This window comes from Eutrema salsugineum, unplaced genomic scaffold, assembly GCF_000478725.1.
Source record: "Eutrema salsugineum unplaced genomic scaffold, Eutsalg1_0 scaffold_9, whole genome shotgun sequence".
Taxonomy (NCBI): domain Eukaryota; kingdom Viridiplantae; phylum Streptophyta; class Magnoliopsida; order Brassicales; family Brassicaceae; genus Eutrema; species Eutrema salsugineum.
In genome coordinates this window covers 4,616,703-4,752,567 of record NW_006256342.1, presented here as the reverse complement: position 1 = coordinate 4,752,567, position 135,865 = coordinate 4,616,703, and the positions used below count along the sequence as shown (strand labels likewise).

Below are 135,865 nucleotides of genomic sequence, written 5' to 3'. Positions count from 1 at the left end.
AGCTTATTAGTACTGGCCGTTAGCCAGTCCTGAGGCAACCGATCGGGCAAATCACCTTTGAAGGAATCATCCATATCACCTTTCAAGGAATCATCCACATCACCTTCTTCCTCTGAGTTATACCCACAAGTAGACATGACCAATAAAGATTTGACACATTTTAAACAACGGTTTTAAGAAACAAGAAAAAAATTGTCAGTCAAATGGATAACAAAAGGTGCATTATTCATTTACATATACCTGGAGCTGGGGGAACCATTGAGCAGCTTGTACCTAAAGTGAAGGTATCTTCATACTTACCCGCATAATAACCATGCATATCAAACCTGTGGGTGCAACTCCGTATTGGATCCTCTGCCTCAAATTCTACCTGGCGCAAAAACAATGTTTGGATATATCTGTGCCGATGTACACCCAAAAATAGAAAGTTTGTCCCCTACAAAAGAATCAACAAGGCAAAGAATTAAACAAGGCTGACTTTAAAAATCACGGAAATATACAAATCCAAAATACTATAATAGACGAGGCAAAACATATAATAAAAGTAAAAAAGAAAAGAAACTAAACTTTTTAAAGACCTTTTTCAGATTGTAGCAATGAAGTCCAATTCTACCAAAGAGCTGTTCCACATTCATCCAAGGATTCTGATTACGAGAGAGTGAGTCAAAACCCTTTAAACAAATAAATAAAATAAAATGGAATGCACAAAATTTTACCCGAGCTTGTTGCTCCCAGTCTTCACCAGGAAAAAGTCAGCCACCACCGGAGATTCCGCCTGTCATAGTGGGACTAAATAGAGGTTTGCATGGATCGTATAGAGGTGGAACATACTTATCCCCTGGAACATTCTTATCGTAATCGCTAAAAGACAAGGCCATTTCACCGAACCTTAAAAAATCAATTCTAAAGGGTTAGATTCAATTCAATTCTAGAGGACTAAATAGAGGTGGAACATACTTATACTCAATAGGTACATCAGGCTTAGGGTAACCGACGTCGTAACCGCTAAAAGACATGGGCAGAGGTAGATCAACATCGAGTCCCTTTAAAAAGAAAAATACGATTTAATATGTAGAAATCGAATGAGACAAACTACAATATACAAAAACAAATCTAAAGATTACCGTAACACTTAAGCTGTTACTGGCTTCTTCCATGGCTATTTTCACGGAACCCTAAAAAATCAATTCTAGAGGAATAGATTCAGTTCCATCAAAAAAAAAGCGAACCCTAATTTCGAACACGGGAAACACATTAGTTTTATGCCTAATTTATGAAGCGAAAAAAAACCAATTCTGCAGAAAATATTGGGTTCGATCGATGAAACAATATTGGATACAATACGAACGTAACTTTCTTTCTCTCCATCCCAGAAGTAAAATTAAGTGTCCCCAACACATAATTTCCTTTATTTTTATATCCCATAAAAACCGCCAAATTTATTGGGCTTTTCTCAACTGACAAAGTTATTGGGCTTTGTCTAAACTCAAAAACCCCAATTAATCAGTTTTTATTTTATTTTAACATCTATTTTCATTTATATATAAAATTCCAGATTACACAGAAAGTACAAAAATAAAAAATACATATGTTTACAAAACAATAAAATAAACGAAATAACAATGACGATGCCTGTCGAATTTGTTCTCGTTCTTGCAGTCGAACTGATGCGAACTTCATTTTTGGTTGTCAACATAACCAATTTAAACACAATCTCCTCATGTTGTATTACATTGACCAACTCCCAAATTAGATCTAAAGATATTCTTTTATTCAGAATCCAATGTACTGATTCTTTCAAAAGAAATAGAATTTGAGATTGCCAATTTTCAACGATTGTACGAATATCGCCATACAACAAAGATGTTACATCTTCAACTCCTACATGTTGTTCCTTCCTTGGTAGTTTCCATTTTCCCGGATCCCATATCCTCCGACCAATGCACCAACACGTTCTTCGAAGAAAATTGAAGAAGCAGTAGTAAAATTGAAGAAGATATTGGATTTTTAAATTAGAGTGTAGATCACAAATCGATCCCATGATTCCAATATATAGGACATAACTGAAACTGTTATATCCGATGGTTTCATCGCAGCGTGATGAAAGTCCGGCTACGGAGATGAAGAACGCAGGGATGGAATCACTACACTCCAGACCAGTGTCAGATTTGGGAAAAACCGCTCCCTGGAAAAGAAACGGTTGAGATTGGAAGAGCAATTGGATAATCGCTCTAAAAATTGCGCAGATCACCATCAGATAGAAACTGTAATGAAGAAGAATAAAGCATATCCAGTAATAATCATTTTGGAAAAGAAGAATAAGAAGTTAAAGATGAGAAATCAGAATCACCATTCTCATCGCCAGAGAGAGACGGTTAATTCGTCCATACACAAAAGAATAACCTTATTCCTATTTTTCATTCCCCAATTAATCAGTTATTATTATTTATTTATTTATTTATTTATTTTTGAATTCAAAAGAATAAGTTTCTTTTTTACAAAATAAGAAACAACTAAAATTGAAAAAAAAAACAAGTAAAGCAAAAAACTATGTTATATACTACATGGCAGATCCTAGTCGTCTCTTTCAGATTGATTGTCCAGTCAACCAATGTAATTTCAGAGGTCCCATATTTAACTTCAAAGCTAACAGCATGTTTAATAGAGAGATTCTCATGGATCTCTTATTCTTATTTTTATTATTAAAATAGATTATTTTATTAGTAGAGACCTAATTTGAAAATCTGAAATTTTTAGAGGTGCAATGGAAAGACCTTTTGGTCGAAGAAGCAGGAGAAAGGAGAAGAAGAAGAAGAAGAAAGGAGAGAGAAATAAAATAAAAATTCTTTTCAATTAATCTCTTCAATCAAATACTGACACCTGGCCCATAAAAAACATAAAAACGTATCTTACGTTTTCTATTTAAGAAATGTCTTTAGCATTTAATAATTTTTTTAATTTATTTGTTTTACAAAAGTACCTAAGAGGCCTGCTTAAAGACGCTGTTGAACATGCTCTAAACTAGTTGAAGTTTTAACTTGATGATACAGTAGAACATCTCACAGTTGTGTAGTTATTTCAGTTGAACTAGTTAGAGTCTTAATTTCATCATACAGTGGAACATCTCACAGTGGTGTAGTTATCTCAGCTGTTTCACTTGTAATCCCAATTATGAAGGTTTTGAGATTGATTAGAGAGTAAAATTTGAAAGGAATTTTTGATAAGGTTTTAGAATAAAAAAAACTGCAAGTGGTTTTTAACATACATATCGATCATAATGCAAGCATTCAATGATTGATATGTCAGATGTTGGTTGTGTGGCTAATGGAAACTCTTCAACTGGTAGATTAGGATAACCTTTAAGACTTCATAAAACCAAATCAATGATTCTTTATGTTGGTTGTGTGGCTCATAATTAGTTGTCATATGATCATAGAGATACATCATGCATCATGACATCATGAGAAGAGGAAATTATTCTCTCTTGATGGTAAAGATCTGTACAAATGTCAATAGCTTAATTAGCTATCCCAATCACCAAACAATGATGAAAACAAGTTAAAATTTGGAATGATAGGTATTTGAAAACTCACGGTGAAAACTTTCTCGATGTGTAGTGTCATCTCTTACTTTTTTGCACAATCTTTGCATTAGAAGAAAAAGAAGTAAGTCTAATAATGTGGAAAATATGATTTACAAAAAAGAATAATTGCTTTGTGCCTTGCATACCTCTTCTAATGAATGAAAAGATGTTACGAACTCTTGCAAACTATCTGGTCCAAGTCCTCAGCATAGCTTTCAACTTTTTCTATTAAGTCTGGCTTTTAAACCACCATACTCAAGTACTCTGGTATGACTTTTCATGAATCCTTGCTAGGATTACAAAAAAAATGGCACTTTCACAACACAACATTCAACTTTTCTATTAAGCCCGTTATTGTGGCTTTTAAACCACCATCCTCAAGTCATCTAGTATGCTTTTCATGAATCTTTACTAAGGTTACAAAAAATGACACTTAGATATTCACATATATATATAATATATTATCACATACCAATATACCATATAGTAAACGCAATTTCTACACTTAATATGTAATGTAGTGACCGGTTCTGTCAATAGGATTCCAACATTGTTTTTTTATTCAAATTATCCATGAAATGAAATCAAAATTTCAGCGAGGCAGAGAAAGAATTGAGTTCCTGCATTTGAAATGAGGTTGAACTGAAGTCGATCACTATTCTGAATTTGTTTACATATACTTTCACTCAGATCGATCCTGATCCTTGACGGTAAAAACTTACTATTTCACCTCTGATTATAAGCATATTAAACTTCTTTTTGTTTTTCGCAAATTTGTGAGAAAAAAAAAAGAGTTTTTAACATTAGTTCGACATAAACAAACATTATTAATTTGGGGTTTCGAATTTTTCGTAGATAGATAGATTATTAGTGTTTGAACGAATACGGCGTCGACAAAGCAAATGTTATTATTGAACATGTCCTCAACTTCACAAACCGTAGTTTACGTCATAGTGCTAATAGTTTATGCCAATCCTGTTTGACTCGAGCTTGTTTGTTCGACTCCACTTACTCTCCAATTCTAAATGATGATATAAAATTATAAGCTCATATATTATTAGTTACTTTAACTGATCTCTTCACTAACGTCTTCCTAGCAAATAGGAAAACAAAATGCTCATCACCGAGGTTAAGACAAAGCAATCATAACTAATCGTAGACTTCTAACGGTAAGGGAAGACATATTTTCAATGGAGTTCTATATATATAGAGCAATGGATCATAAACAGTTTGTCATATATGAAACAAAGTAGTCCCAATTATATCAAGTCCCGAAGTGTTGTTCTCTACTTTCAAGCATGTCTCTGTCTGTTTCAATAGACAATGACAAATGTTGGATCTGTTTTCTTGGGTGAGCAGATGTAAGCTTTACATACCGAAAACGGTGTTTTCTTAAAACCGCGAATTGCTTTGTGATCTTCCATTGGATACTCCAACCATCGGTATTGTCTGTTTCTTTCTCAAGTATATGGCGGATCCGCTAATGAGTAACATTCCTAGCATAAACGCCTGTCAAATTTTTGTTCAAATGATATTATGTTAGCCCCATATTCAACAATGTCTTTTGTTTTCAATCAAGAAACAGCTTGTTTAGAGAAGCAAAACCAGGTGAGGAAATGACATGTTTTTTTTCTTCTGTACCTCGAAACCAAGGACTGATACTTTCTCCTCATCTGCAGATGGGACACAGATTCTGTAAGTCTTGTACGACTGAGACTTTACTTTCGATGCTGGTGAATCATCCAGCAGATTCCTGGGTTTCGTTGATGCAACGACTTCTTCTTCTTCGTCATCGACATTAGATTGACCATTTTGTGTTTCTTCTCCATTTTTCTTGAGTGAAGCTTTTCCCTTCACCTCTTTACATTTGAAAGGAATGCGATAACCTGTTTCACTGCAACGATACTTCTCTTTTCTCTAAAATGGAAAACACAAGAATCCTACGTCAAGACCAGAAAAACTGAAACAACGAGGCTTCACTATATGTTCTTCAGATTCTTCTAAAAATATCGTTTTTAAAAAAAAAGATAAAACGAGATTCCTACTCCAAATCCAGAGAGCCTTTCCAAATAATCCATTCTACAGCTTCTTACTCAATGTAACTAGATACTCAGCATCGAATTCATTTCTTTCTTGACCAAAAATTTTCATTTCTTCAAGTTAAGCAAGAACCCCAGGAAATACAGTGGTAGAGAATATCGATCATTGATACAGCTAGTTCTGAAACTCTAGATCACGAAAAATTTCCTAATTGCGTAATGACGATATAAGCATATAGACCGAATCATACAGATCCAAACAACAACAACAAAGAGCAGATTTATGCGAATTCGATTGAATTTTAGAGAGAAAATTTGGGGGAAAAAAAAAGTAGAGAACCTTCTCGGAAGAATTGCAGGAAACGCAAGGACCTGAAGGAGAGCACTCGAAGGTAATGTTACTTCCTTTTGGAGTTTCTTTGAAACCTAGAAGGAATCTACGCCCAACGCTTCTCGTCTCTTCATCTCCGTTGACTCTGTAGAGATTCATAAACGCAGTTTTATAAAAAAATTCTGGATCGCAGAATCAAAATGAGTCGGATCAATAAGCGAGAATCCAATAAGAGACTTGAAAGAACGAACTGTTCATGTGCTCTGGCGAGAGAAGAAGATGAAATTGAAGCAGCGTAGATGATGAGGATGACCAGAAAAAGTAAAGAACTATGAGAAGTCATCTTCGCTGTTTCTTTCTTCGTTCGTCGCCGTCTTGCGCACCAAAAACTCTCGCAGGAGAAGAGGAAAGTAAGAGAATATGAATATTTTCAGAAATGGTCCGATATTACCTACTATATAGTTAAGTTACCTTACACTTAGAAAATAACAAATTTGACCCCGATAGTTTTAGTTTATGCTAGCGAGGCCCAGTCCCACAGTGGGCATTTCGGTTTAATTTTGGGTTTCGGTTTGGGTTTGGTTCGGTTAATTTGAATTTAATAAAACTCTAGCTAAACTCAATCAAAAATAAGTTTGATTTGGATTGTGTTCAGTTTCGATTTAGTTTGGTTCGATTTAGTTGTAAATTAGTTTGGTTCTACTTCGGGTGAAAAAAAATAGAACTTATAAAAATAAGAAATATGAAATGAAAGTTGTCCCATTCTAGCTAAGAAATCCATTCAGTAAAACCAAACTACACAACTTAATTAAAATAAGTAGTTGGAAAAAATCCATAATGATGGCTATATAATTGAATTAGTTAATTAATGTCACTAATTAATTAATAAAATAGCACATTGGTTCATCGAATAAATTCAAACCGAATTGAACCGTTTGGGTTGAGAAAATTCAACCAAAATTGATTTGGGTCGGTTTAAATTTAGTTGGTTTAGTTTGGTTCGATTTGATATTTTTCCCACCCTCCCACGTAAGAAGTGGTTTACTGCACTTCAATTCTAACTTTCTTTTTCCTAAGAAGATTCCTAATCCTTTATTTGCGCAAACAAACTTATATTTGAATCCGATTACATTTTTCATCTTCAATTTTAGAAAATAATCTCACCTCAACTTTTAATATGACTAACGGATTAAACGAACACTTTTAGGAAATTCAACATAATTGTCATTTAGTTATTCGAATGCTTCTTTTTGTTTTGTTTTCTAAAATCCAGTTTAGTTACTTCACTGTCATTCCTTCCTCTATCAGATTGAGAAAATTTATATTGAGTGCTCTGACTTGGTAAATTCGCATCAGGAAAGATTGAGATAGTTTGAAATAAAAACGAATTCATAGCAAGAGGTATGTATGGCACAAAACAATTATCCTAATTGTTTCTTATCATTTTGTGCACTTGACATATGAATATTTACTTCTTTTTTTGTATTAGAAATGTAAAGTCAACACAGAGATGCAAAATGAATCATATGAGATTTGTTTTTTTGAAAACCCAATCTCTGAGATACTGGTGATGGACGAGACCTTTAAGCAACATTGAGATGTTGGTGCAGGTATATTTGTCAATAGTGATTGAAAAAAGTGACACTTATCATCCATAGAATGCTTGGTTTGATCAATATTTTCAATTGTTTGAATATAGTGTGAAAAAATAATGTTGGTTATACGTTGAAAAAATTAGGGTATTGTAGCTTAATACTATCCTACTCGATGGTTTTATTGAATCGTTCGACTATAAATACATTTTTTTCTTGCTTAGGAATTGTGAGAAACGCCTTCTTCAAAGTCGGAATTGTCTCAAACGCAAGAAACTACACAATAAGAGAAGAGAAAGACATGAACAATTTGAATATATATTAAAACTAAAATTTAGTAAAGTAATAATGAAAGTTTGATTTAAAATATGAATCAATTACCTCTAGAGGAATAAGGAAAGAGGGAAAGCACCACTGTTGTTTGTCGACGACGCCATTGAATTTCGGTCCTATCTCATTGATGTGGCATAAATCGTCATAAAAAGATAATATTCTCCAGGGAAATGTCTTGCACAACTCCAAATCGTTAACAGCTCTCAAAAAGAAACTCTCCACGGACGGTGTTTCTGCTCCGGTCTTCTCCTTTCCAACTATAACACTCGATAAGAAGTAGAGGACTGCCATATTCAACCTATCTTTGAAAAAATTAGGGTTTTGTATCTTTGTTAAGCTTAATACTATCCTACTCGATGGTTGTGCATAATTTGTTCAATATTTATTTTTATATTCACCAATTCTTTATCTAATTTTAAGGTTAATGGATTTTGAAGAGAGACTGGCTCTTTCAAGTCGTATGATAAACATGGCTTTTACCAGTTTTTAATTTTTGTTTATGAGTCTTTTATTGAATCAAAATGTTTTCAGATTTTTACAATCCATCTATCAAATAATTTCAAGTTTTAGATCGCTTTGGAAAAAAATGAGCCTTAACATGTTAAAATTATAATGGCAATAGTTTGTTTGTGATTTAAACACATAGCATGTTATTTTATCCAAAAATGAGTTTTGTCTGTTTATAACGTTTATAATTTAACGTGAGATCGTTGGAGGCATTATGCTAACACTTACGGAAACCGGTGTGAGATTTCAGATCGAATCAAAACACCAAACTGAAGATACGTCTGAATACAGTTTAAATCTTTCTCGACCCTTTTTATTTTTACCGTTAAATGTGTGAAGTGGCGAGTGAGAGAATTACAAGAACTCAAATCCAAATCTCCCACAAACTCTCCAATTAATATTTATTTTTAAGAAAAACATCAGATATATTCAAAAGAAAACGTAGGAATAGGATAGTTCGATCTACAGATACACTTCTTCTCATTTCATTAGATGTTACGACACCACTTTAGTACATTGATGCATCACAGGATGCAAAAAATTATACAACACACCAAAAAAACAAAACAAAAGAAATACAGCCAAGTTAAAAGTGAGAACAATAGTGAAGTAAGTGGTAAAGAATTGAGTAAAGAAAGTAAGAAAACCTTTTCGATCACCCTTTTACTTACAAAGCAGCAATCATAATAAGAGTTAACTCAGTGTTCTTGTTTGTTAAATATCAGCGGAAACTCATCACTAATATGCTCAGAGAACAAACCATGTTGATCTCCCAAATTCTTCAAAGACTCATAAACTTGGATCATTAATGGTCTTTCTTTAGGCCTCGACACAACACAGCTACACGCAATTCTCAAAAACTGCATTATCTCCTCATCATATCCTTTACCAATTATGCTTCGATCAATCGCATCTTTGCTTCTACCATTACTCAAATGCTTACTTACCCAATCCACTAAACTCCCGTCTTCACCATTGTTAATCAAAATCGGCTTTTGTCCCGTAACAATCTCAAGAAGCACAATCCCAAACCCATATACATCTCCACTCAAAGACGCAACCATGGTGCTTGAACACTCAGGCGCAACGTAACCCAACTCCCCGTTACTAAACGAGCTCTCGTTCGAACTCACCAGCTTCTCCAAACCGTAATCTACAACACGAGCATCGAAATCATCGTCTAAAAGAATCACATTTGAGCTAATGTACTGATGCATATAGCTTCCAAGGTGCAACCAAGCTAGCCCTCTAGCCGCTCCAACACCAATCCTAACCCGAGCAGGCCAATCCAAACCAACATGACACTGTTGCAACTTAGAATACAATGTCCCATTAGCCATATGTTTATACACCAACAATCTCTCATCTTCCACAACGCAATAACCAAGAAGCGGAACCAAATTCGGATGCCTGATCTGACCTAGCCTGTTCATCTCAGACCTAAACTGTTTCTCACCAAGCTCATAACCATAGCTTAGCCTCTTAACCTCAAGTGCAGACCCATCAGCTAAAACAGCCTTGTACGAAACTCCAGTCCTCGACGAAACAAGTACATTCTCAGAATCAAAACCATTCGTAGCTGAAATTAAATCAGCCAATTTGATCTTCACGATTGGTTTCTGAAACAAAGTTACAAGAACAAGCTTGTGTGATCTCAACAAACCAACCCAATCACTATCGTCCTTAGATTTTCCGGCGCCGTAACCATTCTTTTTCCTACCACTAAAGAACCACCAGAACATGGCGAATCCAACGCACAATGACCCAAAAGCCCCAATTACGCCGGCGATTATTATGATCGTTAGGTTTTTACCGTCGAACTCACCGCAATTCGATAACGGCTTCCCGCAGAGTCCGCCATTGCCGGTAAACCCGTCTTCCCCGAAACGGGATAGACCGGAAGGGATCGAACCGGAGAGATCGTTGTTAGAGAGAGAAAGCCGCCTGAGACGGTCCAACCGGGTTAATTGAGAAGGAATCGGACCGGTTAGTTTGTTATCGCTAAGAGCTACGCTGTTTAAGAATTTACAGTCCACGATCTGGGACGGTATCGAGCCGGCGAGTTTGTTCCCGGAGAGATCTAAAGCGACGAGATAAGGAAGCCACGAACAGATTTCGGAAGGAATCGAGCCGGAGAAATCGTTATCGGAGAGATCTAGCGATTGTAAACTGCGACATAGCTTGAGAGATTCGGGAATCTGACCAGAGAGTTGCATCGATTGAAGCTGAAGGGAGATAATGCGACTCTCCTTAGCGTTCCAGCAAGAAACTCCGATGAGGTTGCAAATCGAAGACGATGAAGAGTTTGGGAAAGACCAGCTTCTGAGTCTACCTGAAGAGTCGGTGAGTGAGTTCTTCAAGCCTTTGAGACAGAGCACGTCGTCTTCACCATAAGAAGAAGAGGAAATTAGGAAGATAAACAAGGTAATCGAGATCGTCTTCTTCATGATGGGTTTCGATCTGTTTCGTCAAAAGTGCAGTGCTTTCTTCCTTCGAAGGACGGCCATTGACTGTGTTTAGCTTTGTGGAAGGCAACCATTGAAAGGGGAAAAGAAACAATTTTTTTTAAAAAAAATTCAAAACTTTGCTGCTTTGCTTTTTATTTGATACGCTACTATGACTAAACGACGCCGTTGAAAGAAGTTTAATCATAGTTTCATTTTTTGAGCTCATGTCTCGATCAAAAAGGAAAGGTAGCGAAAGTCTGTAGGTACCAAAGCACTTACTGAGCGAGAATCAAATTTTTATTTCTTATTTTGTAAAATGATGAATTTTTATAGAAAGTTTTGTATGGTGTAGTGTCATCATTTATAATTTGTACCAACATTCTCCTTGAGCAAGCAAGATATTATAAAACGTGTTTATGAATTGTTGGTGTGGGACAGTCATCACTGTTGACTGTTGAAGATGTTTCCAACCTTTTTGATAGCTTTTTTATAGAATGTATGATATGAAGTCAAAAATATATTTAGTCTAGCAAGTGCATAGATTGAAATGTTTGGGGTATTGCCGTATTGGGCGATCCGATCATCTGAGTGTAGTTGAATTTTGTTGTGTGTTCTTGAATGAAAAAGAAAAACATAATCAAACAACTAACAATGGAGAAGAAGGAATATCTTGAATTTGCCGTCAGCTCACGGCCCATACCTTGTGCCTTAGCTAGGCCCAGTTATGCTTTATTGAGAATTTGAGAGATGTCTGAGACGGGAATTGCGTATTTTTTTGATATTTTCTTTTCCATCGACACAATTGTTAACGCTTTGGGCTCTACAACTTCATACAAATTTTGGGACGACCCACAGAAAATGAAAAAAAGAAAAGAAAAGAAAAAACTTACATAAATATCTGAATTTTGTGTAAGAAAAGTTATAGTTCAATGATTTGAACGGTCTAGAGTCGACCAAAGAAAAAAGAACGGTCAAGAAAAATAGGATTCTCATCTCTAAGAAAAATCATGCAATAGAATAGACGCTTGAAAAAAAAAAAAAGAATAGACGCTTGCTTTAATTTTGTAACGTAAATTATGTTGGTTCACTCTGCTTAAGAAAATTATTATTTCAACATTTCAATATCAACTCAATAAAACAAAATGACGTCGGACAACAATATAATAAGATAGGTACTGTACACTAATAGTAAAATTACTGTGTTCGGTTCATGAATGCGACGTTAAATCACCACACACATCCCGAAAAAGACGGCAAAAAACTGGAAAAGTCTTAACATAAAAAGAAAGATAGAAAATCGCATATCAGATGCACTTACTTAACCTTATTACTAAATTAGCCAATAACCAGAATATATAAACTTTTCAAGGAACAATAATTAAAATTCCATATAATTTTAAGCATCCAAAACCAACAGGCAAGTTTCTTTGAAGTAGTCTAACACAAACTACACTTTGATGAAAAGACAAAAGTCTTTTGACCAAAACAACACACAGACACTCACACTACCTGTTGTTTTACCGCATCATTTGATATCATCGTACAACAACAAAAACGACAAGTCGTTTCCTTCTCCCTTCCCCAAAAAAAAAAAAAAACTGTACACACTAATTAAAACTTACCCGAGTCTAATCAAAGTATCTAATTAGCCTAATGTTTAATTTTCTCCAATCTCACATTAAATCAGCAGATCTTATGTCTTATAATAATCAAACGATTTGTTTTTAAATTAAAGGCGTTTTCATCTTCATCAAGCCATTCCCATTATACTATCCCCGTTATTCGACATCGTATCGAAGGCCGAGCCACGTGTCTTCTGTTCATTGGAAGATGAAGAAGAGGACGTAGTCTTCACTTGTAAATTCAGCGACAACGGGAACATCTCCGCCGCCGCCGGCGCCGATGTTTTCTGATTGAGATTCAGATCAGCCATTTTCCGCGATGGAGGAATCGGAATCGGAATAGGAACCGGACGGATATGTTTCATCCTCTCCAATGGCGTCTGCGATTGGTTCTTCTCTTCTGTTGAAGTTCCTATGAACTGAAATTTGAACGGTGTTGATTAATTAACTTCACAGATTTCCGATTTTAACAGAAGATTTATGAGTAGTAATTACCGAATCGGGAGTGATGTCAAAGAGGCTGGATCTACGACGGCGGCGATTCTGGTTTGTACGGCGGAGGAAATACTTCTGAGCATGACTCGCGACCTGAGTCGGTGTACGAGTTTTGACGAAGTTTCTAGAGATTCCTCTCCAATCTCCTTTTCCGACTTTATGCAGCCCCGTGAGGAACAATCTATGCTCATCCTCCGTCCATGGAGTCCCTAAAAATCAAATCCAAAAAAAAAATTCAAAACTTCAAGAAACAAAGATGAGATTTTTGGAAAGAGACAGAGACAGAGAAACAGAGAGACATTTTATAATACCTCGCTTGCGTTCGCGGTTTCTGACGGAGGAGGCGTGAACGACGTCGTCTGAGGCGTAGCCACCGTCATCGACGGGGTTTGAGTCGTGAGCGGCGTGATCGAATTGAGATAGATTGTTCATGCTTACGCTTTTCCTGAAGGAAGACGATGAAGCCTCCGTTACGCGGACGCCGAAAAGCATGATGCCTTTATTCTCTCCTCCTCCTCCTCCGCCGTCTTCGCCGGCGGCGGCGGATATCTCCGTCGGGCAGGTGCGAGAGTTGTGGCCGTTGTTTCCACACTGCGAGCAGCTGCGCGACATCTTTCCACGAGCCAGAAGATGCTCGTTAAAGAGCGCGAGAACAGATCAGAACTAAGGAGAGAGAGTAAGAGAGAGAGAAGAGAGGAATAAAAAAGGTGAAGAAAAGAAAATTTGGAGGGTTTAGGTTTGTTTATAAACTGCGTTATAACTTGTGAATGATTCTACTTTTATGTATGTATGTTTTAACCTCACAAAGACTGTTCTATGTTGTTTGTTAACCTCAAAATGACTCTGTCTGTCCAAATCCAAAATAATCATCTCTCTCAAATAAATATATGTTACGATTTTTATTTGCTTTTATACTTAAATAATAAAATATTTATTTTGTCCTCCTTAACCTATATTTTCACCAAAGAGAAAAGATTAAAAAAATATCCCTTTTCATTGATTTAATATGTTTGTGCTGACATAAATATATTCATCCAACAACTTTTATTGGGTTTGATTAGTAAATGTCGTTTTAAATTTTATTTTTTTGTTTCTAAAAGAGTGTTATTCTGCATTTTCAATATAATTTTTTTACTTTTATTTTCTGTTTTATCCCTCATTTAAAGATAATAGTATTTGTAATTACATGTTATAAAAGTATATTAATTAAAGATATATTTGTATATTTTATTAATTTATTAATCTGTGTGAAATGTGTTAGAATAACACTTATTATGAAACGGAAGAGTAGCTTTCAACGCCGTTAAGTACTAATCAAGCAAATGGTTGGATGGGACAATTGAACAAAGCGATTAGAAGAGGTGTTTGGAGAAAACAATTAAAAGAAGGAAAAAATTGGATAGTCATCGACCACTTAATAAACTAAGACGGTTTGATTGGTCTTTTAAGTCAGAACAAAGCTTATCATTTATCTCTAGTTAGACTCGATTGATAACTTAGTTGTCAACTTGACCAAAACGCACTGATTTGTGCTAATATCATCTGTCACCAGTCACCACCCGGATGCAAACATGTATTATTCATGTTGTTGACAAAAATACGAAACAACTTGTTGTCAAACCAAATTTAATCGAGCTCAATCTAAACCCAAACCATACCGGTATATTCGGATTTGAACATTCTTTCTAAGACATTAGTATAGCTTTTCATAAATAAATGATCGAATTGGTAGGTGATTCTATTGGCAATATATTAAAAGTTTCCAAAATCTCACATTCATCGAATAAATTTCTCTAACCGAAAATTTCAACACTACCCTAATGTATAACTTTTTTGATAAAGAACCTAATGTATAACTTCTTACTAGTATCTTTCCCAATCGACACTTCCAAGCTCTTACAGTACTTAATATCATCTTTGAGTCGAAGCGTGGCCAGTTTTAGACCGTTTGAAGAAAAAAGAGTTGTTCATATCATCGCATATCCATATGGATTCCTTGTCGTTACGCATATAATTACATGTACATAAGTATTTTAATTTCTGTGGCCAATGGTAAGGTTCGTGGACTTTTGTGGATATTTAATGAAAATGTTAGTGCAAGTTACAAGAAACCCGAATGGATTCAGTTTTTTTTTTCTTTGTCGGCGAGTGCATGAAGTTTCGGAGAAGATTACTGTAACTTTCTCGATAAACCAACAACATTGCATCGAAACAATAAGCAAGAAAATAAAAGAAAAGAAGAGAAAAGCTGGACCATTCGATGTATGATGCATCTGTCTTTTGCTGTTTGCGAAGTATCATTTTCGTTTTTAATCCAATATATCGACCGTCCACGCTAGCCCTGAGTAGATGATAGATTGAAGAATCTTCGGTTCCAAATAATAATATAAAGCCACGATCATTCAATTTTCATTCGATGTTTCTTATTTACTACTTTTTCTTCTGTTCCAAAATAGATGATGTTTTAGAATATATTTTTTTTCCAAAATAGATGATATTTTGGAAGTATTTAATGCTAATACACTTTACAAAAATAATTTAATAACATATTTTATTAAATTATTTTGAAGTAATAAATTTTTATTTATAAACAAACCAATAGTATCAAATGATGGAGGTAAAGTTCATTCATTCATAATGATTATAGAGCATTTAATAAGTGTGTGAAAAACAAATTTTAGAAAATGAAAAAACAAAAAAATGACTAAAAACAACACATATTTATTGTTTCTTAATAAGAGTAAAATTTCTAAAACATCATCTATCCTGAAACAGAGGGAATACTATTTTCTCTGTGACAATTATCGATAGAGACGAGTTTAGTTAAATATTCAAATGCAATTAACATGCTTTCTTGGAATTACTGATCGTATAAGCAACTGCGTGTCAAATTTCAATGTTAGTTTTACCAAGAAGAGACAGACACGTTTTCCTCACTTGAATTGAACTAGTCCAAAAATTATCATTATCAATCGAATGATGAAAAAGATTTGATGCGTTTACTTTTCGGGTTAAAAGCAAACACCCAATATTTACAATGGAACAACACATATTAGACAAAATAAATAGTCGTGTTCTTTAGATACATATTACATTAAATCTCAAGTAAAAAAAAGAAAATTACATCAAATATATTTGCATTTGATAATAGTAAGTCGTAAATCATTTTAAAAAGAAACTAAATCATCGATTACATTATAACGCGAGGCCAACTATAATTGCCAATAGTTACAAGGCTCTATGATTAGAATTAAAATACAAATTGTTTCAAAGACTTATATATGTGCGACAAAGACATAAAATTTTATGATTTGTGTTAATGTTCTTACATTACCATTCATTCAAAATTCGTATAATGCATGTTAGGTCTGGGCACATTATCCGAACCCGAATAATTTATTCGAACCCGACCCAAAAAAAAAAAACCGAACCCGAATCGAAACTGATAAAATATTCGAACGGTTTTTAAATTTCTAAATCCGAAAAACTGAAACCGAACCAAACCGAACCGAAAATCCGAATGGATATCCGAAATATCCGAAATACAATTATATACCCAAAATACTAACTACAATTAGAGTTAATAACCTAAAATTACAATTATAAATCCAAAATATGAATTATTTTTATTCTAAAAATGATGAAAAATCCAAAATAATTTAAACATACTAAGTTTTTAGTTATATTTTTAAAATTTTGCCAAATTTTATTTGAATTTAACTAATTTTATTTAAATTTAATTATTTTTATTTAATTTTATTATTTTTTGGATATCCGAACCCGAACCGAACCCGACTGAATATAACCGAACTCGAACCGAAATTCCAAAAATATCCGAATGGGTTTTCAATCTAAAACCGAAAATCTGAAAAACCGAATTATCCGAACCGAACCCGAATGGATATCCGAACACCCAGATCTAATGCATGTTATCAAAAAGTTATACAGTATATGTATTTCTAGAGACACCTCCTAGTCTCCTAGTGCTAATGAAATGTCATAAATAAATGATAAATACATAAATAAATATAAGGAAAATGAGCGTCGGATGTGTACTGTACGTGCATAAGATGATATTTGTTCTGTGATTGGCTGATGGTGATGTATCATGTGAAAGCCTCCAATCAAATTTAGATATGTTATTTTTATAAAAAAGGAGAATCTTATTTTATCATATCAAAAAACGGAACAGGATGAGAAGTTTTGGTCCCTTGGCTATTTCGAGGATGCATCACAAATTCACAATTCACACATAACTAGTGGAAGATGTCTCTCTTTTAGTTTATTAACAGCGGAAAATGCCTTTACTTCTTTGGAAATCCATCAATAGTCACCATACACAACAGAAATGAAAATCTTCTTTTCCAAACTAACAAAAAGTTTTTTAGAGTAACTATCTTCTGTCGGGCTAAAGCTAGTTTCTTTGGTAAAGGGTTGTGTACCATTTTTTGTTAAAAAATAAAAAAATAAAAAAATAAGATGGTAACACAAATTTTTACCATTTTTCTAGTGTTATACTATGAAGTATCTTAGTTTTTTATCACGTACATAATTCAAAATTTGAGTGTTTTGTTACAGTTAAAAAAACTCAAATTTTTAACCTGTAAATCAATCTTAAAATTTTGATACATGAAACCATAGCTTTCTTTGTTTTTTGATCGTATATGATCAAGTGACATCGTTTCTAGATCTTTAACAATTTTGGCATGATGGCAAAATTATGCAGCATAGAGAATTTAGATTTTATAGATTCCTTTACTATTAATATCAAATTTTGGGATTTCCCCGCACCAAGATAATCATTGAATGTGCAGCAATCAAAAAAAAAAAATTACGCAAATCTATTCACTAGTAAACTATCAGACCGAAATTTTGATTACAAAATATCTATGAATTTTGAATTTATGGCCATGCCCAAAATTGTAAGGGTGAATTCCAAAATTCTATTATTTTTATGATACCATTTTTAAAAAATATAACAGTTTTTTTGTTTTTCTTCAAAAATATCTTATTATGTTCATTGATATGGCCATTTATAAATGTTCATAAACTAGCTTTATATGTTGTTTATTAAGGTTTATAAGATAGTTATGAAAATGAAGAAATTTACCAACGTTCATAAGTTAGTAGTATATAAAATGGATTAAAAAAATTAAATAAAATTTTACTGATATTTTTAACTATTATTGTAAAAGTGGTATTTCTCAAAATTACCCAAAATATATACATTGGTAGTTATATAAATACAAAAAAAAAATAGTTTGAGCAAATAGAAAAGAAAAAAAAAAAAGTGGCGGAGGGAACAAAGAGTGAATGGACGGTGAAGGAAGCATATTCGATTGCTATTTTCCTTTGCTGAAAAAGATTTTGTTGTCACTTACTTCCTTCATTCATTCTTGTCATGGCTCCCACCCTCACCAAAATCCTTTGTTCCCAACTATAATATTTAATCCCGAAATCAACATTTCTCAATTATTGTTTATATATTTTTTGTATGGTTTCAAATTAAAAATGTCCATTGAGAGATATAGTAACTTTATATATGTCTATTAATTTTTCCCAAAGTTATTGGGACACAACTTTTCTACTTTGTAGAACATGCATATGTATAAAGTGCTTGTCCGAAAGATATTCAACAAAAAAAAATATGATACTTTATGATTTACAAATCATTGTATATGCCAAGAAACCTTAAATATAAATTGTGAATCTATATAATAGGCATATATAGTTACTTCCGTCAGCTATTTAAAAATACAATAAATTTAAAATCTGAAAATTTATATAATCGTATTTTCTATATTTTATATAATAAAAAAAAACTACATGTAATCTATGTTATATTGTACTTTATTTCAAACGATATTTTTATTATTGTATAAAAACATACACGCAATACAGATATTATCTTGTCAGCAATAAACAGGTACACTTTTAAAAATTTTGGTGGTAACTAAGAAAATAAAGATTCGAAAACATCATGCTACCAAATTGGATGGCAAAAGATATTTATAGTTTACCAGTTATATTCACAGTTTACCAGTCTACATTGGGAGTTAAATAAAATATATAATTAATGAGTTAATTTGTGGTGTGAGGACAAGCGATGTTCGGCGAAGATAACGCAACATATGGCCCTGCGTGCTGTGTGAGCTTATATCGCTCCACATTCGTTTAGTTTCAGCTCGTCACTTGTAAAGCTCAGATCATCATTGTCCATGGATCCCACATATGTGTTTAGGCCTATGATTCCATTTTCGTTCGATATTTGGTTCGCTACTCCGGAAAAATCCAACTTGTAGAGTGGTCTAACAAATCACCATAAATTTGCCGTATTTTGTCTTTCACTCAAACACGATATTAAAAGTCACTTCGATCATATATATTTAAAAGTTGTTTTAACTCAATCACACCTCAATGTAGAGTTCTTTTACACTGAGTTAAAACGGAATTTGTACATTAACACCATAAAAACTGATCAAATGTTTTTTAAACTGATTAACAATAACATTAAAGAAATATTTTCTAAGCTGAGATCATTTTTAAAATTAGTCAAATGTTTTCTAAATTGAGTTCATTAACACTTAAATGTCTTCTAAATTAGAGCAAAGGCGTCCCAAAACCTGAATCGGACCAGATTTGTAAAATATCATACCGTAAAGCACGCGAATATCTTTCCCTTGGACTTTAAATTCGACATAAATTATGATTAATAGATGATCGGTACCATTACTATAATGTATAGTTGTACACATACACATGTACGCGTGGTGTGTGACAGTGTGAGGGAAAAATATCACTAAACAATGTTGGGATACGAGATTGAGTACGAGAAAAGATTAAGGTGTTGATTAGTTGCTTCTAATTGTCATCTTCGAGACATAAACATACTACACAACTGGTTAGTTTTAATTTGAGATGCGGCGATAAGTACAAATCTATTAAACAAACTAATATATATACTTATTTGTGTAGTGATTTGCTGATGTGTCGTATTCACAGTGAATTTTACAATATTTCGCTTACATGTCATCGCTATAATGAGTTTCGGCTGCAAAAAGACATTTTCATCCCATTTAATTATTACAGTACATCTCATTTTTTATTGGTTCTTATGTGATGATGTGTTAAAAATAAGTTAAAACAAACCGCTTTAAATTATTATGGTTTAATGTTTTATTTCGCTGTCAAATCAAACCGTTTCTAAACTTGATAAGCTCTTTTAGTTTGTACTGTAACTTCGTGTTTGCAGAAAATGGTAATTTTTACACTGAATATATTTAAGGGTTGACAAAACAAATTTTTGTTTTTTTGCATATTTTAACAAAATCTACTTATTAAAATCTTGTTTTTTTGGGTACAAATCAAAACCTTGTTAAAGAAAGGATTATGCATATTAACCGTATCAAAGAAGTTATTTACATCTTTATACACACACGGCTCTCTCTATCTCTATATCTCTCAGTGTCTCTCTCTCCGCGTTACAACATGGAATCCAACGCCACCTCTCTATGGGGTAACCTCAAACGAAATTCCCAAGCGATGCTAGTCATAGTCATCATCGCCGTTGTCTTCATTACTTTGTTTTACATTTTAGCACATTTACAAGAAATAGAAGAAAAAAGAAGAAATCATGTCCCGGATATTACAATACCTTCTATGGACTTCACGGTACTTAATATAACCAAGACTCGTCTTAGTGTAAAATGGGATTTATTGATAAGGATTCCCGGAGATCTTCCTGGTTACTATATGTGTCTCGAAGGAGATTTTAAGGTTTTCATAGTTTACGAAGGTGTAACCATCGCTGATTCATCAATACAGAGGTTACAATTCTATACTCGTCTTTCTTTCTTTGTTTAATCGTTTTCATTTTGTAAATAGATTTAACTTCTTCGTTAACACTTCTTTTGGGACTATGAAGAAACACATAATTTTGTTTCGAAAAGTTAATTAATATTTAACTCTTTTTGTGAGGTGATCAGTTAATTACACTCTTAGACCGTGGTGGTCTAAGCTGCTTAGAGTTTCCTTGGTTGCTTCCGAGAGAGATATGGACGGTGCGATTGTGGAAAATATTATGGAGGATATTAAGGAAAGAGGTGAAACGCGGTTCGGATCGCGATTGCTTCTTCCGGATTGCAAGTATGGGACGAGCGGGAAGATGAACTATGCGTGCGATGAAGCCATGTTACGGTTCGAGTCTGGCTCTAAGAGCAATGCAACTTTGTTTGGAAACCATCCTAATTGTCTCTATCTTCCCTAAGCAGTTTTTCATCATCATTAGTTTCTTGTTTAGTTTGCCTACGTACGTTGGTGACCTTCTTTTGCGTTTTAATATTTGACTCTTCTGATAATTTTGGGTTGTTCTATTTATGCCTATGTTTGAGTGGTTTTCGGAATTAAGAGGGAGTTATTCGTTTTGTTTGAGATTTGAATCTTTATATTTTTAACAAGAAAATCCATCCAAATCCAATAAAATCTTTTCTAAAAAATTAAATCCATAAATAAATCCGTATGATTGAATAACACGTGATTTAAAACTGAATTTAAAATCACAGAACCCATAACACTAGATTTAAAAATGAATTTTAGAATTATATAACCAATAACACAAGATTTGGGTTTAGATGTCCAAATCCATTGAAATACATAAACCAAACCCTTACTTTTGGTTTTTGGTTTTTGGTTTTTAATTTTTCTGTAGATATTTTCTATGTTCCTTTTTAACGTAAACAAATAAACAAAACTAAAACGGATGTCTCATACAGTGGTTGACTAAGCTGCTTAACGTTTCATTGATTGCTTCCAAAGGATATATGGACGATGTGATTGTGAAAAATATTGTGGAGGATATTAAGGAAAGAGGTGAAATACGGTTCGGATCACGATTGATTTCTTACGGATTGCAGATATGAGAAGAGGAGAAAAAAGCTGAACTATGCGTGTGATGAAGCCACGTTACGGTTCGAGCCTGGCTCTCAGAGGAATGCAACTTTGTTTGGTAACCTTTATCTTCACTAAGTAATGAGGCCTGAATTTTTCGGGAAGGGTAACCCGTCCCGTCCCGTACCCGTCCCGAAATTCCCGAATTTTTCGTGAAAGAGAAATTATAATTTCCCATTCGGGATTGAAAATAATATTTGAATGGGTAAAGGAAAGGGTAGGGACGGGAATGAGATTACCCAAACTTCCCGTTAGTAATTATATAAAGTAAAATTTTAGAGTTTTCGGTTATTTGAAATTTTTTTTTTATAATAAATAATGATTTTTCCAATTTATTAACAAATAATAAATTTTTTTAAAAACAAAAATTGATTTTAATCTAATTATCTGAATTATCCGAAATTTTTCCCGTTTATTTCCCGTTCTTTTCCCGAATATATTTTATTTTGGGATTGTATGGAAAGTATATTTTGATTCTCGAATTTTCCGTTCCCGTCCCATATCTGTAAATTTTCCTTCCTGTGGGAATACTTTGGGTAATATATTCAGATTCCTGAAATTCCCATTCCCATACCCTACCCGTTAATTCCCGTCCCAATTCCCGAAAAATTCAGACCTGTTTTCATCATAAATAGTTTCTTGGGTAACTTCTTCTTTTGCGTTTTGGTAGAATGTTCCGATAACCTTTTATAGTTTGTTCTATTTTAAATGAAAAAACCAAAGAAGACAGACATAATATTACTTTTAGTCAACTCTGTTTGCCTTCTATCAGAATAATACATTGCAATATGAAAGCAACTTAAAGTCACTTTTGTCAACTCTGTTTTTCAAAGAACTCCAAAAAAAAAAATACAAATGGGTAGAGAACATAAAGAAGACCTTTTTAAGATGACACAAGCTCCAGCGAGCAAGTGAGTAGCTTTTCAAATGATCATAATGTTTTTACAGAATCACTCTTCCATGGCTTCGTTTTGAACAGACTTCTTTTTGGAAACATCAACTTTGATCTTCTCTGATACCTGTTGGGGAGCCTTGATCATTACTATGTCATTATCTAGCACCTTGATATCCTCCTTGTATATCTTCTGTTTGTTTGGCTTCAACCTAAGTCCCACATAAACAAGAACATACATAATCAAAAACACAAGTCTAATTTCTAATTCATAAAGTAGTGTTTTCAAGGAATAGACAAAAAAGAACATACATAATCAAAAACACAAGTCTAATTTACAAGTTGTGTTTTCAAGGAATAGTATGAGATTAGAAGAAAGAGGGAAGAGATATATTAAACATACCTCTTTTCGATATATTTGGATGCTCTTGCGCTTCTTATCTTATCAATCTTCTTAATGGCCGTCAGTGTATTCTCTGTTACGTTCCTGTCATATCTCTCAGGTCTGTTTCTCTTCTTCTCAAACTCAAATGTTTTATCCTTTTGAGGGAAAGGAGACAGAGAAAGACAAACGGGAGATGGTGAGAAATTATCTAGATAAACAAAAACAAGAACTACTTATGTGCAAATCAACATGTACCTGAGTCATGTCCTTCCCGTGTGCCGCTCTGTATGCTTTAGTCCATTTCACTTTCCGTGGGTTTCTCTTCATCTTGAAGTTCTTGTGGCATTTCGACCTACAGAACCGGAAAATCTGCAAAAGTGAAGATAGCTTGCTTGTTGTAACTAAATCACAATAAGAAACAAAGCTAAAAAGGTAAGTGAGTGCCAGTTGAGTAACCGATAACATGGAAAAACATTGAGATGCTTGATTAACATTTATGCAAATACAGAACATTTGTAGACGACCTTAAATACTAAACTCCTAGCCAAAGATGCCAATAGTTTCGAAACACTCAATAGACAGATATCAAAAGTTGGTCATTTAAGCTAGATAACCCCATACAAGATACGAGCAAAGAGACATTCACATATACAGAATCCAAAACTGATGAACACAACGTATTTGAATCCAGAGGAAGATTTGAAAAGGTCGAAAAAAGCTTAAACCACAAGAGCTTATCAAGACCTATAAAACATACTAACTAATGTGTCTCTCAAAGCAACCTATATCTCTCGTGAATTCAAGTAGATTAATTACCTTTGCATCGTTGCGGACAAACTGAATACCATGTCCAGGATATACTGTAGAAGAGCAAAACCAACACTTGACCAATCTCATTTTGCCTCGTTCTGCAAATCACCTACAAGACACACGAAGAGACTGTCTCCAACTTCAAGACATGTAAAAATGAAACTAAAAACACACGAAAAACTGACAACAAAACCACAAAAAGGAAGATATTTTCCCAGGAATAAGTGTTTACATTACGAAGCAGATAGATAAAGTTCCAATCTTTTATCTAATTTTATGATTTCGCTGAAGAGAGTCCGCAGATGTAAGCAGAAGAAGTTCTAATCATTTTCAATTCAAAACTTGAACAGCAAACACAAAAAACCCAGAATTAAGGAGATCGATTTTAGGAGAATGTAATGAAAAAAAAAATTGAGTTTTGCGGACAAACCTGCAGGTGATTCTCCGGAAAAAAATTCTAAGAGAAGAAGAAGATGAAGAAGAGGAGGAAACTGAGGAAACAATCTCTTAGGGCTTAAGGGAAACGTGAAACGCCGTCGTTTGGTACGATTACATATCATTTAACATTAAAATTAAATACGTCCTTATTAAATTACGATTACATATCATTTAACATATCACGGCCGTCAATAATTAAATTACGATTGAATGTATGATTTACATTAATAATATATATATATGGGAATATGAATCGAAAATATGTCAAAACGCGTAACGCAAATATTTTCACCTCGTTATCGACTTTTCGAGGCGACTTTTCGAATATTTTGTAAAATTTGTGAAGAAAATATATGCGTTACGTGTTTTGAAATATTTTAACGAATAGTATAGTGACAAATCATACAAAAGATGGAAAAAAACCCAGAAAAGGAGAGAAAATCGTATAAAAATGCTAACAAAAAGATTTTATTTAACCAAAAAAAAATAGAAACAAAAAGAAAAAGATTGTGTTTTTAATGCAAGAAGATTATGTACGTCTCTTTATATATAAGCGTTACGTAATCTTGTAAAAACCAAAAATCCTTCTTGTACTTTCGTTGTACCCCAGAGTGTTTTACTCTTGTATCTGCGTGTTTAGTGTCTGAGGTAAGGAGCCAATTTTGATCGATGTTCCTCTTTCACTTTTAGCCTGAATAGAGTTTTTTTGTTTTTGGGGGTAAAATAGCCTGAATAGAGTTAGATTCAAATTTTCAAATTTTCTGTTTGATGGTTGCGAGATCCATGCATTATTCTCCAGCTGCTAGATCGGTTGTTTGTTTGAGTTTGTATGTGCTTGGAACGGTGGTTTTGGGCATCAATGGCTAGATCATAGATTGCTGGCTTAGAGGGTTGCATGACGGTTGTACAATGAGTTAAAGGGGTCGTACGTGGCGGTTGGTGGTGCTACTGTACCGGCTCACGGTGGTTATGTCGTTTCCTCCTTGACCGGATCGAAGTTTAGAGTCGAGCTAGCAGAAGTGCGGCGATGGTTCGCGATAAGGAGCTCTTTCCCGGTTCAACCGTTTTTTTGGTTGGAATAGGAAACATATATATATATATATATATATATATGTATATTTTAAGTTTAAAAAGAATAAGAATGTGTTTGTTCGCATTCATAGGATGATTTTCCAGCTAGTTTGGTTATTTGATTATATAGATGTTAAAATCCGTTTACTGAGACTTGCGATATTGATATTCTTCAACGTCAATAATGTTGTGAGTCGTCCTACATTCTGATATATTTTTCTCGTTCTCTGGATAATGAAGTTCCAAACCATGGCTGAAACGAAGCTAACTACAGATGATGCACTTAACTATCTCAAAACTGTGAAGGAGAAATTCCAAGATAATCGTGAAGTATATGATTCCTTTCTTAACGTCATGAGGGACTTCAAATCTCAAAGGTCATTTTTGTTTTTCTCTGTTAATTAAACAATGATATTTCTATGGAAGTGATTAAAGAATGTGATGGTGTGTTTTCATGGTAGACTTGATACTCTTGGTGTCATATCAAAAGTGAAGGAACTCTTCAAGGGGCAACCAGAGCTGCTTTTGGGTTTCAATACATTTTTGCCAAAGGGTTTCGATATAACCTTGGAGGATGACCAAGTGGTCCAAGCTAATGGTTTTGACAAGGCAGTTAGTTTTATCAATAAAGTCAAGGTAGTGTGATTTTCATTTTGAAATTTGTAATTTTTGATCCCTCACTTTGGTCAAAATTAATATATATATATATATATATTTTTTTTTTTTTGATATATCAGTGTTGTGAAAACTCAACCAAATATAACCATTTCTTAATCGGATTTGTTTGATGTAAAAGCAGTTTGGTTTTAAAAAATAAAATATTTCTATAATAATTGATATTGTATATTTCTGTAATATGATTTCGTCATTTAGTAGGGTGATATAAAAAATCTAGACTAATTATATGTTGAATCTTTTATAATTAGAAAAAATCTTTTTGTTTGGATTTCAAGCAATGTTTCTAAATCCGAATTGGACTGGTGAAACATTTGGATATAGTTATTTTTATTAATAATTAATATTATATATTTCTGTAATATAACTTTTTGAAGAAAAAAAGATAAGATCTAAAAAATCTAGACTAAAACCAAGTTGAGTCTTTTTAAATTAGAGAAAAATCGTTTTGTTTCTATTTCAAGCAATGTTTTTAAACCACATTTCGATATAGTCCAGTTAGATTTCGCTTACGATATTTTTCCTATTATATTCTTTTTTATTTTGGGTTTTGCTACTTTTCTCATATTTTTCATTTATATGTAGGCAAGGTTTGAAGGCAATAGAGATACATACACCTCATTTTTAGATGTTTTGAACATGTATAAAACGCAAAACAAGCCCATTGCCCAGGTCCACCATGAGGTATATACATGTGCATTGGCACTTTCTGTATAGTGTTTTTTTTTTTTTTTTTTTTCATTTTTCTTGTGTTAGATTTGATGATATGCTTATTTTGCAGGTGGCTATCCTCTTCCGAGACCATCACGATTTGCTTGTGGATTTCGCTAACTTTCTCCCTCATTATAGATGAAGATGATATTCTAGACAAGGATACGTTATGTATGCGATGAAACCATGTTGTACTACCGTATCTGCTTTCCATCTGGTTCACTCATTACGCATTATTATTGGGGAATTACTATAAGAAAACTTTTTCGCAAAAAAAAATTACAATAATAAAACTTTGAAACATTTCTCATGCCATTGTGTCTTTTTTTTTCATGCTATTGTGTCTTAATTAGTTCAATCCTATCTACACAATAACTCTTTATGGTCAATGTGGAATTGAAGAATCTGATGGTATTTTCATGGTAGATTTGATATTAACGGTCTCATATTAAGAGTGAAATTAATAACTCTTGAAGGGGCAACAAGAGCTGCTTTTGGGTTTTAAATCATTTTTGCCAAATGGTTACGAGATAACCCTCAAGGGTGACCAAACTCCACCAAATAAGCTTGTTGAGTTGGAGGAAGCTATTTGTTTTATCAACAAGGCCAAGGTAGAGATTTTGATGTCGATGCGGTTCAATATATACTCCATAAGAAAAATGGCCTCAAGGATTTCTTTATGCAAACAAAGTTCTTGCCTTTTCTATGTTTTCTTTTCATTTTATAATGGTCCTTTCACTCCCACGTACAACTTTGGAAGCAAAGTACAAACTGAAAATGAAACGGGAGTTATTGTTCCTATATAACAAGGCTGTCAAGGCAACAAGTCACCACTACATTATTTATTTGCAACATGCGAAATTAAAATAAGAAATGGAAGATCAAGGCATGAGGCATCAAGGGCGCCTTAGTCTTGATAATAGGTTAGAGCTTACAAATGTGTTTCGTACGTAATACCTTAAGTAATTATCTTCAAGCGTTCACAGTCGCTTTCTCAAATTCAGATGATTTACGTAATTTAGAGCACCTTTATTAGAAGTATCTCACTTGTATATTTAGAATAATAATAAAAATTTAGGTGGATCTTTCAAATAGTTGAAAAACTCACCTACAAATATAATCATTTAAGAAAATCTGGAGTGGATCTCTCAATTACACATTTTTATTTATTATCAAAGCCGGTTCTTGACTAAAACTGGTAAAATTAGGCCTTAGGCGCCAAAACTTTAATAAAATTTTAAGGATAGCAAATTCTAAAAATGTAGTTGTAGTATAGTTGTTGTTTAGATTTTTCAGAATTAAAGGATAATGGTCCCAGTCATTTTCTTGATTAGGCTTAATTTTTTTTGTTTTGTTTTAGGCTTAATAATGGTATGGGCCGGCCCATATCAGCGATATACTAAATCCTAAAAATCTAAAACTTTCAAATCTCTCAATTTCTATAAATTAATGAATGCAAACTTAATAAGAAATCTTTAACTTGATGCCAATGGAGCTGTTCATCATGATCATGGATGTTGTGGAGTGGATAGCATTGTTCATTGTCCATTGTAGAATCTATTCTATTAAAACAAAAGCACTTTTAGTGCTTGTTTTCAAACAATCCTAACTATTTTTTTTTGTTTAGATACTGTTTAATATTATACCAGTTTGTTACAATTTTTTTCTAATATAAATTTTTAATATTTAAAATTAATTTCAATAATTATATATTAATTTAGATAGCTAAAAATTTCTTTAGATATAAGTTATATTTAATTTGAAATTCAAACTTCTCCAAAAATTATAATTATATTTAATTTCGAAAAGTTAAATATTAATTTAAATTACTTTAGATTTTTTTTTTAAATATATGTTAAACTTAATTTAAATAATCTGTTATTTTCTTTTTTTCATAATTAGTCAGTTTAAAATTTCACATACTCAAAATTGATAAATATTTGTATTATACAGTAATTTTATAAGGACAACTTACTGTTATGTTTTTGTAACTGTGATCTTATGCAGAGTAGTTTGTCAAAACATGCTAAGTAGATTTGAGGCCATTAAAAGTACATGTTAACTCATTTTAACACTCATAGATATGTAGATATGAACGGACATGTTAGAATTATATTTTTATAGCCACAATTTTTTTTTTGGATTATTAGAACAAGCTGCATGTTAGAATTATATTTTTATAAACACTGTTCTTTTTTGATTAATAGAATAGGCGGGTTAGAAATATGTTTTTATCTATGTTGATTTATTTTGTCTAAATTCAATATGTGGACTATTTTGTCTACGTTAACTTATTTTGTCTTCATTGACTTATTTTGTCTTCGTTAATTTATTTTGTCTATGTTGACTTATTTTTTCTTCGTTGATTTATTTTATCTTTGTTGACTTATTTTGTCTCCGTTGACTTTTTTGTCTTCGTTGAGTTATTTTTTGTTTTCGTTAATTTTTTTTGTCTTTGTTGATTTATTTTTTCTACATTGACTTATTTTGTTTTTGTTGAGTAATTTTTGGTCTTCGTTGGTTTATTTGTTTTCGTTGACTTATTTTGTCTTCGTTGACTTATTTTGTCTTCGTTGACTTATTTTGTCTTTGTTGATTTATTTTGTCTTCGTTGACTTATTTTGTCTTCGTTGAATTATTTTTGGTCTTCGTAGATTTATTTTGTTTCCATTAATTTATTTTGTTTTGTTGACGTATTTTATCTTCGTTGATTTATTTTGTCTTCGTTGATTTATTTTGTCTTTGTTGACTTATTTTGTTTTTGTTGACTTATTTTATCTTTGTTGAGTTATTTTTGGTCTTCGTTGATTTATTTTGTCTTTGTTAACCTATTATATTTGTTGAGTTATTTTTGATCTTTATTAATTATTTTGTCTTCGTTCATTTATTTTATCTTCGTTGACTTATTTTATCTTTGTTGAGTTATTTTTGGTATTCGTTGATTTATTTTGTCTTCATTAACTTATTATTTTTGTTGAGTTATTTTTGGTCTTCGTTAATTTATTTGTCTTGGTTGATTTATTTTGATTGACTTATTTTTGGTATTTGTTAATTTATTTTGTTTTCGTTAATTTATTTTGTCTTCATTGATTTATTTTGTTTTTTTTATAGAAATAATGTTTTTATAATTGTGATCATATTAGTACTAGAAATTTTTTTTTTAAAATAATATATATATATATATAAATAAAATTAAATAATTTTTATAACTTATTATTATTTCCATAAAAAATAAAAACTATATTACAAAATATGATTAGTAAAAAGACAAAATTCATGTGCCTATGCACATGGTAAAAATTTAGTTAATTGTCTTTATAATAGTTTTCATAATAATAATTTATTTAGAGTTAAGAAAAACAAAAAAAAATTGTAAATCCTTAACCTTATATAGTTTTTTTTTGTCAAAAAACCTTTATTTTCTTAATTATTAAAATTTAAAATATGTGGCCTATTTTTAAATTACTTTTTCTTTTTAGATATTATTTTTTTCCAAATCTATATCCCTTACACCTATGCAACAACTGTACGATGATCTTCTCTCCTTCTATCTTGTTTCTTTTGAAATTTCGTTCGAGTGTTTGTTCTTATATCGAAGTATATGTGACTTAAATCAGAGGATTAAGTAAAGGTTGGATTTTCTGTTTGATTCTTCAGATTCCTTCTTCGATTATCCAACGTATGATTGTTCTTTAGGTGCTAGATCTGTTTTATTTTTCCTCTAGTTGGGATGATTTCCAGTTTGATTCCTTAAATATATATATTTAGATTGTCTACTATGACTTGTGCGATTGATCTATTGTTGCACGCACCTAAAACTGTTTTACCTTTTTGTTTCTCTTTCTCTGGGTAATAATGAAGGCTCAGGGCAATTTCAGAACATGGCTACACGAAATCTAGCCGAAAGTGATGCAGTTAAATCGGTGGAGACTGTGAAGGATAAATTCCAAGATGAATGTAAAATATTTCATGAGTTTCTTCAAATCCTTAAGGACTTCAAAGCTGAGAGGTATAGCTTTTTGCTCTTTGTTAATGCTTGATTTTTCACCTAAAATAATTAAATTTCCGTCTACATAATTACTCTTTATGATATCTGTGGAATCTGATGGTATATATTTTATAGAATTGATACTTACAATGCCATATTAAGATTGAAAGAACTCTTTAAAGGGGAACAAGAGATGCATGGTTTTACGTTTCAATACATTCTCGCCAATTCTTGGTTACCAAATAACCCTACCAAAGAAGCCTGTTGAGTTGAAGGAAGCTCTTAATTTTCTCAGGAAGGTCAAGGTAGAGATTTTGATCTGGTGTAAATAATCCAAGCTATGATAATTAATGTTGTCCGTTTTCTCTTGGCTATACTTGCCTATAAAGTATCATTTTTTTGTCTCTTGCAGACTAGGTTTCTGGACGATGATCGACCATACAAATCATTTTTAAACATTGTGAACATGTATAAAGAAGGTTAAAGGAGCATTACTGAGGTCTAACAGGAGGTAACGTTCGTAACCATTTGAACTATAATGTATTTCACTGTCTTTGTTGCCCTTCTTGTCTTAGTTTGATATGTATATTTTGTAAGTGCATATCCTTTTCCGGGACCATCAGGATTTGCTCGTTGAGTTCACTCGCTTCCTCCCTTAAAGTGTTTCATTGAAGAGATTGGTCCCTAAACATAAGGGATACCATTCTTTTCATTACTGATCATAAATGTAAACTTTGAAGCCTATAAAACCTTAAAATAGTTAACTTTCTTAATTATAATATTTTAAAAAGATATAGCCTATTGTTTAAAAATTGAAGTTTCCCTTTTAGTTTTTTTTCTTCCAAATCTTTATCACATAAGTCCTTTATGTATTGTCTAGCTTTGTGGAAATTATTGTATGTTTAGGGAATTTCGTGTTCACTGTTCAGCAAGGACGAAACTTGTCCCATACACTTCTGCGACAACTGTACGATATTCTCTCCTTGTGTATTTTCTTGTAATATTTCGTTTTCAGTGTTTGTATGACGAGTTACGGTCAAATTTTCTTGTTGATTCTTCTTCTTTAGTTGATACTTGATAGATCTGCTTTGTTTTTGCTTTACTTGGGATGCTTTCGAGTTTCATTCTTGAAATATCTAGTTTTTTAGGTTGTCTATTACGACTTGCGCAGTTGATATATATAGATATATATTCCACTTTTCTACTGTTGTAAGAATTGTGATTTCTCAAGACGTACAACACACAGTGATCTACACATGCAGCTTTCCCTTTTTGATTACTCTTTCTTTGGGTAATAATGAAGGCGCTGGGAAACTTTCAAAAACATGGTTGAACGAGCTCCAGAATTAAGTGATGCAATTGAATACGTCATGACTGTGAAAGATAAATTCAAAGATGATAGTGAAATATATGATGAGTTTCTTCAAAGTTTAGCGGACTTCAGAGCTAAGAGGTATATATAGCTTTTTGCTCCTTGTTAATGCTTGATTTAGCACCTTGGTTAGTTTAAATTACCGTCTACACACTAATTAACTCTTTATGATTTCTTTGGACCTGAAGTATCTGATAGTACATATTTCTATGTTAGAATTGATCTTTACAGTGTCACATCAAGAATGAAAGAACTCTTTAAAGGGCAACAAGAGCTGCTTTTGGGTTTCAATAGATTCTTGCCAACTGGTTTCCAAATAACCCTACCAAAGAAGCATCCTGGGTTTAAGGAAGCTATTAGCTTTATAAACAAGGTCAAGGTAGAGAGATTGTAATTAACCAAGCTATGATTAATAATATTCTCCTTTTTCTCTTTGCTACTTGCATATATATATAAAGTATCATTTTATGTCTCCTCCAGACTAGGTTTCTGGACGATGATCGACCATACAGATCATTTTTGGACATTCTGAAAATGTATAGAAAAGAAAAAAAGAGCATTTGTGAGGTCTACCAGGAGGTAACGTTCCTAAATACTTGCGGTATAATGTTTTTCATTGTTTTTTGTTGCCCTTTTTGTCTTAGTTTGATACACATGTCTATATTGTAGGTGGTTATCCTTTTCCGGGAACATGACGATTTGTTTGTTGAGTTCATTCCCTACCTCCTTAAGTAGTTTGGACTAGCTTTCTTTTTGGTTTTTGTTATTCTTACAAGTAAGGAAAAGTGGGAAGTTGAAGAGAATGGTCCCTAAACAAAAGGGAGACCTCTTTGTTTTCATTATTGAACAACAATAGAATGATTAAAAGGAAATAGAAAAAAGACTTACATACGTTTTGGTTTGGTGAGTCGGTCTGATGATTTCTAACTTTTTATATGTTTATAAATACTCCACCACTGGATTGAACCTTGCCCTCAAGGTTCATTTTTTCATCTGCCGAGACCTTAGGGCTGGTTCCAATCCCAATGACCCCAACTCAACGAGAAGAATGTGAATGTTAATATCACGATTGTGGTCTAGATCAACAAACCGAAAAAAGAAGGTTGTTGGTCTATATATATCAGCACACTCAAAGTGAATGAAATTATATAAATATTATATGTTTTGTAGAGATTTTTGATACCAAGAATCGTAGTCCGAATGGTCCGAATGAAAAATTGTGAAAATTGTGATAGCTGGTTTTGGCACTACAAAGTGGTACTGATCCAAAACAGAAAATGTAAAAATGATGCTTTTTGATATCAAAAAGTGGTCAGGATCAATAGATACTTCTTGATACTACTGAATACTGATAGAGGTCCCAAAACAATAAGAACATAAGAACGTGTTTCAGTAGATAGCATATATATAGGGTTTCCGAGATGAAAGCGATGTTTGGGAGCTTTCCAAGCTAGCATAGATTTTGACTAATTATAGTCTACGGCATCACCAATTCATTGTTTTTTTTTTCTTCATCATTCTTGAAAGTTTGAAAATACTTATTGTTGGTTAGATTTTCCTCAAGTGTCAGATCAATTTTAGGATCCCATAAGTAATTTTATCTCTAATTGTAATTTCCATTTTTTTAAACCTTTCCAGTTATAAAAACAAAATTTGGAAGAATTTCTCTATACTTGATTTTTTCTTTTTTATGTTAAAAAAAGTTCATTTTGGTAAACTTGGAAGCAGTAAAATATGCCAGTAATATTATGCTGTTTAGAATAAGGTGTTGAATATCCGTATCATGAAAACCAGGTAGGGAATAAGAATATCATAATTTTCCTTAGTTTTCTTATTCAAAAACAATTTTCCAATTTTATTTAGTTTTCCTTTTTTTCTTTTTCCTTTTAAGTTTTTTTCCATAAGTTTTTATTCTATTTCTATGTAGTGTTTTTATTAAATATTTCTTCTAAAAAAATTTCTCACTTTGTATTATAGAGGGATATTAGAAAGCATGAAGACAGTCCCCATGAAAATTGACCAATTGGTCATGATTTTTGTGCGCGATAAATTCAAACTATAATCATAGAGTTGAGTGTTTATATATCAGGGTACTTTTTTTAATAGAGAAAAATACGGTTTAGAACGATGAACTAAGGATGGAATTCTGATATCCACCTAAATATCGAAATATATATAAAAAATTGAATCAATTTTAAAGTTATTTTACTAGATTACATATATATATATATATATATATTATATTAAATATTTTTTATTTTATCACGTACTTTAGAAATGAAACAGATCGATATAAAAGCTGATATTTTGACATTATTAGATAAAATTTAAATATTTTTTTAAATACAAAAGTTCATTACAAATTCTGATATAGGTAACTTTTTTTTCTAAATAAGATAATAAAATAAAATATTGCTGGTGAAGTATGAGTTGTACACTCGTCAATAAAAAATAATTACCTTAAAATACTACGCTAACAAATTTGAAAATGTTACCTTTTGATGAAGATTTTATTTTATTTTATGTGGGTGCATGTATCTTACATTCGTTTGATAATCTCTTTATAAGTGTTACATCTCTTTATAATCTTCTCTCGTGTGTCTTTGGGAATTGTTCAAGTGTAGGAATTGCTCAAGTCTTAATCTACCTGTTTCGTGTGAGGTAAGGAGAATTTTTTCCCTCTAATTGACTTAGGTGTCGGCAAGATTCGATGAATTAACTTCTCTAGTTTTGATTTTATGGCTCTTCTTTAAACTTTGTTTCTAGCATTTTTATGTTTCTATGGTTCGAATTTTCTAGTTGGTAGCCGCAAATTTCATTGCAATATTTCATATAATTGTTTTATGATTACTAGATATGTTATTTGTTTGTTCTTGCTCGTATTTTTGGATTATTTCGAGTTGGACAATTTGAATATATGGATTTTGTTTTTCTTTTGTTCATTGTGGCTTGCAATTACTTTAAATTGATATACTTTCTCTCTTTTTTTTTGCTGAATAATTAATAAAATTGAAAGCCATTTCAAACCATGGTGGCAAAGACGAGGGTATCTATAAGGGATGCACGTAAATTCGTCTCAACTGTAAGAGACAAATTTCAGGATAACCGTGAAACATATGAGACATTTCTTAACATCATGAAGGACTTCAAACTTAAGAGGTATGTATTATCTCCTTGTTAATGATTGAATTTTATTTGATATCTGTCCACATAATAAGTACTTTTACGATCTATGGGGAGCTGGTGAATTTGATTGTATCTTCATTTCAGAATTGGTCGTAAAGATGTCAAATCAAAAGTCATTGAACTATTCGAAGGCCAACAAGAACTGCTTGTTGGTTTCAACAAATTCTTGCCAGAGAGTTATAAGATAACATTCGAGGATGGCCAACCTTCACAACGGATGCCTAAGTATCGGGATGCAATGAATTTCGTCCAGAAGGTCAAGGTAAATCACATTCACCAATGGTAGAAAATATAGGGGTGGACAATTTGATTATCGACTTGATTTTGATTTTTTTTTTTAGTCTATCAATTTATTGACCTAATACAAATTACACCATTTTGTATTTTAGCCCTAATATAAAGTATCTGCTCTTTTTCTTTTTTTTTGACGTTTTTCTCTTAAATACGTTTATCTGTAGGAGAGGTTACATGACGAGCGTGCATACAACTCATTTCTGGAGATACTGCATAAGCATATGACGGGCGAGAAGGGCGTAACTGAGGTCTATCATGAGGTATGTGTATGTAACTATATCGAATCTGATTTATTTTGTTCTTCAGTGTTCTCATATTGGGTTTGATGATTACCTACTGTGCAGATCTTTAATGTCATCTTGCGAGACCACCATGACTTGCGTGTGGAATTTGCTCAGTTTCTCCCTCGTCGTTGAGACTGGTGAAAGTGCGTTTGAATAAGCTGAGATGCTGAGTTATGTATGCAATAAAGCCATGTTGTGCTCACTAGTTTGTTTGTTGTTGAATTTCGTAAAACTGGTAACTCATTTCTGTTATTTTCTTCATCGTTTGAACCGCATATTATGAATAAAATAAGACCTTATGGACAACATAAAGGGTAAAACTTATTTCTCAAAATTTCTTCTTATACAATTGTGCGAAAGACGCAAGCTCCATTACGTAGATATGGATTCTTCTACAACCTTGTTAAATAATAACTTTATTATGTATATAAGGTAAAATATCGTAAAGATAGTTTATACATCTTAACATAGCTGGTATTTTTTTTCTTTATCTGGAAAATTATTTTCAAATTCTGTAGGCATTAGCACCGGTGTAAAACTCTTTTGATAAATATTGCCCTTAGAATCATTTGTTTTTTTTTTTTGGAACTATTTGAATCATTTTTGTCTACACAGCTACACCACTATAATCTATTCTCGACAACAAGTACAATTCTTAAATTGTGGTCAATAGATTTTGATTAAATTAATGATGAACATATACTATAGAGAAACAAGATAAGGGTTAAAAAACTCATTAGATTTTGAACTTCTTACAAAATGCATTTTTTCAAACCAAAATACACGACATTCCATTCATTAGGTCTGGAACGGAGCCAAATATCCGGACTTTTCAAAGTATCCGGATACGCCGGATAATCAATTTTACTATCCGGATCCGGATATCCGGAATATCTGGTTTGAACTGAATATTTACGGATATCTGACTAGATATCCGGTATCGTTGGTTTAAAAAAAAATCTTTAACTTTTTAAAATTATAATGAGATAACATAGATAATTAAATATATTATCATAACAAAATTTACAAATAGCAAAAATTTAAAAACATTCAAGTAACATTCAAATAGCACAAAGTTTAAAAGTTTACATAGCAAAAAAAAATAGTAATAGAAAATTTAATATATTTTCATGTCCATGTGCTATCTATTTTCATGTTCTTCTCTCACAATCTAAAATAGAAAATTATCATACAATATGAATTTTAATTATATGTAAAGGAGTTAAACCAAAAAAAAATTCAAACATAACTAAAAAAAATGAATGGATATTAAAAATAAATAAATAAATAACAAATGGATAATGGATCAAAATTTTCTATTATCCGGATCCGTATCCAAAATAACCGCATACTTAATTTTACTATTCGGATCCGGATTCATACTACACAAATATTCAATTTTTACAAATCAAATAGGATCGGATACCGGATCGAAGACCGAATGCCAGATAATAATTCCAGGCTACCTCTCACAATGTCCAAAAGTATTGTCAATTTCGAGAAATCGATGGACAATTTGTTTAATTCACTATCTTGGTTTTAACTTTTGAGTCTATCAGTCAAATGACTATAGATGGAAAAAGAACTAACAAAATAAACATCAAATTCAAGTTATTGATTAGATAGCCGTCATTACTTTGACTTCCAAATACCTATTTCCTTTGGGTTACCTAAACCCTAATTAACTGTGACATTTAGCATAAAATGTTGTATATAACATGCATTTAGCATTATTGTCACTTACCCAAACACAAACTCATGCATGTAAACTTAGCCGTAACAAACTTTATACTTCTTTTTTTTTTATGAAAGAAGGAGAAAGATCTTCCCATCTCTCTTGAAGAATCTCTCCAATCAATTGCACAAAATGGAACAAAAGAACCGCACCTGTTTTTTTGCTATTATTTTTTGTCGGGGCCTTTCTTCTTGTTAGTTTCCTAATTTATTCAATCAACTATAGAATTAGCTTTAACTGATTTCACGGTACTCAAGATTACATAGACTCGTCAGTGGGATTTATGGATAAATGATTCTAAGGTATGTGTGTGTAACTATATCGAACCTGTTTTATTTTGTGTATTCAATATTTTAATCAGCCCTCAAGGAGACTGTCAAGCTTCTTTTCTTTATAAGGATGTATAATATAAATCAGATACTAAAATCTCAAATACAACAATCCTCAAGCTTCTTATGGTTTCAGCAGTTGTCTCGGGAGAAGATTTGGCGGTTTGATTCGAGAAAACGTTATGGAAGATATTAAAGAGAATAAGAGATTTCAGTTAGGTTTTTTCGCTATGGAGTAACAATTCCACCTTTTTTTTTCGTTTGAATAGAATTGAATTATGAAAAAGAAAGCAACGTTGGAAGTCTTCCAAACAGAGAAAACACAAAACAGAGGTAAAGAGGAAAAGACTATAATGTTTTTCAGCTCTAATAATTTTTTTTTATGGAATACATATTCGGAGAAAGGGTTTCAGGCCAGTGAACCTGCTTCGATCAAAGCACAAATAGTTTTAAGAGTTGGTTGCGGAGTGATATGTGAGTTAATTATGCTCTTTATAAATCACTGATATGATGAATCTGCCAAGCTAGTGTAGTGGTAACAACTTCTATAGTTCGGTCTTAGTTTCTTTAGCGGGAGAGAAGCATAGAGGAAGACGAGTAGATAACAAATCTTCGAATTCATTAATCTTTAATCTATTTAAAAACATATTTCTATCTGAATTTTCCACTTATCTCAAAAATATAAAAAAATTATAATATTATGTTTTCTTTTAATTATTTAACCGGGTTAGAGTCAGACCTAGTTGGATTTTAATACGGGAGTTTGTATATATCTTTTTCTTGGTTTAAGTTTGTAATTCCAACTCCCTTATGTATTGGACTCTATCCATTATAAAAATATATACAAAAAATCTTTGTGTATATCTTTATAGTGGATAGAGTCCAAAGCATAAGAGGAATTGGAAATACACACCTCTCTTCTTCTTCTTTTTTTTTCACAATCATACTAGGAGTTGTATTAAACCTTGTGGGTGTATATATACATATGTTTCAACAAGGCATTATTTACCATCTATAGCTAAGCATTATCAAAGCGAAATCGAAAAGGAGTTGGAATGTTACTCTTGCTACCTCATCCCCACAAGAGTAAGCACGTTTGTTTTTTAATTCATAATTTCGTTAGAAAAGAAATACTAATTGAATTTTCTACTGTATCTTTACTCTCAGATACAACAATCTCAAAAGAGATTATCCGCAGCTACTTAGGGTTTCAGCGGCTGTCTCTGAAGAAGATATTGGCGGATTGTTTGGTAAAGAGATTAACAAAGATATGAAAGAGAAGAGGGAAGTGCATTTTGGATCTCGGTTTTCTCTTACCGATTGTAGGGAAGATACGACAGGAGTTTTGAGCTACGCGTGCGATGATATCACCTTGCGGTTCGAACCAGGTTCCGAGATGAAGGCGACTTTGTTTGTTGAGAACAAACGCCACCCACGCTGCATCCATTTTGTTGACTAACCTTCACGTCCTCACCAATCCTTCTTTGGTTTTTTTCTTTTTGTTTGGTTTGTTTTCACCAAAACGTTCATTGTTAAGTTTACAAACATTTGAGTTTTACTTATTAGGTTTTCTCTACAGAATAACAATTCTGCGATTATATTTTTGGTTATTTGCCTTTCTTGAATAATAATAATCGACTTAAAACATTTTAGCTCCAATGATAGGTCTTTGGACTACATATCCTATTTTTTACTATTAAACTGCAATGATTTAAAATCATCGATTTTGTTGTTAAAAGTAATTTCGAAATTTCAAAACAACGATACTCATTAAGACAGGTTTATTAAAAAGCGAATATATTTCTTGGTTTCATTCTTAAAGACCATCATCAACGAGAAGATATTATGGAAGATATCAATTCTAAAGTTATGCTTTTTTTTCTAATTTAGAATTAGACCTAATTGGATTTGGATATATCTTTACAATGTATCCAGTCCGAAACATAGGAGGACTTGGAAACACACACCCTCTCTTTTTTTTGTTTTTTCTTTATAATTTCCCAATCATACTTGGAGTTGTATTAAATCTTGTGGGTGTATATATATACGTGTTTCTACAAAGCATTATTCACGATCTCTAGCATTATCAAACTCTAAAATCTTCTTCGTGCACTCCAAAAAAAGAAAGACTTCTCTTCTCTTGTCAATCAATCGCAAAGAATGGCTAAGGAAAAAGAGCCGAGTACAACACAGAATGTGTGTTCTGTGGTTTGTTGTGCTGCCATTGTAAGTGGTGTTATAGCTGCGATCATAATTGTTGCTCGTTATAAATATCCGTGCCGGATATAGAACTAGCTTCTATGTGTTTCACGGTGAATAACATCACAGAAACTCGTCTTAGTGCAAAGTTGGATTTGTCGATAAGGATCCCCGACGATCTTCCTGGTTCATATATCTGTCTTCAAGGAGATCTTCCTGGTTCAATTCTCGGAGTAAAAGATTATTGACGAAAAACGCGGGGCATTCCGAGAATTGAACTCGGGACCTCTCGCACCCTAAGCGAGAATCATACCACTAGACCAAATGCCCAATTTTGCAAAAATTCTCACTGTATCTAATCAGATTTCATATCACCAGGTTATCCACATCTACTGTTTCTTCTACAGTTCTACCCCATATGGCTTCTACCTAATTATCCAGAGTATTATTAATTAACAATGTCCGATCATCACATATCTTAAACCGACATAACAATAATTTTTTAATAAAAATTATATACTTACATAATGTTAATCCTTACATTGGACTTCTCTGAAATTGATTATCGTTTTCAGACACCAAGAGAATATTCTAATGTTTTTGTAAATCCCATATTGATGGAATTTACATAAATCAATTTTAGGATAATTAACAAAACGCAAAGCCACCTTAAATCCCATACATATTTGTAAACGATTCCCTCTAATCTAGTCGAAAAAAATCGAATAAGCAAATTCTTTTCTAGATCATTAAAAAAAAAAAAAAGAAGCCTCGAATTTACTAATTGTAGCACATGACATTGATAGTTTGATTTATATTTTTTTACCGGACCTTCCTAGTTTATCCTCAAAATCTCCCAAAAATCACAAAATTGCCACTAAAATTACATAATCCCAAATTGCGAGGTCCCAATCCAATCCCTAGCTCTGCGCCCTAATCCGCAGTTTTAATCTCACCGGCTATAACCGGTAACCCAACCTATTAGCAACCTAGCAACGGCTGTCTATAAGTTGTTTTTTCATATTTTTTATTCAATTTTTTCCATTCATCGATACAAAATATGTTTCTACTTTCTACCGTATTTACTGATACTTTTGGTATTTTTATTTCATCTAAACAAAATAAAAGATGATGAAGGAAAAGGAAGCAATAAAAGAAAATGTTTTTAAAAAAAGAGGAAATGTTTTTTTAAAAGGAGGAAATGTTTTCATTTAGTCTTTATTTAAAAATTAAAATCAAAATAATGAAACAGTAAGAGGAATAATGTTTTTTCTTCTAATTAATTAAAAAACGGTCTTAATTAACTAAAAACTACACCATATAAAAGAAAATTACATTTACGTAAAAAAAACCTTAGAGAAGTCTCTCATCTTCATCATAAATTTTTGTTAGTTTCTTTCTTGCTTGCTGCAAATTTTTTTGTTTAAAGTCTTGTTGTCTCTCTGGTGTGTTTCCGTGTGCGGTAAGGAGGAAGCTTGTGCTTGTAGACTTGTGTCTCTACGCAATTCGGTAACTCTACCATGATCTTTCTCTTCTTTCCTTTTTCTTAATCCTGTTTCTTTTTTCTCTTTTGTGTTTCGTTTTCGAAGCGTTTTATTTTAATTTCTTATCTCGAAGCGCCGTAATGTGAAAAATAATCCAAAGATTAAGTTAAGATCGAATTTTCAGCTTCATTGTTTCCAACTCCTTTTCGATTTCGCTTTGATTGTTCTCTACTTGCTAGATCTACTGCTTGTTTTGTTTTTTGTTCTATTTGGATTGCCTTCAAGTTCGATTTCTTCGGATGTGATTTTGTTTATGTTGATTGATTTTTTCCCAGTGTTCTAAAGATTTGATATCTAGTCAAAGATCAAAGGGGTTTTAGTCGAGAGATTGAATTTGCTCAAATCAGAAGACTTGTTGTTTCCTCGAGCTGCTTCAAGGCAAGCTTTGAATTGGTGAATTGAGTTTTTCCTTGTCGTTGTTCTGTAATCTTGCGCTGATCTATTGACGAAGTTTCTCCTAAGTGTGGTTTAATGTCATTGAGGAACAGTGATCTGTTTTTGCTGCTGAAAGTCTTTTGCTTTCTCTTTGTTTCTTTGGTTAATGAAGCTCTGGCCAATTAGAAACCATGGTTGGAGGAGGGAGTGCACAGAAGCTAACAACAAATGATGCGCTTGCATACCTCAAGGCTGTCAAGGATAAATTTCAAGATAAACGCGAAAAGTACGATGAGTTTCTTGAGGTCATGAAAGATTTCAAAGCTCAAAGGTATATTTTTTTGCCTCATTTTTTAGTTCAATCTCTCTGTCCAGATAATACTCTTGTGGTTTCTTGGGAGCTAAATCTGATGTTACTTTTTGAACTGTAGAGTTGATACTAGTGGTGTCATCTTGAGGGTGAAAGAACTCTTCAAGGGTAACCGAGAACTGATTTTGGGATTCAATACTTTCTTGCCAAAGGGATTCGAGATAACCCTCTTACCCGAGGATGACCAACCTCTACCAAAGAAGCCTGTTGAGTTTGAGGAAGCTATTAGTTTTGTCAACAAGATTAAGGTTGATAATTTGTTTCATGTGGTGCACTTCCTCTTTTTCCTCTCTTTGCGACTTGCCTCTTAACGATCATTTAATCTGCAGACAAGGTTCCAAGGCGATGACCGTGTATACAAATCGTTTTTAGACATTTTGAATATGTATAGAAAGGAAAACAAGTCCATTACTGATGTCTACCAGGAGGTATGTTCCTGTAGCTTTTTTACGGTTTTCATTGTTTTGGTTTGCTCTTCTTGTCGTGGGTTGATATGCCTATCTTGCAGGTGGCTATCCTTTTCCGGGACCATGAAGATTTGCTTGTGGAGTTCACTCACTTTCTCCCTGATACTTCAGGAACTGCCTCTACTAATGATACTGTAAAAATGTCAATACGTGATAGAGGCATTAAATCTCTTCCCACCATGCGGGACTCTGACAAGGTTCCTCTCTCTGTTTTTTTTCCTTCTTGAAATAATTGTGATATACTATTGGATAATCGATACTCAAAGCCATCACTTGTATGCGGTTTTGTTGCAGAAGGAACGGATTATTACTCCACATCCTGACCGCGACCTCAAAGCTGAACATATGGACATAGACCATGAAAGATCTTTGATGAAAGAAAGTAAAGAAGAAATTAGACGCATTGACAAAATGACTGATTACATGGATGACAGAGACAGGAGAGGTTATGGAATAGATAACAGAGGTCTTGAACACGATAGCCAGAAAGAGCAGTTCCTCCACAGTAAAAAGAAGCTGACACTTAAGGATGATGATTCTCCTGAGATTTCAAATCAGGCTAGAGAAGGAGACAAGTTTTGTGGAGCCATTGCCACTTCATCTACTTATGATGATAAAGGTGCTAGGAAAAGCATATCCCTCCATTTTCTTATTTTGTACCTTCAGAACAACTCAGTGTGACTATTGATTTCTGAGATAGTTAGGAGTTGCTTGATTTCTTGCAGCCTTGTCTGCTATTCGTTGTGTTCTGACATAGACTTTGTGATGACAGGTCATATCCATGAACTTGCTTTTGTTGATAGAGTGAAGGCAAAGCTTAATACCTCTGACTACCAAGAGTTCTTACGATGTCTTAATCTCTTTTCAAAGGAGATAATCAGCCAACCAGAGTTGCAGTCTTTGGTATGTTTTCTTGCCTGACTCAAATTTGCTCTCTGCTTGCTGAATCTGAACAAGATTTTGAGAAATCTTATGGAATTTTCCGGACATATATTCTTGTATCAGGTGGGCGATTTAATTGGAGGATATCCAGACCTTATGGATGCCTTCAGAGTCTTTTTGGTTCAGTGTGAAAAGAACGGTAATCAGGCAAACTTGTGCTTCTCTTATTTCAATTCGCACGTTAAAAGGTTATGATTTGAACCTTTTTTGGTTTTTCTTTCTGTAGAAGGATTACTCTCTGGTATCGTAACTAAGAGTAAGTCTAGCAATTTTTGTAACATACGTCTGATGTTTCTCTTTATGATCAAGCAAGTTGAAGAGAAATCATCTTAGCTCTAACCATTGGATTGCTGTGACGACAGAGTCCTTGTGGAGTGATGGCAAATGTCCTCAACCTACGAAGTCACAGGACAAAGATACTGACCGAGAACGTGAGAAGCTTGAAAGGTTTAGAGAAAGAGACCGTGAGAAGGAGAGGCTTGAAAAGGCGGCAGCGAGCCAGAAATGGGCTAAACCTATCAGTGAACTGGATCTTTCAAACTGTGAACAATGCACTCCTAGTTATCGGTTACTTCCAAAGAATGTATGCGGCTACAGACCTACAGTTCATCATGAACGAATCTTCTCCTCTTGGTTTAGTTTATTTTTTTTGGCTTTATTAGTTAATGTTCATATTTTGTTTTCTTGTAGTACCCAATTCCTATTGCAAGCCAAAAAATGGAGATTGGTAGCCAGGTGCTTAATGACCATTGGGTCTCCGTCACTTCAGGAAGTGAAGACTATTCATTTAAACACATGCGCAAGAACCAGTACGAAGAGAGCCTCTTCCGATGTGAAGATGACAGGTTCGTGATTAATTTATACTAATGGACCACTTCTTTGTTCTCTCGATCAAAGTCTTGACTGTTATTTGTTGAGCGTGTTCTTGGAGTAGCTTGGATTTGGTGAATATTTATTTGTTCCTGTGCTTTAGGTTCGAGCTAGACATGCTATTAGAGTCTGTGAACTCGGCTACGAATCGAGTGGAAGAGTTATTGGCAAAGATTAACAGTAATGAACTGAAAACAGATACTCCCATATGTATCGAGGATCACCTCACAGGTATACATATAAGTTGGAGTGAACAACAGCATCATAAAGTTTGAACTCTTCGCTTTGTGGCTGCTGAAATTTGTATGTTATTGTCTTGTAGCTCTAAACCTAAGATGCATAGAACGGTTATATGGAGACCACGGGCTCGATGTGATGGATTTGTTAAAGAAGAATGCCTATCTTGCTTTACCTGTAATACTGACCCGTTTGAAACAGAAGCAAGAGGAGTGGGCAAGGTGTCGCTCTGATTTTAACAAAGTCTGGGCTGACATATATACCAAGAACTACCACAGATCACTTGACCATCGCAGTTTTTATTTCAAACAGCAGGACTCAAAGAATCTGAGCACGAAAGGTTTTTCTTTTCTCATTACCCATTACTCAAATGAGTTACATCTGCCTGCAAAGTGTTTACGGATTTCTTACGTACTACTATCTTTCAATGCAGCGTTGCTTGCAGAGATAAAAGAGATTGCTGAGAAGAAGCGTGCAGAAGATGATGCACTTCTTGCTCTTGCGGCTGGAAATAGACGTACTATTTGCTCCAACATGAGTTTTGATTATCCAGATCCTGATCTTCACGAAGATCTGTATCAGCTGATCAAGTATTCATGTGGAGAAATGTGTTCAACCGAGCAGTTAGATAAGGTAATGAAGGTATGGACAGAATTTCTGGAACCAATGTTTGGTGTTCCTTGTCGCCCTCAAGGTGCTGAAGACCGAGAAGATGCTGTCAAGTCTACGAATCAGAATCTAAAAAGTGGTAGCCCAAGCGAGGGCAGTCCTCAAAATGGAGCTAGTGTTGCCAACTCAGTCCGGTCAAATGGCCCTCGAAAAGCCAGTGAAAGTAATCAATTGCGGCAAGCTAGTGATTTGGATAGAGATGTCACTGCGAGTAAGACCTCAGATGCCTTATTATCATGTGACAACACTCAGAATGATAAAATGCCGAAGAATCTAACCACACATGACGAAAAGCTCGAAACCAAACAAGCTGTTTCTTCTATTGAACGTATGCATAGCTCAAATGCACCGCCTGTGGATGGATTGCTACCTCAAAGGAATGGAAAAACCAGCATTTTATCCATTGCCGGTAAACACTTCAGACTCTTCTTGTTAATAGTACTCTTAAAATTTTTCTTGTTTTCAGATGATGAATGGTATCGTTGTTCCCTTTTTTACTCAACCAGGGCTTAGCAATAGTAATCCAAAACCTAGTGCTGTAACCAATGGAACAGAGATGGAGTTGAAGCCAAACCACGTAAACGGGCCACGCTTAGAGGTATTTTCAAATGGGACATTGGCCGAGATATCAAGTACTCAGACCAAAGTCGAAAGAGAGGAGGGTGAGCTTTCTCCAACAGGGGATTTTGGGGAAGATAATTTTGCAGTTCATGCAGAGAATGACGTGGAGGCTCTCAGCAAAGGTAAAGAGATTGCTGGAAACAACTTAAACCAGAGGAGTAGTGGAGAGAATGATGCTAATGGCAATGAAGAAGAAGGGGATGAAAGTGCCCCAAGATCATCAGATGGAAGCGGAAACACATCCCAGAATGGTGATGTTTCTGGAACTGAGTCTGGTGATGGTGAAGATTGTTACCCTGAAGATGATATGGAACATAATAACAAGGCAGAAAGCGAAGGTGAGGCAGAAGAAGGCATGTCTGATGCTCATGATGATGCTGCAGGAGATAAGGCTGTGTTGCCCATTTCAGTGAGAAACATGCTACATGTGAAGCCTCTGGCAAAGTATGTCCCTCCAGCTTTGCGCGATAAGGACAAAGATGAATCTCAGAAGAGCTCTCGAGTGTTTTATGGGAATGATTCGTTTTACGTTCTTTTCAGGCTTCATCAGGTAAAATGATCAGTATATTCAAATCTGCTACTCAATGAGGCTGAAGTTATCTGTTACACTAACATTTCGCTGTTACTTGTTAACAGATTCTGTATGACAGAATATTATCAGCAAAAATCAATTCATCGTCTCCAGAGAGAAAGTGGAAGACCTCAAATTCAACAAACCCTGCGGATTCATACGCCAGGTGACTTTCCCTTGCAATTTTTTATTATGCAATCACCACAGGATGCATCTTTGTTGCTGCTTATACATCTAGTTTTGGTGTTGGAACAGATTCATGAATGCTCTCTACAACTTGCTTGATGGCACATCTGATAATTCAAAATTTGAAGATGATTGCCGAGCAATTATTGGAACGCAGTCATATGTTCTCTTTACATTGGACAAACTGATCTATAAGCTCATCAAGCATGTAGGTTTTTTTACCCTCTTTTGTTACATTCTTGATATCTTTATTTATCCTTCACTTGTGATTCAACTGACCAATGTGATCGTTCAGCTCCAAGGAGTAGCAGCTGATGAGATGGACAACAAACTACAACAGCTATATTCATATGAGAAAACCCGGAAGCCTGAAAAGTTTCTCGATGCTGTTTATTATGAAAATGCTCGTGTTCTTCTTCCTGATGAAGATATATACCGCATCGAATGTGTAAGAATTATTTCCACAGTTTTGAACCAAGCTAGCTTATGATCCATGAACTTCATAGGATGTGTATCTTTGTGCTTTTATTTCTGCAGAAACTATCTACACCAACCAAACTCTCTATTCAGCTTCTGGACTACGGATATGATAAGCCTGATGTGACCTCCATATCCATGGACCCAGCTTTTGCTGCTTACCTTCACAATAACTTCCTTTCCTATCAATCCAATGTGAAAGAAAATCCTCGAATCTATTTAAAACGGTAAGAAGACAGAGGACTATCCCATCTTTCTAAAAGATAATGAGTAAACTAATCAGAAGATCACACTCTTTTTTCCGCAGGAATAAGCGTAAAAATGGTGGTGACGATGAACTGTGCATCACGGATCGAGTTAAGATTATTAACGGTTTGGAATGCAAGATCACATGCAGTTCTTCAAAGGTACAGTGCCTTTATTTTCTGCTTACATCTGTGAGTTGCCACAATAGCAACTTTAAGCACATCTCTATAAAAAGATTTTACGATTGTTTGGTATATCCTGCAGGTCTCGTATGTGTTAGACACAGAGGATGTTTTGCATCGTGCTAAGAGGAGGAAAGTTTTGAACCAAAGCGGCTCAGCTCTCAGACAGGACCCTGTTTCCAGTGGTTCTTTAATTAACCAAAGGAGGATACAAAGATACCAAAAACTTCTCACCGGCCAATGACATTTCGCAGTTACCACCATCAGAATTCAGAAGCTCGGGAATAGAGCAACTTCACATTCTTTTAGAGACACAAGGTTGCCATTCTCTGGTTGTTTCGGCATTGAGCTTTGTCAGGAGAGAAGAAATTTAAGATTGCTCTCACTTCTGTTGCTGGCTCTGGTCCCTGTTGAAATATCACAGAAAATAAAGAGGGAAAGAGGGGAGATTCGAAGGAATATACTGAAAGGACTAGCTGCCCAGGACTTCAAGTCTTTTTTCCAGAATTGTGTATATATGCTTTTGTATGTTGTTGTAACATTAACTCAAAATTCCTCTTTTGTTTACTCCTATTCTTTCCCAACAATTAATCACCTGAATGGAAATTTGTTCTGTATCCCCAATTCTTACATATGCACTTCTTGCACACCCAAGGCTCTAATGTTTTTTTTTTGCCAAAGGGTCATTAAAGACATAGCGAACGTGTGGAGACTCCTTAACCGGCAAGCTCACTGATTGGTGGGCGGTCCATGATGTCTGCTGCAGCTGCTGCACTACGTTGCAGGGTCGGGTCAATATCAGGCAACTTAGGAATCTGAGCCAAGAGATCAATGGTGCGTCGTAACAGACGAGCAAGATCACCTTCGTCCATTGCACATTCCATCATCATTTCTTTCCAACTTAATCCAGAAGCCCAAGCTTCAACCATACCAGAGAACTGAATGTCCAAACAACAAGAAATCTCAACCTCGTGCTTCTCTTGAAGCTTTATAAGAGAGCTTCTTTGTTCTTCTAAGAAATTTACCACATCTACTACTGTATCAGATGGCTCGTATATATAGTTGTTGTCTCTCCACGGTCGAACTTTTATGCCTTCACAAACTAAACTTGCACATACACCAGCTAGTTGAGGAGGCTTGAGATCCACCAAGACTTTATTCCGGAGCACCATTGCAAGCCAGAGCTCGTTTTCTCCTCGGATTGCAGCAGCTGTTTCACCCAGAGGAAATATCAAGTGTGTGTTAATGTCTAATGCTCTGCTTTCGTGAATCACATTGCTTATGCGCATGAAATCTTTCCAACCAGACGGTTCGATCTGCTCTAAACGGTTTATGAGGCGTCTCGATCTCGCCTTGAGCCGTTTCATCTTCTCAACCGTCAGCTTAGCGTTCTCTAGAATTTTCTTATATTCTCTGAACCCTGCCGACCGAGATATCCTCTTCTTCAAACGCGACACTTTGCTCCTTTGTTCCTTGTATTGTTCTGCGGCGTTATCATACTCTTGGGACATATGTAATACCTCGTCTTCTTCGGAAAGGCTGCTTAGGACAGGTACGTTTAAACTCCATGACCATGTCTCTAGAGATCCTTCCATTCTCCACAAACTTCCAAGTTCAGATTCAGCTAGTTTATCCCACTGCATATCTGCCTTATCCAAGAGAGTCTTCATGATTTCTCGAGGCAAAGAATCTCCCAGCGCTAGAGCAATGTTAGGGAAACCAGTTCTGTAGACAGTTCTTATCCACTTCTCAGTAAAGAGATACCATGAGTTATCAGAGCCAAGAGCCACGTAGTAAGATGGTTGAACAATAGGCTTTTCAGGTTCATCAGACGCCAACTCATCCTTGATTACGTTCAAGCCAAAAGACTCATCCAAAGACATCATCTTCTGAAGTTTGGAACCAGTAAATGAATCAATATGTCCTAAATAAACAGCGGGGACTGACTGCTGCATCCCTTCAGAATCCTTGAACTCCAAACAAATAAATGGTAAGTTTCCCTCTTCCATCCCTTTTAAAAGCGGTTTTAGAGCTGAGAACCTTTCGAGTTCCATCTTTCTTCGTAGTTCAGTACGCTTGCGTTTCTCTTCCCGCAGCTCTGCCTGAAGAACAGTAATCTCCTTGTATTCCTTCGCTGAGAGAAGTTTCCTACTCTTCTTATCTATTGCTTCATCGCTTATTTCTGATGTCAGAATCTCGATCTTCTTGTCGATTTCTGCAAGTTCCTCCTTAGCAGCAACCATCACATTGCTGCTCACATAGTTTCCAAAACTCTTCTCAACTAATTTCTTGGCTTCTTCCAGACTTCTCCCGGCTTGTAAGACTTTCCCGTCCTCAGTTCCATTTGATTTACGAGTAACTTTTGAACCAGCTACAAGATTTAGCACCATTCCATATGAAGCAGTAAACTGTGACACGAGAGGTTTTACTCCAGCAAAGACAAGTTTACAGCATTCTTCAGCGCCTTCAAAAGCAGTCTGAACCAGCACAGTGTAACCCTTTTCATCAATGCCTCTGCGTCCAGCACGCCCCGCCATCTGGAACAATTCGTTAGGACCCAACTGTACTCTTTCATTACCAGCCTTTTTTGTCAGAGACGAAATAACTGCAGTTCTAGCCGGCATGTTTATTCCAGCAGCAAGTGTCTCAGTAGCAAAGACAACCTTAACAAGCCCGCGCTGAAACAATTCCTCGATGAAAGATTTCCAAAGAGGTAGACATCCTGCATGATGAGCAGCAATTCCCCTTAGCAGTCCTTTCTCTGCACTCTCTCTCACTGCATCTGGATAAAGAATGCGAAACTTCCTCAGTGCCAGCTCAACCTCACCCTTCTCGCAATCATCTAAAAGCTGAAAATTTTCAACATACTGCACAGCTGCATCACATCCTCTACGGTTAAAAATGAACCATATCGCTGGTAACATATTTTTTCCCTGGAGATGCCATAATGTGTCGCTAATTTGAGGTACCTAGAAATTTCAAGACTCAGCTCAGTCATTAACTTGTCATGAGAAGTTAAAAAGTCATATTCAAATATATAAGGAAGTATAATGTAAGACCTGTGAACGGCGAATCTTGTTTATCTCATTCTTTGAAAGAGGATAATCAGAAATGTTCATGAGGCTGTTGTAGCTCGTATCACCTCCTCGTTTTCTTGACCTCCTTCCCCTACGCCCCTCGTCATCATCACGATATCTAGCTTCTGAGGCAGACAGTTGCAAATAATTGAGAGACAGCTTCCTGCTCCAATTAATAAAGCATCTTCCAATTATTATCAGAGAGAAATATTCTACACTACATGTTGACGATAAAAGCAGTGTTGAACATGTTACCTATTTACATGTGTCCCTTTCTCATCAAGCAGAGGTACTAAAGAATGTTTTGTTGAGAAGTACCAGGTTAATGGAACTGGACGTCTTGTCGATGTTACCAACTCAGTCTTACCATGTATCTAAGGAAAAAAACACAACGGCCAGCTAACACATCTTAGATAACCAGTGGCTAATGAATCTAAGGATAACTGCAGTTGCAATAGTTGTAGTTTACGGCTTGAGTACTTGATCAGCAAAAAAAGTAATTACGTTGCTTAACAATAGAAGGTAAATGAGATAATGAACATGGCATTAGGTACACTGTTATATCTCCTTACGATAAGGACATGATAATAGAAAGCTGCAATGCATTCCCATAGGGAAAATGTCTAAAAACACACCTCACCAATCCAACCAGCTAATTCGTCTGGGTTTGCAACAGTGGCTGATAGGCATATAAGTTGAACCTCCTTTGGGCAATAAATGACCTGAACATATTAATGAAACCAGAATTCAAATGAGACACTCCGCGGATAGTCTTTTGGAGGAAAGAAGAGAAACGGTGGAAGAAGAACTCACTATCTCTTCCCACACAGTTCCCCTAGATATATCGCTTAAATAATGAACCTCGTCCAAAACAATTGCATCAACATGAAACAGTCCAGTTCCTGAAGAAGCCATTCCAACACTAAAAAATTCCGAGCACAAAAAATTGGTGTTAAAGAAGCTCCTAACAAGTCCAGGTACACAGAGAGATGCAGTTTGATATAACTCCAAATGAGAAACACCTTTGATACAACATGTTGCGGAGAATCTCTGTAGTCATGATCACAATCTGAGCCTCTTTGTTGATGGCAGAGTCACCTGTGAGTAGACCAACGTTATCGTCGCCAAATGTCTCCCTAAAAATCAACAGCAAAACCACATTTCAGCGACTAAAGTTGCTTCCCAAAACTTACTAAAATAAATGTAACGAGAGTTACAAACGACCTAAACTCGCGAAACTTTTGATTAGAGAGTGCTTTAAGCGGTGTGGTATAGAACAACCGGCGACCTCGAGCCACCGTGGCAACAGCCGCTGCTTCAGCTATCAAAGTCTTCCCACTGCTCGTGGGAGCAGAAACCACCACAGAAGAACCTCTCAGAAAAGCCTCAATAGCCAATCTCTGGCCAAAACGATGCAATTTTAGATTTCAAAACCTCCAATTCCAAAAAAAAAAAAAAGACTTGAAAGCATAAGCAAACCTGAAACTTGTCGATACGAAAATCGTAGATGGAAACGAGTTCATCGATATCAATCATCTCAACTCCAAAATCTCGTACAAGACTACGAAGCTTCTCCACTCTCTGCCACCTAAACTCCACGCGTTGCCGAGCCGATTCCGCAGGCAAATCCACCGAGAATTCGGCTTCGTCGTCGCTGTTTCGAGTTTCATCAGTAATATCGTCATACTCGTCCGCGGCTTCATCATCGCCGTCGTCGTCATCCTCCTCATCTTCTTCTTCCTCCTCCTCTTCCTCCTCGTACTCCTCGGAGAGCTGAGACTGCGACGGTGACAGAGAATTCAAGGATTTGAAGGAAAGATGTCCCAAACGTGTTGGACTGAGGACTAAGGATTTGGTGAAGCAAAACCTTGGGGAATGAGAGAGAGGAGAAGGATGGAGAGAAGGAAATTGGAAGAATTTGAAGGAAGAAGCTGTGAGGGAGACGACGGGAAGAGTGTTCATGTTGAGCGCATTTGCGATTTGATATTTTTTTTGCCTTTTGGATATTACACACCCAATAATTAATTCATTTTTCCCGGTTTTGATTTTTCCATAATATTACACGTACAAAAAAAAAACTATCTAGTTGGATGAGTTTTGTGACTCCTTTTTTTTTGAGTTTAGTGAATTTGTCAAATCGGTAAATAGACTAGTCAATGAAAAATCAACACATTACATATTTGAGAAGGAAAAAAAAAAAGAAGAAGTCAACATATTCTTTTAGGTTTTAATTTTAAACATCTGATTAATCGGTCTACATCGCATAAATTTATAAATTTACAATCATTGCTTTGATGAAGATTTGTATAAGTAAAAATATTCTCTTCATTTTTTCTTCAAAAGTCAAGTCACTAACTGAAGCTTATATATTTGAATTTATAAAAAATATTAGGTTTATTTAAAAATCCTCTCCAACCAAAGAGTAATGTCTAACAAAAAGTTTAAATATTGGTTAATACAGTAATAAACAGCAGAATTTTTTTTTGAAAAGGTCCTTACAATAAAAATATATATCAACTATACATACTTTAAGCTATTAAATTCTTACAAATAAGAGCTGAAAGAGGTTAAAAAAACTTACAACTTAAAAGTCTAAACAACATGAATAATCTATATATTTAAGAAATAAATAAATAAATAAGTTGACAAAAAAAAAAAAAAAAAATTAGGTAGATTCTTGCATTTGGGCATTTGAAGAGAAAGAGGCGTTAGAATTTGGAAAAACGCCCTTTTGCGATACGAAAAAGCGTTGACATCTCTTTCTTTTTATATCTTCTTCTTCACTTGCCTTAGCTTTTATTCAAATCACTCAAAATCAGAAACATTCGTCTTTTTTTTCTCCTTCTGTGCTCCACAAAGCAAGCTCTCAACGGCGGAGATGGCACTATCACGGTTCTCTTCTCGATCCAACACTCTCCTCCAGCCGTTCGCCACCGCATTCCCCGTCGCTCTTCGCCGCCAGATTTCCACAGACACCTCACCATTAACAGTCGAAACCTCAGTCCCATTCACATCTCATCTCTGCGAAGCTCCCTCACGCGCCGTCGAGACCTCATCCAAAGAGCTTCTCTCCTTCTTCCACGACATGGCTTTGATGCGGCGGATGGAAATCGCCGCCGATTCGCTCTACAAAGCCAAACTCATCCGTGGATTTTGCCATCTCTACGACGGTCAAGAGGCCGTCGCGATCGGTATGGAGGCAGCGATTACCAAAAAAGACGCCATTATTACTTCGTATCGAGATCACTGTACGTTTCTAGGTCGTGGTGGAGGGCTTTTCGAGGCGTTCTCTGAGCTTATGGGAAGAAAGACGGGTTGTTCTAAAGGCAAAGGAGGATCTATGCATTTTTACAAGAAGGACGCTTCGTTTTACGGTGGTCATGGGATTGTTGGTGCTCAGGCTCCATTGGGATGTGGTTTGGCTTTTGCTCAGAAGTATTCAAAGGATGAAGCTGTGACGTTTACTTTGTACGGTGATGGTGCAGCGAACCAGGGACAATTGTTTGAGGCTTTGAATATTGCAGCGCTTTGGGACTTGCCTGCGATTCTGGTTTGTGAGAACAACCATTGTGAGTTGATTTTTTGACTTTTGTGTTTTTGTGATGGATGTGGTGTAGTGAGTACTGTGTTGATTGGAATGTTTCTTATGCAGATGGGATGGGAACGGCTGAGTGGAGGTCAGCTAAGTCTCCAGCTTATTTCAAGCGTGGAGACTATGTTCCTGGCTTGAAGGTGAGATTGAATTTGTGTATATAATCTTCATCTTTGAATGGTGCAGTGTAGTTATCCTTCGTTTGGTTGTTGTACAGTAGACTTGTGCAAATTAGATTTCTAGATATAGGGTAGGAAATGGAGTTTAGGATCAGGATTTTTTACACAAACTGAAAGAGGAAAGACAAAACCTTTTTATCAGAACTTTTTCAGGAGGAATTGACAGAATTTTTTTTGTTCAAAGTCTCTATCTTTTTGGTTGACCTAAAGAATCAAAGTCTTTGTTTTTTTTTGGTTTGAGGGAGTGCGACCTTGAGGTAAGTTAGCTTATTTGTGACAATAATCTGTTTTGTGTTCTAGGTGGATGGTATGGATGCACTGGCTGTAAAGCAAGCATGCAAGTTCGCCAAAGAACACGCACTCAAGAATGGACCTATTGTAAGTCTTTGCACTATGAATTCCCGTCTCTTTTCTTTCGTGTCCCCTCTTGTTGTTTCTTTGAATGAAATCGGGAGAATTCTCCAATAATTTTACGAAACAAATCTTAATCAGGCAATCAGTTCGTGCTTGCATGTATCCTTTGCGAGCAACATTGATTGCTTTTACAGTTGTACTTGGCCGGGATTCTGGATTGAATAAGGTTGTGTTTGAATGAATAGAAAGGAGAAACTTGTCTCTGTAGTATCTTTGTTTATCCCACAAAGTTACAGCATATGGCCGTCTGTTATTTTCCTTTTCGATGGGAGTGAGCTTTTGATTAGGATACATGCATTTTTGGTCTTGCAAGTCTGGACATTTCTTTCTAGTTACAGTAATGTTATTGATTTTATTAAAATTTCTGAAACTAAGGGCAGTGACCATCATAGCTTTGCCTTTCTTTGAGCAGATCCTTGAGATGGACACTTACAGGTACCACGGTCACTCTATGTCTGACCCAGGAAGCACTTACCGTACACGTGATGAGATCTCAGGCGTGAGGCAGGTTAGTTAATCTCTTATCTTATAGGAATAGTGCTCAATCATTTAAATTTCAACTTTTTAAATCTGTATACGTGTTTCTTGTGGCCTCCAGGTGCGAGATCCAATTGATAGAGTGAGAAAGTTGATCGTATCTCATGACATAGCTACGGAGAAAGAGCTTAAGGTACTCACTCAGACATAATAAATCCTCTCATCTTCTGTCAGAAAACAATGGATTATTAGTTTATTACTCCTCAGTCCTCATGGGGGAATATGTAAAAGAATGATGCGCTCTTTATTTCTTACTTTAGGATATGGAGAAAGAAGTGAGGAAAGAGGTAGATGCAGCGGTAGCTCAGGCCAAGGTACGAACCTAGCTTTTACTTCAACTACTTGTACATCAGTTACCACCATTTGTTGAAAACATATTCTCTTATTATATGTGTGTGTTCAGGAGAGCCCGATACCGGAATCATCAGAGCTTTTCACAAATATATACGTAAAAGGTTTCGGATCTGAGGTAACTTTCCATTCCTTCATATCCATCCTTTGAAGACAAACCTTGGCATTAATAAAACCTTTGTTTGATATTTATTGAGTTTGAGTTGTGTTAATATGCATTTCCTCTTTGCAATTTGCAGTCTTTTGGAGCAGACAGAAAGGAACTGAGAGCAACACTTCCATAAATTATGGTCCCGGTTATGCCCATCACAGATCCGTCTCTTAGATTCATCCTAACCGCAACTCCTCCATGAGATCCCGGTTCAATGAATCCCAAGACCAACTTAAAAATTGCTCCAAACATTTTTGGTTTTCAACTCAATTCAAGTGTAGATCCTGTTGTTTCAGTTTCTCAACTTCTTTTTAATTAACTCTACTTGATTGATTTCAACACACATTTAAGTGCAAACTGGGTCTAAACTCAAAAGCATTGATTCTTTTAATGAAAGGAACGATTATTACCTCCTAATGTTGTTTCCTAGTGATACTAACTCCCACAGACGAATAAACGGATAAATGTGGACGTTTTTGTTCCTCTAAAATTGAGGATCTTGTATATCTATCTTAGAACAAGAATCAAGCATGAATTGTTTTGCCTCGGAGTTGGGATAATAAGCAGAGATGAGAAGAGAAGGCAAAGAGCTGGTTATTGCTGGCTTTGTTTGTCTTGTTCTAGGTGTCGCATGTAGTTAATATAAAAGCAAGTGGAGAGGTGAAGACAAAGTCTCAATGAACCCGTGTTGTACTCGCTAAGCAAAGCATCATTCGTATTTCGCAGTAATTCGTTAAATCATAAATTGTCACATACCAAACAGCACATTTATTATTTCCAAAATTCAAGAAAAAAAAGGGAAAGCATCTACCTTCTCCGTCCGTATCCAAGACGACATCATTGTTACACCACCTAACTTTGCTTTATATTACTATCCCAACATGAGCTAATTCAAAAAAAAAAAAACATCAGCTAATTCTTACGTCTCTACCAAATTCCAAACTTGATTTCTTCTCTCTCTTTTTTTTTATCCTTTTTTTTGCTTACTACTTCTTATCATGACATCTATGGGGCAAGAAAAAAATAAAACATATTTTTTCCTAATTTCCCGCAGTGGAAATGTTTACGTGTGCTTGATTGAGCTTCTTGTCAAGAAGTTTTCGTCATTAGTTTGGTTGGGTGTTTCTATTTTTATTTTTTTTGGTTTGGTTAGGTTTTTCATGAGTACATGGCAGACAATTATAGTGCTTATAGTCAAAATACATGAAAAAAATGAATGCAAAGAACTCAAGTAATCATAAAAGAAGGTTGGTTCTTTACTAGCTTGTTGAAACCATAGCATTAGCTAATTCACACTAACAAATATTTAGTTTATTAAAAGGAAAAGGGGGTATTATAATCAGATTTTTTTTTCTAATATATAACCAGATTTTCGCTCGACGGTATCTTAAAACTCCAAATGTTAAAGAATTTTCTCCTTCACACAAAAAAGGGAGTATTTTCGAAATGTTGTTCGCAACAAAAAGTACGCAGCAGGACAAACGAAATGGAATTTTTTCTTTAATTTTGGGTAATGAAATTCCTCTTTATATTATAATTAGTTACGATAATTTTATTTATTCAGTGGCACTAGTCACACAATAAGTTGACAAAAAATAACACATTTATTAAGTGGCACCACGCAACGAGAATATTCGTAGTGTGAGACACGCTCGCTACTCAGTATTCCAAAAACAACAAATGCAACAAAGGAGCATTAAAACATTTTAAAGATAAATCATTACTTTTTCCAATATTTAGATAACTCATAAACTTAGTCTGTTAAAATCTAGAAATCCAAAAATTACCTTGTTTGCGTAAACAAAATAAAATATTTTTAGACATCAAATTTCCTTTTCTTGTCCAAAAAAATTCTTTAGAAAAAATTTTGTCGTAATCAATCCATTTACCGTAAGAAATTACTACTACTGGTCAGAAAAATGAGCGTGCGTGGCACGTGAGAAAATTGGGGGTTGGAGAAACGAGTGATCAGCCAATGAAAAGCCTCCTCATCGTTCAATCTCAGCCGTCCACTTTGGTATCGAGCCCATACAACTTTAAGAGAATCCAGCTGGCTCCATCGTGTTCACAGCTGGCACAAACCGATCACAAGTTTCCAAAAGCCACCATTCAATTTTCATCTTACGGTACACCAAACCATAGACAATCAAAAAAATGCTCTGCTTCTCATTTTAATTACCGAGATCTTGGATTATTAATTGTTAATCCCATCAGTTGAATCGGTAATTACGTTGGGATTGATCATAAAACACTTTCTCTTTAACGACGAAGCCCAAAAAAAAAAATTAATATATAACGACTAAGCCACATCACTCTCTTGCTTTCAAAGCGCTTGGAAGAAACTTCTCTCTAAAAAGCCAAATAAAAATCCAATAATCTTCTTCTTGTTCATCTTCTTGCTCTTTTATACATTCTTGAACTATTTTCAGTAATTATTTACAGAAGCTTCACAGTTCTTGAAAATGCTAAATCAGTAGAGCAAGAAAGCACAGATCTTTACTCTACTCTCTCTCTCTCTCTTTCAACTCGAAAGATTAAACGATGAGAGAGGAGGAGAAAACGCGTTTTCTGAAAATGCGGGTGCGTTTTCCGATGAAATCAGCGGTTTTAGCTTTCGTCGTCTTTTTGGTGTTTATTTCGCAGTTCGCCGTCGGAATACGGTTGGTTCCGGGGAGGATCGCCGCCGTCTCCGCCACCGTCGGCAACGGGTTCGACCTCGGACCATTCGTGGAAGCTCCGGAGTACCGAAACGGCAAGGAGTGCGCGTCGCAATCGTTAAATAGAGAGAACTTCGTGTCGTCTTGCGACCCTTCGCTCGTTCACATCGCTATGACGCTCGACTCAGAGTACCTCCGTGGCTCAATCGCGGCCGTCCATTCAGTGCTCCGCCACGCGTCGTGTCCAGAGAACGTTTTCTTCCACTTCATCGCTGCCGAGTTTGACCCGGCGAGTCCACGCGTTCTGAGTCAACTCGTCCGATCGACTTTCCCGTCGCTGAACTTCAAAGTCTACATTTTCCGGGAAGACACCGTCATCAACCTCATATCCTCATCGATCAGACAAGCCCTCGAGAACCCATTGAACTACGCTCGAAACTACCTCGGAGACATTCTTGATCGCTGCGTCGACCGAGTCATTTATCTCGACTCGGACATCATCGTCGTCGACGATATCACCAAGCTGTGGAACACGACGTTAACCGGGTCAAGAATTATCGGAGCTCCGGAATATTGCCACGCAAACTTCACCAAATACTTCACCTCAGGTTTCTGGTCCGACCCGGATTTATCCGGATTCTTCTCGGGTCGAAAGCCTTGCTATTTCAACACGGGAGTGATGGTGATGGATCTTGTTAGGTGGAGAGAAGGGAATTACAGAGAAAAGATCGAGACTTGGATGCAGTTACAGAAGAAACGAAGAATCTACGATCTTGGTTCGTTGCCACCGTTTCTTCTCGTCTTCGCAGGGAACGTTGAAGCAATTGATCATAGGTGGAACCAGCACGGTTTAGGAGGAGACAATGTACGAGGAAGCTGTAGGTCTCTGCATAAAGGACCAGTGAGTTTGTTGCATTGGAGTGGGAAAGGGAAGCCATGGGTTAGGCTTGATGAGAAGAGACCATGTCCTTTGGATCATTCATGGGAGCCGTATGATTTGTATGAGCATAAGATTGAGAGAGCTAAAGATCAGTCTTTGCTTGGCTTCTCTTCTTTGTCTGAGTTAACAGAAGATTCAAGCTTTTTGTGAGAGAGTATGTGCAAGTCAAACATTCTTTTTTTACGTTATGTTGTAGTTTCAATACATTTTTTTGGTTGTGTGCACAAATTTGATTAGCGAGAGAGAGGAAGAGAGAGTTTGTAAAACTAGTTAGGAGAATTCCTTTTGGATACAATTGTTTTTTTTTCATATGTTCTGCTGATTTCAAATCTGTCTTGTAAGCATTTGCATAAGAAATCTCAATTTTCACCGTTGAGATACATTTTTTTCAGACATATAGCAAGAGTTGTCTGCGTGAATGAATTACTTTGTCAATACTTTTTTTTCAGACATATAGCAAGAATTGTCTGCGTGAATGAATTACTTTGTCAATGTAGATTTCATATTTGACTAATATGTATCTCGAAGTGGTTACTTGAAATTGTTAAAGAAAGATGTCCGTGAGGATGAAACAAAGTGAAATAAATGAAGGAGAATGGAGAAGAAGCGTTACGTTATTTGAATCTGGTCTTTTTAGACATTAAAGGCTTGGCTCCTCGGAAATATAAGTTTTCAAACTGGAAAATGGACACACAATTTATAACTCTTCTTCATATCTTTAAGTCTCTCCACCATTTGTCAAACTTACATCACTATTAAACTTTTTTTCTGAAGACTCACCTTATACTGCATGATTTGGGTTATTTTGGTTTCTGGACTGAGCTGATCTGGGCTGGGCTGAGGTAGTCTTTGCTGGGCTTTGTTGGTCAGTTGGCTTTTGAAAAGAATTTCTACTACTCCAAGTATAATATTTTTTGTGTAGTCTTCACACAGTGAAAGATTGTGAAAGCTACGTGAACAAAAAAAAAAGAAAATTATAAAAACTTGATGTACAATATAGTACCTTTGACTTTGATGATTACCACCAACTAGTACTTAGCTATCAACATTAGTCAGTTAAAATAGTTAATAATCATTTGTCCCCACTCCACATAATCGCATAACTAGGTGAAAGTACTGTAGTATCTTCCCTTAACTTCTCACTTTCTAACACTTGTTACTTTACTATTTTCCGACAAAGGTCCCACCATCTCTTGTCTTCACTGCTCATCCTTGTGTCTGATCTCATATCTTCTTCTTCTTCTTTTTCTTCGTCTCTCATTTATCTTTTCTCTCTCAAAATCTGCATTTGGAATTTTCGTCTTAAGATCAATACTTCGTTATAATCTTCCTCTTATGTTTTTTCCCCCACAAAGACTCCAGCTTTGAAAAGGCATTGGTGAATCTTTACTTTGACAAGTGTTTCAACTTTTTGTTTCCATCGTCATTTTAGAAACTATACAAAGTTTTGTGGGTTATCTTCACTTTTCAGGTGAGCTTATAAGATTGCCTCTAGATTCTTTCTCTCTCCTGCTCTCTTTTTGGATTTGGAATGATATTTTCTTAGCTCCAATCACTGATTAGGGGTTGGGCTCTTTCTTTGGTTCTTCAATTATTGAAGCTTAACTTTGGCTCTTTCTTCAGTTAATTTCAGAAGAATTTAACTTTGCTCACCATGAGGGGTTTCCAATTCTGTGAAATAGTTAAAAAAAAATAATAATAAAGTAGCAACCAATTTACTAAACTGAGATTATATGCTTTTCCTCTTTCTTTACCTTTCTTTTTATAAAATTTTCTGCAATGTGCATATATAAGAACCTTCACTTATTGGCTGTAAAAAATTGGTATTATTTTAGCCAAGTCCAAGCTGATATTCGTTTATTCTTAGCTTGTTCAAGTTTGGAAGTGATAAGAGTTTCTTTAGTTTTGTGGGGATTAGGAATCTTTCTGGTGAGCATTAATGGGGGATATGGAAGTTACTATTGCCAATGGTGAAGATAAGGTAATGCCCATTTGTAGACATCAACGGACATCAACATAACTTGCTATAGACTGTTTTAGTTTATACTTAATCTGTGACTAAAAAGGTTAATTGACGTTATCATCAATGTCCTATGATCTGTTACGTATATGTGTGGTTAATTAGTTAGGTGTTTAAATGAACTTGTTTGTGGATAAACAGATAATGACTGCTACTTCATCAAATCCGGATATGCAAGTGTCTGTTTCGTTTGGTAAATTCGAGAATGATTCACTTTCATGGGAGAAGTTTTCGTCTTTCTCTCCCAACAAGTACTTGGAAGAAGTGGAGAAGTGTGCAACTCCAGGATCAGTAGCACAGAAGAAGGCTTATTTCGAATCACATTACAAGAAGATCGCTGAGAGAAAAGCCGAGATCATCTTGGAACAGGAGAAAAGATTAGAGAGGAATGCATCTTTCAGGCCAACTCTTCAAAACCGTGGAAATACAGACAATGAAAATGACTTTTCGGTTATGATAGAGTCTAATGCCTATTATGGATCTAATGGCGTGATTACTTCTGAAGAAGATAAGTTTGAGACCGGCATTGCTACTGAAATGAATGAGACATGTAACCATGAGCCTCCTGAAGAAACTATGAATTGCAAGGAACGTCAAAACTCGGTTGATGCTAGGGAGAAACTTGAAGAGGTTGTTTGCATTGAGGAAAAACAAGAATTGATTGTCCAAGTGGAGAACAAAGAGAAACCAGAAGAGGTTGTTTGTATGAAGGAAGAAGTAAAGGAAGAAATGAAACAAGATATTTCATCAAAGGATACTGGCGACATGATTGAAACAACGATGAAGGAGACAAAGAAAGAGAAAGATCATTATCTAGTTAAGAAGACAGATAAAAATGTGCGAACAAACCATAGAAGAAGCTCTCCCAAGGTAATACCATAAGCTTCCTTATATTTGTTATATTTCATACTTTCTTCAAATGACTGTATCTCGGTCTTGCAGCCTAATCAGGTGAACAAGAAACCGGTAGTGAACGAGGTTGTAACGAGTAGAAAAAGTCAACCAAGCAAGGAGAAAAACATGATAAAGGCAACAAATAAAGCAGCATCAGCTGTCTCAAAATCCCCAGGGTTTTCAACTCCAAGAATGTCCAAGCCAGCTTCAACAATCAGTTCCATATCTACTTTCCGCTCTTCAGGAAAGAAGGAAAATGGCTCGACTTTACCGAGAAAGAAACAAACCGCTCAAAAGACATTACACACTTTTCTCAACCTTGGTCAACCGGGCTCTGAACCTACGGCTCTTGCTACCAACAGAAAATCCTTGTTCATGGAACAAATGGGAGATAAAGACATTGTTAGACGTGTTTTTAAAACTTTCCAGCAGAGTTTTGACCAAATGAAACCTTCTGATAATGGGCAAGATACAGCTCCAAAGCAGGTATAGTATTTTGCTATTTCAAATGTGTTAGAGATTCTGCTGGTTATTAACTAAACAGCAGCAGAATCTGCTCCAAAGCAGTCAATGATTGCTGCCTATGTTTTATACCAGGTTCATGCAAAGGCAACTAGTGTCTCGAAGTAAGCTACTTCTGGTCTGAAAGAAAATGGCAGGTACAACTGGGATTTATGATATCTTTCTTAGTTATAAATCATATTTATCTTCTTTTTGCTCATGCATCAACATCTAGTGTTTGCTAAAAACTCATCATGTCTTGTTTGAGTCCTAAAGTTGTGTTCTTTTTCTGAAACAGGCTTGCGAAATCTGATGGCACGGAGAAAAAAGGTTCTAACTCTCACCGTTCTTCATCGTTTATAACAAAAAGCAATGGGACACCGACAGTCAAGAAACAGGAGGTAACATATCTGATGAGCAAACCAAACTGTATCCACCATTTTACCTCTGAGATAGCAACGTGATGGTTGAAGAATGCGCAGTTTTTCTAATCACTGTGTCCTCACACTGATATTTCTTCTCCAAATTCAGCTCTCCAGGCCTGAAGAAAGAGCTGTAGAGAGGATACGCTTTCAGGCGAAACAAAAGGCATTACTCATAAGGGCTTCTTCATTTATGAGCCTCACAAGAGAACCTTGTGCACTGCTTTTCATTAACACTGATCATTCCTGTCTAATCAGGCAAAAGCAACCAATGCCACAACTCGGACGCGCAATCTTGATCCAAAAGCAAAATCCATGCAAGGACCTCTCCCAAAAGGCTCTTCAGACCAAGTACGATGATGTGGCATTCCTCGTTTTGTGACCGATGAGCATTGTTTTTTCCGATCTCCTGGAGGGTTCCATGGTATGTGACTAAACCACAAGGCAAAGATCTTCACCAACGGTCATCAGAATAAAAAATCAAGTATCTCCAAGCTTTCAGGCGATTCTTAAGAGGTAAAAAGTCAATGATGTTTGTTATATAGAAAAGTTACCAAGTAACAAAAAGATTAAATGTCTTCTGTGAATGCATGTGTACAGAGTCTATAGACTATAAAAGTGAGAATGCTGTTATTTTCTCAATAAGGAGAACATAACTGAAAACCAATCCTATTATTTCCACTGTAAATGTTTTTATTGTCACCAGGACTATAGACTTGTTACAGAGACTTACATTTTCAAAAGAAATCAAGAACCTGCAAGACTATATGGTTAATAATCTTTTTAGCGTCCATGAGAGACAAAGGATTCAGTAAAGGTCAAGGGAGCGATGGAACTGGACTCAGGAGAATCAGCTGCTTCACCTGAGGCATCAGTGCTTCCACTAATTTCTCGAGCCTTCATAATTTCAAGTAAGTTATGAGGAAGCTGAGAAACATTGTCCATGAACTGAATGACGCTGGACATGCTTGGCCTCATGGCTGCTACCGGATGCGAACAGAGTAACCCGAGTTTCAGAACAAGTTCCACTTGCTCCTCAATATACTCATGCCTTATCTTATTATCAAGAACCTGCATTAAATTTCCATTCTCCCAGCACTCTAGTACCCAATCAGTCAGTACCATCTCACTTTGCGATGCTCGTGACAATATGGGTTTGCGACCGCAAGTAATCTCTAGCATAACCACTCCAAGTGCGAATACATCTGATCTTGTACTTGCCTTTCCTGTTCTTGAAAGCTCAGGTGAGATATATCCAAGAGTACCTTTGAAGTAGAACATTGTGAGTGAAAATATATTTTTTGGAGTTAAGTCTTTTAATACATATAAGCATGAGAGGTACCTGACACATGAGAGGTCTGAGGATCAATCCCATGATCACAGAGCTTCGCGAGGCCAAAGTCACCAAGTTTTGCGTTCATAGTTTCGTCAAGCAGGATGTTGGCTGGTTTAATGTCCCTGTGGATAATCACCTGCACCCATTGTTGGTGCAGATAGCAGAGTCCAGAAGCTACATCTTTGATGATCTTGAATCTTTGTGACCAATCAAGATTTTCATTTTTCTGGTGGTAGAGGAACTTATCAAGGCTTCCTTTCGGCATACAATCATACACCAAGTAGAGTTCACCTTTGTGTCTGCAGTAGCCTTGGAGCCGAACTAAGTTAAGGTGTCTGAGACGCCCAATGGTAGCGATCTCAGCAATAAACTCTCTCATGCCCTGTCTTGAATCATGAGAAACCCTCTTCACCGCGATCTCTATGTTGGACACTGGTAATGTACCCTTGTAGACTTTCCCAAACCCTCCTCTACCGAGAAGCTCGGTATTACTGAAACCCTTTGTGGTAATGTGTAGATCTTTGTAAGCAAACCTATGAGGGACCAAACTGCACCTCCCAGTCCTCGAGAACTTCCAGTAGCTTCTTCCTATTCAGGAAAAGCTATAATCCAAGACTCAAGAAGATGAGTATGGTGACGCCTGATATAGTCAAAATGATGGTCAAAACCCCGTTCAGACTCTGGCTCCATGGCTTACTGTCATCTTTAAAGTAACCTGCTGAAGCAGCCATTTCTGACTGTAAGTTGTTTATGTCTACACCAACATGGATATCAATGTCATCGAACTGAGAGCTTTGGAAGGTAGCAAGGTCAACAGCTACTATATGATTATTGGGATCTCTCATGGAATAAACGTTGGACAAACCTTTCGTAGGAGAAAGGGCAAAGGAAAGTCCATCGCCGTAGCTAGTTCCATAGACTATAGCGAAAATGAAGGTGGTGGAGAAGGAGTAGACGTTACCGTTTACAGAGTCCTTGAATCGCAGTTGGAAATTGTAGAAAACTTGACCAAGTGTTAGAAACATGGTAGAATTCGTAAGACTTATCAGGCCCATTACTGTCTAGATTTGCTGATCCACATGTATATAGGTATCTGTTGAAGTATCCATTGAAATTGAACTCTCCACCAATTGGCTCTGAACCTTGACATACTACGTTCTTGGGGAAGAACAGCATCAACAAAAACAACAACAACATCATTATTGACTTGTTTTGGAAACAGAGCCAGATGTTCTTGCAAAGATGGCAAGAAAGAAGAGATTCTAGGAGGAGAGAATAGACCAATGAGAAGAGTTTAAGAGTCAGAGTCATACTTCTTGAATTTATCATTCAATTCAATTCTTAGTTAATTATTTTTTCTACTCCACAAGATTCAAAGTCATACTTCCTGAATTTATCAATCCAATTTTCTGTTGACTCGTTCTTTCAAGTTTCAATATATATGAATTATCCAGTTACGCAAGATGTGGACAGTCTGGGAATTTTCAGGTTTGTTTGTTCTTCCTTTCTTGGTTACTTAATTGATTCTTGTCCATTATACTGTAATTTTGCAAGAGACGAAACAATTTAATACGTTTGCAATATGGACAAAGACTTACTAATGCTCTGTTTCGAGGCTAGACTTACTAATGCTCTGTTTCTAGGCAAGATTATGTTGACTAATAAGGTTACTAATAATGGAAAGAAAGAAACTACCTTATTTTATTCATTCTACAATCTCAACTTTTCAGCATAATAAGATCATTAGTTAGCGTCCACGAGAGACAAAAGATTCTGTCATGATCGAAGAAGAAACATTACTACTAGCCCCCGGAGACTCGGTTGCTTCACCCAAAGCACCGAATCCTCCATCGATTTTTCGAACATTCACAAGATCTAGCAAGTTATGAGGAAGACTTGCTACACTGTCTAAGAAATTGGATTACCCACGACATGCTTGATCTCTGCACTCTCTGCTACTGGATGCGAACAAAACAATCCCAGTATCAAAACCATAGTTACTTGTTCCGCAAGATGCTTGTGCCCTATCCTCTCATCAACCACCTGCAGTAGATCTCTACTTTCCCAACATTATAGTACCCAATCAGCCAAAACCATCTCGCTGGCTTGTCCTCGCGGCTCGATGGGTCTTCTTCCACAAGTTATCTTCAACATGAACACTCCGAATGCAAAAATATCAGAGCTTGTGCTTGATTTCCCTGTTCTTGAGAGCTCTGGTGATATATACCGAATGCAGTAACAATACCATACCTTCAATAAGTCCAATGATCTTTGATTGATTGATTATAATTAATGAACAGAAAAACGCAAACTTACCTGCGACATTGGAGGTTTGCGAATACATTTCGTGGCCACACAGCTTTGCAAGTCCAAAATCACCGAGCTTCGCATTCATAATTTCATCAAGAAGAATGTTTGCTGGCTCAATTTTGTGGGAATTGGTTAAAAACTTGACCAGCTCCTCCTTGTGTCTTTGAAGTTATGAGTTTAAGCAAACCGTCCGGTTTAGATCTGCAACTCCATCAGTGTATAAGTAGCCGTTGAAGCTAAACTGTCCACCGGTTAAGTCTGAGCCTTGAGAGACTGCGTCCATGGGGAAGAAGAACAAGAACAAGACCAACATCACCAGTAGCAGAGACATGATTGTGTATAATTGTGTTGGAAATTTGTGGAATGGTTGGTTCCTTTTAACGGGTTATTTATAAGCATTCAAGCAAACATTTGATGATGAAAAAATTATGTTAACCAAGACTTTTCCATGTTAAACTCATTTTTTTCTTGGCTAACACGTTACTAGACTTGCTATTGAGAAAAAAGGCAAAGAAAGTGCTGCGATAATTCGTAAAGTTGAAATTTTGCTTTAAAACTCTGCTTAGTGCTTTCTATTAAAAGCCATGAAAGATATTCACACTTAGGTTTTGTTCATATCCAAAATCAACTCCTACTTCCCTTAAAGCTCTGCCTTTTGTTACCCACTTAACTAATACCAAAAAAAGATATTCACACACACTATTATTATGCATTTGTTCATATCCAAAATCAACTCCTACTTCCTCTAAGGATCTGCTTCTTTTTTTAATCCAAAAAGAGAAAATTCAGAAATAAAGATGGACAAAGGATAAGTTCACAAAGAGCAACAAAGAAAAAAAAAATAGATAAGCTTACTAGTTACTAGATAAGCAACAAAGAGCTATGTTTAGTGAAATGTATATATACTCTAGTGACTCAGTGTGGTTAAAGAAGACGTGTTCATAAACATGGAAACGTCATAAACCAAAATTCTTTATCATACTATCAACATTTCAACAAAAAATCAATACGCAATGATTCTACTATCTACAAATAACAAAATCTTGACTATCTCACATATCAGAAATCAGAATCCGATCCACCTGAATCACTCCTAGTTCTGTCCGACATGAAATTAGGAGGCAAAACCGGGAATTTCACAGTAGTTCTCTGCGAAGAAGGCGACCCCGAACTCACTATCTTCCTCCTCTGCAGGTTCCTCATAATATCTAAGCATACTTTATCAACCATGGCGAGAAAATCTCTCACAATAACAAAAAGATGAAGAGGATTCTTTCCCTTCACAATACCTCCTGCTTGATAATACTCTGTTGTCCGCTTCACAAGCTCCATTACTTTCCTCTCTTCTTCTCTCGCCATTTTCACTTCTTCTTCTACTGAATCAAGAAACGCCATCATCTTCTTCACAAACCTCCCTCCTTCTTCTCCTCCTCCTACTTCACACTCTGCGATCACAACTCTCGCGTCTTTTGCTCTAGCAGCAAGAGCCGAGCAAGTTGCAACAACCGTGTCGTAGTCTACACAAGCAGCTTTCTTCACATTTGAAAACTCAGAGCTTAATCCTCCAACAACTGGTAAACCAAGCTTCAAGAACTCTTTCTCTTGCTCTTCTGTAGACATGGCTTGAGGAGTGTTGTTACTACCTCCATTGTTGTTACTGCTGCTTCGTGTTAAGCTATTGCTTCTTCTGTTCAAAACGCAGCGTTTTCCTTCCGACCTAACCACTTCCTCCACCACAAAGTTAAGCAGAGTCGTCTTCCCATCAACGCTTTTAACGTCCGAGAGTTTCAAAAGCGCGGTTAGATTAAACGCCTGTGCGTTTCCTCTCGCGGTTCCTGCGTTCATTCTATTACCAGCTTTGAGAATCGCCTCCAGAAGCTTCACGAACAAACCGCGAGATCTAAGCTCTTTGCACGCTGAATCCAGCGTTTGGAGAGATTTGCTGTGGTGAGCGATCTCAGGATAGTAATTTGCCCTGAAGAGAAACGCGTTTAGCCGTGTGAACGCGGTTGGCACTGCTTTGAGGAGGTGAAATAGAAACGATTCGGCGTCGGCGAGTTTTGCGGTGTCACCGTCGAATTCGAGAATCGCTAATTGTTCTTCTTTCGTCGGAGCTATTCTCGCTAGCCTCTCGAGTGTGTCAGGCACGAAATCGTGTCCTTCAATGAGTGCTTCCACAAGCTCTTCGCGTGTCATGCCTAGGGATTTGATCACGATCGCTGTGTTCTGTGATTTTCTCGGATCGAGGATAAAGATTTGCGTCGGCGAGGTTGATTTAGGGTTTTTATCGTCGCCGTGGTCTGGAGATTTCTTCCCGACAGCGACGTATCCGAAGAGAGCTTCCATAAGTTCGCCGTCAAAGCTGAGAAGAAACGAGTTTGAATAAATTAGAGATTTTGATTTTGAATTGGACTTAAAAATCGTAACTTTGACATCGATTTAGAGTTTATATACCTGAATGAGCCACGATCGATTTTGTCCCAAACCATGGAATGATCAGAATCTGGGTTTACTTTATCCCAATGTAGAGGCTTTAGCTTCACCTGACCGTTTCCACTTGATCCTCTCGGCGCAGGCGGTGGTCTCGACGTCGATGATGATAAAGCCGCCGCCTTTTTCAACGGTGGAGGCGGTGGTGAAGGACCCTTCTTAGGCGGCGGAGGAGGAGGAGCTGCTGCACTCAATTTCACCGGAACTGGCGGAGGTGGTGGTGGCGGTGGCGGTGGCGGTGGTGGTGGAGGCGGCTGAGATTTAGTATCGGATTCAAAGGAATCGTTGTGGATTACACTGTGAGAGGTCGATGATCTTCCTCGTAGAAGAGGAATCTCTGTTATGGGCTCCGATTTCTTCTTGTTTTTGTAATAAATCACTTCTTTCTCTTGACTACCACCGTCTTCTCCGACGATGATCTCCTTTCGGAAACTTCCACTTTTTCTCTGCCTCTGGCTCTGCAGATTTCTCCAATACAGCACATCGAGGCCGTTCTCGTCAAGGATCAGACCTTTCACGTTACCTCCAAACCGCGTGAAACCTTCTCGAGCCAAAATAGCCGTCTCCGTCGTCGCCGGAGGAGGAGGAGGAATCCGATATAAAGTGTTCTCGACGCCGACTCTGTTTTCTCTCCGTCGCCGCCTCGCGATGACGCATTTCTGGAGGAAGAAGAAGAACACTGCTGCGACAACTATTGTACTTGCTGCCGTTATAAGCACAGCTTTCGTGACCCTTCTTCTCTCCGAGGAAGATGAATCATTCGACGGCGGAGATGGGTTTGTCACCGGCGGGACACGCGGTGGAGGAACAGGGGAGAGCTCGTTGATTGGGAAGAAAGTTTCGATGTTTTGAGGAGAATCGGATTGTGAAAAGGAACGAAAAGGTAAAAAGACGACGCAGAAGAAGAAGAAAATGAGGGTGAGTTGTGGAGAAAACGGCCATGGCTGCTGAAACATGTCAGCCATGAACGATTAGTTCATTTACAGAGAAGATCAAATAAAGAAAAAGGAAAAAAACTTATAGAACGAAAAAGCTTACGTCTTTGTTTAATTTCCCTCAAATTCCAATTCCAGAGAATCTCAGGAACTTTAATGTAAATATTCGATTTTGGTAAGGTTTTTAAAATTTAATTGGGAATTTTTGGGGTTTTGAGGAGTTAGAAGCAGAGAGCAGTTGATCTGTTCTTCAAACCTCATCTTCTCGGGTCTGCTCGTACTTTGTCGATATGACGAGAATACCCTTTCTAGTGGAATCAACGGTAGAGAAAACATGAGGGTGTTATAGTATTTACAGTCCTTTTCGTGTGATGGAGTTTATGGAGCTGGTGCGGTTTGATGTTATTGTTGACTATGTCCAAAAGGAGTGCTTTATGTGTTGAATTGTTTGTTGTCTATTTTTCTGTTTCTAGATTTATTTCGATGTCTCGGAAGTCTACACATCAATGCCAAAACATCTCATTTAGGATACGATTTTCAATGATTAACAAACAGAAAATGAAAAAAAAAAGTAGTGGAAATTTATGTTTTCTATGGCAATTAAATGGATTCACATTTGATTCCTAAAAACAAGGGTTGCAAGTTTTTGGAACTTTGAGAATGACCCTTTTTATTGGTGGAACTCTTTCCCTAGATCAATTCCTTGAGGGAACTAACATTAATGAAAAAAAAACAGAGATTACCGAGTAAAATATTAGTGTTACCTATATTATAAACACTCTATCTTTAACTGAATATTTAATTTCCAATGCAATCTCAATCAGTCAAACAAATAAGGAATGAAATCATCAATGATAGTGGATCACCATTATTAGACAAAAATACAAAAACATTGAAATCAGAAAAAAAAATACAAATACAATTAGATCGCGTATCAAACGAACGTGTAAACAAAATGTATGGTTCCAAAAATAAGACATTCGTTTTAAAAGTAAAAATATCTTGAAATTGTGGCCGGTCACCGGACCTTTAATGTCGAACGCGGTAACACACTCGTCGAAGGAAAGTAGGAAGGCTATCGAAAAGACTGAAGTAACCCTGTTTTCCTAGTCAATTCTACCGGTATAATTTCTCAACTAAACCGTTTACTTCGTTAATGGCTTAATGCTTGCGTGCCTGCTTTAAAGAGAGTCTTCTTTAAAGTCAATCGTCAGAGTCTTGTTTTGTCCCATCTACTCTCCAATTTCGGATGAAGATAATAAACTACTACTATACTTTAAAAAGTTTGGTAACTACTACCTTTTGATCCTCTGTAATTGTTTTGAATAATGTTATGAAAATGTTGTGGTTATATTACTATGAGAGGTTGGCTTTTGTAATTGTTTTTTTTTCCTCAATTGTTTTGAATCGTTTGTTTGGGGAAGAACATGAAGATTTTTTTTCTTTCTCCATAATGTTTTCCTAGTTTTCCTTACATCTTACATAAGACATGAATTTTTGCTTGTATGTTATGAAAAATGGAATGGTAAGTATTTATCATTTCTGTTTTTTTTTTAGTTTCCTTGAATTTCTAGCTTGCAAAATCATATCAGCTTCTCTATATACCATTTTTCGTTGAACAATTTTTCTACCGTGTTATTTTTGCTCTACAAAATTTAAAATTTGTATTATACCAAGTAGTTGAGAAAATCTGAAAAAATCTAAGATATAGATTAACCACTAAAACTTAAAAATATATGAAAATCTTTGTTTTGTATTTTTCGTTCACAATTCTCTTCTTGTCCTTTCCTCTTATATTACATTTTCTCTTTTTATTTTTGTTTTCTTCTTTGTTAACATAATGCATATCTATGTAATGTATAATGTATATTGGACCTCAACAATCAATGGTTTGACTATCAACGAAAAAACGATGTAGATTATAACTTAAGATCACATACTACTCTTTGACAAGTTGATACTACTGTTAAATTTTGAAGTTGGAATTGGATGTATGAGTTATTATCTGTTTTAGGCAAAAAAATCTTCCTTCATTTTATTTCATTAGAACTCCATTGCAAAAATCCCAACATTTTTCATATTCCTGATATTTAGCTAAAAACATATCTGATGTAAGTCAATCATCATCACTACAACTAATATCATAGATTGTCTACGAAAACGGTGAAAACAACAAAACATTTTGGCTTGCACCAATTTTGAACACTTCACTAGATTACAATATAGTCATCAAATGTAGTTCAAGAGGCAATTATATGTGCAATACTAAACAACATAACAATGTGGCCGATTCATTAACTTAGTTTACTTCACACAAAAAAGTGAAAATCCAAAAATGATTACTGTTTGAAATCCAGGCTGACGAAAAATCTGAAAGGTAAATTACAGAAATCTGCAAAAGTCCATGAAGGTGTATTGCTAATCTTATTAACTTAGGGTTATATTCCTGGCCTAAAAATAAGTTTTGGCAACTCCAAATCATACATACAAAGAAAATAACACAGAAGAGAAGTAAAATCAATTTATTCCAAACTCATTTTCAATCACCATTTGTGACCTAAGTTAAGCTGTTGTTAGTAATAAAAGATATGAGTTACAAAGAACTTTCTATGATATTATTATTCCAATATTATGCCAATCTAGAACGAACTATGCTTGAGTAAAATCATTAATCGATATTTTTTTTAAAGCTATGGCTGCACAAGCCAAAAATGGCTTATTGTCGGAAAAATCAAATGACATGTTTTTTCTTGGTCTTCTATTTCTCTGCTTCATGTGTTTATGACAGTACGTTGCTGCTTTCTCATGGAATACGTAGCCATTTCTCTTGATGAATGATCGTAGTATATTTGGTTTCTTTTTTTTCCTTGGTTCACAAGACACTATAAATTACCAAACCATTAGTAAGCCAAACCAATCTAACCATCTACAATCATCGGATATGTCATTATATTTTCTAACAACTCAACAAATGGCAAATACATAAATAATATAAGGAATCTATACTATACAACAAAGTCAGTGTTTATCATAATATTTCATTCACAGTTTTTTGTTGGCTAAACTTTAGATGAATTAACTAAGGCCCAAGTAATCAACGAGAAATGGGCCATAGGAGTGGAAGAAAATGGGCCTTTTAAGTTAGTGTTCACAAGTTTCTTTGATACTTGTCGTCCCGGGAAGGAACGGCGGTTTTCATTGGTCGCCGACGGCCGATGGAGTGTGCTGCACGGGGATTCGGGACGCGTTGTGTTGGCCCACCGGCGCGAAGGTGTGGCCAGTGTGGCGCTGTGGCGTATTGCTCCGTCTCTCATCAGGTTTCTTTATCTGACCCTTCTTCCTCGACCTAATCGGTTTATTCGCTCGCTTATGTATCTAACCGCTCCTCGAGCATTTTAGATTCTGGAATTTGGTGATTTGATCACTTTGTAGCTTGGTAGATAAATTTACTAGTATAACCATGGAATTCATGAAAGTTTCCTCTAAAAACCTTTCCTGTTGCTATTGTGATTGTGTTGAGGAAGTGTTATGGCACAGCTAAATTGGACTCCTTGTTTGGAATTTTGGTTGCAGACTTCTCATTGGAGATATCACAAAGAAGAATGTGAGAGACTAGAAGAGCAAATGCGTCGTGTTGATCTGTTAAACGATTTTCCATTTACATTTACAGAAGAAGCTACAGTCCAGGTTTATTTGATAACTTTGCATGATAGGGGAGGACTATAATGCCTTTAGTTCATGCAAACTCAGCTCAATTTTTATTTTTTGGGGTTTATTCGTTCTCAGGTTAGTCAAAAGCAGCAGAGCAGGTGCTCGTTTCTCAGCAGAAGGGACTTACATCATGTTGGAATGTGGATGTATGAGTGCAACTGTGGAGCCTCTGCTCAAAATTCGGCTTATGATAGGTTTTAGCGCCTCTCCTTTTCTTTTTATATAAACGTTTTGGTTTGAAGCCATTGTCAATGAGCTAATTGCTATCCTTTTCCTTCAGTTTTAAAAATGAAGGTTGGAATCTGCCAAGCTCTTCTTGTCCATGTCGTGGTACGGTTCACTTACTTCTGTGTTTGTGATTTACTGAACGAGTGGTTCCTATAGAATTCTGATTTGGGATCACACAGGCCCTATATCTCCAGTCTTAAGCCAGCTATGTAGTTGGACGGATTATTACGAGTGGAGAAAGATACCTCTAGATTCTCCTGTAGCTCTACTTCTCCACTGGGTAACATTTCTTGTGATGATCAATGTGATTGCTACTATAACTAGAATGCTTAAGGTTTTCTATATATTGACTCGTAGAGCTTTTGATGTTATTTCAGACACTTACGATATATCATGCAATTCAAGCCGTTGGGATGGAAAATTTGACTCCCCAAATAAGTAATGAACTTCGTATACATTATCTTGGTATGTATCATTCTGCAACTCTTCTTCTTTTTAAAAAACTGTATTCTCTTTGAAGTTCCTATCTTGTTTCTCGTTTTTGTTAATCGCCTCCACGTCCTTAATCTTAGTGTAGTACCATAATATTGGCATATGGAAATTATGTAAGTGTTTCAAAAGATGAACCAAAGCCACAATGGTGTAAATTCTGATACATCATTTGCTAATAGTTTGAGCTTCTGAAGGGCCTCAGAAAGAGCTTGGCCAACTTGGTGTCTTTGCTGAGCTGCATTCTCTCTTCCCTGGTCTGCGCATTCGTGTAGAACTGGTTGGACCTGACGTTCCACAACATATGTGAGTCCTGCATTCCTCAATCTCCACAATTTAATTTGATAGTTTTGTATAAAACTTTTATATTTTAGCTGGGAAAGTAAATTACATCACCAAGATATGTATGTACTGGCATTTTTCTGATGGATCGTTCTCTATTTGTTCGCTCCGTGAACAGGGATGGAGAGATGATCTCCCTTTGCGGATATTCCCCTTGCATGGAAAAAGAATGTGAATGTAAATATTCAAGCAAAATTCTCATTCCTGGTAACGAATCAGCCCGGTCTTCAGCTGTGTCGTTACAGCTCCATAGAGGGTTTTACCATGATCGTTACAGTGACATAGCTAAGGTAACTTTCTATTTGTCTAGGACCGAAACAGTAATTTACTATACTGTTTATATCCAATTTCCTGGGCCTTGAATTGCTGGATCCAGAAAACTGTTTTGATTTCTGATTGACAATCTTGTCTGAGCAGAATTCACCTCCTCCTCACATAGTGATTGCTCCAAACGCTGGCATTGCAGCATATCCGAGCTGGTTGCCGACTATTGTACGTCTTTTCCAGTTACTGATAATCATATTCAATATCTCCTACGAACGTCCCTTTAGCAATTATACAGAGAGCGCATAATTTTTTATTCACTCATGTCATGTGTGTGAAAAAACTTCAGGAACTGATAAAAGAGATCAAAGTCCGAGCGGTATTTTCTGATTACTGTGAAGAAGCTTGTCATCTTGCGGCTTGTTGCATTAAAACCATCACAGGACAATCTCTATCATTACCTGTAAGTCTACATTTTAGGTTTATTTTCCTATTTAACTTTATCAAGTCTATGTTTTTGTTGTGTGGCTGGTGTCAAACTAGTAGAAAATGGGGATAAATATGTTGGGATAGTACGTAACAAGATGAGGGGGTGAATATGATTTCCTGCATATGTTCAGGCTTGTGTCTCATCAAAACTGTATTAAGTGAGCTGAGAGTCGACACATATACCATATAATGAAGTGAATGAGGACAAAACATATGTTTTCCTATCTTACGAACTGCTTTGGAGCCACGTACACTACTGTCCAGTTCTCCAATCAACCTTTATTGGATATCGATTTATGTTTTTGCATAAAATTTATATTTTTGCTTATAAAACCAAATTTGTTATATTTTTTAGAATAATGTATCTTGGAATGCAGATTAAGTTGAATCCATTCAGACAGCCAATGGCGGTGGAGGAGAGTCCTCTGTTTATCCCTTGCTACTCAAACTGCTTCATCTTCGCAATCTGAACTCTCCCAAGATTATTGATCATCTCAGTGGTTGGGCGTTGTGGTATGGACCAGATCGGTCTATGGACTGACATTTTCGCAGGAAACGATTTGTATGTATATAATGAATGTGAAAAATATCACATCAGTTGGTTTTGGTTGTTGTAGTTATTTATGTGGATATGGACCAGCATCTGCATACCATCATTGTTTTCATTTAATTCTTAGGTGAATTCCCATCATGTAATGTTTCTAGTGAAAATTATGCAATTATTTTTTCACTAGATGTGTCATATGTTAAAAGGAAATAATGTAAACACGCAAGTTCGAAGAAAATGAAAACGGAACTTTCGTCGTATACTGGAGAAGACAACCAAAGATAAACACGAAACTATTCCAGTTAAATGAAGCAATTGAACATGAGCACCGAACTAAACCGGCCCTGATCGTAGAACCGGTTATGGAGATTCGACGAGCCAAGTCGACGTGGAAGATGGAAGCAAAGCAAAGAATCTTCAAAACTGTTTCTAAGAAAAGTCGCCAGTTAAGTCTATTTCTCCATCATCCCAATTCATCTTTTATCTTTTAAATCTCCCCAAAGTCCAATTTCCCAAAAAAAATAATCAGAAACAGAGAGAAGAGAGAGAAATCCCAATGGATCATCTTCAATCTTGACAGCACGAGAAACCCTCTTCCCCAAAAATACCCAAAGTTCTAGGACCAAAGTTTTCAAAATCACTAATTGAAAATTCCCGCAAAGTAATCGGAGCGATCCGATCGAATGTCTCAGAACCCTCCACCTCTGACTCGGACGCTCCTCTTGCTCCTATGTCTTCTAGGTTTAGGCTTTTGCGTTGACCTGGGTCAATCCCTGAAGGTCCCGTTCAGCGTCAACGATGTTCTTCCGATGCTGCCTCGCCAAGTGTCGTGGCCCGTTTTGAACAGCTTCCACAGCGCCGTGGATTTGTTGCCTGTTTTTATCGGGTCCGTTACTCCGAATAACGCGTCTCTTGAGTGGAAAGGTGCTTGCTTTCATGGCAACGAGGCTCGTCTCGATATCACCGGTAGCGATCGCGATGAACCTGGGCTTGGAGGTGGCGTTCTCCATCTCAAGGTTCGTAACTATCTGTTTCTAAGGTTTTGATTTTCTCAAATCTCTCCTTGTTAAGCTTCGAAAAAACGATGATTTATCTTCTACTGAATACACGTGACTATGTGAAGTTGATTGAAATTGAAAACCTGGGAAATCTTTTGAGCTGCTTGCTGCTAAAATTTTCAAATTTATGGTCGAAATTGAGTTGGTTATGGGAAATTTTTTGCAGACATCAGAGGCACATAGCTTGACCTGCATGGACATATATGTCTTTGCAACGCCGTACAGGATCACCTGGGACTACTATTTCTCTGCCCGAGATCATACGTTGAACTTTGATTCCTGGGAAGAGAAAGCTGAACTGGAATATGTAAGTTTTGATTAGTTTTTCTTCTTGTAAGTCTCAAGAGGCTGTTGATGATTTATTATGTGAATTTTCGATGAGTAGGTGAAGGAGCATGGAGTTTCAGTGTTTCTAATGCCATCAGGGATGCTTGGGACGTTGCTTTCCTTGATAGATGTGTTGCCACTTTTCTCCAACACTGCTTGGGGACAGAATGCGAATTTGGCTTTCTTGACGAAACATATGGGCGCTACGTTTGAGAAAAGACCTCAACCTTGGCGGTCCACAATCAATCCAGAAGATGTGCATTCTGGCGATTTCTTGGCTGTGTCAAAGATTAGAGGTAGGTGGGGAGGGTTTGAGACGTTGGAGAAATGGGTGACTGGGGCTTTTGCTGGTCATACTGCTGTTTGTTTGAAGGATGATTTGGGGAATCTTTGGGTTGGTGAATCAGGACATGAGAACGAGAAGGTAAGACATTTGTTTGGAGGAAATAGAGGTTTTACAATAGAGATTTTACTCTCTTTTTTTGTTTCTCACAGGGTGAAGAAATCATTGTTGTGATTCCTTGGGATGAATGGTGGGATTTGACATTGAAGGATAATTCAAATCCTCAAATAGCTTTGCTACCTCTACATCCTGATATCCGAGCAAAGTTCAACAATACTGCTGCGTGGGAATATGCACGAAGCATGTTAGGCAAACCGTATGGATATCACAACATGATTTTCAGCTGGATTGATACTCTTGCCGATAACTACCCACCTCCCCTTGATGCTCACTTGGTACTTCTTAACCTCTGTTTTCCTTTAAAGATCCATCATCATGGTGATAAACAAGTGACATGTGGACTGGACTTTCCAGGTTATTTCTGTCATGTCTATGTGGACTCGTGTACAACCATCATATGCCGCAAATATGTGGAACGAGGCACTCAATAAACGACTTGGTACTGAGGTAAACTATATACGTTCTTCTTTAAGAAACTGTTTATCCTGGTCTTCTGAATAGAGCTAACAAGTCTTTTTATTACAGGATCTGGATTTGTATGGGATTCTTGAAGAAACAGCGAGGCGTGGAATGTCGTTTGATGAACTGCTCACCATCCCTGAACAGGATGAGTGGGTTTATAGCGACGGGAAATCAACAACCTGCGTTGCTTTCATTCTTGCTATGTACAAAGCCGCTGGTGTATTTGGCCCTCTCGCTGATCACATTCAAGTCACTGAATTCACTGTGTGTTTTTTTTTTTTTTCAATACTCAAGTCTTTATCCTTGTTTTCCATTTAACATTACTCTTAAGCGGTTTTTTGGTTCTCTTTTTTCAGATTCGAGATGCGTACACACTGAGGTTGTTTGAAGAAAACCAGACGCGCTTACCGAGTTGGTGTAACACAGAGGAAGGGAAGCTTGAGTTCTGTCAGATTCTGGGTGAATACAGAATGGAGTTGCCTGGTTATAACACCATTCAACCATATGCTAACATGAACGAGAATTGCCCTTCTTTGCCTCCTGATTATGAGAGGCCTTCTAAGTGTTAGGAAAAAAAAAAATTAGCTAGCATGTTTGTCTCTCTCTCTCTCTCTCTCTCTCTCTCTCTCTTTCTCTGTTTGTTGTTTGTCTACTTTTGCTTTATTTATTAAGTTTTACCCTTTTTAGTTATGTAGGGGAAGAAAACCACGTTTGAGAACAATCTTGATGTGAATATATGAATGAAGTGTTATCAAATCCAATGTTGGCTTAACTATACCTTGGTGGTTTTGGTTTTCAACAGTAAATTATCTAGTCTCAGTGGGTGTTTGGTTCTTGTGTTTCGCTAGATGCCTAAAGTTTAATAATAAAGAGTAAAAGAAAATGCACCATGATTCATATGAGTATTCTCAAAACAATGAAACGAAATGCATAGAGAAAGAAGAGCATCAAGCCCAAACAAAAATCCTGAAAGCCTTGAAAGAACAGAGAAAGTGAAACTAGAAATAATTGTTGCAGAATCTGAAACCAGAAGGGATGATCCTCGGACACAGTTCTTGAATGGAGTTTAAGTTTCTTGCTTTGGTTTCTTCACGAGCAAGCTTGAGAGACCATTGGTCAATGCAGAGGAGGATATTAAGGAAGCTCTAAGAATGCTAATGAGCTGCAATAGAAGAAATATGAAGAAACATTAAACACACTGAGGCAAGATGGATCATATACCAAAGAACATAAAACTAAAAGAAGGAAATATGACAATCATACCTCTGCTTTGGAAATGCTAATCTGATACTCCTCGAGATCACTGATGTCTACCTGCATCTTCTTCAACAAGCCAATGGTTGAAGATGAACTCATCGGAGTTATAATAAGATCATTTGACACAACAAACTTTGTCTTTTTCTGCATAAACCCAGTCCCACATATTGAATAAGATTTGCGAAGGTGATCAAGAAGATTGTTGTTACTGCAAATATAATAATCAGGAAGATGCCAGCTTTTGGAAGCTCCTCCTCTACACGGACTTCTACACAAATTTCCAACACATCCCAAAATGGTATTGTCATTAGACAATGAGCAAGCCAACTCAAGAGGGAGAACCAGAAAGCTGAGAAGAGAGTCAAGTAAGTCTTCATTGCACTCGGCATAAAGAACCTCCCTGTCAAGCTTTCTAACAAATACTTTCACAGAACACGCTCTGGCTGCATCTACTACATCCCCACTTTTTAGCGCAGGTGGAGACAACATTTTATGCATCCTTGTCGTGCAATGTTTTCTGAGGAATGCGCATGTCAAGGGAACTTCTGAAGTGAATAAACATCCCAGTAGAGTCAGAACCTAAATTCAGAGAAGGTTATATATTAAGAGCTATACGTGCGATGCAATGAGAGAGAAAGAGAGAAAGAGAGAAAGAGAGAGAAAGAGAGAAAGAAAGAGAGAGAGAGAGAGAGAGAGAATAAAAAAGCAAAAAGCCAATACGTACCTCTTCGTACCCTACATCAAGTAGGACTTCCCGTAGACCACTATATCCAGTATACCCTAGATCATTAAGAACTTTCATGATAACACCAATAGAGTTCTCTGACACTTTCAAATCATCAGTGACAATGAATGAGGATCGGCAATTTACAAATACTCCATATGCATTACATGGAATCACGTCTGGAGAACAATTTTGATTGCTCATCAAACATCCACAAGTACATCTTGTGGTGTTAAAATTGCTGTATGCCCTGCTGCTGCATGTATAGCGTGGGCACGTAAACATCTTGTTGGGATCAGCATGACTCATGTTCAGCTTGAGATTTCTGCAATGGAACTCCTTATTACTGATCGGATGCAGCAACATACTCTTCCAAGCGTTGGTCTCAAAATGATCGTTTCCCATATCCGCAACACTTCTGTGAAGGTTTTTAAAACAACCTAGTACGTCTGTCTTCAGACTTTTATGATTCTCCAGCAATCTAACAATTTTACCCATAGGGAGGGTCAAAAGACTGAAGAGAACATCAACAAAGTCCTGATCAGCCTCAGCGAAAACAACTTTGTTTCTCTTGTCATCGATGAGAACTTTCAAGCTAAACTTTTCACTTTTGGCCATTTGAGTTGAAGGAAAACGAGTAGAAACCAAATGTGGAAGAGATGTAACTGCGACTTTAGGGATAACACTCTTTGATGAGTAACGTGAAGATTTCCCTCGTATATATAGTGAAGAACCCAAAGGTTAGGAATCTCAAGAGGTTTCTTATCAAACAGTAAATGATAATAATTATTCTTGGGAGTCATAAAACTTTGAACTTGGAATACAAATCCCAAAGGAGCGTGATAAAGTGACCATTAGTTAGGGTTAATTATTTATACCTGGTCAAAGAATGAATATCCTCATTTTGCATGCATGTTCAATGAATCTTCATTTGTTCAAACATTTTCCATTCATCTTCTAATTTATTTTTATTCCCATTTGTTGAGATATCGAACTGAGCAAATGAAGAACAACAAGGCTGGCATATTTTGGCAACCATTATTGGTCGAAGATGATCATAATGTATTCTTAAAGCTGAAACCATATAGTTAAAATAGAGGGAAACGAATCTTAGAGCTTGAACTATAATTAAGTGTGACCATACATAGATAACCGTAAGCAGATTTTTACTAATCATTGTCCAAACTGTTATGTTTCTTCTCCATAGTGTTTTCTTTCATGTATAAGAGTTTTCTTTCGTTTCTCCTGGTCTTGAAAGGCTCTAAAGTGGTTTTCAAGTTGTGTTCTGGCCAGTGATGGCCTAGAACCAGAATGAACTCCACTTTCTTTAACCCGTTCAGATTTTGGGTGAATACAGATTGGAGATACCTAGTTATAACTTATAACACCATTCCCAATATGAACGAGAATTTCCTTTCTTTGCCTTCTGATTATGAGAGGCCTTCTAAGTGTTAGGAAAAATGAATCTAACATGTGTGTCTCTCTGTCTTTCTGTTTGTGTTTGTCTATTTTAGTTTATTTATTATTAAGCGTTACCCTTTTAGTTATAAGAAAAGAACACCACGCTTGAAAACGATCTTAATGTGAATATATGATGATGCTTTTATTAAATCGAATGTTTGGCTGCTTAGTGCTTATTCCTCTGCTTTATCTGCTTCTTTGGCGAAATTTTATTGTGTGATTTTATGTTTATCTGTTTTCTGAGTAGCTATTGAGTAGACAATATTTTGTGAGAATGTTGGTTCAATTTATGGTTGAACCAGTAAGTCATTTGAGAGAGCTAATGAGATTGCATAAAGAACTGAGAAAATCCTTGAACACTTGTTAATCTGTGGTAATTTAGTTACATACTCGTACAAAAGGTATGACGTGAAGCCAAGTCAGATGCTGTTACCATTTGTTGAACATAAAAAAAAGATTGTAACATCAGATTTTAGGTGATATAAACTTGTGACGTCTTTAAAACGTGTAAGTCGAACATTCGCTGATGACTTTTCCGACCAAACCAACTCCCACTTTGAAACAAAACAAAAACTAGTTCAACCCCTTTGTTTTGACTTCACTTTCCTTAAAACCGGTTATCTACCATCGGTTAGTGTCCATTTCCTATTAAACCGGATTAAATTCTACCAACCAGGCCGAATTTTCTCTGTGGCAACAATAGTTTTCTCTCTTGATGACCTCTGCGAAGTTTGAACGTGACCAAGACAATAGATGTTTCCATTGGAATCATTCACCATTTCTTAAAATTTATAATACTAAATAGAGGAAAATTGGCAAACACGCAAACGATTCTCAACGACTCCTCACCCGCCAACACAAAACGCAAACGCAGGAGCTGACCTCAAACTCTCTCAATTTATCTTAATTCTTAAATATAAAAACTAGCTTCAAACGGCATTACCTGTTTTTAGCTTTCATTTCTCTGTCTCTACTAAAATCCTAAATATTACATCTCCCAATTCTTTTTTTCTTCTTCGTTTTTTAGGTGGCTTACCTCTAATCCGAAAACGACCATGAGGTTTTGCGTTTTCGGGTTTTTATCGTTTCTCCTTATTATTTCCCCCGTCTCCGCCTGGTTCTTCCCAAACTCCACCGCGATTCCACCGTCTCTCCGTAACACAACACGCGTTTTCTGGGACGCTTTCTCCAAATTCACCGGCTGCCACCACGGCCAAAACGTCGACGGTCTCAACCGCATCAAAAAATACTTCCAGCGTTTTGGTTACATCCCCGAAACGTTTTCCGGAAACTTCACAGACGATTTCGATGACATCCTCAAATCCGCCGTCGAACTCTACCAGAAAAATTTCCGGCTTAACGTCACCGGAGAACTCGACGCGCTAACAATCAAACACATCGTGATCCCTCGTTGCGGCAATCCCGACGTGGTCAACGGAACTTCGTTGATGCACGGCGAGAGAAGAAGAAAGACCTTCGAGGTCAACTTCTCTCCCGGCGGCCGGCGACCGCGTTTTCACTCGGTGAAACGTTACACGCTCTTCCCCGGCGAGCCACGGTGGCCTAGCGACCGTCGTGACCTGACCTACGCGTTCGACCCGAGAAACCCATTAACAGAGGAGGTCAAGAGCGTGTTCTCACGCGCCTTCGGTCGTTGGTCGGAAGTGACGGAGCTGAATTTCACAAAAATCGAGTCTTTCTCCACCGCCGATATCACGATCGGATTCTACACCGGAGATCACGGAGACGGCGAGCCTTTCGACGGCGTTTTGGGAACGCTGGCTCACGCTTTCTCTCCTCCGAGTGGGAAATTTCACCTCGACGCAGACGAGAACTGGGTTGTTTCCGGCGATCTCGATAGTTTCCTCTCCGTTACGGCGGCGGTTGATCTTGAATCGGTGGCGGTTCACGAGATCGGTCATCTTCTCGGTTTAGGACATTCCTCGGTGGAGGAATCGATTATGTATCCGACGATCACGACGGGGAGGCGTAAAGTTGATTTGACGAATGATGACGTGGAAGGAATCCAGTATTTGTACGGTGCGAACCCTAACTTTAACGGCACGTCTCCGCCGTCCACCGCCACTACTCGGCAACGAGATACCTTTGGGTTTGGTGCCGCGTGGAGAATCGACGGTTCATCGAGGTTGACGATTTTCAGTCTATTATTGTCAACCGTCGGATTTTTCTTGTGGTTTTCACCGTAGATAGAAATTATTTTTTTACTTCCTTGATTTATTTAGTTTTGATTTTCTTACCTCAAATCTTGATTCTTTTTTTGTTAAAGGATGGGGATATATATATACACATGTATTCAGACGTTGGTTCTTTTTCCTACAGTTTTTCATTTCACATATACATACTTCTGTATATAAATTCCTTTCTTCGTGTTATACATTTTTTTTTTACTTTTACTTTTCTTTCTTTGATTACATACTTTGGTGATTAGTAGTCAATTAGTTATTAGATTCACGTTGAATTCAGTAAGGTATCGGCCTTATGGAAAATATATCCTTCATTGCGATTACGATTTAGGTGGTGTTGATTGATTTTTTTTTTTTTTTTTTTTTTTGCTAAATATATATGTTGTTGGTTGATTTTTTTGCTAAATATTACCTTTACGGACCATTGCCGTTGTTAGCATTTTAACGATTATGGGAAATGTTTTCCTATGAACTAAACAGACAAAAGGAATCATGCATATTGACATGTCTTTTTTCATTCTAATGACTCTTTAAGGTTTTAAAGCGATTAAATGTTCACATAGATTTTTCAAAATCAACTATAGAACATGCAGGTAATTGCAATATATATTACTTTTGAGATTTTCAAATGTTTTGAAGTTTTGAATGATCTAGTGTACGTAGTTCTGTTTACGTAGTAGCTAATTAAATGAATGGTTACGTTTCTAGCTACATTTGTTAAGCATTCTTCGATAATTTTATGGGTAAATGATCACACTGACAAGTAAAACATGAAAATGACGAAAGCCAGGCCACAACATAACCAAAATGACCCATATCTCCTGTAAAACGAGATGGTATCTAATCACAATTTACGTCCTCAAGTGGCTCATCAAATTAAAACCTCATTTTATAATTAAGCAATGTAACTGATTCGACATTCAATAGTGGAACACGACAGGATCGCACAGACTCATAACCTAGAATTATCTAATATGTAGTATTCTTTGGAATGAGCTTAATATTCTTCTAAAATATATCAATTATGTGCATAAAAAGGTATGAAGACATAACAAACACGACGACCAATATTTCACATCCGTTCATGATTCAAACTAATTCTCAATATATTTAAACCTTAAAAATACATAATTCACCTTCAATATCATAGTACTTGGTTAAAAAAAACAAAATTGTCTGCATTTCGGTACTAATAAAGGACACAATAGACCGTAAATGAAACAATTGGGTCAAATGTGAAAATAATGCAGAAATCCGAGGACATCTCTTAAATTCATTTGCAGTTGATGAACATGGGCGAAGCCACCAATTCAGAGTCAGGTCTCTTGATTCGTACTGCGCACAGCTCTTTCAAAGCGAGTCCCCGTCACGATCGTCTCTTCACGTAAATAATTTTTCCGATTTCTTCTACGTTTATCTCATCGGAAAATTCGCTGGGATCTTACGGTACCCTGTGTAATCGTATCTTCGGATTATACCCTTTATTTTTCAGGAACATTTGTACTCTCTGTGTGATTTTGAGTAGATTCGGCTCCATACTGTTAGGGTTTGAAGGAGGTGATTGTGAGGCCTCTTTTCGCTCTCGGGTTATATCTCCCTTTAAGCTAGAATTGGTTCTCTTAGGGCTTCCTCCTTGAGTTCCTCAAATGTCAGAAGCTTCTCGGCGGAGTAGGGTCACTATTACTCTAGGGCGTAGCGGCCAGGTACGTTTCCTCTCATGAGATGCTAATTGTTCATCCCAAAGTTCGTTAAAATTCTTACTTTTGCAGTCTATTGTTGCTTTGGTGATGGTAACTGGATTATCATAGGGCTTTGGAAAAATCTGGAAATGGGTCTGTTCCACTGTTTACGTAGATGGGTTATACGAAGAAAATATGCTGGTTTAGGATCCAATGAGCCGAGTCTAGAAAACTGTTCATTTTGTGATATCCCGTTTTGCAGGTGGTAAGTCGAGATGGAAGTGATTTAGATGCCGGATATGAGTTGCCCAGAGTTGGGACCAAGCGGTCTGTCAAAGAAAGATTAGGGAATCAGTTAGATAGTTCTGTTTACGGAAGTGATGCGGTCAGTAAAAGGTGTTTCCATTTTCCTTCTTATGTTATCTGTATTGCACTATTGCTGCATATTGAATATTCAGGAACTTCTTAATTTGTGATGTTTTCTATTATTGTCATGAAATTTAGGCCTTTTTTCGGTTCTTGGGGTTGGGAATAAGGAATGCTGATTACTATAGATGGATTCATGGGATATGCTCTGGGATTTGGATTTTTTTAAATTCTTTGCATGTGTTGCTGCGCCTAAATACCGTGTTTTTGCTCTTCTTTGTTTGTGTAGGCAAAGAGGGGAAGGAAGTTTCAGTGGAAATGGTATAGATATATATATATATTACTGGATACAGACTGGCAGCTTTGCTGATTTTCTGACCCACCACTCTTTGTTACTAAGATTTGCAGATCAGTCAAAATGATCTCCGGTTCAAACTGATGCAAAAAAATGTCCAGAGACGAGCTCAGAGCGATGGAGGCAGCACTTTTGATCTTCGTGAGAAGCTCTCTAGGAGTGAGCAGCCTCCTCGTAGCCTTGATATTCGACCTCGTATGGCTGAGCCAAGAGATGACCCGTTACCTCCATCGAGAACTGCTCGTGATTCTTCTCAGATGCTATCATCAAGCAGTTCCTCTTTTCCATGGACTCTGGATGATATACGACGAAGATCTCCAGAGAGGTATGTGGATACTTCCAGGGGTCGGTCGCCGCCAAGAAATGCTGAAAGTATCAGTGGCACTCCAAGGGCTCTATCAAGGGCTCTATCACCGCCAAGAAATGCGGGAAGGATGCTTGGCCCTCCAAGGGATCTATCACCGCTAAGAAATGCGGGAAGGATGATTAGCGCTCCAAGGGATCTGTCACCGCCAAGAATTTCTGGAAGGATGATTAGCGCTCCAAGGGATCTATCACCGCAAAGAAGTTCTGGAAGGATAATTGGCAATCAAAGGGATCTATCACCGCCAAGAAATTCTGGAAGGATGCTTAGCGCTCCAAGGGATCTATCACCGCAAAGAAATGGTGGAAGGATGATTGGAAATCCAAGGGATCTATCACCGCCAAGAACTGCTGGAAGGATAAGGGATCTATCACCGCCAAGGAATACCAGAAGCTTCAGTGGTTCTAGGACTCTGTCCCCAAGTAGAAATGTGGGAAGCTACATGGGTTCTTCTCGGGGGTTTTCTCCTCCTAGGAATTCTGGAAGCTACATAGGTTCTTCCAGGGGTTTTTCCCCTCCTAGGAATCCTGGAAGCTACATGGGTTCTTCCAGGGGTTCTCCTCCATCTAGGAACATCGATGATTTTCGTGGACAAAGCAGGATGCTTGATGATGTGAGAGCGTCACCATATGCAGTTAGAGGTGTACTACAAAGTCAAGCACCAGCAAGTGGTACTACTTTCTCCAGGCCAATGTTACCTCCTCCCGTCCCAAACCCTCATCCGTTGCCTCCTTTGAGTCAGCTTCCTCCCCTTGGAAGTATTATGCAGAACAGTCCCTTCCCTGTAAGATCTTTTGTTTTTTCTTCTCAATTTTGACGATAATTTTGCTTTTTGCTTTCTCTTTTTAAACACTGTGTTAGTCCTTCCCATTCACCTCTGTTTTATGACCCATAATGCAACATTTGTGTTCAGATAGTCAAAACTATTATACATGTGTTATATAATATGCCATGTATATCTGCTTGGTGCTACAGCAGGTGGAAGAGCCTCTAACAGTTGATGGCTTTCTAAATTCAATTGGACTGGGAAAATACTCCCTTGCCTTTAAGAGAGAGGAAGTAAGTGCGCCATTCTTTTCTTGTCCTATAGCTTTGCCATTGTGGCCTTTGTGCTAGTTTATTGGGTGTTTTTCATATTGGCATTTCAATGTGCAGCAGAACACAGATAGATTGTATCAAATTACCAATGAATCCGCTGAGATGATTAACTTGTCGTCTGAGCTCTGTTTCTTAATATTCCATTGATAACAAACTCGACTAATATGATAACAGGTGGATATGACCACGATAAAGCAAATGAAAGAAAGTGATCTTAAAGATCTCATCATACCAATGGTACTTTCCTTTTGATGCTTATCGATCTAAAAAACAATTGGGATTTGATTTGTTCTTTTAAAATATTTCTTGAACTTGGTACCATTCCATTGATGCAATGCAGGGTCCAAGGAAGAAGATTCTTCAGGCTATAGCCTGCCTTCCAAACCGGTAGCAATGACAGACAGGCGGGTTTGGTCTCTCGCTGGATTCTTACTCTTTTAGTTTTGTTGGCATCTATGCGGTAGGAACTAAGGAAATGTTTTGAGAGTCAAAACCGCAACTCTTAACCGAAACTCCTCCTTTTTGGGTAATTTGTAGGCAGAACTTCTTTTTGTAATTCTTCTGTCATGGAATTTCCGTTTTTCTGCTATACAAGTTGGTGATGGGAGCAGCTTGTTATGGAATTTCCTTTTTTAGAATGAAAACTGTTATTAATCTCAGACTTGTTGATGCCACTTTTTTTTACTGCTATGTAAGTTTGGTCCCTTTGGGACAGGTGCATGTCTTTTCTCCCCTGGAGTAACAACACAAACAGGAGGTTTGTTGGTTGGTTACAACTTCCTGAGTTTCTTCAATTCCGACACTTTGCACTCCCTTCTTTCAACCTTAAGGGAAGGGATCAAACGGAAACAATTAGAGAAGCTCCTCGTTGTATTTTTACTTTGGTTGTACATCGCAACAACTGTAATCGTAACTGTCTCACTAGAGAACATTGCTGCAACCATCAACAGTTCGACCTTACTGCTTTGATTAAGTGAAGTAGTGAACAATGCAGATTTGACAGCTTTTTAGAATAATATGAACGAATTGATAAAAAGAACGAGTGTATCTGAAGCCCAAGTTGAGTTTTTGGCCATCAAAGCCCACAGAGTTTTAAATCAGTAGCGCTTATTGGTGTTTCGTTTCAGTGTCCCACATCGGAAGACTCGGAGTAATTGGCAGCAGAAAATGCAATATAAATAACTCTCGTTCCTTCTTCAAAAAATCACGCAGCCATGTGGTGAGCACAAAGCGAACTATTCTTTCGCCTTTTACTAAAGAATACCGTGTGCTCTCCACGCTAAGTGGCATACGCCTATTTTTGGAGGGTCCCGCTTTCGGTGGGCCCAACAGTACTAGTTAAATTTGTGAGCAATCATAATGAAAAGAGAATTTAATGGAATTATCGCTCACATCATCAATTTAGAAGAAAGTATTTCAATTAATTGTGTGGTTGGTTTTTATTAATTATGAAAATTATCGGATTATTATTAGAAGGAAACGAAAAGGACCATCGTGAGTGATTTTGGAAAGAACCATTTTGGTCTCCACATATTAGGGTTTTCAGGGTCTCTACACATTTAAAATTTCCTTGATTTTGTGTCATATAAAGCCTTTTAATATTTGTTTTCATTTTAGAGACGTGATATCATCATAATTTTTTTTGTTTTTGACCACTAGTAACTATATTACTGAAAACTCATTACAAATACACCGCAAAGGTCTCAAGTTTAGCTGGGCCAAAAGAGTATTGGGTTTCAGCTTATTTTAGGTGGAGATAAATGGGCTTTTCGATGCCATTGCATAATCTCTTTTGACTGTTTAGGGCATCTTCCCCAGATGAAGCAAAAACCCCATTTCGTTGCCTATTTCCGCGGTGAGATTCCGGTGCTCCGTTTCTGGAATCGGTGAAGATACTAGAGCCTCGCTTGCTAAATATGAGCTTAATTCTCAGATTCCGTCAACATTTATCGAATAGGTTAGCTCAAACCTCCAGATTATCACTTGTTTCTCGTATCGGCGATTGCCGGAGTTTCGGACAACCGGCGAGAAAAGAGGATAAAGGAGAAGAAGAAGAAGAAGAAATCGATCAGAGGAAGCTCCCAACCGATTACGATCCAGCGACTTTCGATCCAACAGAGCACCGTAGTCCTCCAACGGAGCGTGTGTTCAGACTCGTCGACGAGATCTCATCTCTCACGTTATCAGAAATCTCCGAGCTCGGTGCGATCATCATGCAGAAGAAAGGAATCACGGAGTTACCAACCGTCGCCGTCATGAAACCCGGAGCTGCTGGTGCCGGGATCGTCGGAGGAGTAGGTCAGGGACAAAGCGGCGGCGGTGGTGGAGCGAGTGAGGAAGCTAAAGCGGAGAAGACAGTGTTTGAGATTAGGTTGGAAAGTTTCGAAGCATCTGCTAAAATCAAGATCATTAAGGAGGTAAGGAGTTTTACTGATTTGGGTCTTAAGGAAGCTAAGGAATTGGTGGAGAAGACTCCTTCGGTTTTGAAAGCCGGATTGTCGAAAGAAGAAGGTGAGAAGATCTTGGAGAAGTTGAAGGCACTTGGTGCAAAAGTTGTTTTGGAGTGATATCAAATCAAATCAATCCAGGTCTGTGTTTTACTTTGGATCTTCGATCTTATGAGCTTCGATCTTATGAGCTTAAGAGTGACTGGTATTAGGAGCTAGTTAAGGTTTCATAAGGCCATAGATTACACTAAACTTCTTTTTTTCTCATTGCTAATTGGTTTTTGAGAAATGAAATTCTATGAATCTTTGCTACTTCAAAATGTATTGCAAAATAGTGTTTTTTTTTTCTTGGTATAATAATCGAATGCTTGAGAACATTAGACATGTGTTTTAGTGTTAGTCCATGGTTTTGATCTTGACTAAGAATCAAGCATATTTCGCTTGGCTTTTCAACTTTTTTGGTTGGTATCAAGATCTTGATTCTGCTTCAAAACTAATGAAAGCTGAGATTCCGAAGAAGGAATAAACAAATTAGTATGGCATTGTAAATCCCACTTGTGAGATTTGGTTTCACTGCAAGAGAAAATAAACAAATTTGGATGAATTTGAGGTTGTTTTAAGTTTCTTATGTGATAAAAAATTCATACCAATCTTTCTTCCATTCTCACTTTTCCCAATACTGCTCCTGCGCCATTTGAGGAAATGATATTTTGGTCTAGGATTCGACAAGATTTTGATAGACATCTGACTCGCTTGAAAGATGTCACACGAGAAGCCTATGTTTTACTTCTATCAGAATTGTCTCATAATCAGCAAAACATATGTTATTTCCTTGAAATCAAAAAAGAAAAAAAAGTTGTCTTACTTTTTCATCTATCTTGTGATGTTTCCATCTCTGCATATACTTGCGAGTCCTACGAAAGAGTTTTTTTTTTTGTTTTTCCTTTTTCCATAACGTCAATGACACTCAGTGTTGTGTTATTGTTAGAGTGGCATCTTTGAACATCGGGTTCGCTAATCATAAACCCTTTGATGAAAGTGGACCAAGCAAAAAAGACATACTGTAAGCAGAGCCAAATTCTCACCGAAAGATTGGGTGGTTCATGACATACAGATTTCTGGAGAAACAAAAACTAAGTGACAATTTCGGATTCAAGACCCAAAGATACTCGCAAATTATCTACTTACCAAGCAGTTTCAAAAGACGAGAAGACTATTTCCACGTTGGTTTAGTTCTTTCTTTATGTGGTAAATGATAAGGAACAGACCCAAACCTCTCTGTTTCTCTTATACCCCACACTTGCTTCACTTGAACTTTCTGTATATAATAAATTAAGCACAAAGCTTTGTTATTTTTCCCTTTTCATTATATTAGTTACAAATGAAAACCACGGAAGAGAACAGAGCCCAATGGATTCTAACTACCATCTGTACCCAAGTTTGCTTGAGCATGATGCATTCCTAAGAAAATGTCCATAAATGGAACATGTCAATCATTTGTCAACGGAACAAGTCAACAACATTAGATTTAAGATATTTTCACTAGAACTATGTGTGACATGTGATAACTTAGAGAGAGTTTTTGGAAAACTTGATTAACTTTATCGATCACAAATGTATTCTTTATATATACAATATAAGATAAGCTCAAACTAGAATTCATGTTATCCTAGTTATATATATCCATCCTAGTTATAGAACCATATAGATCCTCTCTTAACAACATTTACCAAAGAGAATCAAACATTTCTTTCTGGTCCATTCAATTACGAATAAACTTTTACATACAAAATAAAAACCAACTCACACCAACGCAGCCTCAGGCTTACTTACATAAAGATTTTTTTTTCACCGCCATATCCTGCTACGTTGCATGTTTCTATTCCCATACCTTGACGCATTTACAAAGCTGATTTAAAATACACCACTATATCCAAACTCGATAGGAGACAATTTTTCCGCTTTTTTTTGTTATTTGTTTTGTGAAACGGAATATATCCAAATTTTATCAGGAGACAAGTAGTTTTCCTTTTCGTGTTATGTCTATATATGATATGAACGAATGAAAACTCTTGTGGAGCAAAGAGATATAAATAAGGAGAAACCCTAACTCATAGCACAACAAACACGCATAGAATACAAACAAATAAAAAAACCTCAGAAGGAGAAAATCAGAGTGAGAGATGGAGACTAGAAGACAGAAGAAGAAAAGGAAAGAGAGAGATATGTATCTTCCGGAGGAAATAGTGATGAGCATAATGGCGAGATTACCGGTGCAAAGTATCGTTAGATTCAAGTTAGTGTGTAGAGAATGGAAATCTCTAACGTTATCTGCATTCTTCCGAGATCTCTACCATAGCAATTCCAATTCAACCTCTTGTTATAATTGGTCGATCCTTCACGAATTACATTCTAGTTTGGAGGAGATGAAACTCGACTTACCACGTGAGTCATCATCGCAGGTTAACATTTCTTCTTTGGCGAGTGGTTTTATTACTCAAAACAAGAGCAAGAAGATCAAAGAGATTTGTGTTTTGGCTTGCACCGATGGATTGGTTCTGCTGCGTCTTCTCGAGGAGGAGGACATGATGATGATGATGATGATACGTTACTACATTGGGAATCCAGTGCTACCACAATGGATTCAACTCCCTGATCCTCCTTCTCTTCCTAGAAAACATTTTCCATACCATTATGGTTTCTTTGACTCGGGAATTGTGACAAGAATGCACAATGGTGCCCTCTTAGGCTACAAGGTGGTTCGGATACATAGGGATGCACTAACGTTAATTAGGTCTCCAACATGGAGTTTTGAGATCTTTTCATCGGATACGAGTGAATGGAGTGTTAAACAAGTCTCTTGTCCTGGTGGTGGTGTTTCCATGCTCACCACATCTACTCCCGTTTCTTTGAATGGGAAACTTCACTGGCTTGATAACTCCTACTGTGTTATTGTCTATGATTTCTTTTCCCACGATGATGAACTCCGAGCCATAAGACCATGTCCATCAGAGGATCATGGAGAGTTCATGGCTCAGTTTTTTAGGCAAAAACCATTAAAAAAAAAGAAAAATGGCTCAATATTGATGAACCGCCTCTTCCTGAGGAGTCTAAAGAGACGGTATCGTCCAAGTATCATGCATACATCGAAAGCTCTGATTGGTCGAAAAATTTGGGGACAATTTTTTTTTGGCATCGGGTATTCTCCTTCACACGACTCTCTTCTCTCTTCTTCTTCCCAGATGATTTTCAGTTCGGAGAAAACTCTTAATCACGCCGCCGTAGACTTCTAATCCCATCATCAAGATCCATTCCAAGCATCCGGGTAATAAGCTTTGTGGTCTTTAATTTGTTAAACTTTGAAACAGATTTGGGGATTTTAGGGTTTCGAATTTGGGGAAATTTCGAATTCTTTTACTCAGCAACAATTTGATCAGTGTTCTAGACAGAAGAGGCGGAGGTTGAATACCCGATGAAACCGTATTGATTCGGGAATTGTTACGGGAATTATACTCCTGCATTTTCTCATTGTATCGTTTTTATAGGGTTGATGATTTAGTGTTTTGTGAAATTGTTTGTTTTTCTGGGTATGGGTGATTTAGCTTTTTGATTCTTGTTTTCCTATAATTCAGCTGGGATGTGCTCGTAATTGTTGTTTGCTCATTGGAAAAGTAGTTTGATAAAGATGACTCAGATCATGGAAATTCAGGATTGTATACACGGTGCTGAAGAAGCAAGACGAAGCTCTTTATGGATCTCAGAAATCTGGTCTTACTTCTTCAGGCATTAATCCCTCAATCCTCCGGCTGGGTTTGTGAACATCGCCAACAGATGGCTGGATCAAAAAGTTGAAGAAGAATGCTTGATACTTGGTAATCTGGAACATGAGTTTGTTGGTTTTGAGTTGCAGGCTTTTCCTTGCTTTGAATCTGTAGCTATTTGGAACAATGGATCTTTGTATATAGTTGATGAACTGTTTTTGTCTTCGATCAAGAGTAATGGAACTTTGGAACTTTATAAAACCGTTTTTTTTTTAATTCTGGTGAACCTCATTATTAGGTTTACTAATGGAACCAGAATTACGGCAGACTCTTCCCAAAACACAAAACCAAAAAATAATAATAATATATTTTGGTGAACTCCTAAGATGAGTTTACTGATGTACTTGCTCTAAGCCCACCCGCCTGGAAAGAAGACACTCGGTGGTGTAATACTGTGAGCGGAATCCATTTATGTGGCTGCTTCTCTCCATGCGATAAGATTATCTGCACCACCTCACAAGGGTATTTTTTGCTTGTTGATGTTGGATTGATAAGAGAGGACAAGAGCTATAATGTTAGGGTTTGGAGGCTCGAGTGTGGTGATTCTTGCAACTGGCAAAAGGTTTGGGAAATCAACATGGCTTGTCTAGGGCTTGGCCGTAGCTGTGTTCCAATGGCAGTCAACTGTTTTGATATCAACGTCATCTACCTGTGGGACTTAGACCGCGAATGTTTTCTAGCTTGTAATTTTAGGACACATGCAAAATCTTACGGAACTCGTAAAGATGGTGATGCATATACTTTGTGCTTCGAGTCAAGTTTATGCCTGTCGCAGTTTGTTCCGTCCTTGCAACTCGTACCGACACATAGAAATCCAAGATGATATATATATTGAATACTATCTATAATTTTCATGCTCCTATATGTTATTTCTATCATTTGTTTCCTTCTGCTTAGCTGGAAAAGGTTTCTCTCCGTAAATCATTTTGATTGATTTTGCATCAAATTTTCATTGTACATAACTTCTGATCGATTTTACATAAATTTCATGTTCAATAACACATGAACTGGGAAGACATTTACAAATCATTAGTTTGATAACAGAGGATTTGAAGAATAAAAAATAAACAAAATCCTCTAAAATCAAAATGGCAAACTAACTGATGTAGTTTATTTCATGGATTTAATCTTGATTTAGAATTCTTACATTGTTTATTTTTTAATCAAAGCATGTTGGCTACTTGGCTTGGCTCCTCATTGATCATGTCATATACTCTGATATCAGGATCTTGATTCTGAAATAATTATAGCATAAATTCAACCGAATTACCACGATTAATCTCAGGTTCTGCATCAGTGGAAAAATATGTCACATTCAGTAGCACTACATAGGCAGAAACAATTTTATCACACGAAGCTATGGATGTTCCTATAAAGACGCAAGAATATGATAGACATCAACCCACTTGGAGTATGTCACACGGTATCCTATGTTTTATCAGAATTGTATCCCACAATGAGCAAAACATCTGTTATTTCTTTGAACTAAAATCTATGATTCAAAAAAAGATAAAGAAAAATACATTTTTGACATCTTGCGAGTCCTATGAATGATGAGTTTGTTATCAAAATCTTGCGTTAATGTTACACTCACTAATCGTTGTCAAAATGGCAGCTAAAACGCTAATGAAAGTGAACAAAGCACCAAAAGACATAAACAAGAGATTTAAAACAGGGCCAAAGAAGTGAAATAAATCAGATGATTGGAATTAAGTGAAACAAATAGTCAGAATCTTATTATGTTCTGAAAATGAAATTTGCCGACATCGTTGTATCCACGAAATGGCACAAGAGAAGCAACAGAGACAGAAAAGCATATCCTCATGTAACGTTTTATGCCCTTATCCTTTGTCTAGTCTGTATCTTGTAATACTTCTACAAGAACAGAAAAAAGATGGCTATCTACTAGCAATTGATTAAGAGAATTCCTCCAAAACAAAATTGATCAGACTAACACTTAGATCCACTTTTGTGATGATCATTCGTCATTTGAGGTTGAAGCAGCTTTTGCCGCATACTTGACTAAGACACCGGTTAAGAGAGCCTTTTCCTTCACCTTTAACCTATGAAATTGTAATATCAAGAAATCAATCAGTTTAAGTAAAATAAAATAATTACAGTTGGTAACTGTTTTAGCAAAGATTGCTGCATGCTTTTTACCTCTTGGAAGATCCTGGAATTTCTATCGTTGAGGCCTTTTTCCCTTTCACAAGAATCTTTTTCTTCTTCTTCTTCTTCTCCTTCTTCTGCCCTTCGACTCTACTAGCTGGTTTTGCTTCTTGTTGATCAGAGTCAGCTCCTCCGCTCAAGAGCTTTTCTCTACCAAGAAGCTTAAGCTCCAGCCTACGGATTCTATCTATCCGTTTTTCATCTGAGGATGACATTGAACTGTTCGGAGGTTCAAGATTCTCTTTAGCAAATTCTTCTACATCAGCCGTATCAAGTTCATCATCATCCAGGCGTGTTTCTCCTACAGCTTCCTCGGATTTATTTGCCAGGGATGAAACTAAAGACGTCTCTAATTCCTCGTGTTCTCCAATCTCACGCTTCACGACTTGTTTCTGAGACCTTAAGTCAGGTTTCGAATCACGTCTTGGTTCTATAGGAGATTCTACGCTGCTAGAGATACCATTTCGTTCTTCTTCTTCCGCTTCCGTTTCATCCACCTCTTCGTCTGAATCATCCGATTCTTCTTGTGAATCCAAGAAAGCAACATCAGCATTAGAAACTGCTTCTAAACCGGAAAACGGAAGCTCCTCAAAGACTGTATCTGAGCGTAATTCCTCAGACACTGATTGATTTGAAGAAAAGTCCACAACTTGACATTTGATTTGCTTTATAACTTTTCCAAATGATAATCTCTGTCCAGTGAACTGCTCCACGAACCTAACAAAAAACAGAACAAACTTTAGCCTTATCACCAAAGATAGAAATGCTAATTTTACAAACAACAATGTCTCTAATACCTATTTGCATCAATCTCGCTTTTGAAATCAACAAGAGCAAATCCTTTACAGACAGGATCTTTAGTCTTCTTATTCCCTGACACAGCTGGTGCTATATTTAAGATACCACTTACTTCTTTGAAAGCAACCTTAAGATCTCTGTGAACATTCTTCTTCTTAGGAAGATTGGTCACACGAACACGGAACCCAATCTGAGTTTCTCCAGGTCCTTTTTCAATACAAACAATCCAACAAAAGCTTAAATGAGATTCAAGCTACTACTATAAGTCATGTCAGAAATTTGGGATTGTTTGGGAGGAAAGAAAGACGAAACCTTTGATTTGACTATCGTTGCGCTTGAGAGGATCGTTCTTGAGCTTATTGAGATTAGCAGCTTGAGCTTTCCAGCTTTGTTCAATTTCGTCGAGCAGCTTATCTTCAATTGAAGTTTCGTACTTTTTACCTACCCCAAACCCACGAGGCTTTTTCTCCAACCATTTCTTCATCTTCCCCATTGGCAAAAACTCAACTTCATCTTCGTCTCCATCTCCTTCGCCTTCTAAATCAAATTCACCCCAATCCTCATCCTCCTCTTCATCATCGTCTTCTTCTTCCCCATCATCGTCGTCGATACTGCTTCCCGACTCCATCACACCGGAACTGCCGCTTTTTCGTTTGTTTACAGCGAAGGAACGAAACCCATCGTTTCTTTTGACAACGAATGCTCGAAATCTCTGTCGAATTCGATGAGAAAATGAGATATATGTAGAACTTGTAAAACAGGGAGAAATCAGATAACCAGACGACGAAGAAGAAGAAGCGAAGGAGCACGATGACTTCAAACGAGAAGGAGATTGAGAATGGAGCAAAACGGAATTGCAGAGCGAAGCTCCGTTCATGGTTGTGTCTTTCGTTATCTTCTTCTTCTTCTTCGCCGGAGAAGAAACTGCGTAAACGCAAACAAAGCGTCTTCAAAAAGGCCCATTACTTTATTCATGTTGTAATTAATGGGCCAATTACAGTCTCAGTTTAGGCCCATTACTTTGGAATTAGCCCATCATATTTCTGTCGTAAATTGATGTAACACCATAAATGTTGCTGGCTTACATTTAGCATGCCTGACCAATAATTTACACGGAATCATATAAGTATAATGGATTTTACTTGAAAGATGTATGAATATGTGAGACAACATCTTTCAAAGGCCCCAGGTTTTTATGAACTTCAAAGTGACGTTGATATATTATACCCCAAGAAAAAAGTGACGTTGAAATAGCAAGTATAAATTATATTGTTTATGTGCTTTCCTATTTCTCACAATTTTCTTACAAATTCTGATTTCATTAGCCGTGACAAAATCAAAGGACGCAGATAGACTCATTGATGAAAGTGTGAGACTTTCTTAGGGCGGATACAAAACATTAAAGGGACGAAAAGATGAAACTAAAAATGAAAGGTAAATATTAAAGTTACAAAATAGAAAGAAATAAAAACAGTGCAGAAAATACAAAAATGCTAGGCTGTGTGTAGACCCATTAGAGAGATATATGGAGATTAAGCTTTGTATATATTTACGTGTCCATTTTGTAATTGGACCAGTTCTTGATTTGAAGTCATGAGATCTCTCTCAATGGGACCATTTCCTCATACATGTTGGTCCGTTTCACATGTGTGTGGTTCTGTATACGTATCGTATACTTAGAAATATACGGTGTTATATGTCTAGAGTCTACACAACATAAACCTACTTGCATATTGCCATACGATTTTTGGGGTTGAATGTGTTAGGATATAATTAGTCTTACATAACACGTATATATATATATATATATCACCATTCACCAACCAATAATCAATATACTACTTTAGTAGTGTAAGAAAATATATGCTATATAAGTGTAAAAGAAATAAATGCATATGAGAACTATCTATGTTATTATAATGTCAAACATGCATAAGAATTTTTTACATTAAAATCTTGCCTTATCATTGTTAATTAGTCTTCATAAATAATCAGAGTTAGGTTGAGTTGGAGTAGCTCTTGAGTTGGCCTACACTGTTGAGTTCAAAAGTCAGTCAATAGTCAATATATCTTTATTGGTTGCTATTTCTATAATCTTTATCTAATGTTACTTATACATATATCATAGATGATATATTATGGAAATTGAAAGTATGAAACCACGCTAGGTATCTACAACTAGAAAAAGGATTATAGAGTTGATCATTGAAGAATAGCCACTATCTGACAAGCCGCCATAGTGGTTAATTGGTTTCAATAAAAGATGATAGTGCTCTAAGATAGACCATGCTACAAACCCTTAGTGGGTAGGGTAGTTAGATAATCAGCAACATAGCACTATTACAATGATAAACAAACATCTACAGCGTTGAAGCTTTTAGTGTTTTAGTGTAAAACTGCACATATATAATTACATCTGCATATACGTGTGCGTATATATATCCTAAGTTATCGATACTATTCCATTTCTATTGGATTGAAAAACGTATTTGAGATCTATCCGGTTATATTCATTAATTAGTACCAATGTATAATTCACATTTTTCATGTTTTGGGCCTATGGACATAAATACTTTTTTTTTTGAAACCTAAAGGCATAAATACTTTACAAATGGTAAAAATAACTAGAACGGTTACATATGTTATAAATAAAGTTTTTGATATTTTCGTTCTTGTATGCACGTCCCATTCTTATGTGTTTAAGAACCTATTATATTCCACACCATTTAATCTGCTTGTTTTACATAGGTTTTTGTACGGGTATAAATGATGAAGCGATTATCTGATACACATGAACAGTTGAACTTGTTTTTCTTAAATGCTAGAGCAGAGTAAGATACTGTTATAAGCTATTGAATTTTTGCATTTATGTATGTATATATATATGTCTTTTTGATGGCAATATATATATAGATAAATAATTATATATATTTATACAAATATTATATTTAATAAACAGCTAAACGAAACTAAGTAATGACGTGGAAACATCTTTTTAGAAAAATGATGAAAGGTTAAATGTAAATTGAAGTTGATCGGAGCCTATATGCCACTAAGCGAGTGAGAGAAAATTATATGATATAGAGATTAATAAAATTATATGTAGGATATAGGAAAGGGGCAGAAATGGTGGTGTAGAGTATAGCGAGAGTCACAATCCGCCAACGCCAATCAAAGTCCAAAAAGATATATAAAAGATGAAAATTGGTCCCTTTGAAGTATGAACATTTCTTGTGAGCAAATCTCGATGGCAACTTGTACCAGATTGCTAACGTTTTTCAAAATTAGTTTAATTAGGTTATAGAGATTAAAGAAAGTTAAAAAGATTATAAATTCATGTTGTTATGTAGTAATAAATAGGAGTATGGAAGCCAAGTAAAATTGGTGATTTGTGCATAAATATCATTTAGGGATCATTATCTTTTTTGTTTGTCGTTCATTTAGGGATCATTATCATTCTATTGAAATCGGTAGCGTCAGTGATCAAAATTCACCGACTTTTTAATGTTTGGTGTTATTCATGTTCTCTTTCTCCTATAAAGGTGATACTAAAGAAGTGTTACCAAAATTAATTCAATATAGCAACAGTTACAAATATATAGTTGAAAATGACTCGACACACTCGTTAACTATTCACTATATATCTATAACTCAACATCGACTCATGGTAATCGATCGTTGTATGTAAACGAGAGGCCTACGTCTGATTTAATCTCCTTTTCTTTTTACACAAAAAATAAATACATTAATATCTGCAAGAGGTATAGACAGAAAGAGAGCCATATGTATCAAAAAAGTCCGAGTTGACCATGCTACAGGGAAGGAAAAAACACATCTCGAAACGAGTATCAATTAATGTGATGATGATAGTATAAGATCATGTCTAGTGCAGAACATCACATAAGAATCTGAAATAACCATTCAACAACGATTGTTGACTATAAACAATAGCTCCCATGAATTGTATCGATTTTCTTTAAGAAAGTCTGACATTAACCAAATTGACGAGCCCTACCACGAGAATATAGTGTCAGTCTGATAGATTGTTGTAGGTTGCGAGGTGCGTAATTTTTTTTTTTTTTTTTTTACTCCTTTCGGTTTCAATATTTGGCTTCATTAATATTGTCTACCTAAATAGAGAAGAAATTAGTAATTACAACCGAGCCATAATAATTTTTTTTTGACGAATATATACAGATTTCACCTATGAAATTATCTTCAGTTTTACAATACCCCATTTGTTTCTATGTTTCTTCTGTGGTCCAATTTAACGGTAAGATCTTTATTTGCTAGTATTATATTAATTTTAATCTCCGTTATGTTCAAAGCTTCTTCGCAGACAGGGCCGGGCCCATGTAATAGATTTTGAAACATTGGCTTAAGGCCAATTTTTTTAACATTTTAAAAAGCTTATTTATTTTTACCAAAAGATCAAACATATCATAATTTGAAAGGTATATATATACTTGTAAAGCTTAAAAATAGATATTTTTTGCATATTTCAACATAGTTTCTATGATTTTATCATATAAAAAATAGTTAAAAACAAAATTAAAATTAGTAAAAAATGTTAAATCTCTACAAAATGGTGTTTGTTAATTTTTTTCTCATAATTTTTTTGTTTTTCTAGAAAATTTTTAAGGCCTCAGTTAATGTGAACACGGCTCTGTTCGCAGACCATATTCCCCCGGAGTTGGAAAGCATCGATCTCAACAGGTTTCGAATGCTAAAAGCCTAAAGGCCTAAAAGTCCTAGAAGTTCTTAACGATGTTTTTGTAGTCAACTACCAAAGCCCTATGCAATTCAGTTATTCTAGGGGTTATTTCGGTTTTTTCAAGCCCTTTGCAATACATTTCCAATGTATTATTCAATTTTTCACTTATATTACTCAATTTTCTATTCTAGGAATTCTAAAGATATTTTTTTTTGTATTTTGTTATTACATTTTATCTATAAAATTTACAAATTTACCAAAGTTTCTTCTTTTTGTCAAAACTTCCATGCATCACAATTCCACAGATTTTTATATTATATGAATACAATGTAGATCGATCGTAAGTTCATAAACTCATATATTTATTTTTTTTTAAAAAAGAAATTCATTGCTCAAATAACTAATTATAACTCTTAAAGTGAAATCACTTAAAATTTGAAGGGGTATACTATAAATTAAAAAAATTAACTTGAAAATGGATTGAAAATTGAGATTACTCTATATTTGGAAAAAAAAATTATACTAATTTGAAGTTAAAAAAAAATTAGTAATTGGAGAACATTTTATTCGAAAAAGATTAGAAAAACTCTTACAACACTCCAATGTGGTCCTCCACTCATATGCTGTTATCTGCATAAGAGAAGCTCTTAGTGAATAACGTTGTCATCCTTCAGAGCCCATTTAGGTCATTGTTGATGACAAAAAAAGTTATACTTGATTCCATGGACAATTTTGTTAGATACAAACATTGACTCTCCAAATGATTCCATGGACAATTTTGGTAGATATGCATTTGATCGGAGCCTCCAAATGATTTTGGGAAGTGGCATTACAGTGCTCTTGGAATATGTGTCTTTGGTTTTGGCTTAAGTCGTTGAGCTTGTTAGGTTTAGTGGCATTACAAGGGGATCCTTAAGATGTTACTTTTGCCTAGGTCATGAAAAGAGGGACATGGATATGTATCTCAACTCTTGTTTGATTTTCTTCAGACTTTCATGTTTTGTGTTGTACAAAAATCGCTCCATTAGAAATAGTGTATAGAGAAATGAAATTACCAATGTTGAAATCTAACTAGATTTTAGATCACATGTAATTATGAACCAATGATCCAATTATCATTTAAATTTGGCCAAACCCAAAACTTAATCTAAGTTTGAGAATTTCTTTAGAGTTATTTTCAAATGTTTTAATCTTTTATAATTCGTCTAAATAATTTGATAGATCTTTTTGTAATATGTGTGAAGACAACCCTAAAATAAAACCAAAATATTATAATGTATGTGAAAAGTTGGATAGCAACTATCAAATTTCTACGAAATAAAAGGGTTTTAGATAAACTATAATCATTATATCGAAATATAATCCTAATGATAATTGAAAAAGTCTAATCCAAATTGAAATAGCAAAAAAAAAGAGTTAACTGCAGGCATAATTAAAATTGGCCAATGATTTAACACTTTATGGCATACTTAAAAACATTACGAAATATTTTTTGGTGATTTTTTTTTTATTGTGAAAAGGATATGAAATATTGATAAAACAAAAAAGTGATTGTGAAGAATCCACCTCAGCTCTCCTTTCAAACTCATATATCCCCTACGCTCCCTGGCTTGTTTAGTTTCTTCCTCTAATTAACCAAAGTTTAACCTCCTAAATCAGAAGATTAATTTGATAACTAATTTTAAAAGTCTCAACTTTTTAACAAGGCTTTAATATCCGATATAACTTAGATAATCAGAGGAGGAAGGCACAATCAGGCCAACTCAAAAATTCTAAAAAATGTGGTCGTCAAAGCCTTATTGGTCATGGACCACAATATTAAGGATTTCAAATGACTTACTGTTTCCTGTAGCTTCTCCTTTAATATTTTAGAATTTGATGTCCTATGAATCAACAAGCTATGTATATGCTTATGCATCTCTCTCTCAAATTAAACTTCTTTCTTGGTCTCTTTGACTACAAAAATCATAGCCTTGTAATATACTTTCCTTGCATTTTAATAAAAAGTCATTTTTACAAAAAAAGAAAGAATAATGTATTTACTATACCCAGTGGCTGTTGACGGGTTCGACGCTTCGCCCCTGCAATTAATAAAAGAAAATGACCTCGTCCTCATATATCCAAGGACATCTAATTTTTTTTACAAAGTTCATTGATTAATTATCTTATAGATATTCTATTTTGGTTTCTAAACACAATTTGATCTTGAATATTGCGTTATTTGAAATTTTCATCGTCACAACTTTTTTTAAAGGAAATGTTTCGATGTTCACCATATGGCGTCCATATAAAATTAAACAATTTGTAAGATTGTCAATATGCATGAGCTAGCGACATACATAAAAATAAAATAACAAATAACAAATATTTTGGATACAGATGCGTTTGAAAACGTATGACCGCCTCAAACCTGTATTGGGTACAAATACACCAATGTATCAAAGTTCACCAAAATGTTAAAAAGAAAAACACAACATTATCACACCGAAACAAAAACAAAAATGATCGCATTCAATCAAAATGAAATACGATGACAAACAACATTTTTTTTAAGGCCTATACTTGAACATAATGTTATTTTGCCCATTGGTAAATTCCCAACGTTACTATAATGTGTAATCTATATAAAATAATGTGCCTAAGCGACTTACAAATGGTCCAAATAACAGAGAAAATGTTCATTAACACCCCCATGCAATCTAGGCCCATTAAACTAATAACCAATTAACAAAATACACGTCAGCATATTTAAAAAACAATACGGCCTTCTCTCTTCACGAGTGATATGCAAACAAACGTACATTATGTACTCATGCAACACGTAACCTGCCCACGTATTAGACGTCTATACGTAATTACGTTAGACCATGTACATCAAAGAAACTCTTTGAATGATCCTTAATAATATTTTAATATTTTTTTTATGTTAAGAAAAATTAACAAACTTTCATACTTTTCTTCATCTATTAGTGAACCTGAGAAAGGTTTTTTATGAATAAAAAATAATATTTATAAAAAAAAAAATTCTTCAATAATTTAGAATTTAAACCTACAATACATATACAAGAATACATATACAACAAGAAAATTTTAAAACATGACATAAAATTTTAAAAATACAAAGAACAGATATTTAAATTATAGAACATGTAAGTTTTATTCTTGAGAAGTTCCAAACTTGTAGACATGCTCAATCAAATCCGCTTTCAAACGGTCATGCATTTTTCTATCACGTATATCATTTCGATTGCTGATTAAATTGGTGAGGTTTGTAGGCATATTCGTAGAGTACGTCATGTCTACTTCTGAAGTTCTGATTGATTCTCCTTGTTGGAATTCTTGAATGTTATACTGGGTGTAGCCACTTCTTTCGTTTTCTACTATCATGTTGTGTAGTACGATAGATGCTCGCATAATTTTTCCAATTTTTTCATTATCCCAAAAAAGAGCTGGATTTCTGACGATTGCAAATCGGGCTTGTAGAACTCCAAAAACACGCTCGACATCTTTTCGGTATGATTCTTGAGCTGTAGCAAAACGTGTTGCCTTATCACCTTCAGGAATTGGAATAGATGGTATAAAAGTTGCCCATTTCGGATAAATTCCATCAGTGAGGTAGTATGGCAACTTATACTTGTGTCCGTTAACCCAATATTGCACTTTAGGAGCTCGACCTTGTAAAATATCGTTGAAAACAGGTGAACGGTCAAGAACGTTAATATCGTTTAGAGTACCTGGAGGCCCAAAGAATGCCATATCCAAAGATCGTATGATGCCACCGCTTCTAAGACAATTGTTGGTTTTCCAGAACCACGTGTATATTGCCCTTTCCAAGCGGTAGGACAATTCTTCCACTCCCAATGCATACAATCTATGCTTCCTATCATCCCGGGAAATCCCGTGACTCTCCTTTTTCGAGTAGTCGTTGAAGATCTTCTGGAGTGGGTCTTCTTAAGTACTCATCTCTGAACAACAAAATTATTCCTTTAGTGAAATTTTCCAAGCATAACAGTGCAGTACTAGTACCTAGTCGGAGGTATTCATCAACCGCGTCTGCCGCACAACCGTATGCCATCATGCGAATTGCTCCCGTACATTTTTGTAGTCCGGATAGACCAAACCTGCCGTGGCCATTTCTTCTTTGTTGAAAGTACGGAATTTCTGTGGAAAGGCAATGAACAATGTGCAGGAACAACTCCTTGTTCATTCGAAAACGGCGTCGAAATATATGAGGCGGATATGTTGCACCTTCACTAAAATAGTCGTTCCATAAACGGATGTGGCCTTGCTCGCGTTCTCTTTCTATGTATGCGCGTTTTTTTTTTCTGCCTTCTTTCAGCCTGACGGTCTACAACAGCATCAAACATATCATCATATTGTTGTTCGTACAACTCATCAAATGCTTCATCAAAAACTTCATCCAAGGCTTCGTCCAAACCATCGTGTGATGATGATGCCATAATTATAAACAAAAATTGATGACGAAATGAGGAAAAGAAATTTATAAGCTTTTTGTGTTTTTAGAAGTTATGGAAAAATAACAAGAAATGTAGAAGTTATGGCATCATAGTTCAAAAGGAAATAGGAGAAGAAGCTATGAATATCGAAGGAGAAGAGTTCTTTGCGGATGAATATAAACTTTGCTTTGTCTACAATATATAGAGAATGGAAATCGATGTTATAGAACTACCACATATGTGGATTACAATATGTGGTCTACAATTCAAAGTGTGGACTACCATACATTTACAAATCCCGTGACATAAAATTACAAGATGCAAAATCCAAAAGCGAGAGAGTGTAGAAGCGGTTAAGACTTTAAGAGAGTTTTAAATTTTTAAAGTTTAAGAGTTGGAGTTTTAATAAATGAGAGATTTGAAGTTTTGGAGAGTTGAAATAAATGAGAGTGTTGAGAGTTTTTGAAGTTTAGAAGTTTTAAACATTTAAAGGTTTACAGTTTCAGAGTTTTTAAGTTTTAAAGTTAAAGAAATAGGAGAAGAGTTGAAGTTGAATGTTTTTAGAAAGCTTTTGATGCAATCAATGCTTGAAAATAGCTTTAAGTCAGTCACTTGATATCCTAAACAACCAAACCATTAAAACCCTAAACCATTAAAACCACAACTCACAAACAATAGCTTTATGTCAAACCAATATTTACTCTTCACCTAACCCTAAACAACTACCACACTTTAACACACAATCCTATCTAACCGAGACTTAACTATGAAACTAACTACTTTTTAAGTTCTTGTAAGGAATGAACTAACCTCTTCAGAATGAACAATCTTATGTACTAGATCATGTGAGCTTGCAAAGCCAACCACCCTGCCAAACGAAATAACCAAATTATCATAGACAACACTCACAAAACCAAAGTATCGGTGAAGATGAAACAGCTTATGAAGATGAAATACCTTGAAGATAATCAGGAATCATCATCACCATCATTATGCATCTTCATCATCTCACCATTAACCCTCGCAAAACAATTACAAACCCAAATACCTTAGCATTGTCGATCAATGAAAAACCCAAAAAATCTACACAATACACCAAATTCGATCACTGAATGCTTAAGAATGTCTTCAAACAACACTAAAATCAACTATTAATCATTCAAATTACAGGAATATCGCTTACAACAAAATTTCTCAATCCAAATTACAACTCAACTACAACGATCAAAGAACAGACAATCAAATATAAAATCTATACAAAAGTCGAACAATATATGCATAAAAACGTCGCAATACAACTCTAATGTCGACGATTACTTATCCAAATTCCAAATTTATCGATGACACCAAAAATCCCCAATTTAATCTTCAAACCCAAACCCTAATTTCAAAGAGATGAATAATAACAAGGGAAAACAGACTAACCTTGACGAATCCATGCCGGAATCTTCGTAACTCATCCGTTCACGTCTTCGCTTACTCCGTTATAGTCAGAATCTTTATCGCTACTCACAGAAAAATCGTCGATGTCGACGAGGGAGAGAAAGAAGTTTTCTTCCAGAAATTTTTTTTTGCCCAAAACACATCTTTCCTCAGAGCAAATAAAAACTTAACACGTGGCTTATAAAACTTGTATGGATCGGTTCATAAATAACCTGTGCAAGGAGCGATCCATAATAAATGGGCTTTTATTTATTTATTTAAATTATGAAAATAGGTTTACAAACTCTTAACAAACCCATAAAAAACTTCAATGGACATACTCTTAACTCACTTTCCTGTCTATTTTTTTCCTGCTAACCTGCGCGTTTTTGCTTTGGCGCGTGTTAGTCACAGGAACAAACAAATAATAAAAACTCAAAACGTCAAACCCAATGAAACTTTCTTTGCCCGTCTCGATTAAGGAACAGTCCCGTTTTCCCCGGGCAAAACGGAAACGGTAACCGTCTCTGTTTCATTCTGCAACTACACTTTTTTTCCTTTTTTTCTTTAAAGACTAAAAAAAAAAATATTAGTCTCAAGAGACACTGCTTTTCGTGTTTATATATCGAGACAAATGAATATGTTAAACCCTCACTCTTCTCTCCACACAAAATCCAGAAATCCATCTCTTCACACCTCTCTCTTCTTCTTCTTCTTCTTTCTTCTCTCTCTCAAAGATCCCTGGCGATTTTTCCACCGTCGATTTCCCGGCGTTTGTTTTGGTAACGACGAGTGACTATGGAGATGAAATGAAACGTCGTCGTGTTTCTTTCCTTCATTGATTGCTGCGACGATATGGATTTGCTCTGCGGAGAGGATTCCGGCGTGTTTTCCGGTGAATCATTCTCGTCGGAGGAGGTTGATTCCTGGCCGGATGATTCGATCGCAAGCTGTATCGAGGATGAGAGGCATTTTGTTCCGGGGCTTGACTATCTCTCCAGGTTCCAATCTCAATCTCTCGACGCTTCCGTTAGAGAAGAGTCCGTCTCATGGATACTCAAGGCGAGCTTTTAAACTCTTTTCTTTTAATCTCTCTCTTAACACAAAAAATAGATAAATCTTGTATTATCGGTTATCTTTCCGGCGATGCTAAAATACGCCGATGAAATGGTTTACATGCAGAGGAAATCCTTGAGATGGTTTTATTTTGACTCTGTGCTATTGATGTTTGGTTGCAGGTACAAGCGTATTACAACTTTCAGCCTTTAACGGCGTACCTCGCCGTTAATTATATGGACCGGTTTCTCTACGCTCGCCGGTTACCGGTAAGCTTATTAAAAACGTCAAACGTTCATATTCTCTCTGTTTTTGATCATGTTGATATGACTAATAACAACCCAAAAAAAGTCATGTTTTCACCTTTTATTTTTATGGATCAATTGACTTTTCTTCAGAAATTTGAAAACGACTGCGAGATGAAAATTAATTATTAGAACACGACTTGTAGATTAGAACACTAACTACAGAAGAGTAATGTAGTAGAAATCAATTAGATATTTGGATTGTACTAATTGTTAAAATAACGATAGAACAGTAGCCAAGGAGCGGGATGGGATAGTTTTGTGTTTTTATTATACATTTAAATTTAGTTATTAAAATATTTACATTGACGTTTACATAATAATACTATACTTTTGCAGTAAACTTTCCACTGCATATATCCGCTTTATTGAAAACTTTATAATCATGGTGTTAAAACGCTCCTCTAGTATAATATTTTAGTTATTCTTGTGATAAGAAGAGTATAATAAATCTTTAATGATGAGATTAATCAGCTTTAAATTTTGCAATCTTTAACAGGAAACGAGTGGTTGGCCAATGCAACTTTTAGCAGTGGCATGCTTGTCTTTAGCTGCCAAAATGGAGGAAATTCTCGTTCCTTCTCTTTTTGATTTCCAGGTATAATTCTTGATTATTCCTTTAGAATTTGAATTTTCTCTGGTATAATAATGTATTTTTATTCATGTCTCTGTGTATTATATGTAGGTTGAAGGAGTGAAGTATATATTTGAAGCAAAGACGATAAAAAGAATGGAACTTCTTGTTCTGAGTGTGTTAGATTGGAGACTAAGATCAGTCACACCATTCAGCTTCCTCAGCTTCTTCGCTTACAAAATCGATCCTTTAGGAACCTTTCTCGGTCTCTTTCTCTCCCATGCCACAGAGATTATACTCTCCAACATTAAAGGTGCGTAATTTTGTTATATATATGATCGCTAATATCAAATGTATACATTGTGTTGGTTCTAACAAAAATTAATGTATATTACAAACTAGTACAGAAGCGAGCTTTCTTGAGTACAGGCCATCGAGCATAGCTGCAGCTGCGATTCTCTGTGTAGCCAACGAGCTCCCTTCTCTATCCTCTGCTGCAAATCCACCCGAGAGCCCTGAGACTTGGTGTGACGGATTGAGCAAAGTAAGGACATTTTTAATCTTTGGATTGATCCGAATATGTTTTGATTAAGTAGGAGAGTTGTATTTATATTTTTTCAATTCTTTATTGGTTATTCAGGAGAAGATCGTGAGATGCTATAGGCTGATGAAAGCCATGGAAGTAGAGAATAACCGGAGAAATTCACCAAAAGTGATAGCAAAGATTCGAGTAAGCGTAAGGGCAGCATCCACATTGATGAGTCCAAGTGATGAATCCTCTTTCTCATCATCTTCTCCAACTAAAAGGAGAAAACTAAGTGACTACTCGTGGGTAGGTGATGACAAATCCAGCTCGGAATAAATGGGAAAAGTAGAGAAATAACAAGGAAGTACATAATAAAAGAGAAGATTCTAAGAATTAAGTTTGGGAGGGTGGTATTAAATTAAAAAGTATAGTTAGTGGGTGGTGAGTTTAATTAAAATTTAGTTTAATTAGAGTGTTTCCATCCAAAGGGGAAGGAATAATAAGAGGTAATGAAATAGTGTAATGGGAAGAGTATGAGATTGGGTTGGTTGGGAGAGACAATGCTCATCATTAATGACTTTGCAGATTCCCAAGAAGAAGAAAGAAAGAAGAAAAAGTGAGTGTAGTGGACACACGTGTGAGAGGAAGAAGATCATGATTGTGTGTGCGTGTGAGAGAGAGAGCCATAATATGCATTACAGTCACAGGTAGTGATAAGACGGGGAGCGTGTGGAAATATTTTGAGTGAAATTTTGAATTTTTAGATTTTTCGAGGACCTTTGTCTTAATGGATCGCAGCAGATTGTGGACCCTGAGCTCTCGTGGTCAAGCTTTCCTCAAGTTGCGAAGTATATAATTTTTTTAGTTTTGTTTTGGGAGTGATATTTTTGATTCCATGTGTGCCGACTGCACGTGCCGGAGGCGTGTGTCGCACGTGCTTCTCTTCAAATCTTTTATTTTTGGCGGGAGTTTTTGTGTTTTTTCCTTATTTAACACGTACGTGGACTCCGAATGAGTTTTGCCACGGTACGTTCATGTCATATACATACGTGTAAGGTGTCACGTGTGTAATATATAAATATCAATTTGTTCTTTCTTTCTGATATGTTATAATTTTTCATTATATATAAAAAGTACATGGAATTTTAATAATGGTCGAAGAATGTGGGAGAGAAAGATAATACGAGTGGTGGTGAGATTGGATTGGTGTGGCTTGTGTGGGAGCACAAAGCATGTGAGCTTGTTGAGATGTGGATCGAGTATGTGTTTTATTGAACGACGAACGTATGAAGACAAAAAGATATACTTTATTTGATTATAGTTGTAGACTAACAACAGAAAAAAGAGTATCTAAAATTTACCAATCTGATTCCTAGAACACATTTGTTTTCTAATTAGTAAAGGGTTCTCCTCTTCTCTAACCCACGATTCCACACAGCTAATATTTCCATATATTCACCGATTGTAAAGAAAGAAGTCATAAATGTAGTGGTATCTCTCTTGGCTTTAGTATAGACAATTAATAGCAGCAGTAGCATACATGTGAGGTTGATCTGTCTACATGTCAGAGAAAGTGGTCTCACCACGAAACCATAACGTAGCAACACCGTTTTCTCTCTCGAACCCCTCAAACATATTAGCCACACTGATATTTCCAAGTTTCTGCCTCTGTCTATTGGCTATAGATACATGCACGAATCCACAAGTAAAAAGGAAGGTGAAACGAAAAAACAAAACATTTTAAAAGTGTGTGTTTAATCTTATAACTAACTTAGTTTGAGTTTGTTTTGTCCGACAGAGGTGAAACCCACGTCGAGATAATGTCTCTTTCCGCTTAATTCTATAGTTTAAAATATACTAATGATATAATATGATTTATTTATTCTTCATCAGTGACATTATTGTTTCGCCCCCCCAATGCATTAATCACGCGTCTCATATATTAATCTCATCACTTCCTTACTTATCTATCGGATTTAACAACGTAATCTACTTTCTATATGCTCATGACGCTCCTCTTCTTTTATTCATTATTTTAGTTTACATCACTTTTCCCATTTTTCAACCATACAATGATGTTGACATCATATTGTATATATTTGAATCCGTATATAAATTATTGAACATGCACTGTAACCATATTTATCGAAACTATTCCACTCAAATGTACGTAACGATTTGTGTTACTACTTTTACTACCGTACCAGTCAGTATTACTGTTTAATAACTTTTTCCCTTTTTTATAAATAAAAATTGCCATGATTTGTGAAATTCATGACATATGAATATAAATGGTATGGTGTAAGAGCACCAATATATGACATGACAAGCTGAGGATCAACCATATTGACTTATAAATAAAGACGTACAAAATAACTATTACAAGAAAAAATACAAAAATAGAACTGTAAAGAAATTGTAATGAGAAAGAACAGAAGCTTCACGCACTTCTATTTTAATCTAAACATGAAGCAAAAGTATGGTGGTTAGGTGATCGATTAGCAACTGCTAATTATAAATAAATTATGACAGCCCACGCATTTGGACATATCAAGCATCGGGATCTATCATTGTTTATTAATTATTATATTTGTTTTAATCTCTTTTTAATCTTCTCTCGGGTTTTGATTAGGACACACGGGGACACAAAGGGGCCGAAGCTTATATATCAGCGTATAAAGACATTAATCTTTTAATTACTTCTATTATATTAAAACAGAAGCACTTTTAATGTTTGTTTCCAAATATTCCCAAAGTTTTTTAAAAAAATATTTTTTATATATATATAAATTTAATTCCAAAAATTAGATATTAATTTAGATATCTAAAAATTTCCTTAAATATAGGTTATATTTATAGTCTATAGATATTAATTTAAATAGACTTTCTTAAATATAAGTTAGGTTTAGTTTAATATTTGAAATTTAAATAAGATTTTCAGAATAACATATATGATTAACAAATATTTTTTATATTTTTTAAATCATATTCTATCAGAATAATTTCATATTTATCAACAAGTTAAGTTTTTTTATAATTATGATCTTACGCGGATTAGGTTATTAAATCATGTAATTAGGAGAAAATTATTTTAAAATTAGTAAATATTTATATTATAAAATAATATAAACGGGCGGGTTAGAATTATGATTTCATATTGTATGGTATTTTTCGGATTAATAAAATGAGCGAGTTAGAAATATATTTTTTTAATAACAGTTACTTTTTGATTAATAAAATAACCAGGTTAAAATGATATTTTTTATAATTATGATGGTCATAGTATTTATAATAATACTGAAAAACAAATTAAAAAAAAAAAATTATATCTAAACACAAATTTTTTTATATTACTTATTAAAAAATTATATTTATAAAAAAATATAAATTAAATTACAAATTTTGATTAAAACAAAATTCTAGTGCGTATGCACAGGGTAAAATCTACTTATTAATTAATTTATGTCCTGTTAGTTTGGTACACGCGTTCTCCATTAATTGCATCCCTTTTAAATTATCTGCATAAGTATTTAGACCCCTTTTTGCATACACTTCACCACCACTAAATTAATCAAACAGATTATACATTAATTATTCTTATAGAAAATGTACAAGGATATCTGATAGGAATGAGACTGAGACAGAGACAAAAAGAAAATGACATTATACATTGTTCGCCTTCATTTTAATTTACAGATAATGGACTGATTTTATATTATTACATTACATACATATATATATAGGTGAGTGTGTAATGTGTTTATATATAGGCGCATGTAGACCATGTCGACGTGAGTAGGAATAAAATCAGAAAGACTTCGCTTTATTATCAACTAGTGTTAAAAGTGAAGGATCCTGGGTCTAATTTTACGTACATTTTTTTTGTTTAGTTATACGTACATTTTACCATTATATAAACGCAATCTATTTATATCAAACTTACCACTACATAATATATGGGCTTAAGATACAAAAGCATATTTTTAACATTTATTCTTAAAGCGAAGCAAAGAAAAAAAAAAGATAATTCGAATGAATATATTCTAGAACATATAGCAACAAAGTTTGCACATGATTCTTTGCCTTTTTTTAATCTTTAGAGAAGAATATACAACATATTCATTAAAATAATCAAACTTTGGATGCTTGAAAAGTAGTAAGAAAATACAAAGTGATAAGATGATATTTTAGAGAAGGAATATTAAAGAAAGAAAAGAAAAGGAGAATGCAATGGTGGCATGGCCCGACCCGTAGGGCGTGAGAGAGTGAGAGTGAACTTAGTTTCTCGAGGGAGCGTCTCTTATTGTGTTTTACTTTAGGAATGTTCGTGGGTTTGCTTTTTGTTATTTATGGTCACAAACCAAGATTTGGTCACACTTCCTTTCTTTCACTTTCATTTCACCAATACCACCTTATAATCTCTATAGTGGACATTGACACATCTTACCAAAGTCCTTTGTTTGATGCATCATCAATTATTCCTGATTCCCACCTATTCATGTTGTTACAAGGGCACTCGCACGCACGCACACACGTCTGTTGCTGTGAGACAAAGCTCGAACTTGTTAGCATCTTATAATTAAGGCCAAATCCACTAAACGAGAAAAAGGTAAAAGTATATTTAGTGAAATAAGAAGTTAAAATCCCACCGTTGCATAAACTGATATTTTCCTCTATTCTGGACAACCCCCCATAATTCATTTTATTCGCGTGTTTATTGTGTTTAAATTTATCACATTATCAAATATATTTATGTAAGTCACACCCATAATTAACAAAATATCAACATATATTAGCTAGATTTACTCAGACGTTTAAATAACATGTTATGTGTTTATACTATGTGTGATTTCTATTTTGTTTAGCAACTAACCACATTTCAACATATAGCATTCTATTGATAAATATCACACGCATAATAAACATATAACACATTTTGTAAATATATAGTAGATATGTTCAGACGCTTTAATAACATACTCTTATTTGGTCATTGCGTATGTGATTCCCCACAATAACACGTTACACATAAAGGCTAATGGCTAAAAATCGTCCATGGATTTTACACACACTCCTACTACATTTTATTTTCTTCATTTTTCCAGATCTCATTCCTCATTAATCTACAATCGCCTAATAACTAAACACAGTTTGACTATAGTTTTTGTTTGGTAAAGTTAAGATTAATGCATTCACTGATAGTTGAACTGGAGACCTCCTGCTTACTAAAGAAGATTATAGTTTCGATTAATCTAAATAGTGTAAGGGAAAAAGAGGATGAACGTGAGAGAAAGGAAATGAGCATAAAAGAAAAGCAATGAGCACAGTGACTGAAAGCAATAAAGGAAAATTATAAGTTCTTTCAGATTGAAATTTTTACAGAGATTTCAGCAAAGAGATGAGAAAGTAGAAAGCGAAAGGCAATTTTTAATGGGCGAAAGCAAGCAAAAAGCGGATTAGAGAGAAGAAAGCTGGTTTTAGTTAAAGAAAGACAAAAAGAAATGTAACACTCTTTTAGATTTGACACTAAAGAAGCTTGTGAATGTGACTTTGTAGGAGCCATACCAATAATACATTGAATCTACATCCGTAAATATTCATATTCCTCTAATCACCATATGATAAACAAGATTTAATTGTGGGCATTGTATTGATTGGGCTAAGACTTGGGAAATAGCTCATGACCCATTTGTAAAGTCCATGGACTTTCTGGATTTTGCATATCAAAGTCCTTGAGATTCGCAGTCTTAACTAGTTCAAGTCACCCATCCATTGCACCTTTCAATTTCGGTGTAACAAAAGAAAATGTAAATGTAGAACTTTTTATTAGTGAGTACGTTTCTAATGATATATATTTCGGCTCAGAAGGATTTGCAATACAAAGAATGACATCGACATCGACACTCTCGCTGTTCACTAAAAAAAAACATGCTGAAAACTTACAGAAAATATCATCGAACAAATGTAGGAAATTGTTTTTTTTTTTAACCAAATTCCTACAAAAATTTTTCATAAAAAATCAGCTATCGGAAATTGTAAAAGGTAGGAAAATGGTAGGAAATTTTCTACGAAAATATTGGTAGAAAAATTTTGACAGAGGATTTTGGAAGAAAAATTCCTACCCAATTACTACAATTTTCCCTCGATTTGTGTTCCTTCCAATTTCCTACGAAACATTGGCTACATTTTTTCAACGAATATCCTACTATTTTTTTCTTCCAATTTTCTACCAATATAATAAAACTAATTTTATAAAATCAAAAATAGAATTAATATCAGAAATTTAATTTAAATTAAAATATGCATTAATTATAAATTTGATATAACAAAATAAATTCATTAATTATTATGAGCATATAACTTGACTGAGTAATTATTAATTAGATAGAATGTGAAGACTCTTATTAATAAATCAGGTCATCTAAATTAATTTAGATTTTCGATGTAGGACAAACCAAAAAACATATTTTCCTACAGAATTCCTACGATTTTTCTAAAAATAATATTTCGAAAGAAAATCATAGAAAATTTTAATTTTGCTCTTTTTCATCTAAATTATATTAGATCCTCGATGTAGAACAAACCAAAAGACACATTTTCCTTCAGAATTCCTATAATTTTTCTACAAAAAGTATTTCATAAGAAAATTTTCTACGTAATTCTACCAGCGTAACAGTCAATTGAGCCATACCACTTTTCTTCTAAATTTTAATCGAATTTTCTACGAATATAAATTTGGTAGTTTATTGGTTGGATATATACCCTACTACTTTTTGATATTTTTTTCGTAAATTTTTTTTTACCAATTTTCTACCACTTCTATTTTTGTCATAATTATGTAGGAAATTGGTTAAAATATTTATTACCAAATATTTTGTAAGAATTTTCATAGGAATATGAAATTTTTTCTTGTAGTGGTTGTCAACACCAAATATCACAGATACAAGTATGGAAACAAAATTATTCTGTGTAAAAGATTTTCTGTAATAATGTAAAACTTGTAGTCTCCCTCGATACTCTCTCTCTCTCAATTCTTGTCACCACCGAATATCACAGATACAAGTATATATGGAAACAAGTATCACAGATACAAGTATAGAAACAAGTATCAACGGATACAAGTACGAAAACAAGATAATTTTGTGTAAATATTTTCTAATTATGTAATACCTAGAGTCTCCCTTTGCTGTATATATTAATTGTAATCGTTGAGATCAAGAGACACAATACAATTCCTAAAGTGTATATCAAATATCAATCCCATATAACTCAGAAATCTCAATATCTTTATTATCATGAAGCAACAACTTTATATTAGCTTTGCCATCATAACCGAGCTGAAGGCTGACGCCACATATCAGTATTAGTTATGTCTAGGTTAACTTTCTCTAAGTTATTCCAAATAATCTGTTCTAAAATAATAAATTAGAGTAAAAAGTTATAGACTATACCAGCCAATTTGTTGAGATGATTTTGTGATATTATGTTCTCCTATCATGGTGAAAAACGTATACAACATTCACTGCATTTTCTGAATCCTTTCTTGTAAAACTAGTTTGACTATACTTCAACTATTCTTGGTGAACAATGTTATTTTCATAGAAAAACTATGCCTATAGAAATATCAAGGATCATTTTTCAACAAAGTATGGAGCAACTTTTGTGCAAATATAATATGACATTCTGGTTCCCAAAAACAATATTTTATAGCATTGTTATATTATACTATACAATCTGATATTTTGATTTTCTTATAAACAAAATATACACAAAAAATTAATTAAGTGATAACACATAAGGGTTCTAGATACATGAATCTAGAGAAAAGTAGGCTTGTATTTGTTTACTAACAAGATAGTATGACATGGTAAACAATATAATATAATTCAATTTAAATAGTGACATTATATTTTATGAATGTCCATATTGAATGAGGTATTGTTTCATTAGCAACATTATTCATCAAGTTAATTTAAAAATGTCCCAATTTTAAAATGCAAATCATGTTAGACACGAAAAAACTATATATTGTATGTTTTTTTAGTAAACAAATATGAAATTTTAGAAATACAAGTATGGAAACAAGTATCACAGATACAGATATAGAAGCAAGTATCAACGGATACAAGTATGAAAACAAGATAATTTTGTGTAAATGTTTTCCTGTAATTACGTAATACCTAGAATCTCCCTTTGCCATATATATTAATTGTAAGCATTGAGATCAAGAGACACAATACAATTCCAAAAGTGTATACCAAATATCAATCCCATATAACTCAGAAATCTCAATATCTTTATAATCATGAAGCAACAACTTTATATTAGCTTTGCCATCATAACCGAGCTGAAGGCTGAAAGCACATATCTATATTAGTTATGTCTAGGTTAACCTTCTCTAAGTTATTCCAAATAATCTGTTCTAAAGTAAAAAGATTTGAATAAAAAGTTATAAACTATACCATCCAACTTGTTGAGATGATTTTGTGATATTATGTTCTCCTATCATGGTGAAAAACGTATACAACATTCACTGCATTTTCTGAACCCTTTCTTGTAAAACCAGTTTGACTATATTAACAACAAGGGTAGACAGATGTGCGACAGCCCATGGGTCTAATTTTTTTTTTGAAATCTTCTTACCAAAATAGGTTTATCTTTGAAAATATATTTTTTAAAAAGTCCATATTTTTGTAAAAATTTTGTTTAGAAAGGCCCATATTCAACAAATATTACTTTAAAAGCCGTAAAAAAATCTTTATAGACAAATATTTTATGTTAAACAGATAGAAATGGCCCAAATAATTTTTTTTGCACTAGGGTTCTTGAAACTTTTGGACCGGGGCTGATTAACAAGTATTCTTGGTGAACAATGTTATTTTCATGGAAAAACTATGCCTATAGAAATATCAAAGGTCATTTTCAACAAAGTATAGAGCAACTTTTGTGCAAATATAATATGACATTCCGATTCCAAAAAATAATATTTTATAGCATTGTTATATTCTACTATACAATCTGATATTTTGATTTTCTTATAAACACAAAAAACGTAATTAAGAGATAATATATAAGGGCTCTAGATACATGAATCTAGAGAAAAGTAGGTTTGTATTTGTTTTACTAACAAGATAGTATGACATGGTAAACAATATAATATAATTCAATTTAAATAATGACATTATATTTTATGAATGTCCATATTGAATGATATGTATTGTTTCATTAGCAACATTATTCATCAAGTTAATTTAACATGTCCCAATTTTAAAATGCAAATCATGTTTTTTTAGTAAGATTGCAATAACTAATCAGTTGATACTATGAGACTGATGGAATAGAAAAGATGAAATGAGACTAAAAAATCTGTTATACACAAAACAATACAAAGAAGGACAAAGAAAAAAAAAGATGATGATTGTGGATCTCTCCTTATGGAAGTTATAACTGTAAAAAAAAAAAAACCCACTTCGGTTACTAGATTTATTATTTGAATATAGTGGCTAATTGGCTATAGCAAGGATCATTTGTGATCCCAATATGATTATATGGCTAATTGACTCCAATATGACTATATGGCTAATTGACTTCAATATGACTATTTCCTCCGGAAGATACATATGTAGCTAAGTTTTAGTATGATAAGAAGAAGCAGCTGCATTGTTGAGGTAGAGGCTCTGTGCAATGCTTTCTTTTGGTCTGATCCGTGTTTAAATGCTAGAAAAACGAAGGTAGCTTGGAGAGATGTGTGCAGACCAAAGAGGGAAGGAGGTCTGGGTATTCGATCACTTGAGGAGGCAAACAAAATCTGTAGCCTCAAACTGGTGTGGAGAATTGCGTCTTCTAAATAGTCGCTCTGGGTGAAATGGTCTCGTGCTCATGTATTAAGAGGGAAATCGTTTTGGACTCTAACAGATTCACATGTCGATGGTTCTTGGATTTGGCGACGGCTTCTAAAAATCAGAAACATTGCGAGAGGATTACAAAAAATGAAAATGAATAATGGAGAAGGACTTCTTTTTGGTATGATGATTGGAGTCGCATGGGGCGATTGATAGATGTTGTGGGAATGAGTGGTATCATCTCTCTTGGTGTTTCTGCATATGCCTCTGTAGCATCGGTTTGGCATACGCACAGACGCATGAGACACCGAACTGCAGTTCTAAACTCCATCGAGGATGAGATTTGGCGAGCTCATTCTTTGCACACTACTGGTGAAGATCAAGCGTTGTGGAAAGCTGGTGATAATCGATTCCTACCTAAATTCTCATCGAAGAAAACATGGCACAACATCAGGGTAGTGGCGGACCAGAAAAGTTGGGTTTCAGCAGTATGGTTCACTGGGACAACTCCAAAGTGCGCCTTCATAACTTGGCTAGCGGCTTTGAATAGACTTACAACTGGTGAACAAATGTTGCAGTGGAACAGAGGCGTCTCTGCATCTTGCGTATACTGCTCTATCCCTGTCGAAACAAGATCTCATCTGTTTTTTGAATGCAGCTTCTCTCAACAAATTTGGGATGATTTAGCTCGAGGCCTGCTTGGTACAAGGCACACAAGGAACTGGGATGAGGTTATAGAAATTCTCTCATCAAACTCTCTAGAATCTAACAACCTTATTCCTTGCGAGATATGTTTTCCAAATTTCCATCACTTGGATCTGGAGGGAACGCAATCAAAGAAGACATAGTGTTGACCCGATTCCTCTGCAAGGACTGATCGCGAATTTAGACAAGATGGTACAAAATCGTCTGAGCTCACTACGCATCGCTGGAGATGTCAGCTATGCGGATGGTATGGAAAAATGGTTCAGCTCACGAAGTTAACACATAGCCCTTGCTCTGTTTTAAAAAGTTTAGCACTCTGTTTTGACTATGGCTACTCTATCTCTTTCATCTCTTTTTAAACAAAAAGATCATGTAAAGTGAACAGTTTTTTTGAAATATAATTTAACATACAGTATTTTCAAAAAAAAAGATAAGAAGAAGCAGCTAAGTTTTAGTCCTTTCTTTGTAGTTAAATGTTAATGTTAAGTGATTTATATTTTGTTTTTTTTGACAACAATGTTAAGTGATATTGACCTAAAAGCAGTTATAGCTAAAATTCTAGATCGCTTCTGTTTATTTTGATTTGTTTACATGATCATAATTCCATCTTTGAATTTTTGGCTTCTTGAATTACTTCATTACATATAAGATTGCACAAATTAGTAAGGCTAGCTTTTACTTTCTTTTTGAACAAATATTATTTTTTCAAGAAATTATGCAATTGAGGAACTATTAAATTAATAAGTAATCAACCAATAATATATCGCTTGATAATGATTTACAAGAACGAAGAGTAAACTTAAATCCACTGAAACTTTCATTTGCCCAGGCACCATCAATATCTTTCCAAATGATTTGCTTACTGCCTAGTGACTCGTACAAAATGGAAACCTTATGTAGCCATGGAGTTTTTTTTATATGAGAGTGTCCTAAACCAAAATGCAAAGGGTATTATTAAATCTCAGAGTCAACATGCTTCTTTATAATTTTAATTTTTTATTAGTAAAACTAGATTTTGCGTCCACGCTACGCATGGATATTTTGTTGATAAAAATTATATGCAATCAATTATATTTATTAAGATATAAATTTTATATATTAGTAATTTAATAATATATTAAAAATATTATGGTGTTAATTATTATGTAAATTTAGAGGTTTTAACGGTTTTGTTTTAAATCTATATACAGTATATCATATTTCAAAAATGTATTAATTTGTCGAACATTTATATGTTAATATATTCAAATCAACTAAAAAATTTACAAATTAATCAAATGATACTTTTTAAACATAGTATTGACATGATGATAAAATATTATGCATTCACTTCTTTAAATCATGAAGATAATTTTTTTCATCATTTTCACTTTTCTTCCAATTATATATGTGTTCTTTAAAAACAATAAAAATTAATAAAATTAAAATTTAATATTTTTTCTTCTCTTGTTTAACCGATACAAATTTTTATTTTGTTATATTAATTTAAACAACAAACTAATAAATAAAATATTTTCTTTGAGATTAATAACAATTTTAAATTTGAAACCAAAATAATAGTTGAATATAAAATGAATAAAATCACACAAAATTTGTGAATTAAATATATTATTTTCAATTTGTTGTGTAAATGTTTGAAAATTTTTTCAATGATTATACGTCATCTCTTCTATTAAGAATAATTTTTTTTATCATGTTCATTTTTATTCTTGTTATATCTGTTTTTCAACGAATATATCATATTTATTTATTTTAATGAATTTTATATGATTATATTCAGTTTCATCATATTCATTCTTATTTCTTGTAATTATAATTAAGTAGGCAAAACTGGTATAATTTAATACATAGAGAACTAGAAAAATGAAATAACAAATTGAACAACTCAAAACTTCTACATTAATCATTGCAATTCCAAGTCGAATATACAAGATGTATTTTTTTGAGCATTTTCGCATAATATATTACATGAGATTATGTGGAGATTTGTTTTGCATAGGTAAAAAAAAATTAATTAATATAAATTATAATTATTAGTTATTTAAATTTCTACGTGAAAAACCTTAAAATCAAGTAACCTAAACTTGTATAAGTAGCATATATTTTTATAGATAATAAATTAAATTTAGAACTTAAACATTAATAATGAAGATTTTAATATCTTAATTTTTTTTGTTAATAGAGATTTCTTAATAGATTTAGAATTTATTAAAAAAAATTTACAATTTTGATATTTACGAATAAAATTTAATTTTTAAATGCTGATATGAATGCCTTGAAAATAATATAACTTTAACTGTTATTAATAATAGAATAGTTTTAATTAATAATTTTTCCTATATTGTTTTGTATTAACAATGTAATTTAATAATTTAGAATTTTTTTAATTTTAGTTATTGATGTACACTAATAAAATTGATCTTTTAAATCTTATGTGGATATTCTTAGAGGCCTATAGCTACGATTTTATTTTTCTATAAATATATTTTTTTGTTAACCATATAAATTTTAAATTTTGGAATTTTTTTAAATTTTAAATATTGATGTGGACCAATAAAATTGAACTTTTAAATCATATTTGGACATTCTTATAGGCATATAACTTTTACTTTTTTTTAATAATAGGTTTAGAAATCAACGCTGGAAGATCCCACGCGAGGCAGACGATTTTGGTCTCTCCTCCTTATTTTGAGGCTTACCGAATGTATTCGGATGCTGCTTGATCAGCTAATTGTTACCTTTGTGGTTAACGTTAGGTTGTTAAAACTCCATCAGATTCTATGTTATTTCAAAAATCTTCCATGAATACCTCCGTCTATGTCTTAATGACGAAACCTCTTTCTCTATTTTCAGTGCTTCGTTTTTCAAAAGTGTCATGATTTTGGTCTCTCCTCCTTTGTTTTGAGGCTTACCGAATGTATTCGGATGCTGATTGGTCAGCTAATTGTTACCTTTGTGGTTAATGTTAGGTTACTAAAACTCCATCAGATGCCATGTTATTTCAAAAATCTTCTTCAGATATCTCAAACTTCTTTGTCTTAATGACAAAACCTCTTTCTCTATTTTCAGTGCTTCATTTTTCAAAAGTTTCGAGTATCAATCACTTGACATGTTTCTCGGATTGCTTGGAATTTATCATTCTTCTCAAATTCGGTGGCCAAGCTTTGTAGATTTTTCGGTCTCTTTTACGATATTAAAGCGGCTTGTAATGACTTTGTTTATATCTCTTTTTACTATAGTTAAACATATAGTTTAGTCAAGTTGGTTCTTTTACGTTGTAATGACTTATTTTTTATTGAAACTTAACTCTATTTTTTTGTTTTGTGTATTTGTAATGGTTGCACACATAGAAAAAAAACTTAAAACTTATTATAGTTATGTGACAAAAAATTGAATGCTAATGTAAGAGTCTCATAATATGTGTTTATACCTCTAATTTAAATATTAAATTTCCTATTTTAATATCATTTATTTTAGTTGTTATTATTAATATAAATTTTATATATAATTTCTTTTTCTTTAATAATTTTTAAAAACAATAATATAATTTAAAAACTTTTTAATTTTCAATGTTGAGGTGGACAAATAAAAAATTTATAAAAAAATATTTATTCAGCAATAATATTAAAATTTGTAACATTTTTTAATTTTTTATTCAGCAATAATTTTAGAATTTGTAAATTTTTTTAAAATTTGAATGTTGATGTGGACCAATAAAATTACATTTTTTAATCTTATGTGGACACCCTTTAATACATAATTTCCTTATTCTTTTATATATATTTTATAACAATAATATTAAAATTTGGAAAATTTTTTAATTTGGAAATTTTCCTTAAATTTGAATTTGAATGTTGATGTGGACTAATAGAATTGCCCTTTTTAATCATATGTGGACACCTTTAGATGCATTTAGCTTCAACTTTTAAGATAAGTATAAGATAAGATGAAAATCGATTACAAGGACTTCATCAACAATAATATATGTTCAGAAGATTTAATAGCGGGAATACAATAATCGAAACATTCGGAGATTATTCATTACATGATAGAGAGCTCTATACACATTGGGTGGGTTTTGCTTTTCGATCTAAAGCCTACTTCAGCAATCTCCCATTGACACTGACCACTTAACACACTCTCGCACGCATTTCTTCTTATTCACCCCAAAAAGAGAAAGGGGCCAAAAAATATTTAAGCGATCCTCGTTTTCTTTTGAAAAAAAAAAATAATACAAAATCACATAGGACTTTCTTCCTGATTAATAAGCAATGGAACTTTGTATTCATCTTCTTCGTGATGACGAATAGTTTTTATGGGTTTTCTTCTTCCTTTGGATTTTGGTTTTCTTCAGTTTCCTTCAATTGTCCCCAAGACACTTTTTAATACCCAACGCCACCTATGGCTGCTCCTACCACACTGCACCCATCCACCAAAAAAAAAAAAAAAGTCAATACTCATGCATTCTAATCAAATACTAATTAATTAAAAGTTATATTAATAATGAATCTGTTGACGGACCTGCCATAGTGATCCACTACAATAAAACATCTTATATTCCTACGAAGAATTTTGACGTAATATTTGGTAAAAATTTTTTATGACCAATTTTTTTATGCAATTTTGACGAAAAGTAAAAGTGATGGAAAATTGGTAGGAAATTTCCTACCAAATATTTTATCAAAATTTCATAGGATATTTCCTACCAATAACCTATCACACGGTCAAAATTTGAAAGGAAAATGGTAGGGCAAATGGTTGGTAAGTATTTCGTAGGAAATTTTCTACCATTTTTTGACGAAAAATTATGTGTAAGAAAATCGTAGGAAGTTGGTAGGAAAATTTTAACTTTTGATTTGTCCCACATCGATGATCTGAGATCATTTAGATGATGAAGCTGCTCTATAAATAAGACCTTCATCTTCCCTTTAATTAATTTGTTTTTCTTTATATATAATATTGATACTATATATAGTAATAATTGAATTAATAACTAATTCATCTTTTAGTTTAAATATAATTTTATTTTTAATTTAAAAAAAAATATTTATATTTTTACGAAATCTGGCAAAGGGTAGAAAAATGGTAGGAATATTTGAAAATGGAAAGAATGAAACTGAAAGAAAATAGACATAATTTGGTAGGTATTTTCCTATAAATATCCTACCGCAAAATTTTTTCTACTAAAATTTTCGTAGGAAATTTCCTACGATTTTTTTACTTTTTAAAATTTCCGACGGCATAGAACCTACAAAAATATTTGGTAGAAAATTGGTAGAAATTGCCGGTTTCCTACGATTTTCTGATGAAATATATGGTAGAAATATGTGATGTTTTCTTGTAGTATGAAGACTGTTGACGAAGAAGCTAGTGCCAAAGAGTGTTGCCCAAAAGATACCAAAGGGTTTTGAATAATGGCACATAATAAGGTCCTTTCATTTGGGTGCACTTATACGTGTGCACTTGTTCCTATCACACTTCCAAATATTCCCAGCTGGTTTTATTACAAAATCACGATGGACTGTTAGACTCAATTTTAACTGACCACGACATATATCATAATGATTTGTACTGTTTTTTCGCTTTATCGCCGTTTTTTAAAAATAAAATATATTTAATTACCGTGGCGATAATGAGGAAAAGATCGAAGTTTGGTTGGATCTTCTATGCAGTTAAGTTTCTCTCCATAAACAAAGAGAACATTATTAAACATTGAATTGATAAGAGAACATTATTAAACATTGAATTGTCCCGACTATGCTGTAAAACGACACCACTTTCATCACTTGTGGATACTTTTTGACTGTCCCTGTCTGCCAAAGCCATAAACATATTAATCTTAATTAAAATAAAATAACATGCATAACGATGGTTTCAGCACTTGATGGTTTATATTATTTTCGAATACCTGAACAACATTGAAGAGGGAGACAGAGAAAACAGCAGCGGCCAAAAAGATACAGCCGAGGAACCAATTGTCGGGGATGTTGTAGTAGACAAAGAGTTAGGGATTGATTTAAGAGCATTTGTAACGGTAGGTGGGGTTCATAAATTTTTTCCATTTAAAATAATTGAATAAAATCCATTTTCTACAAAACAAGTTTTAATATAGAACTTTTAGAGACAGATTCATGGGAGGTTTATGGTGACATGTCAAAATTCTATTGATTGGTATTTTTTCTCTTTCATCTTCTTTCTCTTTCTCTCTCTTCTTTTCGTTCCACTTCTTTCTCTTTCTCTCTCTTCTTTTCGTTCCACTTCTATCTTCTTTGATCTTCTCTCTCTTCTCAAATTTTTTATTAATTAAAAATTTAAGGTGAACCTCATGAGAAGTTCACCATTGTGAATGCTCTAAGGAAACGCGTTGGGGAAGAAGACGAGGCTGGTCTTATGAAGGGACCTTATACAATTCTTCAACAAATGCTCCGCTTATTGAGATTATTGTACCCATCACTTTAACCCTTGAGCTCGTATATATTTCTCCAATCCATCTTGCTCCTTCTATATATATGCATTGATTTGCAATTATATATTTGAAAACAATTAGGTCTAATTTACATGCAGATTGTGAAATGGTGATGATAGACGATGGCTTACCCGAGAACGAGAGAGAGCAAGAAGGAGAAGGAAGGCATGAGTAATCCCATTGCACATACCACTATGGGTACTGAGCTGAAGGTTAGTCCCACCAATGCCAAGTTTTGGAAAAGAAATACCCGTCACATATTTAAAATAATGTTTCAATGTAATCAGTGCATGTGTTTACATAAATAAAATTATTAGGTACGTTAAAAAGGCATGCAAGTACGTGTGTGCTCGCGCAAGAGGGCGAAATATTGACAACGTCATGCAAGAATTTTTAAATATATTATAATAACAAAAAGAAAACGTCACGATGTTGAAAATACTATAATGTCTAATGTCTAGACCTATAGTTGTTTAAGAGCATGATTATCGGTAAAACTCTTATTGAATTTCTTAGCAAATTTAAATTAATAATTTTGGGTTAAAAAACCTTATTAAAAAACCTAATATTTTGTATAGTTTATTGGTAAACCTTTAAATGAGTTTTTTTTAAAAAAAAAAAACAGTGGAGATGGAAGAAGTCATCAAGTCAACCTCATCTCCTTCAACCTCCTTCCACTCAAACTCATTCATCATATTCGCCACATAATACTCGAGATACAGCATTGTCAATCCAATCCCAAGACAAATCCTCCTCCCTGCTCCAAAAAGGATCATCTTCATCCCTCTAATTCCGGTTATATCCACTTAATTATGTTTCTTTTTCGATGAATCTCTCCGGCTTAAACTCCGTCGGTTCCTCTCAGACGGGCAGATTTCTCCCAATCTCCGCCACATTGAAACTCCCAGAGGGTGTCATTGGAGATCTTCCAACACCACCGCTTTCAGATACGACATCTTTTTCATCTCTTCTTCCCCGATCAATCCTGTTTCTTTATCCCCCATTAGCTTGGTCAAAAATGGTCGAAGATGAAGAATTAGTCAAGAGATTTGTCTTGCCAATGCTTTTGCGACACCTGTCCTCTAAGAGATGGTTCTTAAGAATCCCAAACAAGAGCTGGCTCTTAGATAATTTGGGCTTTAAACATTATTTAATTTTTTTTGACTAAAAAATCCAGTTAAAAATCTGCCATAATAATGGTCTTAGAGCATAATATTGCTGATACTCCTTTTGGGTTTCTTAAGTATTTTTTTATTACTAATTTGGGTTAAGAAACTTAGATAAACACTCTTAGTTTTATCGCTGATACCTCATTCAAGTTGATTTGGTTACAAGTAAGTGTTATTACTACTCACTCTATCGAATTTGTTGCCAACAAGCATCTTAATGCAGTCATGGATATCGAGTAGAGCTCAACCTATTTAGCCCAAACATCTGCTAAGTTAAGAAATGTCTCTCTTTTCGTTACAGCATAAAATGCATCATCATCAAGAATAGTTTTAGAAGTTTTAGGAAGTTTTTACCAAAACACCGTGTCCATCCGAAACTTAACCAGGAGTTTAGTAAAACAGAGAAGCACAGAAAAAAGATGAAAATACTAGTTACCTCTTAGCACGTTTTGGATCGATGAGAGTAAGCTCAGCAAGTTTAGCAGCAGACATGGACTTCTTAGCATCAACAGTGGAATCATCTTTGATGTCTCTACAAAATCACCTTTGCTCGGAAAAGAGATATGCTTTGATAAATCGAAAGGTGAAGGAATCATCTTCTTACCTGAGAATGGCTGAGTGCAGAAAGGGATACAATAGCCCACCATTGCAACCAGATAGAGATGTTATCGACAATCATTAGAACATTTTCATAGAGTAGTACAAGATCATCGACTGATTGCAGCTAAATTTTGAATCTATGCTATAGGCAATGATGAGAGACAAGAGAATTTAAAGTAAACAACCTGAACTAAGCACTGAGTTCTATCATCTTAATCCTCCAAATAAACCCCGACAAAACAATGAACATCTTGTCTAACATATTGATAACTGATCAATCTTATAATTAGCACAATCAGACAATGTTTAGATTATCCAAGCCGTATATGTTCAAGTCATCCCAAAGTGAAAGGTAATTGGAACAAAAGTCAAACCTCGTGATCACAGTCGACGAGAATCAGAGCTCATCGGGAAGATTTTCGGTGGGGAGAATCAGAGCCTTGTTATTGTTATCTCCGCCGTAAAACCCTAAACCCTTGTTACTTCTAACCTTAACCACTCTTCTTTTTCGATTAAGAGCTTTCTCACTCGTCAGAAATCCAATTTTTGTACACACCCATCAAAGGCCATCGCTCTCTCCGGCTATGTCTATGCTCAATGAAGCAAGCTCTCAATCCCAACTTGATTTTGGAGCAGAGGAGAAAGCGAAGAGTCGTCTCGGCCGGAAGAGACGAGCATGGCGACGGAGAAAGCAGGAGTCGTCGAAAGGAAATTTTTTCGTCCAACAAAATCATCGAAGACTGGTGAAATATCTGTCGAGGAAGAGAAAAACGAGAAGAGAAGAAAAACAATTTTCTTTCCTTCAATTGTTTAACCAATGAAATGTGTACACGTAGCAATAAGGATCGATTCTTTTTTCCCAAATAAGAACCGATCTTTGTGTTTTTCTCTTATTTTCTGTTTTTTTATTTTTTTAAAATGCTTAAGAACCGATAATGATAATGATGCTTTTATATTATAACAGAGTAAAATGGCACACAGTTTTGCCGATTTTCGACAGAGGACGTGGCAAAACTGTGTCATTAAATATTTATCAAATATAATGTATATGAATGGCGTAGAGGGTTTCGCAATAGGGATGATGACATATTTTTTATTTTTTATTTTTTATTTGTTTTATTTTAGCTATGTATTGTAAACCAACTGTAACAATCCCATCAATGAAACGATGAACATTTTATTTCTTCTTCCTCATCATGCTCTTTCTTCTCTCATGATAGACATCATATTATTGGTATTGCAAACACACAACATATTTGAAAAAGAAAACACGAACGAGAAGTGGCCAAGGCTCAAGAGAAGATAGATTCTTCGGTTCTGCAAGTGTATCATCGTACAAACAAAATATCAGAACATAATCAAGATTGATTTTGGTGAGGAGAAATTATGCTATAATGTTAAGTATGGACTATGGAACGTAATTCTACCTTTGGTGAAAAAAAGAAAGAAAAAGGAAGAAGAAGAACAAATCCAAAAACATTTGCGAAAACTTCATGCCTATCAAGGGTCATTTTCAACAAAGTATGTGGCAACATTTGTGCAAATATAAATATGACAATCTGGTTCACAAATCTTAAAAACAACATTATATAAAACCGTTATATACACTATACAAGTGATGTTTTGATTTTCTTAAAAATAAACACAAAAATTTTAATATCATATCATATTTTATATTTTTCTTTCTATTTTTCTTTCTATTTCAGATGTTGAAATAAACACAAAAGGTGTCACGTGCAGTCTGGTCACGTGTATATATATATCATATTTTTCTTTCTATTTCAGATGTTGTAATTTTCCATTATATATAAAAAAATGACATGAAACTTAATAATGGTCGAAGACGTGGGGGAGAAAGATAATACGAGTGGTGGTGATCAGATTGGATTGGTGTGGGGTGTGGCTTGTGTGGGAGCAAAAAGCATGTGAACTTGTCGAGATGTGGATGGATCGAGTATATATGTTTGATGTTTCATTGAACGACAAACGTATGAAGACAAAAAACGATATACTTAAAATTGATTTAACAAAAAAAAAATTGATTTTTGTTAAATATAACAACAAGAAGACGAGTATTAAAATTTAAAAATCTGATTCCTAAAAGGCTAAAACACACTCCTAATCAAGGTTCTCACAGCTAAAATTTCATATATTCACCGATTGTAAAGAAAGAAATAAATATAGTGGTATATATCTCTCCATTGGTTAAGTACAAAATGAACAATTAATAGCAGCAGTTTTAGCAAAAAAAAAAAAAAACAATTAATAGCAGCAGTAGCATACATGTGAGGTTTATTCACCGGATGGAACGGGTTTCGTCGCGACTCACCGGATGAAAGGGCAGACTCCTTAGTTTTGCGGGGCGTATTACCTTGACTAAAGCGGTCCTCTCCTCGATCCCGGTGCATTTGATGAGCACGATTAAACTACCAGCTTCTATATTGAAGAAGCTTGATGGTATATCTCGTGATTTTTTGTGGGGAAGCACATCGGAGAAACGGAAGCAACATTTACTCTCGTGGAATAAAATATGCTCTCCAAAGAAGGAGGGAGGCTTGGGTATACGGCGTGCTGGTGATATGAATAAAGCTCTTGTGGCTAAGATTGGATGGCGATTGTCGAGGGATTGTACTAGCCTTTGGGCTCGGGTTTTGCGAGGGAAATACCGGGTAGGAGATTTTGAAGCTTACCGATGGCAGGAGAAGAAGAGCTATTGGTCCCTGTTGTGGAAAGGGGTGGTGATTGGTGTGAGAGAGGTTTTGGCCAAAGGGTATCGATGGAGTCTTGGTGATGGGAAGAGTATCCATTTTTGGGCAGAGAAGTGGTTGGCTAATGAGGCTATAAGTGATCGGGTGTTGGTCCAATTACCAGCGGGATTTCAGAACATTACGGTGGCGGATTTATGGGTTGATGGGCAAGGCTGGGAGATGAACCAAATTGCTCCATATGTTACCGAGTTGCAGAGATTGGAATTAATGGCAGTAGTGGTTGATAAGGTAACCGGCGCGAAGGATATGATGGCGTGGGGAGAAACCAAAGATGGCGAGTTCACGGTGGCTTCGGCTTACTCTTTATTAACCCGTGGAGATGATCAGAAGCAGCCAATGGGGAAGTTTTATGAGCGGATATGGAAAGTGGAAGCACCAGAAAGGGTGCGAGTCTTCTTATGGTTGGTCTCTCATTAGGTGATAATGACAAATACGGAGAGGAAGAGGCGCCATTTTAGTGTTTCAGATATTTTCTAAGTGTGTAAAGGTGGAGTTGAATCTATCTTACACGCGCTTCGGGACTGCCCAGCGATGGAAGGGATTTGGATGAGGTTAGTGCCACTGAGTAAGAGAGGGGTTTTCTTTACGCAGACGTTACTCGAGTGGCTGTTTTCGAATCTTGGAGATTACTCGCTATTGGAGGGGGTTGAATGGGCTACCTTGTTTGCTTTGGGGGTTTGGTGGGGCTGGAAATGGAGATGCGCAAATGTGTTTGGGGAGAACAAGTTATGCCAAGACAGGTTACGATTAATTAAGGACTATGGAAAAGAGGTGACCTTGGCTGCGAAACAGAACAAGGTACGGCTAGGAGGAAGACAGCGAGTAGAGAAGTTGATCAAATGGGAGGCTCCACCGATGGGCTGGTTCAAGGTTAATACTGATGGAGCCTCGCATGGGAACCCAGGAATGGCAACGGCTGGAGGGGTTTTGAGAAACGAAGATGGGGAGTGGTGTGGTGGATTTGCTTTAAACATTGGTCGTTGTTCAGCGCCGCTTGCAGAGTTATGGGGAGTGTATTATGGTTTATACATTGCCTGGGAGAGAAGAGTAGCGTGTTTGGAGCTGGAAGTGGACTCGGAGATGGTAGTGGAGTTTTTAAAGACAGGGATTGGGGACGCGCATCCTCTGTCTTTCCTGGTACGTCTGTGCCATGGCTTTTTATCGAAGGACTGGACAGTCCGAGTGACTCACGTGTATAGGGAGGCTAATCGTCTAGCTGATAGATTAGCGAACTATGCTTTCTCTTTGCCCTTAGGTTTTTCTTTCTTGAATAATGTTCCATCTGGTGTTGAAACGATTTTGAGGGAAGACGTCTCGGGTCCGCCTCTATCGCGTTATGTTAGTATGTAATTGCTGAAGTTTTAATAATAATACTGTGAGAACTTTTCTCCCGGTTCACTACCAAAAAAAAATACATGTGAGGTTTATCTGTCTCCATGTCAGAGAAAGTGATACCGTTTTCTCTCTCGAACCCCTCAAACATTAGCCACACAGATAGCCAAGTTTCTGCCTCTGTCTATGTCTATATATATTTATATGCTCGAATCCACAAGTGAAAAGGAACTAACTTATAAGGAAGGTGAAAGCAAAAACAAACATTCTAAAAGTGTGTTTCAAGTTTATAACTAACTTATTCTGTCCGACAGATCGATGTGAATACCATGTCGAGATAGCTAATGTCTCTATCCGCTTAATTCTAATTAATTAATCTAAAATAATATAATATGATTACTTTATTCTTCATCAGCGACAATGCGACATTATTTGTTCGTCCCCCAGTGAATTAATCACGCGTCTCATGCAATAATCCCATCGCATCCTTATACTTTATATTTTGGGGGTCAAACATCATTTTCTTATACTTATTTATGGGATTTAACAACGTAATCTTCTTTCTATATGCTCATGACGCTCCTCGTCTCTTATTTATTAACTTAGTTTACACCACTTTTCCCATTTTTCAACCATACAATGACGTTGACATCCTTGTATTTTTTTATCCGTATATAAATTATTGAACATGTACTGTAACCAAAATTTTCTGAAACTAGTATTGCACTCAAATGAACGCGCGTACTTTTACTCCCGTACCAGCCAGTATCACTATTTATTATATTTTTTTCTTTTTGTAAAAAAAAAGTTGCCATGATTTGTGAAATTCATGACATATGAATATAAACAATATGGTGTAAAAAAATCAATATAAGACATGACAAACTGGTGATCAAATAAATACGTACAAAATACCTATTACAAGAAAAATACAAAAATAGTTTTGTGAAGAGTTAAAGAGGATGAGAAACCTGTGCTCTTTCTCAGCTTCGCCCCCTGGCCAAGCAGTTCTTGCATTGTGAGATCGGCGATGGGAGCCAGTGCTCTTTTTGGTTTGACATGCTCGTTGGGTCCGCTTTTTGATCACATGGGTCAGGATGGTCCCCGCAGGATGGGTATTCCTCTGCAGAGCAAGGTTATTGATGCCTGTCACAGTGGAAGCTGGAAGCTCCCGGGGCCTAGATCGAGACTTCCATCTCTTGTTTCTGTGCGTCAAACGCTGATGGTTACCCCTACTCCGAGTATCTTAGGTGGGCCGGATGTTTACCTTTGGGAGACACCGAATGGATGGAGAAGCTCCTTCTCATCTTCGAAGACTTGGGAAGCTATCAGACCTTCGGGTGATGCTGTTGGATGGGAAAAGCTTGTTTGGTTTAAGGGACATGCCCCCAAACATGCCTTCACCTTCTGGACTGCTCAGAGGAATCGATTGCCTAAAGCCAGGCTTGTAAGATGGGGTGTGAGCCCAAATGATCTTTGCTGCACTTGTGCTCAGGCTGCAGAAACTCGTGACCATCTTTTGTTGAATTGTGATTTCAGTTCTCAAGTTTGGAGGAGAGTTATGCAAAAATTGGGCCAACCCTTTTTCTCTTTCGTGGATTGGTCCCATTTCATCTCTTGGCTGTCTCGCCGAGCTGCTTCGGCTCCTAAGCTCCTTCGTCGCCTTGTTTCACAGGTCGCCGTGTATTCTATCTGGCATGAGCGTAACGTCAGACTTCACGCTGGTATTGCTTCTACCCCTGTCTCACTGATGAAGCTCATTGATCGACAGGTCAGGGATATCTTGCTCGCTCGCAACAGGAAAAAACCGACTTCTTTGTTATCTCTTTGGTTTACTTATAATTAGTTTATGTATGTATTAGGCTAATTCTCCTCTATATTTTGGGCTTTTTACTTTTTTGGGTCCAAAATGTATTCTCTGCTGTGCCAGCATTGTAACGTTCCGGTTTTGATATAAATTTACATTTTATCAAAAAAAA

General features: G+C 35.3%; 26 protein-coding genes, 1 long non-coding RNA gene, 2 other non-coding genes and 1 pseudogene across 44 annotated transcripts in view; 17 read left to right on the top strand and 13 right to left on the bottom strand.

The window, feature by feature from the left end:
* LOC18009367 (UPF0725 protein At4g29550) overlaps window positions 1–137 on the bottom strand; it is a 620-nt gene extending 483 nt beyond the window's left edge. The window contains exon 1 of the mRNA XM_024150374.1: window positions 1–137. This exon is cut by the window's left edge and continues 13 nt beyond it. Coding sequence (XP_024006142.1) covers window positions 1–137 — 137 coding nt within the window.
* Window positions 138–4,767: 4,630 nt separating this feature from the next.
* On the bottom strand, window positions 4,768–6,379 carry LOC18008144. Its single transcript, XM_006390874.2, has 4 exons — window positions 6,205–6,379; window positions 5,963–6,098; window positions 5,225–5,500; window positions 4,768–5,092 (listed from the first exon to the last, which is right to left on the bottom strand). The coding sequence occupies exons 1-4, from the start codon at window positions 6,294–6,296 to the stop codon at window positions 4,976–4,978; spliced, it is 621 nt and encodes a 206-aa protein (XP_006390936.1). The 5' UTR covers window positions 6,297–6,379; the 3' UTR covers window positions 4,768–4,975.
* Window positions 6,380–8,889: 2,510 nt separating this feature from the next.
* On the bottom strand, window positions 8,890–10,865 carry LOC18008041 (probable LRR receptor-like serine/threonine-protein kinase At1g69990). The gene has a single exon (XM_006390873.2). The coding sequence runs from the start codon at window positions 10,830–10,832 to the stop codon at window positions 9,084–9,086; it is 1,749 nt and encodes a 582-aa protein (XP_006390935.1). The 5' UTR covers window positions 10,833–10,865; the 3' UTR covers window positions 8,890–9,083.
* Window positions 10,866–12,193: 1,328 nt separating this feature from the next.
* Window positions 12,194–13,691, bottom strand: LOC18008132 (transcription factor MYB1R1). The gene is made up of 3 exons (XM_006390872.2): window positions 13,261–13,691; window positions 12,950–13,158; window positions 12,194–12,873 (listed from the first exon to the last, which is right to left on the bottom strand). Exons 1-3 carry the CDS (start codon window positions 13,559–13,561, stop codon window positions 12,583–12,585), a joined length of 801 nt encoding a protein of 266 aa, XP_006390934.1. The 5' UTR covers window positions 13,562–13,691; the 3' UTR covers window positions 12,194–12,582.
* A 6,746-nt stretch (window positions 13,692–20,437) lies between these two features.
* On the top strand, window positions 20,438–39,524 carry LOC18008135. Its single transcript, XM_006390868.2, has 2 exons — window positions 20,438–20,775; window positions 39,233–39,524. The coding sequence occupies exons 1-2, from the start codon at window positions 20,438–20,440 to the stop codon at window positions 39,522–39,524; spliced, it is 630 nt and encodes a 209-aa protein (XP_006390930.2).
* Window positions 22,622–24,527, bottom strand: LOC18008378 (probable ribosome biogenesis protein RLP24). 5 transcript variants are annotated; one of them, XM_024153072.1, is made up of 5 exons: window positions 24,413–24,527; window positions 23,989–24,091; window positions 23,428–23,541; window positions 23,191–23,327; window positions 22,622–22,999 (listed from the first exon to the last, which is right to left on the bottom strand). In XM_024153072.1, the coding sequence occupies exons 2-5, from the start codon at window positions 24,067–24,069 to the stop codon at window positions 22,846–22,848; spliced, it is 486 nt and encodes a 161-aa protein (XP_024008840.1). In that variant the 5' UTR covers window positions 24,070–24,091; window positions 24,413–24,527; the 3' UTR covers window positions 22,622–22,845. The 5 variants fall into 5 exon arrangements, with proteins under 5 accessions (XP_024008840.1, XP_024008843.1, XP_024008855.1 ...); XM_024153075.1 differs by having other exon boundaries at window positions 23,989–24,111; window positions 24,413–24,464; XM_024153087.1 differs by having other exon boundaries at window positions 23,428–23,524; window positions 24,413–24,428.
* LOC112084122 (paired amphipathic helix protein Sin3-like 4) lies at window positions 25,028–27,019 on the top strand. The gene is made up of 5 exons (XM_024153091.1): window positions 25,028–25,068; window positions 25,732–25,868; window positions 25,953–26,127; window positions 26,752–26,850; window positions 26,948–27,019. Exons 2-5 carry the CDS (start codon window positions 25,741–25,743, stop codon window positions 27,017–27,019), a joined length of 474 nt encoding a protein of 157 aa, XP_024008859.1. The 5' UTR covers window positions 25,028–25,068; window positions 25,732–25,740.
* On the top strand, window positions 30,391–33,126 carry LOC18008141 (paired amphipathic helix protein Sin3-like 4). 5 transcript variants are annotated; one of them, XM_024153107.1, is made up of 8 exons: window positions 30,391–30,508; window positions 30,739–30,886; window positions 31,048–31,170; window positions 31,278–31,376; window positions 32,169–32,318; window positions 32,454–32,616; window positions 32,718–32,816; window positions 32,907–33,126. In XM_024153107.1, exons 5-8 carry the CDS (start codon window positions 32,191–32,193, stop codon window positions 32,970–32,972), a joined length of 456 nt encoding a protein of 151 aa, XP_024008875.1. In that variant the 5' UTR covers window positions 30,391–30,508; window positions 30,739–30,886; window positions 31,048–31,170; window positions 31,278–31,376; window positions 32,169–32,190; the 3' UTR covers window positions 32,973–33,126. The 5 variants fall into 5 exon arrangements, with proteins under 5 accessions (XP_024008875.1, XP_024008871.1, XP_024008865.1 ...); XM_024153103.1 differs by adding an exon at window positions 31,795–31,832 and having other exon boundaries at window positions 30,739–31,170; XM_024153097.1 differs by having other exon boundaries at window positions 31,001–31,170; window positions 31,278–32,318.
* Window positions 39,525–40,522: 998 nt separating the features above from the next.
* Window positions 40,523–40,594, bottom strand: TRNAP-AGG. The gene has a single exon. It is a non-coding gene; the product is annotated as a tRNA-Pro (tRNA).
* A 1,067-nt stretch (window positions 40,595–41,661) lies between these two features.
* On the top strand, window positions 41,662–48,645 carry LOC18008134 (paired amphipathic helix protein Sin3-like 4). 2 transcript variants are annotated; one of them, XM_024156495.1, is made up of 22 exons: window positions 41,712–41,773; window positions 42,084–42,186; window positions 42,356–42,514; window positions 42,615–42,801; window positions 42,883–42,981; window positions 43,062–43,217; window positions 43,315–43,639; window positions 43,793–43,923; window positions 44,026–44,101; window positions 44,189–44,218; window positions 44,325–44,545; window positions 44,653–44,807; window positions 44,936–45,063; window positions 45,155–45,409; window positions 45,503–46,147; window positions 46,245–46,909; window positions 46,996–47,096; window positions 47,186–47,324; window positions 47,412–47,564; window positions 47,654–47,820; window positions 47,901–48,000; window positions 48,104–48,645. In XM_024156495.1, the coding sequence occupies exons 3-22, from the start codon at window positions 42,375–42,377 to the stop codon at window positions 48,263–48,265; spliced, it is 4,035 nt and encodes a 1,344-aa protein (XP_024012263.1). In that variant the 5' UTR covers window positions 41,712–41,773; window positions 42,084–42,186; window positions 42,356–42,374; the 3' UTR covers window positions 48,266–48,645. The 2 variants fall into 2 exon arrangements, with proteins under 2 accessions (XP_006390928.1, XP_024012263.1); XM_006390866.2 differs by lacking the exon at window positions 42,084–42,186 and having other exon boundaries at window positions 41,662–41,773.
* On the bottom strand, window positions 48,597–53,075 carry LOC18008139 (DExH-box ATP-dependent RNA helicase DExH15 chloroplastic). Its single transcript, XM_006390867.2, has 8 exons — window positions 52,578–53,075; window positions 52,323–52,498; window positions 52,121–52,234; window positions 51,912–52,020; window positions 51,734–51,820; window positions 51,354–51,472; window positions 51,081–51,261; window positions 48,597–50,990 (listed from the first exon to the last, which is right to left on the bottom strand). The coding sequence occupies exons 1-8, from the start codon at window positions 53,058–53,060 to the stop codon at window positions 48,738–48,740; spliced, it is 3,522 nt and encodes a 1,173-aa protein (XP_006390929.1). The 5' UTR covers window positions 53,061–53,075; the 3' UTR covers window positions 48,597–48,737.
* An 828-nt stretch (window positions 53,076–53,903) lies between these two features.
* Window positions 53,904–56,731, top strand: LOC18008140 (pyruvate dehydrogenase E1 component subunit alpha-2, mitochondrial). Its single transcript, XM_006390865.2, has 8 exons — window positions 53,904–54,667; window positions 54,751–54,830; window positions 55,170–55,247; window positions 55,696–55,791; window positions 55,882–55,953; window positions 56,081–56,134; window positions 56,224–56,289; window positions 56,411–56,731. The coding sequence occupies exons 1-8, from the start codon at window positions 53,977–53,979 to the stop codon at window positions 56,453–56,455; spliced, it is 1,182 nt and encodes a 393-aa protein (XP_006390927.1). The 5' UTR covers window positions 53,904–53,976; the 3' UTR covers window positions 56,456–56,731.
* A 1,926-nt stretch (window positions 56,732–58,657) lies between these two features.
* Window positions 58,658–60,299, top strand: LOC18008130 (probable galacturonosyltransferase-like 9). The gene has a single exon (XM_006390864.2). It carries the CDS (start codon window positions 58,864–58,866, stop codon window positions 60,067–60,069), a length of 1,206 nt encoding a protein of 401 aa, XP_006390926.2. The 5' UTR covers window positions 58,658–58,863; the 3' UTR covers window positions 60,070–60,299.
* Window positions 60,300–61,207: 908 nt separating this feature from the next.
* Window positions 61,208–64,431, top strand: LOC18008131 (protein WVD2-like 7). 3 transcript variants are annotated; one of them, XR_002899665.1, is made up of 7 exons: window positions 61,208–61,390; window positions 61,823–61,900; window positions 62,081–62,809; window positions 62,882–63,319; window positions 63,431–63,492; window positions 63,633–63,735; window positions 63,866–64,431. XR_002899665.1 is itself a non-coding variant. In XM_006390863.2 (6 exons), the coding sequence occupies exons 2-5, from the start codon at window positions 61,859–61,861 to the stop codon at window positions 63,461–63,463; spliced, it is 1,242 nt and encodes a 413-aa protein (XP_006390925.1). In that variant the 5' UTR covers window positions 61,208–61,390; window positions 61,823–61,858; the 3' UTR covers window positions 63,464–63,492; window positions 63,633–64,431. The 3 variants fall into 3 exon arrangements, 1 of the variants encoding a protein (XP_006390925.1); XR_002899670.1 differs by lacking the exon at window positions 61,823–61,900; XM_006390863.2 differs by having other exon boundaries at window positions 63,633–64,431.
* A 108-nt stretch (window positions 64,432–64,539) lies between these two features.
* Window positions 64,540–67,733, bottom strand: LOC18008133 (putative L-type lectin-domain containing receptor kinase V.1). The gene is given in 5 exon segments (XM_024156854.1): window positions 64,540–65,021; window positions 65,099–65,633; window positions 65,635–66,079; window positions 67,526–67,598; window positions 67,601–67,733. Coding segments are annotated over 5 exon segments (1,668 nt in total).
* Window positions 67,734–68,326: 593 nt separating this feature from the next.
* Window positions 68,327–71,085, bottom strand: LOC18008653 (formin-like protein 8). The gene is made up of 2 exons (XM_006390861.2): window positions 69,857–71,085; window positions 68,327–69,764 (listed from the first exon to the last, which is right to left on the bottom strand). The coding sequence occupies exons 1-2, from the start codon at window positions 70,855–70,857 to the stop codon at window positions 68,462–68,464; spliced, it is 2,304 nt and encodes a 767-aa protein (XP_006390923.1). The 5' UTR covers window positions 70,858–71,085; the 3' UTR covers window positions 68,327–68,461.
* Window positions 71,086–74,008: 2,923 nt separating this feature from the next.
* On the top strand, window positions 74,009–77,061 carry LOC18008136 (zinc finger MYND domain-containing protein 15). The gene is made up of 11 exons (XM_006390860.2): window positions 74,009–74,144; window positions 74,401–74,514; window positions 74,614–74,732; window positions 74,819–74,868; window positions 74,946–75,046; window positions 75,144–75,231; window positions 75,453–75,561; window positions 75,716–75,887; window positions 76,015–76,089; window positions 76,211–76,324; window positions 76,728–77,061. The coding sequence occupies exons 1-11, from the start codon at window positions 74,043–74,045 to the stop codon at window positions 76,818–76,820; spliced, it is 1,137 nt and encodes a 378-aa protein (XP_006390922.1). The 5' UTR covers window positions 74,009–74,042; the 3' UTR covers window positions 76,821–77,061.
* A 269-nt stretch (window positions 77,062–77,330) lies between these two features.
* On the top strand, window positions 77,331–79,984 carry LOC18008917. Its single transcript, XM_006390859.2, has 7 exons — window positions 77,331–77,913; window positions 78,122–78,262; window positions 78,341–78,706; window positions 78,778–79,020; window positions 79,100–79,192; window positions 79,271–79,471; window positions 79,564–79,984. The coding sequence occupies exons 1-7, from the start codon at window positions 77,581–77,583 to the stop codon at window positions 79,774–79,776; spliced, it is 1,590 nt and encodes a 529-aa protein (XP_006390921.1). The 5' UTR covers window positions 77,331–77,580; the 3' UTR covers window positions 79,777–79,984.
* A 289-nt stretch (window positions 79,985–80,273) lies between these two features.
* On the bottom strand, window positions 80,274–81,806 carry LOC18008120. The gene is made up of 3 exons (XM_006390858.2): window positions 81,189–81,806; window positions 80,471–81,043; window positions 80,274–80,369 (listed from the first exon to the last, which is right to left on the bottom strand). Exons 1-3 carry the CDS (start codon window positions 81,804–81,806, stop codon window positions 80,274–80,276), a joined length of 1,287 nt encoding a protein of 428 aa, XP_006390920.2.
* A 1,699-nt stretch (window positions 81,807–83,505) lies between these two features.
* Window positions 83,506–85,059, top strand: LOC18008123 (metalloendoproteinase 2-MMP). The gene has a single exon (XM_006390857.2). The coding sequence runs from the start codon at window positions 83,705–83,707 to the stop codon at window positions 84,854–84,856; it is 1,152 nt and encodes a 383-aa protein (XP_006390919.1). The 5' UTR covers window positions 83,506–83,704; the 3' UTR covers window positions 84,857–85,059.
* Window positions 85,060–86,157: 1,098 nt separating this feature from the next.
* LOC18009275 (serine/arginine repetitive matrix protein 1) lies at window positions 86,158–89,407 on the top strand. Of its 5 annotated transcripts, none has more exons than XM_006390855.2 (8): window positions 86,158–86,237; window positions 86,346–86,556; window positions 86,795–86,928; window positions 87,188–87,219; window positions 87,299–88,401; window positions 88,596–88,676; window positions 88,890–88,952; window positions 89,056–89,407. In XM_006390855.2, the coding sequence occupies exons 2-8, from the start codon at window positions 86,500–86,502 to the stop codon at window positions 89,104–89,106; spliced, it is 1,521 nt and encodes a 506-aa protein (XP_006390917.1). In that variant the 5' UTR covers window positions 86,158–86,237; window positions 86,346–86,499; the 3' UTR covers window positions 89,107–89,407. The 5 variants fall into 5 exon arrangements, with proteins under 5 accessions (XP_006390917.1, XP_024011720.1, XP_024011730.1 ...); XM_024155952.1 differs by having other exon boundaries at window positions 88,593–88,676; XM_024155962.1 differs by having other exon boundaries at window positions 86,183–86,237; window positions 86,399–86,556; window positions 88,593–88,676.
* Window positions 89,408–89,925: 518 nt separating this feature from the next.
* Window positions 89,926–90,042, top strand: LOC112087127. The gene has a single exon (XR_002899906.1). It is a non-coding gene; the product is annotated as a U5 spliceosomal RNA (small nuclear RNA).
* A 453-nt stretch (window positions 90,043–90,495) lies between these two features.
* On the top strand, window positions 90,496–92,485 carry LOC18008126 (50S ribosomal protein L7/L12). Its single transcript, XM_006390853.2, has 2 exons — window positions 90,496–91,303; window positions 92,151–92,485. The coding sequence occupies exon 1, from the start codon at window positions 90,632–90,634 to the stop codon at window positions 91,280–91,282; it is 651 nt and encodes a 216-aa protein (XP_006390915.1). The 5' UTR covers window positions 90,496–90,631; the 3' UTR covers window positions 91,283–91,303; window positions 92,151–92,485.
* Window positions 92,486–94,295: 1,810 nt separating this feature from the next.
* On the top strand, window positions 94,296–95,149 carry LOC112084567. The gene is made up of 2 exons (XR_002898243.1): window positions 94,296–94,487; window positions 94,795–95,149. It is a non-coding gene; the product is annotated as an uncharacterized LOC112084567 (long non-coding RNA).
* A 1,548-nt stretch (window positions 95,150–96,697) lies between these two features.
* On the bottom strand, window positions 96,698–98,873 carry LOC18009467 (protein IFH1). The gene is made up of 4 exons (XM_006390851.2): window positions 98,263–98,873; window positions 97,950–98,157; window positions 97,144–97,869; window positions 96,698–97,046 (listed from the first exon to the last, which is right to left on the bottom strand). Exons 1-4 carry the CDS (start codon window positions 98,825–98,827, stop codon window positions 96,962–96,964), a joined length of 1,584 nt encoding a protein of 527 aa, XP_006390913.1. The 5' UTR covers window positions 98,828–98,873; the 3' UTR covers window positions 96,698–96,961.
* A 6,947-nt stretch (window positions 98,874–105,820) lies between these two features.
* On the bottom strand, window positions 105,821–106,420 carry LOC112082808. Its single transcript, XM_024150329.1, has one exon. The coding sequence runs from the start codon at window positions 106,418–106,420 to the stop codon at window positions 105,821–105,823; it is 600 nt and encodes a 199-aa protein (XP_024006097.1).
* A 2,771-nt stretch (window positions 106,421–109,191) lies between these two features.
* On the top strand, window positions 109,192–111,873 carry LOC18008647 (cyclin-D1-1). Its single transcript, XM_006390850.2, has 6 exons — window positions 109,192–109,605; window positions 109,782–109,868; window positions 110,404–110,502; window positions 110,590–110,791; window positions 110,886–111,022; window positions 111,119–111,873. The coding sequence occupies exons 1-6, from the start codon at window positions 109,399–109,401 to the stop codon at window positions 111,338–111,340; spliced, it is 954 nt and encodes a 317-aa protein (XP_006390912.1). The 5' UTR covers window positions 109,192–109,398; the 3' UTR covers window positions 111,341–111,873.
* Window positions 111,874–121,046: 9,173 nt separating this feature from the next.
* Window positions 121,047–121,694, top strand: LOC112082804. Its single transcript, XM_024150323.1, has one exon. The coding sequence runs from the start codon at window positions 121,047–121,049 to the stop codon at window positions 121,692–121,694; it is 648 nt and encodes a 215-aa protein (XP_024006091.1).
* A 4,096-nt stretch (window positions 121,695–125,790) lies between these two features.
* On the bottom strand, window positions 125,791–132,194 carry LOC112082800 (annotated as a pseudogene).
* A 2,722-nt stretch (window positions 132,195–134,916) lies between these two features.
* Window positions 134,917–135,732, top strand: LOC112082796. The gene has a single exon (XM_024150313.1). It carries the CDS (start codon window positions 134,917–134,919, stop codon window positions 135,730–135,732), a length of 816 nt encoding a protein of 271 aa, XP_024006081.1.
* The last annotated feature ends 133 nt before the right edge of the window (window positions 135,733–135,865 follow it).

Coding starts and splice junctions, on each gene's coding strand:
- LOC18008144 (XM_006390874.2), bottom strand. CDS start 6,296: ATGACTTCTCATAGTTCTTTACTTTTTCTGGTCATCCTCATCATCTAC. Junction 6,099..6,204: donor CTCGCCAGAGCACATGAACA/GTTCGTTCTTTC, acceptor GAATCTCTACAG/AGTCAACGGAGATGAAGAGA. Junction 5,501..5,962: donor CCTGCAATTCTTCCGAGAAG/GTTCTCTACTTT, acceptor TTTCCATTTTAG/AGAAAAGAGAAGTATCGTTG.
- LOC18008041 (XM_006390873.2), bottom strand. CDS start 10,832: ATGAAGAAGACGATCTCGATTACCTTGTTTATCTTCCTAATTTCCTCT.
- LOC18008132 (XM_006390872.2), bottom strand. CDS start 13,561: ATGTCGCGCAGCTGCTCGCAGTGTGGAAACAACGGCCACAACTCTCGC. Junction 13,159..13,260: donor AAACCGCGAACGCAAGCGAG/GTATTATAAAAT, acceptor TTTGATTTTTAG/GGACTCCATGGACGGAGGAT. Junction 12,874..12,949: donor TTGACATCACTCCCGATTCG/GTAATTACTACT, acceptor TTCAAATTTCAG/TTCATAGGAACTTCAACAGA.
- LOC18008135 (XM_006390868.2), top strand. CDS start 20,438: ATGGAATCCAACGCCACCTCTCTATGGGGTAACCTCAAACGAAATTCC. Junction 20,776..39,232: donor GCTGATTCATCAATACAGAG/GTTACAATTCTA, acceptor CTTTACTCTCAG/ATACAACAATCTCAAAAGAG.
- LOC18008378 (XM_024153072.1), bottom strand. CDS start 24,069: ATGAGATTGGTCAAGTGTTGGTTTTGCTCTTCTACAGTATATCCTGGA. Junction 23,542..23,988: donor TTGTCCGCAACGATGCAAAG/GTAATTAATCTA, acceptor TCACTTTTGCAG/ATTTTCCGGTTCTGTAGGTC. Junction 23,000..23,190: donor TCCAAATATATCGAAAAGAG/GTATGTTTAATA, acceptor TGTGGGACTTAG/GTTGAAGCCAAACAAACAGA.
- LOC112084122 (XM_024153091.1), top strand. CDS start 25,741: ATGGCTGAAACGAAGCTAACTACAGATGATGCACTTAACTATCTCAAA. Junction 25,869..25,952: donor AGGGACTTCAAATCTCAAAG/GTCATTTTTGTT, acceptor TTTTCATGGTAG/ACTTGATACTCTTGGTGTCA. Junction 26,851..26,947: donor TTGCCCAGGTCCACCATGAG/GTATATACATGT, acceptor CTTATTTTGCAG/GTGGCTATCCTCTTCCGAGA.
- LOC18008141 (XM_024153107.1), top strand. CDS start 32,191: ATGGTTGAACGAGCTCCAGAATTAAGTGATGCAATTGAATACGTCATG. Junction 32,617..32,717: donor GCTTTATAAACAAGGTCAAG/GTAGAGAGATTG, acceptor TGTCTCCTCCAG/ACTAGGTTTCTGGACGATGA. Junction 32,817..32,906: donor TTTGTGAGGTCTACCAGGAG/GTAACGTTCCTA, acceptor TCTATATTGTAG/GTGGTTATCCTTTTCCGGGA.
- LOC18008134 (XM_006390866.2), top strand. CDS start 42,375: ATGGTTGGAGGAGGGAGTGCACAGAAGCTAACAACAAATGATGCGCTT. Junction 46,148..46,244: donor CAGCATTTTATCCATTGCCG/GTAAACACTTCA, acceptor TTACTCAACCAG/GGCTTAGCAATAGTAATCCA. Junction 48,001..48,103: donor TCACATGCAGTTCTTCAAAG/GTACAGTGCCTT, acceptor TATATCCTGCAG/GTCTCGTATGTGTTAGACAC.
- LOC18008139 (XM_006390867.2), bottom strand. CDS start 53,060: ATGAACACTCTTCCCGTCGTCTCCCTCACAGCTTCTTCCTTCAAATTC. Junction 52,235..52,322: donor CAAAAGTTTCGCGAGTTTAG/GTCGTTTGTAAC, acceptor GTTGATTTTTAG/GGAGACATTTGGCGACGATA. Junction 52,021..52,120: donor CGCAACATGTTGTATCAAAG/GTGTTTCTCATT, acceptor GGAATTTTTTAG/TGTTGGAATGGCTTCTTCAG.
- LOC18008140 (XM_006390865.2), top strand. CDS start 53,977: ATGGCACTATCACGGTTCTCTTCTCGATCCAACACTCTCCTCCAGCCG. Junction 55,954..56,080: donor CTACGGAGAAAGAGCTTAAG/GTACTCACTCAG, acceptor TTCTTACTTTAG/GATATGGAGAAAGAAGTGAG. Junction 56,135..56,223: donor CAGCGGTAGCTCAGGCCAAG/GTACGAACCTAG, acceptor GTGTGTGTTCAG/GAGAGCCCGATACCGGAATC.
- LOC18008130 (XM_006390864.2), top strand. CDS start 58,864: ATGAGAGAGGAGGAGAAAACGCGTTTTCTGAAAATGCGGGTGCGTTTT.
- LOC18008131 (XM_006390863.2), top strand. CDS start 61,859: ATGGGGGATATGGAAGTTACTATTGCCAATGGTGAAGATAAG. Junction 62,810..62,881: donor ATAGAAGAAGCTCTCCCAAG/GTAATACCATAA, acceptor TCGGTCTTGCAG/CCTAATCAGGTGAACAAGAA. Junction 63,320..63,430: donor AAGATACAGCTCCAAAGCAG/GTATAGTATTTT, acceptor GTTTTATACCAG/GTTCATGCAAAGGCAACTAG.
- LOC18008653 (XM_006390861.2), bottom strand. CDS start 70,857: ATGGCTGACATGTTTCAGCAGCCATGGCCGTTTTCTCCACAACTCACC. Junction 69,765..69,856: donor ATCGATCGTGGCTCATTCAG/GTATATAAACTC, acceptor GTTTCTTCTCAG/CTTTGACGGCGAACTTATGG.
- LOC18008136 (XM_006390860.2), top strand. CDS start 74,043: ATGGAGTGTGCTGCACGGGGATTCGGGACGCGTTGTGTTGGCCCACCG. Junction 75,047..75,143: donor TAGCTCTACTTCTCCACTGG/GTAACATTTCTT, acceptor ATGTTATTTCAG/ACACTTACGATATATCATGC. Junction 76,325..76,727: donor GACAATCTCTATCATTACCT/GTAAGTCTACAT, acceptor CTTGGAATGCAG/ATTAAGTTGAATCCATTCAG.
- LOC18008917 (XM_006390859.2), top strand. CDS start 77,581: ATGTCTCAGAACCCTCCACCTCTGACTCGGACGCTCCTCTTGCTCCTA. Junction 77,914..78,121: donor GTGGCGTTCTCCATCTCAAG/GTTCGTAACTAT, acceptor AATTTTTTGCAG/ACATCAGAGGCACATAGCTT. Junction 78,263..78,340: donor AGAAAGCTGAACTGGAATAT/GTAAGTTTTGAT, acceptor TTCGATGAGTAG/GTGAAGGAGCATGGAGTTTC.
- LOC18008120 (XM_006390858.2), bottom strand. CDS start 81,806: ATGGCCAAAAGTGAAAAGTTTAGCTTGAAAGTTCTCATCGATGACAAG. Junction 81,044..81,188: donor TTGATGTAGGGTACGAAGAG/GTACGTATTGGC, acceptor CTCTGAATTTAG/GTTCTGACTCTACTGGGATG. Junction 80,370..80,470: donor TTAGCATTTCCAAAGCAGAG/GTATGATTGTCA, acceptor CTTCTATTGCAG/CTCATTAGCATTCTTAGAGC.
- LOC18008123 (XM_006390857.2), top strand. CDS start 83,705: ATGAGGTTTTGCGTTTTCGGGTTTTTATCGTTTCTCCTTATTATTTCC.
- LOC18009275 (XM_024155952.1), top strand. CDS start 86,500: ATGTCAGAAGCTTCTCGGCGGAGTAGGGTCACTATTACTCTAGGGCGT. Junction 86,929..87,187: donor AGTGATGCGGTCAGTAAAAG/GTGTTTCCATTT, acceptor TTGTTTGTGTAG/GCAAAGAGGGGAAGGAAGTT. Junction 88,953..89,055: donor AAGATCTCATCATACCAATG/GTACTTTCCTTT, acceptor GATGCAATGCAG/GGTCCAAGGAAGAAGATTCT.
- LOC18008126 (XM_006390853.2), top strand. CDS start 90,632: ATGAGCTTAATTCTCAGATTCCGTCAACATTTATCGAATAGGTTAGCT.
- LOC18009467 (XM_006390851.2), bottom strand. CDS start 98,827: ATGAACGGAGCTTCGCTCTGCAATTCCGTTTTGCTCCATTCTCAATCT. Junction 98,158..98,262: donor CAACGATAGTCAAATCAAAG/GTTTCGTCTTTC, acceptor GTATTGAAAAAG/GACCTGGAGAAACTCAGATT. Junction 97,047..97,143: donor ATTCCAGGATCTTCCAAGAG/GTAAAAAGCATG, acceptor ACAATTTCATAG/GTTAAAGGTGAAGGAAAAGG.
- LOC112082808 (XM_024150329.1), bottom strand. CDS start 106,420: ATGGCATTCTTTGGGCCTCCAGGTACTCTAAACGATATTAACGTTCTT.
- LOC18008647 (XM_006390850.2), top strand. CDS start 109,399: ATGGATTTGCTCTGCGGAGAGGATTCCGGCGTGTTTTCCGGTGAATCA. Junction 109,869..110,403: donor TCTACGCTCGCCGGTTACCG/GTAAGCTTATTA, acceptor AATCTTTAACAG/GAAACGAGTGGTTGGCCAAT. Junction 110,503..110,589: donor CTTCTCTTTTTGATTTCCAG/GTATAATTCTTG, acceptor TATTATATGTAG/GTTGAAGGAGTGAAGTATAT.
- LOC112082804 (XM_024150323.1), top strand. CDS start 121,047: ATGGGGCGATTGATAGATGTTGTGGGAATGAGTGGTATCATCTCTCTT.
- LOC112082796 (XM_024150313.1), top strand. CDS start 134,917: ATGGGAGCCAGTGCTCTTTTTGGTTTGACATGCTCGTTGGGTCCGCTT.